Source organism: Sciurus carolinensis, chromosome 11 (assembly GCF_902686445.1).
Source record: "Sciurus carolinensis chromosome 11, mSciCar1.2, whole genome shotgun sequence".
Taxonomy (NCBI): Eukaryota; Metazoa; Chordata; class Mammalia; order Rodentia; family Sciuridae; genus Sciurus; species Sciurus carolinensis.
In genome coordinates this window covers 128982600-129126778 of record NC_062223.1, presented here as the reverse complement: position 1 = coordinate 129126778, position 144179 = coordinate 128982600, and the positions used below count along the sequence as shown (strand labels likewise).

Sequence of the window (144179 nt, the reverse complement as noted above, 5' to 3'; positions counted from 1 at the left end):
TGCTTGATTTGAGAGTGGAAAACATTAATTAGGAGAGAGGGAAAATCAGGTGTGAAGGTTAGATCATTGTGCATTCAGGAAAGTGAAATAAAACCTGTGAAGCTAAAGTGAGGGAGCCACAGGAAGCAAGATAAGATGTGGCATTAGGAGGTAGGTGGAATCATCTAAATAGGAACTTTGGAACATATAACGGATTTGACCTATATCCATAGAAAACAGAACTCCAATGAAGAGTTTCAAGAAAGGGAGCATGATGAGTCAGGGATGGGGACATGTATTGCTATGGAAGCAGTGTGGAGACCAGATCTGAGGGGCAGAAGAGAGGCAGCTGGGAGGCTAGACAGGAGGCTGTCATAACAGTAGCCTAACCAGCGGCTGATGGGACTAAGGACTACAGTGGAAAGAGTGGAGATGGAAAGAAACCAATGGATTCTAGAAAGATTTAACAGATACTTAGTATTTGATGATGAATAGGACATGGAAGTAGGTGGGAGAAAGATGTTTAGGATGACTTCTGGGTTTCTGTTTTGTGCAAGTGAATAAGGAAAGGTGATCCTCATTGAGGTAGGGAGCATTAGGAAAGAACAGGCATGGACTAGTATGGAATGTTCCAGAAGTTAGAAAGAGTTGCTTCCTGCATGTAGACTAAGAAAAGACCACAGATTCCAGAGGGAGATTCAGTATTTTCCTGCCTCCCTCCCTATTATTGATTGCAAACCTGTATCTCTCCATATTCACACACAAATCTTTGCTTTTGAGATTTGTGCTCCCATGTAAGCTCACGACTACCCATCTTACACTGACAGGTACTGCCATTTGTACTGACTCATCTCCTGGTCCCTCCCCACATTTGTTGAGAATTTTGACTTGTGTCTTTCTGTTTTATGTCATGCTTTCATCCTGGGTGACCTGAATCTCCCTAATTTCGCCTTAGGTACTCAACCCCATGGAAATACCTTGTCCTCCGAACTATACCATATCCAATCTTTTTTTTTTTATTGTAAACAAATGGGATACATGTTTTTTCTCTGGCTGTGCATGAAGTAAAGGCGTACCATTTGTGTAATCATACATTTACATAGGGTAATGGTGTTTGATTCATTCTGTTATTTTTTCCTTCCCCTCTCTCCAAATACAATCTTCTATCCTATTTGCTCTTAATATTACTCCATAACTCTGGTTCTTGACCTCTTTGTTTTCTGCTAATCAGCTCACTCCTGACCTCACTTTCTTTCCAGCTTACATACAGTATACATCTCTGCATCACACCACCTTGTCTGAACATGAGCTTGTATTTTGCTTTAGTCTCCACATAGACCAACGCTCTGAATTCCCCTCTAGTTTTGTTCTTCCCATGGCAGACAAGGCTCAAGACAGGATTAATCCTAGCCATACCTTTTCCTTCACACTGCAAGAGGAAGTCATTGGGTTCCATAAACTGGTGTCCTCACAAATTCATGATCCCCAAGCCTCATATCCCCAGATGATTCTTTAATCTGGGGTATGGGTAACCAGCAAAGATAGTAGTTGTAATATGCACATGGTTGAGGTTGCCCAAGGAGAGTGGATGAAAGAATGGAAGAAAATATATAGAAGCAGATTAAGGTCTGAATGAGAAGGGAAAAAGTAGAGACCCTCAGCAGACACTTATTCAGAAAACTTGATCAAAACGGGAAGAGAGTGAAGGTAGTAGGTAGTGTGGAGGAAGCGTTTGAGTATTTTAATTGTAGTAAGGGAGAGATGATGGTGTTTTTTATGCGCTAAGGAGAAAAGGCACAGAAAGAGGGAGAGGTTGAAATTCTAGAAAATGGGATGATTGCAACTAAATGTCCAATACAGTAAATGATATACTTCAACACTGTGGAATATTTTGTATACATGGAAAGTAGAACACAGAATTGTTGTACTATATAGTTCTAACTATGTAAACAATGTGTTAACTATGTAAATAATGTATTAATGTACATAAAGTTTAGAAATGAGCAAGGAAAAATAAAAGTCCTCATGTCTACTCAGTAGGATTAAGGCTGAATGTTGTCTTCTTAAATTCATATGATTACTATTATAAAAATACTTAATAATAAGTACAACATCCCGTTGATATAAGGCATATGTGTATATACATATGTGTGTATGTATGTGTGTATATACACATTTACCAATTTCTCTGCTCAACATTTAGTTTCTTCTTTTTCACTTGCAAATTTAATAGTTCTTTCTATTTATGATAACTTCTTAGTTTTCATTTATCTGGAAATGTCTTAATTTTCCCTCATTACTACATGATAGTTCAACTGGGAACAACATTCCATTTATGGTCATTTTCCCTTTTTCCTTTGAAGATAATATTCCATTGCCAGTGGTAATGTTGTTAGTCACTCTATATCCCATTCCATTGAAGGTGTCCTATATCTTCCTCTCTGTCTTAATTTTCTTTTTTGGTCTTTGTGTTCAATAGTTTTACTATACTGAATTTGGGAGTGAATTTTATTTCTTTATCAGACTACGTGTTCAATGTGCTCCTTGTGAGAATTCATATCTTTATCCATTCTTGGAAATTCCTTTTGAACATTACCACTCCCCCATTTTCTCCATTCTCTCATTCTTAAAACCAGTAAGAGGTGTAACTTGGCATTCTTAGTTTATTCTGCTTGTCTGTTAGCTTCACTTTTATGTTTTTTATTTCTTTATCTTTCTGAACTTCATTCTCTCTAATTTACTTGTTTCTCTCTTTTGTACCCTCTAACCTACTTAAATCATTTTAATCTCTATATTTCTTACTTCAAAAGATTATATTAACCTCTTTGTGAAAAAGCATCTTTTTAAAATCTCCTGTTTTTCAGTTTTCATTTTGTTACCTATAATCTTGTAAAATATGACTGATAGGATTTTTCAGCCTGTAAAATTCCTGAAGTTATTAAGTGCACAACTTTTGTTGTTAGGTATGATTTTTTTCTCTTGACTTGTTTTTTTGTTGATATTGTCATTTTGGATTATAACTTCATCTTTAATAGTGATTTATTTGTGGAAGTCTGGATTACATCTTTCTGTAACTATGTAAGTGTGAAAAGGAAGAGCCTGTGTCCTTCCAGGAAATTTACACTTGCTTTTTCCAAAGGCATCAGCCTAGGAGTACATGTCTAGTTAATTGTCCCCAAGGTCATGTATATTTAAGCCCCAGACCTTCGTAAAGTCTGTAGTTATGAATTTTCAGGAGGACTTACTCCCCTTCACCAGAACCCTAAGAAAAAATAAGTGTTCTCATCATTTCCCTTTACCTTCCAACAGTTTTTTTTGTTTTAAGTTTACCCTTTCACTGATAGGGTAACCCTATGAATAGGCTGAATTAAATCAGGGTCTCAGTTCTAACTCCTCACCTCTGTAGAAGTGTCCAAATTCCTGTTTCCTGAACCAGTATGAACTCTGCAATCTACATTATGGCTGCTAAGATGGAAACCTGGGTTCTTTCTACCCCATTCCTACCATATACCCCAGGAAGTGGCATTTTTTATTTTCTAATCTTGTTCTTACTTTCTTCTTTGCTTTGAGGACCTGGAGATTTCTCTATTCCTTCTAGGCAAACTCAGATGTGCTTTTAAAAAGATGTTGTATTTTGAGGCATATTTCTCCTCAATACCCTCAATACTATTATGATTAAATAATTGATTAATTACAAAATTTTTGTTTAATATTCATGTTACCCACTGATCCAGAAGCTCCATAAGGAAGCTCCAAAGATCATGTCTATTTTACTTAATTGCAAACCTCCATGTCTCAACATAGTGCCTGACACATAGTAGGTCACAAGTAAATGTTTGTGGAATGGATGGAGTTACAAGATTTAGAGGAGAAATTATGAGAAATTAACACATAATAGATGCACAACTACTAGAAGGTACTTACTAATAGGATCTTTTGCTTTCTTCTTCATTTATATGGGTTCCCCCTTCTGGAAAAATAAGACTCCAATGTTAATACCTCATTATCTTATAGTGAGCCAATATAATGTACACTATAACCTCTCTGCCACTCTCACAGGCACTGCTTTGGAATAGTTCCAGACATAAAGATTAAGAGGCTATTCCTTACAATTGTGTCCTCATATATTTTTGCAGTATGTGGGGGTGAGATTGATGGAAAGCAGAGATGTTCACTTGATCCTGCTGACTGGCTCCTTTGACTATATTCCAACACCTCTTCCTTTGCTCTTTCTATCCTCTCCCCATCTGCTGCTTTCTCCAGTACCCATGTGGGTTGTTACTTGACCAGAATACAAGTAAGTATAAAAAGATCCAAGTTCTAGTTCAAGTTCTGCCTCTGATAAACTGTATGATATGAGGCAGTTCACTTAACATATCCTGTCTTTAATTCCTAGAAGGAAAGTAGGAAATGTGGGCCCTGTTGTGTCTAAAATTTTTATTAATACAAACAGTATATGATTTAATGTAAAATGTTTGCTTGTCAGACCATCGTCAACCTTCTACCACTAGCAAGACTGCACGCATTTTCTCTAGCTTAGTTTTCTATCTTTTCTCCCTCACTGTGCCAGTTACCTCTTTTCTTTCCATCCCCACCTTTGGCACTGACTTATTCCCTATTATAACAGGTAAGCTACTTGAGGGTGGAGTAATGTCTGTATAGAATCTACAGATTAATAAATGATCATCATTATTATAATAATAATTACACCTTTATTTTTGTCCTGATTCCTTGAGCTCTAACTAATCCTGCCCTACCCTCCTATGTTGGCAAGGAAATAATTGCTCCGACTCTCCTAATAGATGGATTTGTAATTTCTAATTGTCTCATACTCCCTGTGATGCTTGGTCAGTATCCTTCTTAGATTACTACAGAGTTGACAGGGACACGAATGAGGGAGGAGACTTTTTCAGAGCCTTGTAGGCACTCAGTGACTTCCCCGCTTCCTCTTCTGATTGTTGTAGGAAGCCATGAATGACCTGAAAGAAACATTTGGCTGAGTTTGGATGATTGTAGGATTGATTTTAATGAAAATGTCTTGGTGTCTTTTGCTCTTTCTACCCTCTTCATCTCTCAAAGCCTTGTTGTCTTTATCTATTATAAGAAGGAACTTTACCAGATGATGGTTAAGAATGGACCTCAGAGTCACATAGATCACAATTCATATCCAGGCTCTACTTCTTTAGCAGTTGCTAAACTGTGAGGTAATTAACCTCTATGGGGCTTCAGTTTCCTCATTTTCCTAACTTTCTAGCTGAGGTTAGCTCTTAGGCTATAGACATCCATCTTAACTCATTGTTCCTCTCTTGTACCAACTCAGTTCTCTCCCATCCTTATCACGGTTCTTCCTTTCCACCATCATTTCCCTCACAGGGCAGCTGTTATTATTCAAATTAATCTATACCTACCTCCCCTTACACTTCTCTGAATTATACAGTCCCAGGTTTGGACTGGCTTAGAGCTCACTGGGGCAGCCTATCTATTTATATATCTAAAGTCAGCTCCTCGAGAGGCTATACTTGGTGCTCTCAACACCACCTTTACCTGGTCCTTACTTTTGATCTCCCAATGAAAAGAAGTATATACCTGCTGACCAGCCTTTGGCATTTCAGATTCCTTTTTCTCTCCATCTTGTCTATTCTTCGTAGTAGATTGACTTTTGTCATTTGTTGGAAAATATGGTTCTTTTGTATATTATAGCTTCGCCCATAAGGGAGAAAATGGTCTCAATTATTTGGGTCTCAAACTCAGTAACCTTGGAGAGTAAGGTTTGCACATCTTGGTTCAGATAAGAACATGACAACTCTTATAATAGCCATGTAAATAGAGTGAGATTACAGTTGCCAAGAGAAAGGAGCAAGATGATGGAGACCAAAATAACAACGACTTCCCTACCTCCATTTTATAGGAGAAGGGACAGCAAGACATCAAAAATTGTCAGGTCTGTGATTTCTCAATCCCTAAAATGGTAACTGGATTGAGGCAGAGAGAAGGGTGAAGGATGATGGGATATAAAGATACATTGATTGGTAGCGTAAGGAGCTATTTGGATGCAGGTGAGAAACAACTGCAGCCTTCTCTTTCCCTTGGCAACTCGCCCTGACATGTCAACGCCTCTTCAGTTTCTAATCATTTCATGTCAAAATTCTCAGGGATGGATAACCTTGGCCATAGTTGCCTCAGCTTGGTCACAAAGTGTATTTCTCTGGGAGATTGTCATACAAAGAGCCATTGAGAAAAGGCAATCTAATAGGTCAGATTTTGAACATGATGGATTCCTCCTGACCCTACCCTTTTTGGTTGTAGACCAAAGGGTGCACTTGAATCCCAGTTCTTAGGATTAAGAGATTACCTTCAGAAAAAGAAAGAAAAATAGATAGTGTTAATTAATTTTTATTTGAGGCCTCTACCCTTTTCCTGCTTTCTATTCTTCTTTTGTCTAGTCTTAAGGAAAACCAGAGGGAGAGGCTGGCCTGTCAGCAGAGTTGGCTCATCTGCAGCCAACGACTGACTGTGGCCACTGTGAGCTACCCTGCCCTGGCCACTCCTCTTCCCCTGAAGCTCTTACACAACAGTCAAGCAGGCAGATCAAGAGTCTAACCTGTGCTTTTCTTTCTAGGCTCCTGAGCTTTTCAAAGGATCCTTTTGTTAGTTAATATCAAACTCTCCCCAAAGGCCTGTAGTGGGAGCCAAGGAGGCTGAGTCCAGATAGAGCGGTGGCTTCTGTGAAGGGTATTGTATGGATGGGGATAGACTAGTGGCCTCTGGCATAACCTTGGAATCTTGGTTTTCTGGGATGAAAGTGGTCTAAGACGCACCTCCTAAAAGAAGCCTTCCTGATTATTCCCAATTCTGTTCTGATTGGTCTTCATTGGTCATTCTTTCAGACTGGAATGTATGGAATACCTCCCTTCCTGAGGCATTTCATAGACCCTTGAATGAACAAAAAAAAAAAAAAAAAGAGAAAAAAATGTCACATCTTGGGTCAGAGACAAATCTAAAAGCAGAATTCATTTAAAATCCTGTGCTCTTTATAATACCCCAATTGGTTCAGGTGTCCAGAGGAGAGGTCATATCCACTTATAAGACTTGTCCTACTCATATGCAATGCTCAGTGCTCATTAATGTCCTGGGTGCCCATGCTCTAACAATGTGGACTCTGTCTTTCTGGAAGCCTGGGTATTTTAGGAGCATTCAAAGTGAGGTCCTCACTTCATAGGCCACAGCACTCCAGTTTTCCAAGAAGGGACTGTCAAAGACTTCTGACCTGATGGTATTTATGGGGTACAAGACAATTAGCCCCAAGAAAGGAACTTGGACAGACTTGTACTGTGTTCTTCATCATGTGGGTGTAAAAGAAAGAGCCAGCTATATAGGAGAGGAAGCATTGAGGAGCATGCTCAAAATAACTGAGTCTGGTTTTTTTGTTCCCTAGACTGAGTGTCACCATGTTCTTAATAGTACCTGCTTGGAAAAATGGGGTGCAGTGGCCTGAGAAATAAGAGTTTCCTTTGAATGCTCCTAAAATAACCACAGACTTCCAGAAAAACAGAATCTACCATCCATGTTTGAGCACAGGTACAGAGGCCATGGGTGAGCACTGAACATTCCAGGTGAGCAGGACCAACATTTATTTCTCATAGTGATGGTGGCTGGAAAGTTGGAGATCAAGATGGCAGAAGGTTTGGCATCTGGTGAGGGACCACTTCTTGGTTCATAGATGGCAAATTCTTGCTGTGTCCTCACATGATAGAAGAAGTGAAGAGACACTCTTGGGTCTCTTTTACGAAGGCATAGATATTTTTTTTTGTCAGCCACCTATATATGTATTTTGTTATAGAAGCCCAGTCAGACTAATAGGTAGAATAAGTTTACTTGCCTTCTCCAACTCTTTTTATTCAGCTATAAAATGGAATTCATAATAGCTACCTAAAGGAGTTGTCATGATGACTAAATGAAATATGGAGTTGGCCCTCAATATCCATGAGTTCCTTCTTTATATATTCAATCAACTATAGATTTAAAATATTCAGAAAAGAACAACTATATCTTTGCTGATCATGTACAGAATGTTTCCTGGTCATTATTTTCTAAACAATACAGCATAACAATTATTTACATACATTTACATTGTATTAGGTATAAGAAATCTAGAGATGATGTTTATGGGAGGATGTGTGTAGGTTACTTGCAAATACTATACCATTTTCTATAGGGGACTTGAGCATCTTGGATTTTGGTGTCTGAGGACTTGATGGTGGCGGTTCTGGAACAAATACTCTACAGATATCGAGGGGCAAGTGTACTCATAAATTACTTAGAAATTCAAGATGTTAGATTAGAGGAAGTTTGCATTTACTGTTGCTCTGTGGCTCAAGATTCAAGCAACAGGAATACATTTTCTTAGCAAGGTGGATTAAAGAGGGAATTTTACTAAAATTCAGTATTGAACAGAGTCTCTTAGAGACTCAGAAATTTGGGTGCATTGAACAAAGAACATGATAGAGTATATTGTAGCCAAGCAAGTTGCAGCAGTAATGCTGGTTCACCATAGAGGGGAGGGATGAACACAGCAGAGAGATTCGGCATGGAAAAAATTATAGACCAGAAGAGCAATCTAAGCTTAATGAATTCAAAGGCTGTACATAAAACTGGTGTTTGAAAAGGGTTGTGTATTTCTCAACCAGCAAATGAAGAGCTGAGGTGGGAGCTATCTTGAGGTGGCTCCTAGGCAGCTTGCTGCTGTGGTAACCCAGGAGATCACAGAAAACATTGCCATACGGTCCTGTCAAGTGCCTAGGGTGTGCCCAGCATAACATGAGTGAAACCAGCACAAAGAGGATTGTACCCAGGGGAATTCAAGTCAGAAGAATGAAGGGGTGACCAATTGGCTTTCCCTTGGAGTCTGGCAGCTCATGTGACAAATGAAGAGGACCAGAAAACCGAACAGGCAGGGATGAATACACTCAGAGAATAAGCCTGGGAAGACTGTGTTCCTGGGCAGTAGAGTGTGTGGAGAATTGGTTCCCCTGTCTAATGAAGAGAACTCTTGGGAGACTCCTGAGATCCAGACTCCCAGCACAAAATATGCATCTTCTTGGCCCTAGAGGTGTATTGACCTAATCTCTCCAAAGCAGATACCACCCAACAAAGCCCCTAAGGTCTGATTAGACCTAAGCCCCAGTCAGGGAACTCCCCTCATGGAAATCTGCAACAGCCACACCCTGGGAATGAATTGATCTGGTTTGTGCAGACAGAACACCAACCCACAGTATTTCCATTCCCACCCTATCTTATACTGGCAAAAAGGGAAGCGGAGAGCTATGTCACCTGGCTTTAGTTTTAGGCCACTCCACTGCAGATCAGTGAGCAAGGCAAAAAGAGGAAGATGTTAACAACACCCATCCCTGCGGCTTGCATGTACTCTCTCTCTCTCCTCTCTCTCTCTCTCTCTCTCTCTCTCTCTCTCTCTCTCTCTCTCTCTCTCTCTCAATACACAGCTAAAAAAAAAAAAAAAAAAAAAAAAAAAAAAACAGAAAGAAGGATAACTGAGTGTAGGCAGTGACCATCCATTCTAATCAACTACCTTGACCATCGCAGATGAGACTATTCGTACATTTTTCCTTAAGAACCTTTTTTCATTATTTTTCTCTTTTGGTATTCTTGCTGTGCTGGTGGTTGGAGGACATATTTACATATTTGTTACTTTTGATCCTCATTTTTAGCATTATTTTGTGAGAGTTATTTTTCCTTTGCTTATCTTTCAAGGGTTAGGGCTTGGAGTTTATTTTTGTTTTGTTTTGTTTTTTTATTTGTTTGTTTCTCTTTCTGTCCTTTCTTCTCCCACTAACAGCCAAATTCTCTTGTTCTTCCTTTCTCTCTTTACTTTGCTTTTTCTATTTTCCCCCTTTCTTTATAACCACCACTTGCTACATCTCTTCTGCATTCTCTTTGTTAACATTTTGAACAGTCTAAACTCTTTTCTGCCTTCCTGTCAAATTTTCTTTTCTCTCCACGAACTGTGTTTTTACCACTCCTGACCCCTATTCATGTTGTTACAATTATTAGTGCTGTGGATGACATAGCTGAACCCTGCTGTTTACTTTAATGCCAGATCTAGTTCACAGCTATTGCTTTTTCTGTTGGCAATTTCTGTTTTTGTGGCAATTAGTGTTATGGATATCATAGTAGGCACTGGGTATTTATTTTAATGCAGTATGTTGTTTGCATCAGTTGCTGCTATTGTTTCCCCCTTTTCTGTGAGGTGTGGGAATCTACAGAGACACTAAAAATTTACAGGGTAGACTCTACTCTGAACTAAACTCAGTCAAAATATGGTATACTTTACTGCACACACAAATTAACAACACTTAAGCTTCACTATGTTTTAATACAAAGAATAGTAGAGACAAAGACAAACAAGAGGCCCCAAGTAGGAATGGCTAGGGGTAACCCTCAGGTCCCACTCATGGACATCCACTGCTATAACAAAAACAGAGAAAGGTGTGGATACCACACCTATGAGGGGGTGTCAATCTAGATCACTCTAGGACATTTTGGCAAGAGGAGGCTGTGCCCTAAAAAGACACATAGAGTGGAAAAGAAATTCATCCCAACAGATGCATAAAATCCAACACAGGAATACTATATCTATGTGTGTGTGTACACACACACACACACACATACACACACACACATGGTAACATAATGCCTCCTAAAGTTCATAATTCACCAGCAACTGACTCACAAGTGATTGAAGTGGGTGAATATCAGATAAAAAATTCAAAAATATTTCTAAAAATTCATCAATAAATTCTAAGAGAACACAGAAAAACAACTGAATGAATTAAAGAAGTACAGGATATAGTAAGGAGATAGAGTTAAAAAGAACTAAACAAAAATCTTGGAAATGAAAGACACAATAAATCGAATGAAATATATATTTGAAAGTCACTCTAATATAGTAGACCATGCGGAAGACACCATGCAATAAATTAATACAATTATAGAAGAAATCACCACAAACATCAAAACAATCCAGAGAATCATTAGGGACTATGTTGAAAATGTATAGTTCAATAAATTGGAAAACCTAAAAGAAAGGGATATATTTATAAACACATAAAACCTGCCCAAATTGAATCGGGAGGACATAGAAAACCTAAACAGATCAATATCTCGCAATAAGAAAGAAGTAATACTAAAATGTCTTAAAAAAAAAAAGCCTAGAACCAGATGAATTTTCAGCTGAATTCTACCAGGCTTTTAAAGAAGAACTAATATCAATGCTCCTCAAATTATTCCATGAATTAGAAAGGGATGGAACATTTCCAAGTTCATTCTGTGAAGCCAGTATTATACTCATACCAAAATCAGATAAGGATACATCAAAGAAAGAACATTGTAGGCCAATGTCCATAATGAAGTTAGGTGCAAAAATCCTTAATAAAATATTAGCAAGTTGTATTCGACAACACATTAAGAAGATTGTATGTCATGACCACGTTGATTTTATACCAAGGATGCAAGAATGATTTAACATATGCTAATCAATAAATGTAATTCATCACATAAATAGAATTAAGTACAAAAAATCATTTAGTCATCTCAAAAGATGCAGAGAAAACCTTCAATAAAAGCCAGTACCCATTCATGACAAAAATGATGAAGAAATTAGGGATAGAAAAAATCTACCTAAATGTCATAAAGGCTATATATGAAAAACCCAAAGCTAACATCATAGCGAATGGGTAAAATGTGAAAGCATTTCTTTTAAAATCTGAAACAAAATAAGGAGGTCATTCTTACCACTCCTATATAATATAGTGCTAGAAATTCTAGCCAGAACAATTAGGTAAGAGAAGGAAATAAAATCAATAAAAATAGTAAAGGAAAACAGTCTAATTATCAGTTTGCAGATGATATGATCCTATACTTAGAAGATCCCAAAATTTCCACCAAAAAACTGCTAGAGCTAATAAACAAATTCAGCAAAGTATCAGGTTAGAAAATCAACAAACAAAAATCAATAGCTTTCCTACATACCAATAATGAATTTGCTGAGAACTATATCAGGAAAATAATTCCATTCACAGTAGCCTCAACGAACAAACAAATATGAATAAATCTAATGAAGGAGGTGAAAAACATCTACAATGAAAAATATAGGACATTGAAGAAAGAAATTGAAGACACAAAAAGTGGAAAGACTTCTTATGCTCTTGGATAGGAAGAATTAATATTGTTAAAATGGCCATACTACCAAAGCAATATGCTTATGCAATGCAATATTTATCAAAATACCAATGACGATCTTCACAGGACTAGAAAAAAATAGTCCTAAAATTCATTTGGAAGAATAAAAGACTCAGAACACCCAAAACAATTCTAAATTAAAGGAAACAATGCTGGAGTCATCACAATTCCTGACTTCAAGTCAGGCTACAGAATTACAGTAACAAAAACTGTATGGAACTGGCATAAAAACACACTCATGGACCAATGGTAGAAACTAGATAACATAGAGACAAACCCACATATCTTCAGTCATCTGATGTTTGACAAAGGTGCCAAAAAACATACACTGGAGAAATGATAGCCTTTTAAAGAAATGGTGCTGGGAAAACTGGTTATCCATATATAGAAGGATGACAAGACCCTTATCTCTCTCCCAGCACAAAATTCAACTTAAAGTTGGATCAAAGACCTAGGAATTAGATCATAAACTGTATAACTCCTAGAAAAACACATAGGATCAACACTCTAACATATAAGGACAGGGAATGACTTTCTCAATAGACTGCCAAATCTCAAGAAATAATACCAAGAGTTAATAAATGGAATGATATCAAATGAAAAAGCTTCTGCACAGCAAAGGAAACAATTAAGAATGTGAAGAAAGAACCTACAGAATGGGAGAAAATCTTATCTAGCGACTCTTCTGACAGAGGAGTAATATCCTGAATACATAAAGAACTCAAAAAACTTTACACTAAAAAAACACCAAATAATCCAATTAGTAAATGGGAAAATGAAGTAGACAGCCACTTCTCCAAAGAAGAAATAAAAGTGCCCAGCAATTAGGGAAATGCAAATCAAAACCATATTGAGATTTCATCTCACTCCAATCATAAAGATAGTCATCAAGAATACAAACAATAATAAATACTGGAAAAGTTGTGGAGAGAAAGGAACATTTTACCCTGTTGGTGGGACTGTAAATTAATACAACCCCATTATCAGTATGGATATTCCTCAAAAGACAAGGCATGGAAGCACCACATGACCCAGCTATCCCACTCCTCAGTATTTATCCTAAAGAATTTAAGTCATACTACTATATACATATTCATATTCACAATAGCAAAAGTCACAACAGTGAAACTATGGAGTCAGCCTAAGAGTGCATCAATGGATGAATGAACCAAAAAAAAAAATGGGGTATATATACATAATGGAGTTTTATTAAGCCATAAACAAAAGTGAAATTATTATCATTTTCAGGAAAATGGATGGAACTTGAGAACATTATGTTAAGTCAAACAGAAGCTCACAGGTTGTATATTTTCTCTTGTATGTGGAAGTTAGAGAGAAAAGTGGAAGAGAAAGGAGGGTATCTCATGAAAATCAAAAGGAGATCAGTAGAGGAAAGGGACAAAGGGGTGGGAAACGGGGAGGAAGGGGGTAAGTGCTGGGGAATGATATTAGCCAAAATTATATTGATATATTGTGTACCTGTACAAATATGTAACAAATCCTACCATTATGTACAATATAATGCACCAATAAACATAAAAAATTAAAGTGCTTAGCACATAGTACTTCTTCAGTAAGTAGTGATCAGTACAATTAAGTTCTACACTGATTAGCACAGTGTCAAGTTTAAACTCAGCCTCTTTGACTGGATGACCTTTGGAAAGTTGCTTAACCTCTTTGGAACTTAAATTTCTTGTCTTTGGCAAGGGTGAGATGGAGTGGGGGTTCAACCGCTAACCTCCAAGTTCCCTTCCAACTCAAATCTAATTTAAGTCTGTGTCTACCTGTCTTATCTCCTTAACTCACTCCCAACCCACTGGTCAGCTTCTCAAGGGCAGTGACCATTGCTTTTATTATTCTATGACCAAGAACAAAATTAAGGCTTTGTGGATACCTGTTTTTTCTAGTAGGAAAAGCACTAGCGTTGGGTGCTGGGCAGGGCTTATCTTTTTTGTGCACTGGGAACCCACAGGGTAAGTTTGGGTCCGATTCACCAGCTGACCTGACTTTAGATAACACAGACATCCAGGCAAAGTCAAATCATAACATGTGCTAGAAAAGGCTGGTGAACAGTGATGACTTGTTGCCTGGTAAAACCCAATCTCATCTTATGGGGCTTAAATCCAACCTGACCAAAAGGACACCAACTCATTTTATGTCAGAGAACATGAAGTTCTGGTTCCTCTTTCCCTCATTTTTCAGCTAGAGCTAAGGATAACAGTGGTAGAAACAAGTTACTTTATCCTCTGGGGGGCATGAAATAGTTAAATGATTATCCCATGACCTCTCTTCATCCCTTTTCAAGACAATTAAAAAGCAAAAGCTCCCATTGATTTTCAAATTTCCCTGCTCTTATCAAGGACTGCAAGCAAGGAGCTGCTAATTAATGTCACCTGGGCCCTTGCCTGGCTGAATCACTTTGGCCCTCCCCCTGTCCCATCCACTTCTCACTTTTTACATCTCACCTGCAAAACCAGGCCTAGTCACGTAGGCAGGAAGGAGAGATAAGGGGGGAGAGAACTGGAGAACAAAAGATCTTACAAAAACAAAAAAAAAAAGGGGGGAATAAAATATAAAGCTGCTCCCCTGCCCTTTTGCTGCAGTTGTTTCTGACTCCCAACTTATAACCTAGCTTGTCAGTCTGTGAACATCCTAGCTAGCTATTGGTTCATCAGTCAGCTTGCAAGTATCCTTCTCTGTTACTGGTCCCCTGTTAGCCTGCGAATTCAACTGCTTAAGAATGCCCCGCCTGCCATTTTTCTCTCTCTCCTCCTTGCTTTCATGCTCTCTCCTCCTGGCTTTTCACTCTCTCTCTTGCGCTTGCTCTCTCTCTCTTCTCTCTCTTCCTCTCATTTTCTCTGCAGGGAGACACTCTGCCTGTTTGCTTAATAAACCCTCTTATGTGAAAAAAAAAAAAAAAAGACTGTTGCAAATTTATGTCTGTTAGACTTATAATTCCTCCTACTTCCTAACTTTCCTAGAATGTGGTGTTTTAGTTAGACTATTTCTATTGGCTTGAGCAGACAAGATCCATCTTCAGTTTGATTGCTGAGTATTTGTCCTTCCGGAAGATGGGTCTTGAAGGTATGGGATCCCGTGGATTATAGCAGGAGCCATCAGGGAACTTGAATCTGGAAATGAAGCCAAGTCAAGACTTAAAAGAGATAACAGGTAACAACACATAGTCTACAAGACTAAAGCCTGGACATCTAATCATGGAACATACTTCATGTGTGTGTGCTATGTGGAAAGCTTTGAGATCTTCAGCTATATCTGCATGATTGGAGCATCCAGTTGGTCACTTAAACTTGTGGATTCCATGTTTAAAATACTTCATGATTCCATTTCCCACCTTCATTTCTTTCTGCCACCACTTTAGTGAACTGTCTCAAGGTTTTGCAAGTCTTTGGATACAGGTGAGATCTAATCACAGGACACAGTTCTTGTACATGCACTATGGGGATAGCTTTGAGATCTGCCATCATCTCACAACACATTGACATTAAGCACTCTACTCTCTGGATCTGCATGCTCAGCCTGCCACAAGGCAATCCAGCCCTTCCTAAAGTTTTGCCAGGTACTTATCTGGGACTCTTCAGGTTTGTCAAGTTATGTACATAACAAGTATAGTTGTCTCATGGAGACCCCCCCACCCCCGCTTCCCCACCAACTCTGTTCCTAATGCTTTCCACAAGGATACCCATACTTTCCCAAAGGTGCCAAGACCAGTGCAGAGTTGGGGAGAGTGCCCCTCTGCCTGATGTACTGTGTTTGGTCACAGGTTATGCCTCTTTGCCTTTAACTCTGTAATCCCAGTTACTCAGGAGGCTAAGGCAGAAGGACCAAAAGTTTGAGGCCAGCCTGAGCAATTTAGCAAAATCTCATCTCAAAATAAAAAGGGGTGGGGATGTTGCTCAGTGGTGGAGCACCCCTGGGTTCTATCCTCCATACCAAAGGGCAGGGTAGGGAGGTCCCTATGTTGATCACCTTGGATCATGATTGGCCAAAATTTAAAACCCAAGAGCCCTGATTCCACATTAAATTTCTTTAAAGTTAAAAATATTATTTTTAAGAAATACTTTGTCAGAGACATCTGCTATTACCCGTATATTATCTTTTGGCATTATACCTAGTACTTTTATCATCATTATGAAGGTGACTTGGTTTCCTGTAAATATCAGCATTTTATATGGTAAAAAGCAGTTAATACAAATCTGGTCATTTACTATAAGTCAAATATGTCATCCTTTTCCAAAATTTTTTTTAACACTTTGATGTGTTGATTTTGATCTGTGCTTAATTTAAAATGTGTCTACAGATACTTTTGCAGAGTTAACACAAACTACAAATAGATGACACTTTCAAGGCAAAGAAATTAAACAATTTCTTTATTATTCCCATCACTAAATTCTGACTTCCACTACTCCATCATACCATCTGGCTGACCACTGGCATTTCATAGTTGTAAATGTAAAGATACCTACCTACATTGAGTTTAAAAACTGAGCTGCACAAAAGAAAACTTTTAAAAATCTTTATTTACAGCAAGTTAGTTTTTAAAAATACAAAAATAACATCTGTCATTTCTGTCATGCTGACAATTTGACATATATACACATGCAGCAGAAAAGTTCCAATTTAGTTACCTGGCCAGCTGTAGCTTGTTAATATGATGAGCACACTGCCACAGAGTTTTCATGCTGACAGAAGACGTGTATTCAAAATAGCTCATATAGTAAACACTGCAAGTCTCTGCAGGTATAAATGCTGGCTACAATAGTTTTGTTCTACTTGATTAAAAATATGTTCTAAGCAGCCTAATATTAAGTGCACTAAAACCCATGACAGTTCAGGAATCGACGACCTTATGTAGAGAAATCCTAAATGTACAAAATACAACTATACTGCCATTCAAGACTTTAAACTAAAAACTGCATAGAAATGCAATTTAAATTGGCAAACTCAAATTTATGTAACACTAGAGATAAAAATGTCAGAAGTAAGGCCTACCAACACAAAGCTTAACAAGGATTCAGAAAAGGAAATACATTCCCTTTTACTGCTATGAATCAGATCTTGAAATCTATGGGAATAAGTTACTTATCTCTGTCCTCTATATCAAGAAATTAGCTCTTTTACAGTTGTTTTTGTATGAAGTCTCTCAGTTAAATCATAAGCAGGATAATTTTACAGACCTCTGTGAAAATGTGCTTTGTTGTGATTTACCAATAATTTCTTTTTTTATATATATATTATGTTTTCTTTTTAATATTTTTTTTAGATGTTGATGGACCTTTATTTTATTCATTATTTATATGCGGTGCTGAGAATCAAACCCAGTGCCTCACATATGCTAGACGAGTGCTCTAACACTGGAGCCACAACCCCAGCCCCTACCAATAATTTCTTTACTGTTTCTTTTAACTCTTCATCTGAGGTGGTTTCTTCCATTTTTAAATTAAAGGTTCATGTTCTGAACTATCCTCAGATTCACTTTCTTTTCTGAAGCTCTTGATTCTTGTTGGTAGTGCCACTATCTGCTTTTTTAAGGTGCACTTTTTTTTTTTTTTTTTTTTTTTGGATGATGCTGGGGATTGAACCCAGGGCCTTATGCATGCAAGGTAAGCACTCTACCAACTGAGCCATATCCCCAGTCCCAACATGTGTACTTTTTACATACTTTTAGAAGTAGCTTTCTGTTTTGTTTTTTCCTCTTTTAGACATCTTTTTTCTGGTGCCTCCTCTTCACTTTCTTTATCTTCATTGCCTGAGGACTCCTCCTACTTTTTTTTTTTGTCTTCCTCCCTACTAGATTCATCTGACAAAATTTCCAGGCATTTTGGTTTCCTTCATCTTCCTTGCCATTCCAGAACTGTTAACTGTTCCATTCCTTTTTACTGCCTTTGCTAGTTTTTTGTTTTTTGTTTGGTTTTGTTTTTTTATTTTAGATCTTGGCAATGGTTCCCTGGAAGGTTTTGGACGCATTAAGAAATTCAAGATCTTCTTCACTAGTTCACTATTTACACCTGATCGTTCTGAGTCAAGAACCTTGCAGATGCTCTTTAACAAGGCATTTCTAAATTTTTTTCAACATTTCTTCCTTCTTTTTTTTTAATACTGTATACTCCCTTTTTCAAATGGAAAGCCACTGAACTGACCCACATTCTTCTTTAATGAGGGCACGGTGCCTGGTCTGTTGCAAAGCAGTTTTGTAGATTTCTAAGTTCATCTGTTTTTTTGTTTGTTCGTTTATTTTGGGGTTTTTTTTAGTGCAATTGTAAATGGCTCCCTTTTTAAGGAAGACACTTGCATTGTCAACCTCTCTACTTTTCTTTTTTTTTCCCTTTTGCCTTCCACAATGAGACTCCTCTTTCTTATCCTCCTTGCACTCCTCCTCCGTCCTCCTCATTGCTCCCCTCTCTGCCGCCGGGTATTTTGGTCTCCTTAGACGTGGGTTGGGGTGGAGGTTCCCTCTCCCTCTGCAGCAGAGGTCAAGGACAACGAACCGGACCATGGGTGGCAGCCACAGAGGAACTAGCACCAGGAGGATGATGAGGTTGCAGGTGGGGCCCGGCCGGTGTATGGTGTGACACTCACACTGTGGGCTCTGCTGCACCTGAAATTATTTTCTTTTATCTAAGTCTGCTTTTTCAGATTCATTTCATAATCTCCTTTTCTCCAATCACTACATTTCTTACTTTTCCTAATTAGATTTAAATTTTCATTTTGTAGATTTTATCATTTTCAAATATTGATTAAAATTTTTATCTGTCCAATGGGCATATCCTTATGCAGTTCTTTCATTGACTGCAGGGATGTCTCTCAACCCCTTATTCTCTTGTTTCTTACAGTAATTCAATGTGGCATTTATCTGTTGCTGTAATTTGAATCTGGAAATGTCCCCCAAAAGCCCATGTGTAAAAGACTTGGTTCCCTGCCCATGGTGCTATTGAGAAGTTGTAGAACTTTAAGAGGTAGAGTCTAGTGAGAGGTGTTTGGGCCATTGGGGTCATGCTATTGAAGAGGAATAGGAAGGACCCCAGTCCTCCCTATGTTTCACTCCCTGGCCATAAAGTGAGCAGTTTTGCCATGTGTTGCCATGATGTGTTGACTGTGATAGGTCCAATAGCAATGATGCCAAAATTGATCATGGACTGGAAACTTAGACACTATGCCAAATAAACCTTTACTCTTTATAAGTTAATTTTCTCAAGTATTTGTTACAGCAACAGAGAGCTCATACCTCTACGTTTCTAGTCTCTTGCTTATTTATAAGTGGAAGAATTTTTATCCAGTTTTGGGATGGAGAGACAGACCAGAATAGTGACCCTCACAATCTTCATCAAGTTCTTCTTTTTACTTTACTTCTATTATCTTTGCTTGATTTGGATTCTTCTCCTACTATTTTCTCTTACCATTTTCACAGGACTGAAGTTACTCCAAAATCTTCAGATCTTGAGGTCTTATTTTATTGCTGTTTGTAACAAATCATCACAAACTTAGTGGCTCACATAACATCAACTTATGAATTTACATTGAGTAAGCTAGAAATCTGACATTGTTCTCACTAGACTAAAACCAAGTACAGTTGGTAGGGCTGTATTAACTTTGGAAGTTCTAGGGCAGAATTCATTTCCTTGTCTTTTCCATTTTCTGTAGGCTGTCTGCATCCCTACGGTCATAGTCCCCTTCCTCCTTCCTCACTAGCAGCAACCATGGATCAAGTTTTTCTTGTGTCTTATCTCTCAGACCCATCTTTTGCATCCCTTTCTAACCCAGCCAGGAAAGTTTCAGTACTTTTAAGAACTTGCATGTCTAGATTGGACCCACATCTATGGGCTCCTCAAAGCCCATACCCTTAATCTGCAAAATCCCTTTTGCAATATAATGTTACATATTCACAAGTTTTGAGGATTAGGACATGGGTATCTTTGGGGCCATTATTCTGCCCACATGTAAGTCCCTTGAATTTACTCATGAATTAGAGTCTTCACAAACCTCTCTTATCCTGGGCTGCTGTCTCAGATAAATATGCTAAAATTTTCAACATGTTCCTGTTGGTGATGTGAGGTTCTACTCTTCTCTAGCTTATCAGATGTCCCTATGTTGATTATCTGCTTCCACATAGATGATAATGCCACCTGGGTCTTTAGCTATAAAGGTAAGTTTTATCCTCACCTGCTTGTATTTTGGTGGCTTGTTAGATTATGTATAATTAAATAGATGTTGCCCATGATTTTAAATTTTCTATTCTATAGGGTTTTGTCTCATTTTAGGGTGAGGAGAGATTTGGAGATATTTAAATGATGATGTCACCACTGCCACCTTCCCCCAATACTTCACATCTCTTGAATTCATGAGCTTTCAATTGTGTTTTTACTACCTGGCACATAATGGTTGCTCAATAGATGCTTGTTAAATCATATTCATCACAACTGGTATAATTATCAATGATAGGCAAAGTGATCTTTGTTTACCAAATGATTTTTTTTTATTTAGTTACTAAGGGATTAAACAAAAAGTATAGTAATAAAATTACTGAAATGCATCAATAAATTTGCAACCAATTGCATATATTATTATTATATATATTATTATATATGTAATTGTATACATATATTATGATTATATATTATTATATATGCAATTGGTTGCAAATTTATTGATGCATTTCAGTAATCATATAATATTATATAATTGGTTGCAAATTTATACATATATCTGCTAAAACTAAAGCAAAGTGAATGTTTTAAGTTATTGGTTGACATTGTTTTTGAAATATGTGGAATTAACTTGCTCAAGAATAAGATGCAGCTTAAAATAAGAATAAGATGCATCCCCACATAATTAAGAAAAGTTCATGTTCTAGACAAATTAAATACTTATCTGGTTATCCTGGGAGAGGGGAAGAATGAAACTTAAGGGAAGAAAACAATAAAGGACAAATATCTTAATATTGAAAGTTCTATGTTAAAGTTTTTGCCTTTTTCATCTACAGTCATGTGCCAAATAATGACATTTTGGTTAATATCAGATATGTGACAGTGGAACCATAAGATTATAAGGGAGCTGGAAAATTCCTGTCACCCAGTGACGTTGAAGCCAGCCATCATTATGTAGTAGAGCAACACATTGCTCATGAGTTTGTGGTGAGGCTGGTATAAATAAGCCTATTGTACTGCGAGTCATTTAAAAGGACAGCATATACAATTATGTAAGGTACATCATACTTGATCATGATAATGAACCCCTGTGTTACTGGATTATGACTGCATTCAGATCCACATTGAGTAATTGGCCTAAATCATCTAGTTTTGTGTGAATACGCTCTATCATGTCCATATGACAATTAAATCAACTAAAGGCACATTTCTCAGGACACATTCCTGTCATTAAGCTGCTCACGACTGTGTAATACTTACCTGTGTGCATCTGGCTTTTCCTTAAACCATGGGCAAAAACAAAGTCTGAGAAAAAGTCCAGAGACACTGCTTAGCCTTTAAAAGAGAAGGGAATTCTATTATTTGTGGCAACACAGATGAACCTGGAAGAAATTATGCTAAGTGAAATTAAGGTGCAGAAAGACAAATACTATATAATTTCACTTACTTGTATCATCTTAAAAAGTCAAACTTGTAGAGAGTAGAATGGTGGTTATCAGAAACTGGAATGTGGTAGAGAATGGGGAGAAGTCCAACAAAGGGTTCAAAATTCCAGTTAGGAGGAAAAAGTTTCCAAAATTTATTGAACAGTAAGATGACCATAAGTTAATGCTAATGTACATTTCAAAATTACTAAAAGAATAGATTTTAAATGCTCTGACCACAAAAAATGAGAAGTACATAGAATGATAGATATAATAATTAGCTTGACTAAATGCAAATAAAACCCCTGGACAACATATATAAAGTGATCACAAGAAGACTCTAAATGGTGGAAAGAAGATGATGAATCAGCAGGGACCTTGGAATCAGAGGAATGAGTTCCCATTGTTTTGTTTTGCCCTTTCTATTCCAGACCTGGAGCTAAAGAAGTCAGAAACCAGGAAATGTCAACAGGTGCAGACCAAAAATAGCCCCAACAAAAGGGGCTCCCTCTGACCAAAGGACCAGGAAAGGGGCAGCCCAAAAGGGTAGAACACATTTACTACCTCCAGCCAAAACCCACCACCCACACAAAACACTGGTGTCATTCCACACCTCCAGCAGCACAGGAGTTAGAAACTTAGACATCCACTCTTGCAACTATAATGAGGTGCCTCAAAACCTCTGCCATGATATCATTGAAAGCCAAGTAGAGAGATGAGACTTTCAAGAAAGAGGAGACTTTCATCTCCAGCAGCTGGAACTAGCCCTGACCCTCACTACTGTCATTGAGATCATGTGAGAATGTGAACTTCCACTGCCACCTGGCAGTATCGAAGCCTTTCTGACTCTTCTCCATTAGGAGACTGTCAGGGAAGACCTAGAGGAGAGTTAAAACTTTCACTGTCACTGGTGGTCATGAGGCAACCCCACTACAGTGTCAGCAAAGTTTGCATCAGAAACTGGAACTTCCTGTGCAGAGGTCATGAGAGGTACCCTCTCCTTGGGTGTCAATGGAGACTGAGCAGGGAACCTGGACTTCTGTCTCATCCTGGTAGTAATAAGGCAGTGTTCTCTCCCACTGATGGAGTGGTGTCAGAAAAAGCCAGCAAAAATAGAAGATTTAAACAACAGCCAGACTATAACACAGAAACATCCAGATTCTGATTGAAATGACTGGTCATACTCAAAACCAAGATTTTAAAGTCAGTGGGAAAAAAGCAAAAACAATAGATGCCAAGATCAAAATAACAGAGATATTAGAATTACCTGACAAAGGTTAAAAAGCCACCATGATAAAAATGTTTCATCTATTAGTCATACACCAGGAATAATGAATCATTGTTAATTAACTTTTAGAAGTAATGATCTTACCTGAAAGTGCTTCAAATGTACAACTGATATACAATTATCATTTAAAACAAACGGACTTCATTTTTAAATTGATTTGGTGTATTTATTAGCTAAGAAACTAAATTCTGCAAGTTATATGAGGCACACTAGCTTTATTCTCTAAAAAATTTTTAGATATATTCAAAATCTATGTCATTCATGTAACTAATGTTTTCAGAATGGAAGTCTGTCAGCAAATTTGCTCTATCAACATTAAAAGACAGTGCCCCAAAGTGCCAGGTATCATGAAAGTTTGTGAAAGAAGCAAAAATACTTTTTAATTGTGTCAACAAGAAATTACAAATATGCTTGAGATGAATTTAAAAATGTAAAGCCTCTACAAATAAATGCGAAGTTTCAGGAAAGAAGCAGAAGATGTATAAAAACCAAATGCAAATTTTAGAACTGAAAAAATATAGTAACTCAAGTAAAAAAAAAAAAAACTTGGTGGATGAATTCAACAGCAAGATGGGGAGGGAGGTGGACAGAGAAGACAATTAGTGAACTAGAAGATACATGAACAGAAATAACCCAGTCAGAACAACAGAGAGAAAATAGGCTGGAGAATTAAAAAGAACAGGGATGTGTGAGATAAGCAAAGAGCTAACATTCATGTCATCCAAGTCTTGGGGGCAGGAGAAAGAGAGTGGTACTGGAAAAGTACTTGAGAAAATCTGATTAAAAATTTCCCAATTTTGAAGAAACGTAAATCTGCAGATTTAAGAAGCAGAGAAGACCCCAAACAGGATCAACAAAAAGAAATCCATTCCAAGTCAAATCATGATTGTTTTTGAAAACTAAAGAAAAAGAAAAAAAGTATTGAATGTGGTGAAAAGTGAAAGAATACATTGCCTCTTGTGATGAAATAATTCAACTTATGGAACATTTCTTACCAGAAACCATGGAGTGCATTAAAGAAGTAGCACAATATTTTTCAAAATCTGGAGGAAAAGAACCATCAACCCACAACCTTTTCCTCAGTGAAAATACATTTTAACTCAGGACATTTTTAGATGATGGAAAATTAAGATAATTTGCTGCTAGTGGACATACCTGAACATATGACTAAATGAAGTTTCTAGAAAGAAAGGAAACAATAAAAGAAGGAAACTTGAAATTTAAGTAAAGAAGAAAGAAAATGGTAACCAAAAATATTAGTAAATATAATAGTTCTTTTCCTCTTGACTTTTGCAAATTGTTTGACACTTAATGTAAAAAGTGTCATGCTGCCTGATGTAGTTCTAAGTACATGTAGAGAAAGTATTTAAATATCTATATTAGAAGTGGGAGAGACTAAAATTATATAAAGGGAAACAAAATTTATATGCTTCACTCACAATGATGAAATGAAAATACTAAGAGACTGTGATAAGTAATGAATGTACAATGTAATACCTAAAGTAATTGCTAAAAAACCTATACAAGGTAAAACTTAAAATAACATACCCAAATCAAAATGGAATTATAAAAATGAAGTAAACTATAAGGCATGAAAAAGAAAATAGAGAAATTAAAAAGAGAACAAACAATTCAAAAATAAAATGCAAACAAACTCCAACATAACAGAACATGTATTAAATATAATAGTCTAAATACACCAATTTAAAGACAGAGACTGAGTGGATTATATAAACATGATCTAATTATATGCTGTCTATAAGAAGTTCACTTCAAATATAATGATATATATGAGTTGAGAGTAAAAGGCTGGAAGATATGCAATGCAAACATTAGTCAGAGGAAGGCAGGAGTGACTGTATTAATATCAGAAAAAGTAAATTTCAGGGCAAATAAAATTGCCAGAGACAGGGAGGGAAATGATGAAAAAAAAAAAAAAAAGTCAATTCACTAAGAAGACAGCAATTCCAGCACCAAATCACAAAGCTGAGAATAAGAGAAGGAAAAATGGATAGAACTGAAAAGAAAAATGGACAAGTACACAATTTTAGTTGGAGCTCTCTCTCAACAATGAGGCAGAAGACCAGCAAGGCTTAGAGGAGCTCAACAGTTATACAATACTCCACCCAATTGCAGAAGAATGTACATTTTTTTTCAACTTCTCAAAAAATATATGCCAAGACAGGTCACATCCTGAGCCATAAGACAAACCTAAAATATAAAAGAATAGAAACCACACAGAGCATATTCTCTGACGACGGGAATCAAAGAAGAAGTGAATAATAGAAGAAAAAAAGGAAATTTTTCAAACACTAGGAAAATAAACAACTCCTTTCTAAGTAATCTATAAGTCAAAAAGAAAGTTTCAAGGGAAATTTTAAAATAAACTGCATGAAATTGAGAATACAACATATCAAAACATATGGGACATCCCTAAAGAAGTACTGAGAAGAAACCTGATGACAATGAACGCTTAAAAAGAGGAAAAGCCTCTAATATTCTAAACTCTCACCTTGAGAACCTAGAAAAAGAAGTATAAAATAAATTGAAAGCAAAAAAGAAAATAATAAAGATAAGAGCAAGCATCAATGAAATTGAGAACAGAAGAACAGCAGAGAATATCAATAAGATGGAGTCAGTTCTTTTAAAAGATTGATAAAGATCAATAAAATTGACAAACCTCCAGTAAGACTAACAAAGAAAAACAAGAGAAGACACAAACTACCAATTTCAGGAATGCTATCAAATCATGTCGACATCAAAAGGTTAATAAAAGAAAAGTACTAATTGCTCTACACATATACATTTGACAATTTAGACCAAACAGACCAATTCCATAAAAAAAATGAGCTACCCAAACTCACCCCATATAGAAAAGAGCATTTGAAATCCCTATGCCTATTACAGAAATTGAACTTGTAATTAAAACACCACCCAAAAAAAGAAGTTTTCAGCCCAAATTGTTTCACTGGAGAAATTTATCAACTGTTAAAATAATTCACATGAATTCTACTCAATCTTTTTCATAAAATGGAAGAAAAGTAACAATTCCAAAATCAGTTTATGATGCTGGTATTCTGACATCACTAAAGACAGTACCAAAAAAGAAAAAGAAAAAAGAAGGAAAACTAAAGACTAATATTCCTCATGAACATAGACCCAAAAATTCTTCACAGTATATTAGCAAGTGGAAATCAGCAATATACTAAAAAATAATTAAATACCATGACCAAGTGGAGCTTATCCCTGGATCCACCATATTAACAGGCTAAAGAAGAAAAACCACATGATCTTATGCAGGAAAGTTATTTGATCATTCATAATAAAACATCTTAGAAAAATAGAAATAGGAAATTCCTCAACCTGATGAAGAGCATCTACAACAACCCTACAACCAACATTTTACTTAGTGGTAAAATACCAAATGCATTCCAAGATGGAAAATAAGGCAAGGATATCTGCTCTTATCACTATTATTCAACAGAGTGCTGAACATTCTAGTCAGGAAATAAGGAAATAATAATAATAATAATTAATAAAAGAAAAAATATCAATAAGAAATCCAATAGTTCCTATTTTCAGATTATATAATGATCTACGCAGACAAAAGAAATCTACAAAAAGTTTTAACAGTATTCAGCAAGGTTGCAGAACATAAGATAAACATAAAATTCAGTTCTCTTTTCTTCTTCTCCTCCTTCTCCTTCTTCTTTCTTTCTAGTGCTGGGAATTGATCCCAGGGGTGCTGTGCTAGATTCCCTGTACTTTTTATTTTTTTATTTTGAAAGGGGGTCTTGTTAAGCTGAGGCTGGCCTTAAAGTGAGATCCTTCTGTCTCAGCCTCCCAAGTAACTGGGATTACAGCCATGTGCCACTGCTCCTGGCCCAAACTGCGATGTGTTTCTATAACGTAACAATGACACAAAAGTGGACACCAAAATTAAAACCACAATAACACTTCAATTGCTCAAGGAAATAAAATATTGAGGTACAAATCTAATAAAACACATGCTGGATTTATATGCTGAAAAGTACAGAACACTGATGAGAGGAATCAAAGAAAGTCTAAAGAAATGGACAGACATAGCATGCTCATGGATTGGAAGATTTAACAGCATAAAGGTGTAAATTCTTCCCAAATTGATGTACAGTTTAGCACAATTCCTATCAAAATCTCAGCAAGATTTTTTAATAGCTAAAAACAATTTTGAAAAAAAAGAACAAAATGGTAGAAATTGGTCTATTTAATTTCAAGACTAAAAGTTACATTACTCAAGACTTTGTAGTTCTGGTAATGGGAAAGAAACATATGTCAACAGAAAGATAGGCAACTCAGAAATTAACCCCCACAAATATGTTCAACCATTCTTTTCAAAGATGAAAAGCAATTCATAACAAGTAATAAGTGGTGCTATAGTGATTGAAAATCTACTGGCAAAAACATGAACCTTGACTTAAGTCTCTTCCCATATCAAGACAATTCAAAATGGATTACAGATTTAAATATAAAACATGAAGCATAAAACTTTTAGAAAAATAAATAGGAATAATTTTATGGACCAAGAACTAAGCAAAGATACTTGATACCAATAGTATGATGTGTAAAAGGAAAAACAGATTCTGCTTCAACAAATTTTAAAACTTTTGCTCTACTAAAGATCATATTAAAAGTCGGAAAGACAAATTACACAGTGCAAAAAGATATTTCAACTATATATCCAACAAAAGACCAGTATTTAAACACTTGTTAGCAAAAACTCAAACAATACAATTGGAACACATATTTCACTGAAGAAGATATATAGATGGCAAATAAACACATGAAACGATGTTCAACATAACTAGCCACTCGGGAAATGGAAATCAATCATCACAATGAGATACCACAATATACCTATCAGAATGGCTATAATAAAAAAATGACAACACAAAACAGTGGTGAGTATGCTGACAAATGATCATTTATACATTGCTGGTGAGAATGCGAAATAGTACTATAACTCTGCAAGAAAATATTGCCAGTTTCTTTTTAAAACTGCAACTGTCATTTGACCCAGTAATTGCACTCCTGAAAACTTATCCCAAAGAAATAAAGACTATGTTCACAAAAAGCCTGTAAATGAATGCTAATAGCAGCTTTTAAAAAAAATATTTTTGGTTGTAGATGGACTCGATACCTTTATTTTGTATTTAGTGTTGTTTTATGAGGTGCTGAAAATCAAACTCAGTGCCTCATGAGTGATAGGCAAGCGCTCAACTACTGAGTCTAGTCTAACAACCCCAGTCTAGCTGCTATTGCAGTTTTATGTGTAATATCTCCAGACTGAAAAATCTTGATGTCCTTCAACATATGAATGGATAAGCAAACTACAGTATATTCATATCATGTAATATTCATACAATAAAAAGGAAAAGGTATTAATACACACAATAGCCTGAATGAATCTCCAGAGAAATATGCTGAATGAAAACATGAATCCCAAACTTTGCATGCTGTATTATTCTATTTATGCCCCATTCTTAAAATGACAAAGTCATGGAAATGTAGAGAACAAATGAGTGAGTGCCAGGGGTTCTGGATGGGGATAGAAACTGGAGGGAAGTGGATGTGAATATAAAAGCATAATATGAAGGATCCTTGTGGTGGAATGTTCTGTATTTTGATTATAACCATGTCAATAACTTGGCTGTGATATTGTGATTTTGCAAAACATTTCCACTGAGGAAAACTGGGCAAAGGGCACACAGTATTTCTCTGTATTCCTTCTTAAAATTGAACATAAATCTACAACTCTCTCAAAATAAAAAAATATATATATTAAAACTATTTCTCAGGAGTTGATGTGGTGGTATGCACCTGTAGTCCCAGCTACTTAGAAAATGGAGGGAGTATTGACTGAGCCCAGGAGTTCATGATCAATCTTGGCAAAATAATGAGACCCCATCTCAAAAAAAAAAAAGATTAAAAAATATTAAGTGCCTGATAAACATTAAGAGGAAGGCAAAAGGGACTTAACCTATGCTTAGGCAAGAAGTAATTATAGAATAGCTTCTGTAATAATAGCATCTCTTTATTGAACACTTACAATGTGCCTGGCATTGTTCAAGCTCTTTTTATGCATTCTGTAATTTAATCCTTTTAATAACCCTGAGAGATTTGGAGAGCTTAAGTAACCTTGTGCAATTCATTCAGTAAGTGGTAGAATCAGGACTGTAAACTTGAATCGGTTTTACTCGGAAGATTGTGCTCCTTGCCACTGTCTTGTAGATGGCAAAGAAATTGTGATACAATGGAAACACCATGAGCTTTTAAACTAGCCATGCCTGAGTCCAGAATGGCTGTGATCCTAATGAGTTATTTAACTTGACTGGGCCTAGCTTCCTGATCTGTCAAATGGGAACAGTGATGTTGCTCATAGGATTATTATAACCATTCAGTGTAATGATATAAATAAAACACCTGGCACAGGGTAGGTGCTCATTAAATGGTATCTATTATTATTTTCTTGCAACACGAAATTTCTTTAACAGGAAATAAGGAGAATATTTTTGTGACCAAAGGTAGGTATAGATTTGCTCCACAAGACTCAGAAAGCAATAGCCATATAAGAAATATTTGATATACTAGACTTCATCAAAATTAACTTCTACTCAGCCAGGACACAATCTGAAAAATGAGTAAGCAAGCACCTGTCTGGTTCTTTATAGCCTAAGATGCTGTGCATCTGTTTTCTGAAGATTTTTTTCCTTTTCCTTTTGCATTTTCTCTTCAGTATGAAAGCCTTAAAACTCTAGTTCCACTAGATCTTAGAAATGCATACCTGAGGGTCTGTTGTTGTATTAGTCAAAGGCTGTGTTTTCAAACAATAAGATCCATCCTGGCTAGTTTACACACATTTAAAAAAAAAAAAAAAGAATGTGTGGAGTTTGTTAAACATATTTAACATATTTGGCAACTGAGGGAATTTCTAGGACAGCCAGAGAGGCAGCTTCTGAAGCTGGGCAGCAAACCTGCTCAAGGGCTTCTCTAGAGAAGACATCCCTATAGATATTGCTTGGCACTGGTAATGCTGGAACCAGCTGCCAGAAATTCTACCAGTGCCCCAGTAAAAGAATCAGCTACCTTCACCAAGCAAGTCTGACAGATAATCATTTCCTCACATGGCTCACTTGTGAATTCAAATCTCAGTTGGGGAGATCTGCTTTTTAGAACCTAGATCACATGCCCACAAATATCTTGGCTTCCACCTTGGAATAATGTCGTTAAAATATAGAAAACTGAACAATATTGAAGAATGTTCAAAATGCTGACTGCTGAGATGAGAAGCAGTCAGCCATTTCACTCTCCTTGTAAAACAAAATCCAGAAAACTAAAACCAACATTTCCCAGACACCTTTGCAATTATGACTCAGAATGTAATTCAGGATTCAACAGTATGATCCTCTGGCCTAAGATTTGGGAGGTGAAATTGAGGTGGAAGTCATGCTCTTAGTACGTCTGCTGATTTGTCTATCAAGCATAGTCCTGGTGCTGTTAAGAGGCTTTTTGGTTTTGGAGGGGTATTTCAATTTATTTTATTTCATTTTGGGTTTGGTTTTGGTTTTGGTTAGAGTTGTCAGAATTCCTGTTATCTACTCTTTAACTTCTTAGATGTTAAGAGACTGGATTAGAAGTTGGGTATGGAGACACATGCCTGTAGTCACAGCTATGTTAGTCAGCTTTTCATTACTGAGACAAAATACTTGAGAGAAACAACTTAAAGGAGGGAAAGATTTACTTTGGCTCAAAGTTTCCAAGATTTTAGTCCATGGTCACTTGGCTTCATTGATCTTGAACCTGTGGTGAAGCAGAACATCATGGCAGAAGGTTGTGGTGAAGAAAAGCTGCTTACCTCCTGGCAGCCAGGAGAGGGGTGGGGGGAGAGGGGAACAGGTGCTGGGGACAAGATGTACCCTTCCAAGGCATGTCCCCAGGGACCTACTCCCTCCAGCTATGCCCCATCTTCCATAGTTTCCACTGTCAGGTGGGAATTTTTTTTTTTTTTTTTTTTTTTTTTTTTTTTTTTTTTTTTGCGGTGCTGGGGATTGAACCCAGGGCCTTGTGCATGCAAGGCAAGCACTCTACCAACTGGGCTTTCCCCAGTCCTCAGGTGAGGATTTAAGCAGCTGCATGGGAGGGAGCAGAACAACTAGCAACCCACTGCAAGAGCCGACAGCCGGGCATCAGGCAGCTCCCTTGTGCCAAAGAACAACCAATCAGACCCCGGCAGATAAACCTTAGTGGCGTCTTGCAACTGCCCGCCAATCAAGAGTCCCCAGCCAACCTCAGTGGGATAATCAAGCCTTCCCCTATAAAGACCCTGGGCAGCTGAGGCCACAAGCGATTTTCTTCAGCTCTCTACCCTGACCTGTACCCCAGAGGGCTGGGAATTTCGCCCGAGAGCCAAATTGCAATAAAGCTTGCTTCCTCCGCTTTTATCTGACTCCTGTTTGGCCACCTGTCCCCGCCCCCGCCCTGGAGTTTACATCCACCACCTCCCAATTCAATTATGAACCATCAATGGGTTAATTCATTGATGAAATTGAAATCTTCATGATCCAATCACTTCCCCAAAACCCCACTTCTGAACATTGCTGCATTGGGGACCAAGCCTTCAACACATGAGTTTTTCAGTGACATGCCACATTGAAATTATATTTTCAGCTATTCAGTTTGTAAGGAATCCCATGGAAACCACGCAGGACACAGGAAATCACATAAGGGAGTTTATTAAGCAAACAGAGTGTCTCCCTGCAGGGTAAGAGAGAAAATGAGAGGAAAAGAAAGGGAAAGAGAAAGGGCCCGTGCTAGAGAGTGTGAAAAGTTAGGAGGAGAAAGAAAGAAAGTCAGGGGGAGAGAAAAGCAAGAGAAAAGATGGCGGGGTAGCTACCCCAAAGCAGTTGAATTCTGCTGGGCTAACAGGGAACCAATAACGGAGAAGGATACTTGCAAGCTGACTGATGAACCAATAGCTAGCTAGGATGTTCACAGACTGACAGTAGTCAGGAGGCAGGGAAATGGCTGCAACGGAAAGGGCAGGGAGAGCAGCTTTGTACATTACACAGTAGGCTGAAGCAGGAAGACCACAAGTTAAAAACTAGCCTGGGAAACTTAGTGAGACCCTGCCTCAAACAAAACAAAACAAAACAAAACAAACAAACAAAAAACCACCAAAAACTGGGGATATAGTTCTGTGGTGGAGCACTTGCAAAAAAGAAAGAAAGGAAGGGTTGGGGGCATGTATGTTTTGCTAGTGTGGGTCTAGAGATCATTATTTTATTATGGAGCTACCAGTTGCATAGTGGTGGCTTATTGTTCTGTTTCTCCTTCTTAAAAAGATAACTTACCTGACTAACAAGCTTGTAGCATTATTGTAAAAGTCATTTCTTTAGTCCTCCCAAGGATTTTCAAAAGCATTCAATGCTATATTTAATCTCTTTCTGCATAAGATAACTAGGGTGATTTTTATTATTTGTCACTAAACCTTTCCTAATATAGGTATGTTAGTACTATACATTTCCTTTTAGTTACTGCTTTTGCTGCTTCCTTCATATTTTATATGTTATATTTTCATTTAGTTCATTTAAAATATTAGAAATATTTTAGACCCATTAATATTAGTTTAAAATAAAACTTAGAAATACTTTCTAATTTCTTTTTAGTGTGTTTTTGTTACTGATTTCTCATTTAATTCCATTGTGGAAAGAGACTATACTTTGATTTGAAATCTTTTAAATTAATTGAGACTTGTTTATTGCCTAGAATATGCCTTATCTTGATAAATGTTCTGTACACTCTTGAAAATAATGCATAATCCCCTGTTGTTGGGTAAAAAGTTCTATAAATGCTAACTTGACAGAATATTAGTGTTGTTCAAGTGATCTACATCTTTACTAATTTTCTATTTGCTCCACCAGTTATTGAAATAGCATGTTAAACTCTCCAATTATAATTGTGATTTGAAATATTTTTCCTTGCAGTTCTATCAGTTTTTGCTTCACATACTTTAAAACAGTTATATGAGATGCATGAACCTGGAGGATTGTGATGTCCTATGATGAATAACCCATTTATTATGAATAAGTTCTCTTTATCCCTGATAATACTCTTTGCCCTAAAATCTGCTTTGCTTGATATTAATATAGTCACTTCAATTTTAACTAGCATTAGCATGATATAACTTTTCCATCCTTTTACTTTGAATCTAGTTTTCTTTTTTAATTTTTTACAGACTACATTTTGATTCATTGTACACAAATAGTGTACATCATTTCGTTTCCATGGTTGAACACGATGTAGATGTTTGTAACTGGATTTTGTTTCTCTGATCCAATCTTAACAATCTCTGTCTTTTAATTGAAGTGCTAGAACTATTTACACTTAATTGGTGCTTATGCTTGACTATGTCATCTTGCTGTTGTTATTCTCTTTGTTCCACTTTCTTTTTCTTCTTCTTCTTCTTCTTTTTTGGTATTGATGATTGAAGCCAGGGGTGCTTAACCACTGTGCTTAACCACATCCTTAGCCTTGTTGCATTTTATTTACAGACAGAATCTTGCCCAGTTGCTTAGGGCCTTGATAAGTTGCTGAGGCTGACTTTGAATTCACGATCCTCCTGCCTCAGCCTCCTGGGCTTATAGCCTCCTGGGATTACACCCAACTTTTCCACTTTCTTTTGTTTCATTTTTTCTCTTTTGATGCCTCATTTACTTTTATGATTCTATAGGAGGGGCATCTCACATAATAAAAGGGTCAATTCAGTAAAGGACATTACAGTCCTATGTATTTGTGAAACTGATATATGTTAATATATATATGCTATATAATGTTTGATATGCTATATGTAGAATGTTAAAATGTGTACAGTATACATGTGTACGTGTACAACGGTTTATTGACTTTTTAGGTTTCTTTAAGGCTTGTAGTACACCTCTTTAACTTACCAGTCTATCTTCAAATAACATTTTACTACTTCATATAAATTATAAGAACCGTGTTTCCTTTTCTCTCTTCTTGGCCTTATAAACTATTGTCACACATTTCCCCCTACACATTCCACAGCACATTGTTATTATTTTTGCTTAGTCCATTACCTTTTTTAAGGGTTTTAAAAATAAGGAAAAAATGCCTTTTATATTTGTCCGCACAGTTACCATTTCCAGTGCTCTTTAGTCATTTGTATAGACCAAATTTTCATCTGGCATCCATGCTTTTTTAATAGCTATGTTGCAAACTCCAAAACACAGTTTTTTGTTTTGCATCTTTTTTTTTTTTTTGGTGTTGGGAAAGGAACCCACGTGCCTTGCACATACTAAGGTAAGTATACATTTACCACTGAGCAACATTCTCAGCTCCACATTGTGAATCATCTTCTTTTTTCCACTTTTTATAGTTGTACATATTGATGGAATTTGTTGTTACACATTCATACATGCACACAATATAACAGCATAATTTGACTTGTTACTACCAGCATTTTCCCTTCCCTCTCTGCCTCCCACCCTTTGGTCATCTTCCTCTATTGATCTTTTAAAGACACTTAAAACAAAAAGAAAAAATATTTTTATTGATCTGCGTAGTTGCCATTTCCACTGTGCTTCATTCCTTCATGTAGATCCTGGTGTTCATCGGGTCTCATTTTTCTTTCTGCCTTGCTCATCAGCTTTTGAAGGTCTTAAAAATGTCATTTTTGAAAGAGAGTTTATTTGCTGAGAGTAGAACTGAAAGGTTACTTTGTTTTCCTGTCAATATTTCAAAGACACTGCTCCACTCTCATTTCTGACAAAAATCTGCCATTGTTATCTTTGTTCATCTGGATATAATGATGCATTTTTTTTCTGGTTGCTTTTAAAATTTTCTTTTTATCAAATGTTTTGATTGACTTAAACATAATGTGCCTTGTGCTTTGGTTTAGTTTCCTTCATGTTTCTTGTGTTTGGATCTGTGGACTTAAAGTTTTTATCGAATTTAGAAAATTTCTAGCCATTATCTTCTGCTGCACACCCACTCCTTCTTTCCTTCAGGGGCTCTAGTAACACATATATCATGCTGCTTGAAGTTTTCCCATGACTCACTGATGTTCTGTTTCTGTTTTCCAGTCTTATTTTAATGTTTCATCTTGGATAGTTTGTATTTCCATGTCTAAAAGTTTGCCAACCTCTTCTGCAATGTCTAATTGGCTATTAATCTGATTCAGTGAATTTCTCATCTCAGATATTATGACTATAATAATGACTACAACTTTGTCTGCTAATTCCACTTTCTGTGTTATTTCTGAGGACATTTTGTTTAATTGGAGTTTTTTTTTTCTTCTTCTCTTCTCATTACAGGTCATGGCTTGCTGCCCACCCCACCCCACCCCATATATTTCTCATAAGTTTTGATTGAATGCCATATATTTGTGTTTTATTTGGTGCTGTATACTTTTATATTTCTATAAATATTCTATAGTTTTTTTCTGAAATTAAGCTGAAGTACTTGTAATTAGTCTGATCTCAAGTTTTACTTTCATCTTAATTTGGTGGTATCAGAGTAGCATTTAATCTAAGAATAGATTTTCCCCATTACTAAAGAAAAACCCTTCTAAATACCTGACAACACCTGAATTATGAAGTTTTCCACTCTGGCAGATAGGAATAGAATCTACGGTCACCCCTGTGTTAGCTCCGAAGATTGACCTCTCTCATCCTTTTGAATGAATTCTCCTGCTGTTCTTCTGTAGTTTCCTCACATGCATTCACTAGTCTTTAATCTGGTGAAGACTCAGAGGGATTCTTTGTGGATCTGCAAAGGTGTTTCTCTCCATGCAGCTCTTTTCTCTTGGTACTTTGCTCTACAAACTCAAATCATCTTCTCCCTACACTCCCAGCTTTGTCTGGGATTTTCAACTTTTAAACCCATCGTTTCTTCATTTTGTTTCATCTTTAAGATATTTCAGGTGGGATGGCAAACTAGTCCTTGATGTTCCATCTTGGCCAGAAATCAAAGTCCTCATTATTTGCTATTGAACCTTGACTGATCTACATGCCAACTTTATCTCCATTGGTTAAGTTCTGCTACTTGATCTCAGTCACCATAGTATCCCTATCATCCCCATTCAATGAGATGCTTTCAGTAGTTATATCTTCCATATACATCCTCAGTCTACAGAAAATAGCTGCTAAAATACACCAATACATTGGTGCTTCCTTCTCTGATTTAGGAAATAGAGTACATTTAGCTCAAGGACATATTAATGATTGTGTAAATGGGTCACACATTAAATCAACTACAACATTCTTTTTCTTGCTGAATTCATAGGATTTCTTCCTCTCCACATTTTCCCTCATGCTATTTAACATCTCATTTTCAATTTGCCATAGATCCTACTATACTAAGTTTTAGCAAACCAAACAAAAAATCATTAGAATTACTACCATCTATTTCAACCAGCACAATGAATTCAAAATCTCTATGAAGTGAGTTCATATTAATGAACTAAATCAAATCTAAAATTTGATTCTCCCCTCCATCCTCATCCAGGCCTTTATCATTCATTCTACTGCTTATTTCCTGGGATTTGACCACATAAATTAGCAAAATCCCCATATTGACTTTATAATATCCTCCACATATCACAATATCTGATTCTAGATATAGGTCAGAAGACAATGAAAAGTGATTGATACAATGCATGGGGAACAAAATTGGTTTCCACCACTAAGTTAACATCCTTTAACAAGGGTAATTACAGATATTTCATCAAGGAACAAATGGCTTTGATGAAGAAGGAAGGAAGGGTTCCTCCTGCTGAGACTTGGGAATTTATGTGCTCTCAAATGTCCCCATACTAATTCTTTGTGTCTCACTCTCAGTCAGTGCCCATCCATGTAACAACCCTCATAAAACTATGAATTCAACCTATCTTATAATTCAGGATTCCACTCTGAGTTGGATTTTTCGATATTCCAGCCCTGTGGCTACAAGAGGGATAATAGAAGCTATCTGGTTGTAGGATAGACTCAGGAGCTAGAAGTTTTAGCTTTTGGTTTATCATTTTCTGTCCTTAAAACTTCTAGCAGAAGGGCTGGGGTGTAGCTCTATGGTAGAGGCCTTGCCTGGCATGCATGAAAGTCTGGGTTTGAACCTCAGCACCAAAAACCAAACAAACAAGAACAAAACTCCCAACAGGGTTAAAAGCAGCAAGTTCAGTTGGTAGTACTTGCATTCCTCAGACCCTCCCTTGGGGAGGCCACCAAAGCCTTGAGCAGGTCACTCAGGTAATAATTTAGGTAATATTTTGTTGCTGTCTGTCATAGGCTATCAGAATCCCATCCCTTAATGCTAATTAAAAATCATTGCTTTGCCTTTAAACCCAGGCACTTCAGATTACCAACCAGCAAGTCTCCACTTCCTTGAGGAGCTGTTGCTGGTAACCATTCCAAGTATCAATAGTGCATCTGTCAGGGTCTTTAGATGCAAATAGCAGGATCTATTCTAGCAATTTAAGAAGAAAAGAATGTCTTAAGAGTATTAGGTAACTCATAGACTCTCCCATAGGCCAAGAGAGCCAGACTCTGTAAATAGGCAGCCAGAAAAAAGGTGCAAACACTTGATCTTGTAACAGTTTACTGAACATCTGAAATTCCACCTCTGCCACTCCCAAAGATCTGGGACCTCTCCATCCACACCGTTTGAAGACTGGTCACTCCTGCATGGCTGTCTCCTCACAATGCTTACTTCCAATCCAGGTTTCACGAAGGGGTGTCTGATTGTCAGAATCTGACTGTCTGATTGTACTCTACCTACATGAGCTCTGCAATTGTCAAATTTCTGGCTTCTACCTTGGGAAGAGAGTATTCATAATATGGGAAGTTATCAAGAAGGAAGAGTTCGAAGTTATGAGATTTGTAGCCACTATTACCCACAGTGCACACTTAGGAGTTAAGGCACTTGTGTGTATACACACAGACACACAATTTCAGTTACCCAAGATCTCTCAACTTTGGGGATTAGTAAAACTTCGATTTAGATTTTTGACCCATATGCTACTTTCCTTCACTAAGTAAAAGTGTAAATGACATAGAAAGAAGCCAAATTAGCCTACAATACAGTCTTGCCTGAGACAGGAAGCCTGCATCTGGTGCCAAAAATTCCCCTCCCCCTTGGAAATTCCATCACTTTGTCACCATGCAATATGCCTCAGTGACCCTTGCTACAATCTTGCGTACTAGGTCCTCTATTTATAAAGCAGAATTTCTGGGTAGGAGAGCCCTGGCAAATATCAAGCGCTCTCTGTGCCAAGATAGGATTAGGGTTTTCTGCCTATTGGTCATACCACTTGCTCTTAGAAGAGACAGAGGCAGGCGGTGGCTAAAATTACAGTGTCCAGCCCCACCTGACCCCCAGCAACCAGCCCATTATGCCCCCTTTTAGAAGAGCTAATGTTCCCTGCCCCTTATGGGGGTCAGGTGGCTAAGGACTGAAGCCAGGGTTCTTCTGATGGTGATGTGGACTCCAGGGTTTGCAGCGGAAGCAATATCACCTGGGATTAAAGGATTGCCGCCTCTTTAAATCTGATCTCTCTGAGTTATTAGTAGGCTGTTCTTTGGCCCATTCTTTTACCATCATTCATTCAGGACTATCATTTGATCCAGAGAAATAGATCTCTGGGTTCTGGAGAATATTTCCTAGCCCATAGGCCTATGTGAAAAGATCATCATTAGCAAGACATAGTTATCAAATACCTTATTATCATCTCCTCCACCAGGACTCTATAAAGAGAAGTAGAAGGTACAGTTCTTGCCTTGGGGGCACACAACTCAACACAGACACGGGGGCTTGGACAGTTCTGTAAAGGACAGACATGTGGCAAAAAAGAACAGGAAGCAGCTGACACATAGAAGGAGCACAAACTATGGTGCTGACATCAAACCCTCTGTGTCTCCCTTCATCCAGGTCCTCTTTAGCTCATCTGGCAGCTATTTGAACAGCCTCCTCACGTGTCTCCACCTTCAGCAGCTCCCTTCCTGGGTCCACCCTGAGCACACATTGTCTCTTACTCAGAAAGCACAGGGACACCCTCTGCTTCCAGGAGACTTTTTCTACCTTTTGGTTAAAATTTTTAAAGTCTCCCACATTATACCATGTAAATTATAATCTTGTGATTTACTAAAAATAATGAAAGGTCATTCATAATTCAGTAAATCTTACAGTTACCGTTTAAGGATTTAAGTAGTACCTAGATCTATTCAAAATTATACACATTCAAGTAGAACTTTATTGGTTCTGCCCAAAGACAATAGATGGTGGCCTATTAGGATTTCAGGAATCTCCTTTTCTTGCTCCATTCTCCCTTGGAGTTTCTACTATTCTCAGTATAAAGTTGAAATCTGTCACAATTTAGCCACTACTTGACTTTCCAATTCGACTCTGTAATACAAAACTGATACTCCCGCCCTTCCAGGTGCAGCCATTTCTCCCCGCCTCCCAACCACTTGTCAATCTGTGCTCCCCGGGCCTCTTACGTTACAGGAATTTCCGGCCTACGCTACAGCCATTTCCTGCTTCCCATGTTATGTCCTAACATGCTAGCTAGCTATTGGTTCATCAGCCAGCTTGCAAGTATTCTCCTCTGCTATTGGTTCCTTCCAACCCGGGAGATACCAATATCTGGGAGAAGTATCCACGCCATCTTTCTCTTTTCCTTTCTTTTCATCCTGGAGCGGAGGCGCTAGTCCGCATAATAAAGTCTCTTGCACGAGGCCCTGTGTCCGTTGTGGATTTTTCTGGGAGCTATTGTCGAGCTGCAACTGAGACCAGGCATACGGAGCACCAGTTTCGTGGAGGGGCTGGAACTGCCGCGGGTCCCGAGTTGAGCTGCATTTTTCCTTACAGACTCCTCTAGTTTCTTTCACAGCCATTTATCCCATTTGGTTCACTAGTCATTCCGAAAGTTTGTGTCTCCACATCTACAGCTTGATTCATACTGCTGGTGTTCTGAGAACCTCTTCCTGCCACTCTCTCCCTCCCATCACTAGTTGCCCAAACCTGCCCAGTAGTTTGGAACCATAATTTAAATGCCACCCACCATCCCAATAATCTGTAGAGCTTGTTATGAAAACATGGGTTCCCTGAGCTCTCATTTCCCAGTTCCTTAGATCTGAGATAAAGCCCAGGAATCTGTATTTTCAATCTCCCCTAATGATCCTTGTGAACCACAGATTTAGGAAACACCTTCTAGAGCTATGAATTCTAGAGGGCTGGATTTCATTATTCGTATGATTTGCACATGTAAGCATATACATCAGGATAAGGAACTCATTGTAGCTGCCATCTTCATATTTTGCTCAGTGAAGATATTATAAAACATCAGAAGAAAAGGACATTGCCCTTCATGTCTCCAGGATATAAGGAAAAGCAACATAACTCCATAAGCATTATTTTGTGGAACCCAGTGCATAGACATAACCCTAACCCAATTACTGGGAAGTGGGAGACTGTAAGGCAGCCCCTTCCCAAAGGACTCAGAGATGCCCGGGTAAAATTCACCAACAAGGGGACAACTGAAGTCCATTTCAGGCAGTGCTAAGGTCAGAGCCAGGAGCTGGCTCTCAAGACCCAGGTGTGCCTGGACCTTGTGGGAAGAACATCAGGGAGCAGGTGGAATCCTAGCTGAGTCTGCTAATGGGAACCCCAGGAGGGGAGGAGAGGAGGACAAAGTGATGGTGAACTCACATTACAAACCAGAAGAGCCTATCCCCTTAAAAGAGAGCTTCATTAGCCTTGTCCTGAGAAGGAACTGAACTAACCAGGTAAAGAGGTAACCAGAGGCAGATTTCAGCCTTATCAATGGAACTCTCAAGTCGAGCTCTGTAACTCTGCTGTGGACCTTAAATTCAGCCACCTGCATAAACTGTGTGGAAGTGTAGAAGGGCAGAAAGAACAGGGGCCAGGGTCCACAGCTGACTTTGCATAGATGAGTGACATGGTTTCACTGAACTCCTGTTCTTTGAATGATGGGAATAACATCTACCTCCCAGAGATGTCAGAATTAAAGATTTGTGACCTGGCTCAACCATGACCCCTTCTGTGAACCTGTTCAGATCGCAGCCTCCTAATCCTCTGGTTGGAAGCCATCACTTGGCTCTTTGTGTCTTAGCATACTACATACCAATTTCTAATCCATCGTTTTTTACATGCTTCTACCCTTGTTCTAGACTAAGAGTTCCTCGGGAAAAGAACTGTCTTACACAAGTCAAGTTCTAGTACTTAATGTTCTGTCTGGCTGGCACAGCTAAAAGGTAAATAAACATCCACTGGATGACTGAAGGAATTAATGCATTTTATAACAGGTAATATATAATAATTAATTTAAATAATATGATATAATTAATTATATATTATATTATACCATTAATTATAATTGTTATAATTAATAATCAATGTTAATATAACATGTATTTGATGATATATTATATATCATTAATATATTATGATTAATATGTCAATTATATTTTTTTAACAGAGATTTGACATTTATTGTACAATTTTATCCCCAACAGAACATGTGGCATTCTAGAGGTATATGAGGTAATAAAATCAATACTCCAATTAGAGCACCTGAAATAATTGACTCTAGTAACAAATGTCTCTTACAATTAAAAATATTGAATGTTTTAAAAAACTCTTATAATATTTTAAGTTCCTAAAAGAAATATGCCTAACACTTAAAAAACAACTTACTCTTCTATATAAATTGCTCACAAAAATTTTTTTCTATTCTATAGTACACTCTACTTTGTAGTTTTACTGTGTAGAATTAATACCCCCTAGGGAAACGTTAATAATACTACAAAGCATAGTGTAATATAGAATTATATTTATTATAACTAATATATCCAGTATAATGTATATATGTCAACATAGTATATAATATACAATAGATTATAGTAAATTATGATATATAAACATATATAAATTATACAATAATTTGTATAACATATATAAATATCTGGTATAGACCACTATTAAAATGGTAGTAACCATTTCCACTCCTTCTATGAACTTCCACCTTTTGTGGTATTTTCTTACGCTCTTAATGGCTGACTGAGTCTTTAACAACCAACTTTTCCTATGATAAAGAAAGTTCACTAGAGAGAATTAAGGGTGAGAACTGTGACAATAAAACTTCCTCTTAAAGAGGCGCTCCTTGAATTTCTGGGATGATGAAAGATAATCTTCTATTGTGAGACCCTGATGTTTTGTAAAATCATTTGCAGGAGAAATGCAGTAGCTGCCTAGCTCTTTAGACATTGGAAGACAATTACCAGGCCTCAACCCACTGTTTTTCCTTTTTCAAACTAAATATCCACAATTTCTTTATCATATTTTCCATCCCTTGTGTTCAAAATCTGCTTTTTCTCTATAAATATGAAGGAAGCTAGGAACCAATTCTTTCAGATTGACTAGAATTTTTCAAAATGTCTTCATGGAAATGTTGGTTAAAATCCCTTGTTAAAAAAGGCGACTTTCTGATTTTTATCCCCTCCATTTCCACCTGAAGAAAGACCCCTGAGTTGATTGACACTCTCACAACAAAATCAAACCAAAAAAGGATTCATTGCCTGGGCAAAACAACATACAAGTTTTGCACAAACAGAATCATATTAAGCTCTGGGACGCCCTGCAGAAACTTGAAGTGATTCGTTTGCAACTATGTCAGATCCACCAACCAGTGCACACAGTTCTAAGGTTATTTTGTGAGCAAAGCCTTTGGTGTCAGGAAGATCAGAGTGGTAATCCTCTTTATAATCTCTTCTCCATGTCTTCCATATTAATAAAATTTTAGTTGGGTGTGTAGCCTCTCAAACAGTACCTGGTATAGTTTGGATTTGGAGTGTCCACTAAAGGGCCATGTGTTAAAATCTTGGTACTAAGCCCATGGTGCTACTGGAAGGTGGCAGAACCTTTAGGAGGTGGAGCCTAGCAGAAGTAAGTTAGGTCAATGAGTGTGCTCTTGAAGGGGATTTGAGGACCCAACTCCTCTTCCTTCCCTCTTTTTGGTTTCCTCCTTGCCACAAGGTGATCATCTTCCTTCATCCTATGCTCCCACCATAATATGCTGCCTTGCCACAGACCCAAAAGAACAGGGTCAATGAACTATGGACTGAAACTTCCAAAACTGTGAGCCAAAATAAACCTTTTCACTTTTTAAGTTGATTGTCTTAGGTATTTTATTACAGTAAGCCGACTAACATAGTGAGTAGATCAGAACATGAGGACACAGAAACTTTGAAATTTACAGTTGGTTGGAAAATATATATGTATATTAGATAAGTAGTAAAATGACAAGTTTGTATAAGTATATTGCTATAAAAATGGATTTTAAGAAAAAATAATAATTAGGTATAAAAAAGTAAAGATCTTAATAATAGAGAAGTCCACTGGCTACCTAGGCCGAGTCATTCTTGCTTTCCGTTTAGTCTTCTGTCGTTGTCACCGCCACTGCACCATGGCTTTTATAACCAGGCAGTTTGGATGCTTAGTGTCTTCTTCGTCCACCACTTCCGCCTTGGCTAAGAAAATTATCGTAAAGCACGTGACCATCATCGGAAGCGGGCTGAGCAACTGGTCACACAGTAGTGTTGATGGACCAGAGAACATCCTGGCAAAATCCAAAAATGCATTGAAGAAAGCCTTAGGAGAATGTCAAAGAAGAAGTTTGCAGAAAACCCTAAGGCTGGTGACGAGTTTGTGGAGAAGACCCTGAACAGCATATTGACCAGCACAGATGCAGGTCTGTACAGACCTGGTGGTGGAGGCCATTGTGGAGAATCTGAAGGTGAAAAATGAGCTCTTACAAAGGCTGGACAAGTTTGCTGCTGAACATACAATTTTTACCAGCAACACTTCTTTGCAGATCACAAGCATAGCCAATGCCACCACCAGACAAGACTGATTTGCTGGTCTCCATTTCTTCAACCCAGTGCCCCTGATGAAACGTGTAGAGGTCATTAAAACACCAATGACAAGCCAGAGGACATTTGAATCTCTGGTAGACTTTAGCAAAACCTTGGGAAAACATCCTGTTTCTTGCAAGGATACCCTGGGGTTTTTTGTGAACTGTCTCCTGGTGCCATACCTCTTAGAAGCGATCAGGCTGCATGAAGAGGAGATGCATCCAAGGGATACGTTGACACTCTAATGAAGTTGGGAGTTGGATACCCTATGGGTTCATTCGAGCTTGTTGATTGTGTTGGGTTGGATACTACAAAGGTCATTCTGGATGGGTGGTATGGAATGGATGCGAAGAACCCACTGTTTCAGCCCAGAGCATCCCTAAATAAGCTGGTAGCAGAGAAGAAGCTGGGCAAGAAGACTGGGGAAGGATATTACAAATAAAAATGATGCACAGCTTCTCTGGCTTTGGAAAGAAGCTTCATGAGTGTGCTCTAGCCAGCCCCGAGGGTTGTGGGGATGTGCTTTGGTCAGGCAGTCTCTCGTTCTGCACAGTCTGTTTAGTGTGCATTTCGATTGTAATCTATCTGAAGTAATTATTTCACGAATTGCAGTAATAATAGATTCTTTCATTGAGAACTAATTTCCTTTTTTAGTCTGTTCATTTCTAAAAAACTTTACACCCTCAGCGCCTGGGAGCAAATGTTTCTTTTGAACTTTGTTTTTTTTTTTTTTTTTTTTTTTTTAATGCATTGCCCGAATCACTCAGAAAGGGAAGGTCCTTCCTCTGAGAGTGAACTGCTGGCTTCATGTTGCTGTGCCTGCCTGTGGCCCGAGGCAGTAGGGCACACTGTGCATCTATGAGGGGCAGCGGTCAGTGGCCTTTCTGAGAACATTTTGCTGCCTGCAGCTTGAAGCCTTAATCTACATCTGGGTGCACCCTAAAATGTTATGTCTTTATTCAGCCCATCATCAAGACACTGCTGCTGGAGTAGTGGAAATATCTCTGTACTTTTGGTTTCCAGGAAGAAGTCAGTTTTCATGGTCATTCATATCTGCAAATCCTAATAATTACTGTTCTTTTTTCTTTTCATAAGAAATCAGTGCTGCAAACTCCTATAAATTGACTTCTAATAAAATGCAATCTGTTCGTCTGAGAAAAAGATCTTAATAATAAAAAGGGATTATTCATAAGTAAAATAATTCTAAATTTCTATGAGTCTAATAACGTAAGTGTATTGGTTTTCTAGGGTTTCCATAATAAAATACCATAAACTAGGTAGCTTAAACAACAGAAACTTACTTTTTCACAGTTCTTGGAGTTCTAGTCTGAGCTAAAGGTGTCAGCAGGTTTGGCCTTGTCTGAGGCTCCCTCCTCTGCTCACTGTGTCTTCACATGATCTTCTGTTTGTGTGTACTTGTGTCCTAATTTTCTCTTGTAATAAACATTATTTTTCCTTGGTAGGAGAATGCTATGAAAATTTTAAACATTTAAAAAATCTTAGCCAAAATGAACAATTTTTAGGAAAATATAATTTTTTAAAAACCAATTCAGGAAAAAGCAAAGAATATGAATCAACTTGTAATTCTTAAAATTGATTCAGTAATTAGATTTTTACACATACAAAACTCACCATGTTCAGAAAATTTTACAATTGACTTCTTCCAAATATTCTCTAAACAATCTTGCATGAAAATTTCTGGAGAGGAGGAAAAGTAGGAAAGAGATATAACCTTTTTTAAGGTAATATAACCTTTGATTCAAAAAATAATAATTTAAAGAGACATATAGACCAATATCTTTCATAAAAATAAGTTCAAAATCCCAAATAAAATGTTATCAACCCTAATCCAATCATTGTATAAAAATATATTATGTCCAAGTAGGTTAATCTTCGGAATGCAAGGATGGTTTAATATTAGAAAAATCTATTAATTTGATTCATCACATTAATAGATAAAAGAGGGGAAATTATATGATCACCCCCATAATAGAACATTTGGTAAAATACATCAACCCTTCTTATAAAAAATAAATAAATTCACAACAAATAGAAATAGAATAGAACCTTTCAATTTGCTAAAAAAGTATATATGCCAAAAACCTACAAATGCCAGCATAAAAAGTTAGCCATATTCCCCTTAAAGTAAGAAAAAAAGCAAAATTTTCTGCTACTATCATTATTTTAACTTAATTACCACATCACACTGAGATGCTATCCTGTTTAGTAATATAGAAGGAAGCAGGAAGGAGGGAAGGAAGGAGGGAGGAGACCCAAAGGATAAAACAAAGCTGTCATTATTTACAGAGGATTTCATTGTCTGCCTAGGATATCTGAGAGTATCTACAATTCCAGTATTAGTACTAATGAGGAATCTAACAAAGTTGTACATGAAACTAACATACAAAAATCATGAATGTTCTTATGGGTCAATAATGTAAAAATGAAAAATATCATTTGAAAAAGTGATACTACTAAAAAACAGAGATACTACTTAAGACATCAGCAAAAACTATAAAATATCAAGGAATAATTATAATATTGATGCAGTAGATGTTATGGAGAAAATATTTTTAAATTATTAAAAGGAACTTTGAAAAGAACTTTAAAAGAAACTATATTCTCCAAATTAATGTACAGATCCAATACAATTTCAATTTGACAAGCACTATTTTCAGGTAACTAGATCAGCTAACTTTAAATTTCAAATTTTAAAAAATCCAAAACAATTGCATAAATGAAGAGACTGTAGAGAAGAATTAATCTTACCAATTAAATGTATTGTCACAAAAATAGATGAAAAACAATTGAAGTGAAGTGAAATGAAGCTCACCACAGACCTAAAAATATATAGAAGCTTGATACAAAACAGAGGTGTCATTACAAACCAATGAAAAAATAAATTTGCTATTTAATGAATGTGTATCCATATGGGAAAGAAACTGTTTGCCCAACTCAAGTGATACACCAAAAAGTATAATGCAGAGGTAGCAATTCTTTCAAAAGAAACAAAACTTACAAAAGAAAATAAAGAGTTCATAAAACACTAAGTGCAAAGAAAAACCACAAACTGAAAAAAATTGGCAACATAATTATGACTCAAGAAACAAGGATTAGTAATTGTAATATGTAAGAACTACTCAAATCAGAAAAGTGGAGAAGGGATGTATATAGACAATTCTCAGAGCAATAAGTATGTGAAAATATGCCCTACCTCTCTAATAAACAGAGAAATACAAATTAAAATGACAACTAAATACCATTTCACGCCAATTAGATTGCAAAACATTAAGCCTGATAACAGTCTCATTCACTACCTTAAATAGGTACACTTTCCAGATTGATTTGGCAATAACTTCTAAGCTGAAGATGTGAATACCAGCAGACAACAGGCAGTTCTTCTAGGTTTCTGCTCTAGAGAAACCTGCAAACATGCTCAAGAGGACACATACAAGTGTCTTGTGTGGATTCTCATGATCTAAATGTCTATGGCAATTGCCTTGATGGACGTGGGTCTTTTATTATTCATGAGCTGGGTAAATTTCTCTTAACTGAGAAATTTAAGTCCTTAAATTCTTGGCAATGCCTTACATTATTTCTTTGAAAAATTCCTTCACTTCCGTGTCTGTCTATGTCATCTTCCCCACTCCCCTTCTTGGCTGCCCTGAGCTGACAGCTTTCCTTCACCATACCCTTCCACCATGATGCTCTGCCTCACCTTGGGCTCAAAGCAATGGAGACAGCCAACTGTAAACCCAAAATAAACTTTTTCTTCTCCATTTAAAAAAAAAAAATCATTCACTTCAAACAACTTACAAATACAGTTTTTCCAATAAATAAAAGGTCAGGTCTACACCTGAAAACCTTAAAGTCTAGCAGTTGGTAATCCTATCTATAATTTTTAATTAATTACTAGGTGCATCATTTACATAGATAGTCCAACATTATCCTCACTTGAAGACAGTCTCCAAAAAGAATGATAGAGAGAAAGGAAACAAAAAGAATAGAAGGCAGAAAAAAACAAATTGTTCCCTCTTTTATAAGCCTGTCTGTATTAGTCTGACTGTCCAGAGAAATGGAATCAAGAGGATATTTTACATATATATGTAAATATTTTACATAGTCATATGGTATATATGCATCTATATATCTATCTCTATACATATATCTACCTATATATCTATATATAGATGGGAGAAAGGAGAAAAAATATATATATATGATCTCCCCTTTGGATCTGTACCTCTGGAAAATGCGCTCTCTCTCTCTCTCTCTCTCTCTCTCTCTCTCTCTCTCTCTCTCTCTGTGTGTGTGTGTGTGTGTGTGTGTGTGTAGAGAGAGAGAGAGAGAGATTTTAAGGAATTGGGTTATGCAATAGCAAGGACCGGCAACTCCTAAATCTGCAGTACAGGCTGGCAGACTGGAAATTCAAGTAGGAGTTGATGTTGCAGTCTTGAATTTGAAGGCAGACTGAAGGAAGAATTTTTTTTCCCTTTCAGGAATGACCTCAGTGTTTTTTCTTAAGTCCTTCAACCGATTGAATGAGGCCCACCCACATTATAAGGATAAACTGCTTCACTCAAAGTCTACTAATTTAAATGTTAACCACACCTAAATAATATCTTCATAGCAATATCTAGTCTGGTATTTGATCAAACAACTGGGCACCATGGCCTAGCCAAGTGGATACACAAAATCCATCATTATGGAGCCTAACCATTATTAACATCTGAAGGGGAGAAAATATTATTTTTGTTTAACTCTAAGTTTGCTGTTGAACTGGATTCTTGATACAAAAGACAGATTAACAAGAGAAAAACAAGCAAGTTTATTAACATGTGCCATGCTCATCATGGTGGAGAAAAGTAACTCAGGGCAGTAGCTTAGGAGTCTGCCTCAAATAGTACTTCAACAAAGAACAATAAATCTCAGAGAAGTAGCAAGACAAAGGAAAGCAGTCCTAGGCCTCAGAGGCAGGAAAACTGTGGGAAGGTAAATTTATGGGACGAAAGTCTGCTGGCAGATTCCTCTGGCGCCACATCCCTGAGCTGAGCAAGCATTGTAAAAAGAATGTGCATTTAGTCTTCTGTGAGAAACAGGGGAGGGAGGCAGAAAGACCTTTTGTCTTTGTGAATCTCTGTCCTGCTTTTACACAAACACAGAGAAGGGTGAAAATTCTCCTGCATCTTGAATTGCCTTGCATTCAACAATTTGGGGAGGAAATATTTTCTATTTATGTTACATACCTTATACTCGGGGAAGAGAGATTTTGATTTCTTTTGGGACCCACTGAGCAAATACACAGCATTTACTCAGCATTAGGCACTTTTCCTAAACACTTTACAAATTATAAGAATTTGTTAACAAATTCCTGGGATAGAGGTTGAGCATCCCTAATCTGAAAATCTGAACTCCAAAATGCTCCAAAATCTGAAACTTTTAATTGACAGCCTGAGTGGAAAACTCCACGCCATAAAACTTTGTCTCACACACAAAAATATTTAAAATATTGTATAAATTGTTTTAAATGTTGTATAAAATTATTGATAGGCTTTATGTGTAATGTGTGTATGAAATATAACTGAATTTCATGTTTAGACTTGGGTTCATCCCTAAGATATGTCATTATGTATATGCAAATATTTCAAAATCAAAACATTTGAAATCTGAAACATTTTTGGCCCAAGGGAGATCCACCTGTATTTACTATTGTTATGCCACTTTTCAGATGAAGAAACTGAGGCAGGTAAATTTAAAGTTATATATCTAGGTATGTATAGATATCTAGGTATATATCTAGGTATGTCCATGGTGTGAGTGCATATTCTTCGCCTCCAGCCCATGCTTTTTCTAACAGGATCAGCAAATTTTTCTATAAAGGGTAGACGATATTTTTTTTAGACTTTGTAGTCCACATGTAGTCCCTGTTGTAAATTTTTCTTCTCCTCCTCTTCTTTGCTTTTCTTTCTTTTCTCTTTACAGCCCCTTCAATATATAAAACAATTCTTAGTATGTGATGTATACCAAAAAACAGAAGTCCAGGACTAGGGACTATAGCTCGGTGGTAGTGTGCTTGCCTAGCATGTGCAAGGCCCTGGGTTTAATAACCAGAACCACAAAACAAAAACCAGGAAACTAAAAACAAGCCCACGGGCTGGGCAGACAGCTCAGTGGTAAAGTACTTGCCTGGTATGCATGATACCCTGGGTTTAATCCCCAGCGCCACATAAAAAATTTTTTTTAATTAAAAAAAAAAAAAAAAAAAAAACAGGCCCAGATTTCATCCACCAAAGATTTTAATCCAGACAGTCTGGCTGTTACTTGTGGCTTTAATGTGCTCGTGAGTGATTTTCTGGTGTTTTGTTTGTTTTTGAGATGAATTTCCCTGTGTTGCCCCGACTGGCCTCAAACTCATGATCCTCCTGCCTCAGCCTCTGAGTTGCTGGGATTACAAGTATACACCACTAATCCTGGCTTCAACCTGTCTCATTGAGCTTCTGTTTGGGGCTGACAAAAGTGAGGAAGGCAGACATCATCCTTACCCTGCAGTTTACCACCTAGTCAGAGACCAGGGTTCTCAGGTCACAGACAGCGTGAGGGCCTCTTGGACCTGGAGCTTCAGACCATTCAAGAAATTTTTTTTAACTATTTTTATTTTTTTTAATTAAGTAATTATTTATTTATTTTTTACAGACTGCATTTTGATTCACTGTACACAAATGGGGTACATCTTTTCGTTTCTATGGTTGTGCACGATGTAGATTCATACCATTCGTTAATCATACATGTACGTAGGGTAATGATGTCTGTCTCATTTCACCATTTTTCAAACCCCCATCCCTCTTGAGGTGTTGGGAGTTCTTCAGGCCAGCAGGATTCACATTCAGGGCCTGCTAGCTTTCTGCTGCTTCCTCATATGGTGATTTGCATCTATTATTTTAATGCATAGGGTTCTCGGATCTTCCATTCCGCTATGCTGTTCAACTCCATCTCCATTTCAAATCTACCATAAGACTGGAAGTGGTCTCATGGTATGATCTGAAAAGAATTCTATTGAGTGTATATGTGGAAATGGCCTTCAGTAAATTCATATGAGATGTTAGAATTTAAAACCAAAAATATCTCATTTCTCTTCTGTAACTGTGGTCACTTTTATACATCTTTGGTAGGAAAAGGGATTTTCATTCCTTTTCTTTCAGTTCTGAATAAATTAGGCAAAAAGACACCACATAGCTTTCTGTGGGTCTCGTGAAGGTGGCTTCTAAGCAGAGTAAAGTGATTCTGCTTCCCAAGTACCTGGTTATAACTTTCAAAGCCCTTGCTTTACCCAGTCTGCCCTAAGACTTGCTTTGAAAATCACCAACTGCCCCTTTAAAATGTGTACATTAATTGTAACACATATATGGTATATACTCTCACCGAAGTCAGGAACAGAAAGGAAGATCATTTCCTTTGACTTCATTTGAACAGACATGGAAAGCGAGGTCAAAGAGACAGAGGGACCTCATTCTGCTGGAGATGTTTCCAGAAGAGTCGTGTTCTGGTCCATTTCTTCTGGGTCCAGTGTTCTTTTTCCCTTACTTTAGAGTGTTAGGGTTATCTCATTCCTTTATCTTCATATGAAATCGGTAAGTGGCAAGGACACAATGGCCCACAGTGGGGTCATGACAACTTGGCTCTGTCTGGTTGATTTTGTAACCTGACCTTTTGTCCTTTATCTGCAGTATTCACCTGGTTATTAGTCAGAAGGTACAGTCCAGGAAGGTAGCCAGTGGCCAATGCCTGATACGCTACATTAACTGCTTGTTGATCACTGAAGGTACATGCGCAGGCTGCCTGGGGGTGAATGGGGGAGCCTGCTTTTAGTTCCCCTCTTTAAGTTTTGCTGTTTTCACCACAAACAACATCAGCACCAAAACAAAACAGAAACCAACATCAGAACATTCTGTTTCTGTGCTGCTACTTCACCATCTCTCTCACCAATTAAACTTTTAAGAACTTCTTTCTTTCCTTCCACCCAATCTCATTTTAACCTTTTCTCCATCTTTTTTTCTGAACTACTGTAACTGCCTTTTCTGAAAGTCTCAAATTCTGGACTGGAGATATAGCTCAGTGATAGTGTGCTTGCCTGGCATCGCTAAAGCCTTAGATTCCAAACCCATTACCTCAAAAAGCAAAACAAATTCCTTTACAGGTCTACTCTTTTTCTTTTCCTTCTTTTTATTGAAGCATCATAGGTATACATCGTAGTTCGGTTCATCCCAACAAAATCATACATGCATGGAATCTGGCCCACTCTTTTAGTCCCCTGCCCCACTGCTAATCCTCTCATTTTCATTCATCCTTAATTGGTGCTTTCCACATACATACAGATCTGCTCTTAAACCTTTTTTGAATTCAAACCATGTCTTTCTCTTGCCTCTACACTCACTTGCCTTCTGCAGAACAACAACAACAAATACCAAACCTTTATTACTACGTGTATGCCTCCTTTCTTTCCTCTCCCTTCTGATTCCTTCACCCATCTGTATGGTTCACATCTGAGCCACATTTATTTCTTCTATATCAGTCTGTTCCCTGTTACAGAAAAATACAGACGCACTCTTAGGGCAGAAATGGAGCTAAGAGATTAACTGGCCCAATCTCCCTCGTTTGATCTCCTTAGTTTACAAATGAGGACGCTCGGGCCCCGTGACAGCCTCCACTTTCAGGCAGGTAATTGGTGGAAGCAGGATCAGCTTTCCTGGGTGCGTCTGAACTGCCTCTCTGCCCCAGGCTTCCCTCTGCACCATCAAGGACTGGATTTAGAAGGATGGGATATGCCAGGAAAGTGTGGGAGACTCTTCCCAGTGCTCTTCCCACACCCCTGCCCAAAATAATTCACCCGCTCTCATCTTCCATCAATACCACGTTTGTCTTCAGTAAAAGGGTGTCACTGTCACCTTGTCCCATTCACTTATTCATTATTCATTCCGCAAACATTTCCAGGCATCGGGATTGGCTCTTGGGAAACAGAAGATGAATGTCAAATATGTTCTTGCTCTCAAAGAGTTTACAGTCCTGCGGGGTGAGCACATAGACATGTAAATAAGTAATGGAGACACAGGAGTCCAGGAGGTATTTGAGGCAAGTCATGTAACATAAGAAAAAACAATTGAGAAGCAACTTAGGCCTGAAACTATATGGATATTCAGGGAATTCCAAATAGTTTAGTGTGGTTGGATCATGGTGTAGGTTCTTGAGGAGTGGGGATGCGATAGGCAAAGACTATAAATCCAGGAACAGGAAGCAGGAAGAAGGCCTTGTGGGTTTTGCATAGAAATCTAGACATGACCTTGCAGTGTATCAGGAGCCTTAAATGTTTTTGAGCTTTAGAGTTAGGTATCCAGATGTGTATATTAAAAAGATTACTTTGGGGGCAGTGTAAAGAATGAATGGAAAGGAAGTGAGATCAAAGACCAGGAGACAAATTGGCAAGTTATTGTAACATTGAAAGGTAATGAAGGTCCAGATGGATGTGACAGCCAGCGATTGAAGGTATATTTAAGAATAACTGACAGCATTTAGTAGCAATTTGGACATAGAAACATAATGAAGAGAGAGGATTTGAGAATAGCATCCAGGAGGGGAAGAAAAAAAATTTCATCTCAAACTTTAGGTACCTGTGGGACCTTCAGATGAAGATATCTAACTGAAAGTCTCTTAAGAGAGTGATCTAGACTTTTTTTTTTATTGTAAACAAATGGGATACATGTTGTTTCTCTGTTTGTACATGGCATAAAGGCATACCATTTGTGTAATCATAAATTTACATAGGGTAATGTTGCTGAAGATGCTGATTTCAGAGTCATTGTAAGATGGATCATAACTGTAGCCTTAGAAAAGAATGGAATTATCCCATAGACAGAGGATTGTGACTGAGAGGGCCAATATTTAATGTGCAAATAAAAGAAGAAGATTTAGAGAGTGCAGAGGAGAACTAGGAGAGTGTGGGCACAGAAGAGTTTCAGGAAAGAGATTGTTACCATGACATGCAATGAACAAGAAGAATAGATTTGAGCATTAGAAAGACACTCATAACCTCAGTAAGAACTCTGACCACTGGGGACAAAAGACCAAATGTAGTGGATTTTACAATGGAAGGGATATGGAGACAGGGAGTATAGGCAACTCAAGAAATTCAGCCTTTAAGGGGAGAAATAAGAACCATAGCAGGAATATAGAGGTGAGATCAACAAGTTCTTCTTAAAGCCAGCCCACACTCAGCACCCTGGAACAATTCCCTAAGGTCTACATTCCCTCCCCCAAATCAGAGACATTTAACTAATAATAAAGATAACTGTGGCCTCCATCATCAAATTTAGAGAAGTTTAAAAACTTCTCAGCAGATCAATCGTTAACATTCCTCTTCATATTTAATCTTTGGCATTTACAAAAGGAAGAACCACAAGTTTGTCCATAGGTTCAATGCAATCCCAACCAAAATCCCAGCAAGTAATTTTGAGGATGTTACCAAATTGATTCTAAAGTTTACATGGAGAGGCAGAAGACCCAGAATAGCCAACATAATATTGAACAAGAACAAAATTGGAGGACACTCCTTGATTTCAAGACTTACTGTGAAGCTACAGTAATCAAGACAATGTGATACTGATGAAGGAATAGACAGATAAATGGAACAGAAATGGACCAACACACATGCAATCAACCAATCTTTGGCAAAGGAGCAAAGGCAACACAATGGAGAAAAGATAGTGTTTTCAAGAAATGGTGCTGCAACACCTGGACATCCATATGAAAAAAAAAAAGAAAGAAAGAAAAGGAAAATGAATCTAGATATAGATGTTATAACATTCACAAAAATTAACTCAAAATGAATCATAAACCTAATATAAAATGTTAAACATAAAACTCCTCAAAGGTAACACCTGGTTACCTGGACAACCTGGTGTTTGGCAATAACTTTTATATGACACCAAAGGCATGAGTCATGAATCAAAAAATTGAGAAGCTGGATTTCATTTATTAAAATTAAAACTTCTGTTCTGGGAAATACTGTCAAGAGAATGAGAAGATAAGCCACAATCTAGAGGAAAATGTTTGCAAAAGATGTAATTGATAAAAGATTACTATCAAAATATGCAATGAATTCTTAAAACTCAGCAATAAGAAAACAAAACAAAAAAAAATAATTAAACATGGGCAAAATACCTGAATAGACATCTCACCTAAGAAAATTAATATGGTTTACATTTAGTCATATGAAATATCCAACACCACATAAATTAAAACAATGACAGTCTAATACACACCTATTAGGATGACAAAAATTCAAACACTGACAATCCCAAGTACTGACAAAGATGTGGAGTAACAGGAACTCTCATTCATTGCTGGTTGGAAAGCAAAATGGTACATTCACTTTGGAAGACAGTTTAACAGTTTCTTACAAAGCTAAAAATACTCATACTATATGCTCCAAAAACCATACCCTTAGATATTTATCCAAAGAAACTGAAAATTTAGGTCCACATAAAAACATACACATGAATGTTTATAGCAACCTTATTCTTAATTGCCCAAACTTGGAAGCAACCAGAATGACCAGTAGCTGAATAGATGAACTATGGTATATCCAGACAATGGAATATTATTCAGTACTAAGAAGAAATGAACTATCAATCCATACAAAGACATAGAGGGAACTTAAATGCATATTTCCAAATGAAAGAAGCCAATCTGAAAAAGACAGAGTGTATGATTCTAACTACCTAACACGTTGGAAAAGGCAAAACTATGGAGACAGCAAGAAGGTCAGTGGTTGCCAGGGATTATGGGAAGGGACAAATTGAATAGGTGCAGCACAGGAATTTTAGTGCAGTAAAACTACTCTGTATCCACATTAGGATAAAATTTCTCCAAACCCATAGAACACAGAACACCAAGAGTGAACCCTAATATAAACTATGGATTTGGGCAACAACTATGTGTCGGTATAGGTTCATCAGTTGTAATAAATGTTCTGTCCTGATGTGAGTTGTTGATAGTGGGGAAGACTGGTGGGCAAAGGGACAGACGGTGTTTGAGCACTCTCGTAATTGCCATTCAATTTTGCCACGAACCTAAAACTGTTCCAAAAAATTTAGTCTATTTTTTCAAAGTAAAAAAAAAAAAATTTAAACAAACAAATAAATAAAGTAGAAAAGTAGAAAAATGGTAGTGGCATTTGTCCTAAGTAGTCAATATTGATTCTAACTTGTGTACTTTCCTAGGTATTATAATTTTAAACCATATGAAATTATATTGTTTTATTATGTGCATATCCAAATGTGTAACAACAAATTCCATCAGTATGTACAATTATTTTGCACCAATTTAAAAAATGAGGGGGGAAAAAGCAACTATACTATCCCTCTATGGGAGACAGCAAAACAGCCCTCTTCAGTTAGTAAACCTCTGTGCAAGATAGCAACTTGACCATTCTTGGGGAATCAGATTTGGTAGGAGATAGAAGCGCTGTTAGTGTGATCTGCCAGAAATTAATCTTCTCATTTATTTCCACTTTTTGTAGAAAAGTTCACATAAACTACCTTGGACCCACTAATGTTAGCTTTTATTGGAGAGGGGTGGAGCACTTGAAACAATGAATATTCACCACACGGAGAAAGTTGGATTTACAGTGAGTGGTCCCTTTTTCCTGGAGAAAGGTGTGGCAGCATCTCTCTGCTTCCTTTAAAAAGGCAAAAGCACCCCAGAGACGCTAAAGGGAGTTCAGATAGTTGGGTGGGTAAAGGAAGACTGGTCTTACTATCTGAGAAAAGGAGACTGTTTCGATGGCTTACAGAAAATAGATGTCTTTGCTCAAAGGGAGGTCTGAAGTGGAGGACATAGATTGAGTCCTTGAAGTAAATGAACTGAACTTGGTTGATGCTCTAGGACAGCATTTGAGAACCCAAAGCAAACACTGGAAGAGGATCCTCAGAATCATCACCTGATTCTGGGACTGACTCCTGCATGTCAATACGTGGCCACTAGTGTACTCCCTACTATGCTGCTCTAGGGACAAAATCCCTAATACCTCTCATCTCCATACAGGTCTGATGCATGACCCACCTTGATACAATGAACACGACTAGTCCTGGTTGACTTCTGCTTACAGGAAACAACCTGCTCTAAATAACCAAGAACACTGGTAAGCCCTGTGGCAGAGTCTCGCAGCCATATTTTCTGGAGAAACTGACCCTCTAAAATTATTTTTAAATCAAGTATATTGAGAGACACTTTAGATACCTTTTTAAACCATCCATATAAGATATAATTTATATGTAACTATAATAATACATGCTTAATATTGTATTTTCATTTGATGATTCTGGATATAACTTGCCATGGGTACTGATATGTGATTTCAATAGTCATGTTTTTTTTTGTGGGTGTTTACTTTTTGGAAAGTTCCATGGTACTTATTAATTGCCTTTCATTCCCCTATCAGTTATAACCAATTTTGAAAAGTAGTCACAGGGATTAGTCTTGATTAAAATAGTATCAGCTTTAAACAGAATGAATAGAAGAGCAGAAGTCTCAAAAGCCTTGCTGTGGTACCCATAAGTTGGAAGTGGGTGGTTTTTTACTTCCTGGAATTAATGATATTTGGGTGGGAGGGGGGCCTTAGCATTCACACCCTGGGAACAGATGGGAGCATTTGGTTTCATTCTGAACAGTGGTTACATATGAGGAGATTGTTATAATCTGGGAAATTTTGTGTAATTCTGAATGCATTACAGTCATAGTAAAATCAATTTCTAGATTGAAAGCAAGACTCTAATTACCATTTGGCTCTCATTATCAAAGATCGATCCTAAATTCTTATTCATTCATTCACTAATTCAACAGAACATTAAGATCCTACTATGTGTCAGTGACTATTCTAGCAATGGAGACTACAATGATAAGCAAAAGCTGGCAGTTGTCTGCCATCAAGTCAATTCCAGCTGATGGGAGGCAGAGATTTAAGCACATACACATACATATATAATTGCAAACCATGTTAAGTAGTTCAAAGGTGAGATAAACAGTAGATGACCTGGTTTGTGAAGTCTGTGCTGGTTTCCCTGAACTAGTAAAGTCTGAGTTGAGGGCTGAAGCATGAGTAGGGATTAGCAGGAAAGGAAAGATGGAAAGAGAATTCCAGCAGGAGGCAACAGCATGCACAAGGAAGAAAAAGAGCATGGCACTTCCAAAGAAGTGGTCAGAGTGCACAAGAAAGGGGGAGAGTAGTAAAAGTAGGAGGTGGAAGGGTGGGCCAAGCCAGGTAATGCCAGGCTTCGCAGGCTGTTTTAAGGATTTTAGGCTTCTAAGAACAACTGGAAGCCACTGAAGTGTTTAAAGGGAGAGTGAAGTAATATAGAAAGAGTTGAACAGACAACTCTTCATGGGTTACAGTTTGGAGAATATATTGCAAAAGGAAAAGAAAAAGTAGATGTAGAGAGACCAGTTATGCAGCTACACAGAAATGCAGATGAGAGAAAATGAGGGCTTGAAATACAGTGGAGGCACAGAGTAGGTACATTGGATAAAGAACATGATGCCGGAGAAAGGATCAAGAATGCTTCCTGGGTTTCTGACCTGTGTAACTGGAGAGATAATAATGCCATTCACAGAGACACGGCATAATTTACCTTTGTTATCTTTCTTTCTTTCTTTTCAAGAATGAAGGCAGTAAGGCCAGTTTTGGGAAATTATTGTGAGTTTAATTTTGGATGTGGCATTTTTGATGTGCTTTTCAACAACAAAGTATACATGTTGGATAGACAGCTGGATTATTTTTGAACATGTGGGTGTGACTCAGGAAGGGAAGTAGATACACATTACAGAGAAAACAGAGGACCTAGAGAAATGCAAGAATTTAATGAACTTGGTAGATACGCATGAGCCTTCAAAAGAACCCCCCCCCAAAAAAAAAAGATGCCAAACTGGGGGGAAAAGAATCAAGGTCATCAGATCCAATCAGAGGACTCAAGAATGAGGGGGCAATCAGACATGCAGAAGGTCACTTAAGTTGAGAACTGGGGATTGTCCCTGGCTTTAAAGACATTGCTGTCCTTCACAAACTACTTCAGTGAAGTGGTAGAGTACAGCCAGATTGGAGTCAACTAAGCAATGAGTGGAAAGGAAAGAAATGGAAACAATTTAAAGTACTGACAACTCTTCAAGGGAAGTGTGGCTGAGAAAGAAAAATCCACGAGATAATGGTGTTTTTAAGATGGTTATTCCTTAAAATGGGATAATTTATATTTAAGTACTTATGAAATAGAATTCTACTTCAACCCAAAATAGAGTAATAGGGACCAGATTTACCCTCCTGCCGGAAATGACAAAAACAACAATCAGACAAAATATAGGCAGAGGGTGCCTTATCTGAAATTCTTGGGATCAAAAAATATTTCACACTTTGGAGTTTTTGGGTTTTGGAATATTTGCATATACACAATGAGATAGTGGGGATGGCACCCAAAGTCATTAGGACAAAAGCCATTTATGTTCACATAACGTATACATACACCTTCAAGTTAATTTTATATAATATTTTAGTATGCCTGCATTTTGACTATGATCTATCTGTCACATGAAGCCAGGTGTGGAACTTTCTACTTGCAGTGTCATGTTGGTGCACAAAATGTTTTGGATCTTGGAACATTTCAGAATTTGAATTTTCAGATTTGGAACACTAAACCTGTATAGGAAACAAAGGTTTTCCAGATATTGGATATTGGAGAACAAAGGACAGAAGGTTCTGAAAGATGAGAAATAAACATGCTGAGTTATGGATTGCCTTAGTTTTTACTACGTTGAGAGAGTTTCCGGACTGTGGTAGAGAGAGGGAAACTCCAGGTGAGTTTCATAAGTCAATGAAACAAAGCCAAGAGTCCAGGGTCACCAACGTAGCTAGAATTTTCAGGACAGAGTAGCAATAAAGGCAAAGTTGCCCAGAGGGTTGGCCCTAGAAAGTTGCAGAACATCTCCATGAACATTCAGCAGAATACTGATAGTATCAGGAGTGTGAAATACTTAAAGATCAACCTAAGAAAAGATATGAAAGAACTGCACACTAAAACTAGAAAACATTGCTGAAAACCTAAGTGAATGGAAATATATAGTTTATCCATGGATGGGATACAATAATAAAACCTCAATCCTACCCAAATTGATCTATAGATTAAATGCAATTCTAGTCAAAATCTTATCAGACTTTTCTGTAGACATTAACAAGGTGATTCTAAAAATTCATATAGAAATTCAAAGAGCCTGAAATAGCCAAAAAAATTTTTGCAAAAGGTGAATGCTATTTCTACACTTGCTATAAAACTACAACAATTAAAACAGTGTGGCATTGGCATAGCAATGGAAAATAGATTGTGCAAGAGAACAGTGAGTTCAGAATTAGAAAGTCTAAACATATATAGACAACTGACTTTTGACAAAAATCTAAAGGCACTTAGTGGAATAAGGATAACATTTTTCACCAAATGGTTATGGAACAATTTGCTCTCAACATACAAAAAGAGAGAGATTAAAAATAAACAACTTTGGGCTGGGGATATAGCTCAGTTGGTAGAGTGCTTGCCTTGCAAGCACAAGGCCCTGGGTTCAATCCCCAGCACCGCAAAAAATAAAATAAGATAAAATAAAAATAAACAACTTTGATCCATTCCTTGCACCTTATACAAAAATAATTTAAAATAGATAAGAAACCAAATTAAAGTATAACACTATAAAACTTCTAGAAGGACATAGGTGTCACAATCAGCACAGCCAAACGCAGATTCTGGCGAGGGGTGATGGAGGATTAGAAAAATAAAGATTCACAAACACAGATTTTGAAGATAAACAGCTGGGATCAGGTCGAGTGCTGCTTTCTGATGGAGATGCAGATCTAAAGAGTTATGCCAGCAATCTTTATTTATTTATGTCTCATTATGAGGTTAGACTATGCAAGCATTATTCTTTGTATTCAGGAAAGTTACAGAAACTAGGATATCTATATAGCTTTTCCACAGTTGCGATCCACAGTTACAAAGTGCAATGTTAGGAGCTTTATGTAGCTCTCAAGAAAGTCTATTGTTAAAAGTTACTGTAAAGCAGGCAGGCTCAGGAGAAGTGGAACTGGTGAAACATTGTGGTAGTCTAGCATAAGAATTCCTCTCTTCCCAGGAGCTATGTACCTGAGATTGAGGTCCGAACTGATAGGGCTCTTGCACAGAGCCTCCTCATGCAGGGCATTACCACAGCAGCTAAGCATCCTGTGCCCTTGAACAGGAACATTCCCAGACACCAGACATGCCACAGTCACAAGGTCGTCAGAAACCCCCAATCTCAAGTCACTGCTCTCCCATCCTTTGTCACCACTCTCCACACATAGGACAAAATTTTGGGGACCTTGAGTGAGACAAAAATTTCTTAGATATGATACCAAAAAATCACAAATAATAATAAAACTTCTGCTTATCAAAACACAGTTAAGAGAATGAAAGTGCAAGGCACAGAATGAGAAAAAGTATTTGCAAAGCACATGTTTGATAATGGACTTGTACATATAACGTGAGAAGAACAAGAAACCTCAATGCTAAGAAAGCAAGTAATCTGATTAAACATGGACCAAAAGTTTGAACAGACTTTTCACAAAATATGATACACAGAAAGCAAGTGACCACATGAAAAGATGCTCAACATAATTAGTCATTAGGGAAAGGCATATTAAAACCACAGTGAGAAATCACTACAAAACTAAAATAATCACAAGTAAAAAAGAGTGACCATCCAAAGCACTGGTAGAATATGGAGGAACTAGAACTCTTGCTCATTGCTGGTTGGAGTGACAAATGGTACAAACACTTGGGAAAACAGTTTGGCAGTTCTTTAAAAAGTTAAACGTAAGTTTACCTTTCAGCCAGCTAATCCTAGGTATTTACCCACGAGAAAAGAAGCAGACATATTCATTAATATTCTAATCAACTTCATTTGTAATAGCATAAAACTGGAAACAACCCCAATGTCCATCAGTGGGTAAATGTATAAATAAATTTTGTTTTTTACACACAATTAGAATACTACTTAGCAATTTTTAAATGAATTATTTGTGTACACAACATAATTATACTGACTGAAAGAAGCCAGAAAAAAAAAAACAGAATACATAGTATATAATTCATTTATGCAAATCTTTAGAAAACATACCTAATCTATAATGACAGAAGGCAGATCAGTGGTTGCTTGGGAATGAGGGGCAGGAACAGGGAAAGATTAGAAAGGGGCATGAAGGGACCTTTCGGGGCGATAGATATGCTCACTATTCAGAATGTGATGTTTTTTACATGTATATACTTATGTCAAAGCTTATCAACTTATACACCTTAAATATTTCAAATCTGTTGTAAGTCAGTTATATATCAGTAAAGCTATTTAAAATAATACTTAGGAGATATACACAGAGATTAAAGAGGAGGGAATGAGAAAGTATATTCTATAAGGTAAGCTTCCAAAAGTTAGGGAAGGAGTGTCTAAAACACACTTTGAAGAAGTAGTTTTGCTCAGGGGTATGGACACATCTTCAGTAACAGTGGGGAAAAAAAGAGGATGGGGCAGATGTATGGGCTTGTAGGTTTAGTAGCAGGGAGTTGACCATTGAATGAACTCCCAGCTTCCAAAACTGTGAACAAGATAACAAAATAAACCTCTTTATAAATATTCTACCTCATGTCTTTTGTTGGTAGTAATGAAAAATGTACTGAACAGACATCAAGGGTGACTTGCCCTATGAAAATGAAGCTAAGAAAGTCAATATAGATGTGTTATTTGAAATAGTGTTTGGATATTATTAATTGTGTTCCTGTCCTTTGTCTTGTTATATTCCATAAACTGATATTTGATGGAGAAGTGTGATCAGGGCTTGGCTTGTTTTTTTTTTTCCCCTTTGGCAAGACTCCTTCATATGTAGCGCTGTGTTCTTTTATTGAGACTTACATAACATTTGGTTGTTTCCCTGTGATGGTAAGATACATTGGTGATCATCATGCAGACTCATTAATTCAATGAGGTTTTGAACTTCTATGATAAATCAATCATTTCTCATTCACTTATTATCATCTTTAAAGAGAAATGTTCATCAACTATTTAGTTACTTGAAGGCACAGTTCATGTAGGATAAATGCCTGATGCTTTGCCTTTATTTATTGGTTTTCAAAATCATGAGTTGGTTTCCTAGCATCCTTCATAAAGGGGTGAATGACTTTTATTTTTAAAGTTCTGAACACATGGATTTATACATATTTGATGTGCTTCAACCCATTGCACTTCTCTTTCTTACTGACACTTACATTGTTTACTTTGGGTTCATGAAAGCCTCTTTGAGTCAGCTTCTGTGTCCCTGGGTACCCTTTCAACATAACCTAAAAGTGTTCAATGGCTTCACTACTCTCTGCCCTGACAGGACTTTCCAAGCACACTTATACAGCTTTTGCCCCAGACCTAGGAAACAATTATTTAAGATAAAATATATCATAAGTTCATATTGATGTCAGTGACTTTAATGTTCATGGAAACAATATATCCTGTTTACAAATAAATTATAAAGGGGAAAATTAAGGAAAAGAAAGCTGTAGATAAGAAAAGAGTCAAGGGCATAGCAGTTCTTAGCCTCAGACCTAGCCCTTGGTCCAGCCAAAAATAGCTCTATTTCCCTACCTACCTTCTAAAATTGATGTGGCTGCTTCTGAAAGTCCAGAAGACTATAAAATAAATCAAGAATCAAAATGTCTTTACCAAACCTATGAAATTTCACCCCTTAATTTTAATCACAAGTATGATTCAGAAATTTTTGAGAATTCCAAATGTGACTGGTTTAAAGAACATCCGAATGATTTAACAGAATGGTGGAGGCCATTACTATGTTTGCCAGGTCGAATTTTTTGCAGAAGACTGAAAACAGATGTGAACCTCTCAAATATGGCCTAGGAAATAGGGACACCAGAAAACTCTCCTTGGGAATAAAAAAAGATTTCACCTTGATTGAGAATTTAAAAAAAGAAAGATATAGAATGGAGACTCAGTTTTCACTTTGCCTCATGAAATCTACAAGGCTATAAAATTATTAGATAATATGAAAAGTTTCCATATTTCTATGTACATGTATAGTGAAAGGAACCTCTAGGTTCTACTGGAAATTCTCTGTGTATTATTTCAGCAACTCTGATTTAATACTGACGGACTCTTAAGTTTTCCATGGCTAAGTCCTCACTATTCTCTTGGGAACTAAATTGCCTGCTCTTGAACTTGACTTGGTCTTTGCACTTGACTTGCTATAAGTAATTGAGATATGCCAAGGGAATATCTCAATAATCATTATTGATCAATTGATCCATTATTTGGAATATGACTCCAACTAACTTTAAATTTGTGCTTTTTGTTTTAGCATGTGTAAAATTATAAGCACATATTTGCAAATCTTAAATAAGTAGAAACTAAGGTATATTGAACATTGCAAACTCACCTGAATTAAGCTCACAAAAATTCTGCTGTTTCTGAAAATACATTTTATTCACCATTATGAATGGAGCCAGCTGCCTTTGGAGCATTCTATAAGGTGTGTTTTAAATAGAATCTGATACTAAGTCTAAAACTTACTTGGTTCTGGAAAGTAAGTTTTCCCAGCTGCCTCGGTGTAAAAGCTTTTTTTTTTAGAAATATGCATTCATTGAAATCTCTGATTCCTGTGACCACACACTATGTGCCAGGGTCCAGACAAGTACAGGAGCCTTCCTAACAAAAGCTGATGTTTGTCATCCTTAGAAAGCAATACAGAACAACCAGTTCCAACATATCTCAACTTTCATATGTACGTGAATGAACACCCCTTCTTGCTTCATATTTGCGTGCAAACACATCTGTTTTGATTGGACATTGTTCGTGTATAATTGTGCTTTATTCATAGTAACGTTTTCATTTTTATGGACTTTATTTGCATTGAACCCAAACTGAAAACAAAGTGCAAATAAAAAGAAACAGTTGAAAGAGAAACCAAGGGAGAGAGATAGAGAGAGAGAGAGAAGATTGAGGAGGAATAGGAACAGTAAGATTAACTCTGGGACTACTGAGGAATAGAAGCAAAGTAATCCTGGGGTCAGAGCCAGGAGTAGAGCACTAAGGCTCGTTGGACCTTACAAGTCACTCCAAGAATGGCCAAGAAACAGCATCATCCACTTCTGTAGCTGGGAGAGGGGACTCAGCATTTCAGCTGTACTCAGGACAGTGTCTACCAAGTTTCTACAGCTTCTATTCCTATTCCCCCAACCCTGATGTGTTCCACCATGTTCCTTAAGGCAGGGAGGATACAATCCTGCTATTCTGCTTCAGACATGACCCTTCTCTCCAATTCCTCCAAGTGCTAGCACCCATTTCCAAGATCACTACGAATGACAACATACTCCATCATCCCTGAATATTCTGAAGCGTCTTGGGTATAAAACAGAAGAGGTGGGAGGGGACCTGGACTCCATGCTAGTACTGGTAGGTAGATGGAGACCTTGGGTCATTTGCATTTGAGGAGCAGAGTACACCCCAAACTGCAATGGCACGCCAGTTTCAGTGGTGTGGGAGCAGAGGCAAGGGGCACCTGCTGGGAGGCAGAGGGTAAGGGGCTGGCCTGCCTTGATGCTTTGCCCTAGATCAGGCTTGGTCACTGTATAAGTAAGTGTAGGCCCATTTGGGGGATAAAAGAGACCTCCAGTTATGATAATAACTGTGAAAGCTACCTAACAACATTGGGTTTCAGTTTCCCTACCTCCAAAATGGAGACCTACTTCATTGGTCTGCTAAGTGAGCTAAGTGGAAAGTCCTTATTGCACTGCTTGGCATATAGGTGGAAAGAAATTCCTTTAAGATTGCCTGACTTGGGGCTGGAGATATAGCTCAGTTGGTAGAGTGCTTGCTTACTTTGCATGCACAAGGCCCTGGGTTCAATCCCCAGCACCACAAAAAAAAAAAAAAACAAAAAAACAAAAAAAACAACAACAACAACAAGAGTGCCTGGCTTATGCCTCATCAGGATGCATTTAAAAGGACCTGGAAATTGCTACTTTCGGCTGAGCAATTTATATGTGTAAGGAACCAGGTGCTTGGGAAAAAAGGCCACCTGAAGGAGAGAAGCCCTGGCAGAACCAGGAGGGTTTGGCTCAAGGAAGTTGATTTCGGATCCTGAAGGGGCAAGGACTCGGCCTGACATGCCTTGAGGTTCTTGGCAATGATTCTGAGCAGGTGCATGGTCGCTACTCGGCCTGCCCCAAACTGTGTTCTTTCTGGCAGCCAAGACAAAGGAATGAACTCTAGACCTCAGCGTCCCACAGGAGACATGACACATGTCTTGATGAACAGGGTACATTCAAGGCAACTCTTAGAGCCCTTGTTACATTCTTGAGCTGCAGGAGAAGCCGACACTGGGTTTCGGTTGTTCTTGGCCTCCTCACTGACCTGGGGCACTATTTCCTCCTCCGCACCTCTCCTCTCCCCCCGTGCCTCCCCCACCTTCTTTTTACAAAAATGTTTAAAGGGTTTTGTCAGTGAATGATCTTATTCATGAAGCAGGCATGATGACAGTTCACAGAGCTAAATGGGCACTTAACTGTGTGTCTAATAAATCCGCAACGAAAATAAACAGAAGGATAGAGGGTTTGGGAAAGAAAGGAGGCAGGTTGGCAGGCATAAAAGGAGCCTGTCATGGTGATTTACACAGACCCCCTCAGCAGACAGTGTCCGTCCGAGCCCCTCCTGGCCACGGCTGACCTGCAGCCCCAAGAGACTGACTTGACAGCTCAGAGCAGCCATGTAGAGGCCAACTCCAGAGCACACCTGGATGGGGCACAAATGGGTGTGAAAGGCAACAGGAAGGCCACTCCATCCACTGTCATCCACTGCCATCCACTGCCCATTGGCGAGGCAAGGTCAAAATGCAAGGAGGCAAAACGTTTCAAGACTGGTACTGAGCCATACCTTCCCTTCAGTATCCACACCCAGATTATAAATGGCATTACTAGGATCTTTCTACTCACCCCAAACCACCCTCCACCCAGGATTTGGGAGACAATCTGGGATTAGAGGCATATTCAGGTGAATTTAACAAACACCTGTTGTTCCAGTGTTAATCACCCTTCCAGGTGCACAAGGGGCCTACTTAAGTCATTAACTGTCTCTTAGCTGGTCCAACCTGGTGAGGACATGCTTAGGGATGTATCCCTCATGAATCACCCTCGTTGGCCAGAAAGAATGCCATCTCACAGGGTAACTGGAATCCCCGGCCCACCCCAAACTCACTGGATTATAAATTTCTCCAATAAGAATTTAGCTTGAGAGCAGAGACACATTACTTTGCCCTCTCTTTTCCCTCTCTGTCCCCCACAACATCTCCCACAGTGCTAACATAAGACCAGGCACAAAATAGATGCTGAAGAAATGCTTGGTGACTTAAATTGTGGCTAACACTGCCCAAGGCTGTGTAGGAAGCCCCAAGCATTCTGCTTTCTAAGAGCATGACCACTGGTTTCTGACCCTGGAAGGCCTTGGGGATCTCTCTCAGGACACTACCATCTCTCCCAGTTTCCCCTTTTAAAAAATTGAAAGGATATCTCTGGTTACTGTCCATCCTGAGTTTTTAGATCTGACTCCAATCCTCACAGCTGAGCCCCCAGGTACAGAATGGAACTTCTTGTACTTGCCCTCTCAGCCACCCCATGACACTTACACTGAATTCATCTCCCCACAGCCACCTCCTAACATCACAGGTCACACGACCCACCACTTGCTGCCCTGTATCATTTTAGCCTACACAGGATTTTAATTTTAATTTTAGACAGATGGCTCTGTAGGCATTGCTTCCCCCCAGGCTGCCCACTGCAACAATGTATAGGGTCCCCTTGAGGGACAATCCTGCAAGGGCATCTTCAGAACCCTTTCAGTACCTTTTCTAAAACTAGCACAGTCACATGTATGAATTGAATCCCACTGTTATGTATAATTATAATGCATAAAAGTTTTAAAAAATACCAAAATCTTAAGAAGTGGAAACTCAAACAAAATGAGGACAATAGGTGACAAATTGCCCCTTGCCCACAAGGGCCTGAAGCATGGACTCCCTAATCACCCTTGGTTCTCTTTGTGGCTTCCTTTGGGAAAACTGGCCCAGCCTTATTTCCCTTGGGTGCCATTTTGCTCTGCCATCCTTCTTGTCTCTGGAAAGTTCTGATAATGACCAAGGCTCAAGAGAGGCATTTTACTATTGGAGGCCTCAAGGCTTTGTGACAGCTGGACCCACTATTCCACTGAGAATGCAAACCGGGACTGCCAAGAAAGAAGTGGGCAGGAAACCAGGAGAATCCAGACCTTCTAATTGCTTATCTATAGGCCTTCGGAGATCTCAGCAGCAAAAAAAGGAACTGGGAACACACAAACTGAAAAATAACCTCAAGAAATTTATATTCTAATAGGGAAACAAAAGGAATCCAACTCCTCTTTGGAAAGATGGCAGGACCATAAGGGCAGTTACAAAAGGTGCATTAAAAGGGAGAAATGAGCGAGGAACTAACAGGATGGACTGGAGAAGAGGTTAGTTGAGGACCACATGCAGGAAGAGATGTCTTCGGAGTATTATGCTGAGAGGCATGAGGAAGAAAAGAGGTGAGTCGAGCAGGAAAAAGGACACTATTTCTTGGACATGGAGCATGTGGGGGCACAACCGCTCAGAACTGGATTCAAAGGGTCTACAGAAGAGGAGCAATCACGGCAAGGGCAATGGAGAAGGAGCAATAAGGGGCTCGGAAGGGAATATTAACACCAAGAGCACCAAGCACTCTGGGCTCCAGGCAACACAGACAGTTAAGTGCACAGAAATAGTGAGAAATGAGTTTCTGTGCAAAGCACGTTTCAGTTAACCCCAGCGTTTCTTAACCCTCTACAGTTCCTTTTAAGTAGAATGGAGTTAAGATTGAAGTAACACCCACAGAAAATATCTAGAGGATCTGGCAATTAAACAAGTCATTGACTTGGGCAGGAGAGTAAGGAGAACCCTGGGGACTGTCTATAGTGCAGACCAGGTGGAACTGAGTGATTGCTACGTCATTGTCCATTCAGCAGAATTGGGCTGACAGAGCACTATTTTTGTTGAGTACAGACCTCCAGACACTCCAGTCTGGCTCCAATCCAGACCCAGCCCATGGGTGTGGGGCATGGCCACGGTGAAAAGTTGAAAGGTTGTAAGAAGGGCAGTCAACTCTATACGGTGTAGAGGGAAAGAGACTCACCGTGGCCTCAAACCTCATCTTCAAGACAGTTTTAGAAAAACTCAAAACCGACCTGTTCAAGACCCTTAAAATTTTTTATCAGTACATTATAATTATACAAAATTGTGTGACTCGTTCGTACATGTGCATATATGTCTGTGGTCAGGCACACGTTTGTGCACTTTTAGGAGGATTGCAAGTTTGAAGCTAGTCTGGGCAACTTAGTGAGACCCTATCTCAAAATAAAAAATTGGGACTGGGTGTATCGCTCAGTGGTAGAGCACTTGCCAAGCATGCACAAGGCCCTGGGTTTAATCCCCAGTAATGGAGAAAAAAAAAATCTGCCTCCAAGGTTGACTTCTGATAGATGTGTTTAAACTAGTTTGAGGATTCGTGGTTCATACTGTGAGACCTATTTGGGTTACTGTCGGGTCAAGCAAAAGCCCAGTGTTGTTTTTAACAAACCTTTGTAGTTGACATGAAGCTATCTGGGGTGCACAGTACTCCAGAACACAAACTCTACGTCAAACTTGGATGCTTACAATGGTTAGGAACCTACACCAGAATCCTTTGCTCTCTGACAGAGAAGATGCATGGAGTCAGGGAACCCCCTTCCCTCTGAACCCTGCACTAGGACTGACAGCCTGCCCGCCACAGGTTCATGTGCAGGAGAAAAGGCATGCCAACAATGAAGGCTCAGTAGGGAATCTGGCACCAGACTTGGTCCTCAGCACAGCTCCTCAGTGACGGTGGGACCCAGGGAAAGACATTCACTTCTTTCTGATTACTGGACTTGTAGAAAATTGGAAGAAATGACCCATTTCACAGTCCAAGAGAGCAGAAGCAGACCAAAGTGTGTGCTAAAGTGCTCACTTGCCAAGGCTCTCAGAGCAGACATTCCTAGAAAGAAGACCAAAGTCTCTACAGGATTAGCTTCTCAAAGCAGAGATTCTTAAGAACTTGCCTCAGCTCTCTCTCCTGCTCTGGAAAACTTCAAAAATTAGCCAATGATAGAACCCTCAAATGAAACCCTGAACCCTCAAGGGTCACCATTCTGGGTGCCACGGAAGGGAGAGAATGCTTTTATTTAGCAAGGGCTATCAAGAGAGGTGATCACAGGAGAATGAAAGTCAAAGACCCCCAGGAAATATGCTGAGAGACAGAGGAGGTCACTGAATACCCAGTTACAGACCCACATGGAACAAACTCCAATTCATAACTCAAAGGAAACTTGTGAAGCTGGTTCTAGATGTCAGTCATAAGCCTTAGGAAGTAGGGACAAAATGGAAAGATGTGGTTGGAGAAGGAGCATGGCTTGGCTTTCAAGCAAGGCACAGGCAGAAGGGAACCAATTACAGAAGGCCCAGCCCTTTCCTCAAAAAAATTAAAAGTAGGACTATCATATGATCCAGGAATCTACTACTGGTATATCTCCCAGAGAGATGAAATTGATGTGTCAAAGAGATATCAGCACTTCGTGTTCATTGCAGCATTATTCACAATAGCCAAGATATAGACTGAACCTAAGTGTCCATCAACCAATGAATGGATAAAGAAAATGTACTACATATACACAATGGAACACTATTCCAGCTATAAAAAAAGAAGGAAATCCTGTCATTTGTGACAACATGGATGAGCTTGGAGAACATTAATGTTAAGTGAAATGAGCTTCATTCACACAGTGAATCTAAATTAAGGTTGGGGAGTAGAACTGTGGTTAACAGAGGCTAGGGATGAGGACTGACGTGTCATTTCTGACAAGGAATGAAATGGGGGTTGGCTGAAGGATACGAACTTTCACTTAGGAGAAATAATTTCAAGAAATCTGTTGTATAACATGGTGCCTAAAGTTAATAATTTATTATATACTTGAAAATTGCCCTGAGATGTTAAGTGTTCTCACCAAAAATAGATGGTTAAAGGGGCAGGGGTTGTGGTTCAGTGGTAGAGTATTTGCCTAGCATTTGTGAAGCACTGGGTTCAATTCTCAGCACTGCATATAAATAAATGAATGAAATAAAGGTCCAAATGACAGGCAAGGAGGGGGCGGGTGGGGGAAAGAATGATAATGGAATGAGACAAACATCATTACCCTATGTACATGTATGACTACACAAATGGTGTGACCCTACATCGTGTGCAACCAGAGAAAAGCTGTACCCCATTTAAGTACAATGAATCAAAAATTAAAATAAAATTTTAAAAAGTTCCCTCAACAACTAAAATTTTTTTAATTTAAAAAATTTAAAATTAAAAAAAAATGGTTAAGTATGTGAAGTTATGCAGATGTTAATTTGCTTGATGCAACCATTCCACAATATATACACATTTCAAAATGTTCTACACTACACATAGATACAATTTTCTTTTGTCAATTAAAAAATGGGGCGGGGGCATAGGATATAGCTCAGTGGTAGAGCCCTTGTCTAGCATGTGCAACGCCCTTGGGTTCAATCCCCAGCACTGCCGTGTGTGTGTGTGTGTGTGTGTGTGTGTGTGTGTGTGTGATCCATCCTGGCCCCTTTTTTGAGTCACAGGGCAAAGTCATGCAAAACTGAGGCTGGAGGATAAGCTGAGAACTTCTAAATTGAAATAACCTTGGGCTGGGCCTTACAAAACACAAGGAAAGATAATCCGAGGTCTTAAATTCACCAGTCAACCCCTAGGGGCAAGAAACAAACTAAAGAGGAGGAGCCAGCGAGTATGAGCTGGAAGTCAGAAACACCTGGAACCCAGCACTCAGGAATACCAGCAGGGGCGTATATACACAGAGATCCATGCAGTGACAGTCACAGCCAAGACAATGCAGAAAAGGACACGATGAGAGCCCAAAACAAGAGACCAAAAGTCAGCATAGGAAACCTGCATCCAAATAAAAGAGCTCTCGGGGGTGGGACTAGCAGGACAGGACAGTTCCTAAGGAGTGAGACTAACCTGGCACAGATGCACCTTCTTACTTTGGCCATTATGCACCCTCTGGCTCCTTGTCACACCACCTGTAGGCAGATCATAAAACTGTACTGTAGGGTGGGCTGCAGGTGAAGCAGACAGCATTGTGCTGGCTTGGGACAAGCAACCTCGCACAGGCACCTAGGTGTGGTCTGTGTGAACTGGTTCTCAGAGGCCAAGTCCTTTGTCTATTCACAAGAGTTAAAAGAAAGACTGCTTTCTCTTTGTTGATTTCTACAGCAAAGAGGGCGAAGGCACTGCCTTGGCAATGTCAAGACTGCAGTCACTTTCTGATTTGCTTGTATGAACGGCGAGAAGCAGGCAGTCAGATGATTGAAAACACGCAGATCTTTCCTGTTTAACTTTGTAATGAATTATTTGATTGTTTTGCAGGACTAGCAACAGGTTCTGCTTCCCAGTTGAAGCCCATGTTAAAGCTGGCCAGTATTCTCTAAACCTGCAGCTTGGCAGACTGTTAATAAGTGGCTGACCATCTACTAACTGCATCACATCCTGCAGGGTACCACAGAGAAAGAACTTTAAAGGTGACCCCCAGGGGATCGGAGCAAGAAAGCAGGAGAATCAGACAAAAGGGAAGGCAAAGTCCTCCTTTTAGGTCATTTGGTACCTACCTCTTTCCTGCATATATTAAAATTAGGACATCACTTTTATTATTATTATTATTATTTTGATGTTAGGGATGGAAACCAGGGCTTTGCACATGCTAAGCACACACTTCCACTGAGCTGCACCCCAGTCCATCCAGGACATCACTTTTAAATTTAAAATCACACAATACATCTAGCCAAATTGTTCTCAAGTCTCTTTTGTCCAAAGTTACAGAGTAAATTATCCAAATGGACACTTAATAAAGAAAAAATGTAAGGACAAATAAGAAGCAAATCAAAATGATTACCCATAAAGGATAGGGCAAAGGCATGACATCTTTTTATGCCATTTTGATTTCTGAAGCATGTAAATTTATTACTTCTTCAGAAAAGTGAAAACTTTTAGAGTTGGAAACCGAAAATGTAAAGCTGCTGGCAGCGGAGATGCTCTGGCGGGGAGAGCACAGCACTCTGCTCCTTCCTCACTCCAGGGTCTTGGCACTGTTTCCATGGCTCCTGCACCTGGACCAGTAGCCTGGGCCAGTCTCATTTTGTAGATGGGGAAAGAAAGACCCTGAAAGTCGGCTCTCTGTCTGGTCTCTCCTTCCATAGGACACATTCAGGTATAGTTACATACGTTCCCCAGAAGAAATGTACCACTGGATCCTTTTGAAAGATTTATTTTTAGTTAAAAAATAAAAGTCATCTTAACATATCTGCATTTGCAGGTTCAGGGATGGCAACTTAAGGAAGCAAGAAAAACAAGGTTTATCAGTTCTTGGGTCACCTGTCCATTTTATAATGGGTACAAAGGCACACGTGTCTCCAAATAAACAAACCGGATTCAGAACATTTCTAATAACTCACAACTCTTTTCTCCGAGTTCTTTTTTTGTTGTTCTTGTTGCCTGCCCTCAACACCCCGCCCCCCCACCCCACCCCCAGCAAAAACAAAACAAAACATTACATTCTCTTTTAAAACTACAGAAATAAGTGCTGAGTCAGCAAGGAGCCTGGGCAGGCTGCCCAAGTGCCTCCATCTCTCTTGGCTTTGATGACTGGCTGCCCAGGGGTGGCAGGGAGGGAGCAGGGGCAACCTTCCTCTGCACATTGGCATGGCGCTTGCAACACAGGCAGGCTTCTGGTACCCAGCCCCACTGCTGTCACCCTGGCTGGGACAGGCAGCTCCAAAGCACTATGTCCCTTAATCAAGGGCATCTGTGGCTGCACAGCCTTCCACGAAGAGAAAAGACTAAGACAAGCAAGTCTTCATCAAATGCTTGTGATGGAAACACCACTGAGAACTGTGGGAGAGAGGGAGACAGGGGGTCTCTTCTCCCCCAGTTTGTTAGAAGTTTTTCTTCCCCTAGTCTCCCTGCCTTCTCTCTTTTCCCTTCTTCCCAGTCTCCCACTTCCCCAAAAAGAGTTTTATTTTAGCTTAATGGTGGGGGTTCAGAAGAGGCTACTGGTGACTCCTGGGGCTGGCCTGGTGGCTCTGCCACCTCCAAGGGGACATCCTGTGCTTTTGGTTCCTGTGCTTCATGGGGCTCCTCCTGTCCCTGAGAGGGCTCCAGGCGCTCCTGACTCTGGGCCTGGCTGTTCAGTTTCTCTTCAGCTTCAATCTCTTCTGATGTAGGGATAGAGTTCTTCTTGGGACGACCTTTGGGCTTTGTGGGAGCTTCCTGTCCACCTTTTAGAACCTAAGTGAGAGAAAAAGAGTTACTGAGTCTAAGAAATGACTGTTTCCCTCCACTTTTCTGCTCTCTAGTATAACTTTACACAGCATCTAAACCCTCTCTTAGGGCTGGCAATGTGGCTCAACAGTAAAGCACTTGCCTACCACCTGTGAGACCCTGGGTTCAATCCACCAGCACTGCAAAAACAAACAAACGAACAACAACAACAACAACAACAAAAAAACGAAACTCTAAACTCTCCCTTCCCAGCAGCAATGTTACAAGGTTTGGCAAAATGTATTCTAAACTTATCTCTTCTGGTCTACAGAGATGTTTCATTCATGCTTGATGCATTTTTTTAGTCAATATCTTATATTTTGGCATTTATAACATGATTATAAACTCATTAAAATCAACCTCAGTAAGGGAAAATATGAGAACTTAAATGTTAATATGGTAATTATCACACTGACAAATTAGAAGGATAATAATATTTGTGGCAAGCAGGAAAATAAACATAGTCTAGTGTTAAAGTATAATCAGTGCAGACTTTTTTTTTTTTTTGGATTTTTTTTATTGTAAACAAATGGGATACATGTTGTTTCTCTGTTTGTACATGGAGTAAAAGCATACCATTTGTGTAATCATAAATTTACATAGGGTAATGTTGTTTAATTCATTCTGTTACTGTTTCCCTTCCCCCCCACCCCTCCCACCCCTCTCAGTGCAGACTTTTCAAGATAATCTAAGAATTCAAATCAAAAGCCTTAAAATATGCATCCCTTTTTTGATCCCAGAATTCCTTAGGATAAATTCTAAAAAGTCATCTAAGACTAAGACAAAGGTTGATCCACACAAATATTCATCATAACAGCACTTATAACAGCAGAAGTTGGGATGGGTACTCTAAAGGTTCAGCCACATAATTGAGTAGATAATGTAATAATTCCCAAAGACAGAATACTTGATAACCATTACAATTATAGAATAGAGTGCTTAACGACATGGGAAATACTAAGAATATGTTTTTGTGAACAATGGGTCATTAGATAAGCCTAGTTCAATTTGGAGACTAGACAACCATATGCCACCTAGTTTGCAGTACTGAGGTCAATGCATAATTTTCATCTATTTTCTTTGTGTTCTTTCTGTGTCTTCTAAAGTTTCAACAAGAATCATGTATGAGTATTTCTGTTATCACGAAAACAGATGTTATAAAACAGAGTCTTGTATTGTTCAAAGAAGTAGTAGGACATAGAAAGCTTCAAAGTTTTTCCAGCTTTGAAGGTGGGAAAACTAGGTTAAATTCTAACTCTGCCAATTTTTGGCTATGCCTTTGGTAAAGCCCTTTATAAGTCTCTGAGCCTCAGTTTTCCAAATTCGTAAAATGGGACCAATAATGCCGTATCTCACAGGGTGAAGATAATAGTGACCAAAATATACTGTATATGAGAGAGCCAGAACTGTTCTTGGATATGGTAGATTGCCTCTGATCAGAGCATGCCTCTTCCTTGCTGACCTCTCCTGGAATCCTGCCCAGCTGCCCTAAGTCAGTCAAATTCTCTCCACCATGTACACTAGGAGAGTTTTTCATGAGATGCTGTCACCGTGTGTTTACTTGTCTGCCCCTCCCACTAAGTCCCTGCACGTAACAGGCATTCAAAGACTGTTATGGAATGAAATAACTTTTCTCAATAAATATTTCCACCGAGTTGAAAATAAGATATAAAGTATGCAAAAGAATCACACCCTAAATGGGCTTTGATGCCATGAAAGGACTTTTAGACTTATTATCCCAATTGTGATCTACCCAGGAATCCTATGAGGTAGGCAGGGATGATTTTTAAAATATTTAGATCTTACTTTAGAATGTAACAGTCCTCCCTCCACTGGCTCCAAACCTCAGCTTAGTGTAGCTCTGGACAGCAACAAAAAAGGGCTTTGGGAGAACTTGGATTCAAGAGAAAATTAGGAATGAAAGATTTTTTTTTTTTTTTTTTACTACTTACGTATAGTGCTAGTCATAACACTGTGACAAAATACCTGAGATAAATCATCTTATAAAGAGAAAGTTATTTTGGCTCATAGTTTTGGAGGTTTCAGTGCATGGTCATTTTTCCCATTGCTTTTGGGACTGTGGTAGCATAGTACATCATGGCAGGAATGTGTGGTGGAGGAAGCCATTCACCTTGTAGTAGTTGGAAGAAACGAGGGAGAAACAGAAAGGGTCTGGGGACCCAATGTTCCCTTCAAGGGCATGCCCCTGATGATCTGACTTCCTTCCATTAGGCCCCACCTCCTAAAAGTTTCACCACTTCCCAACAGAACCAAGCTGAGCAGCAAGCCTTTCAGGGACATTCCAGATTCAAACTGTGGCACATACCCGACTAAATGTCATCTTCTCCACTTGCATAGAAGCTCCTTGAGGGCAAATCCTGCATCTCTCTTATAAACCTCTAACTTTTAGGCAGTCACTAAATATTTATTGACTGTGTCTCTTCCTTTCAAGAAAAGCAGAAGACCTTCAGGTGCTAAACTTTAAGGATGATGTAATAATTCATCAAGTCATACATTCTTTTTCAAAAGAACTTTGTGATATAATTCACATGGCATATATTTAATTTATTTAGAGTGCACAATTCAATAATTTTTAGTATAGTCAGAATTAGGCAACAATCACTACATGCAATTTCAGAATATTTTTACCACCTTAATGTCTCCCAACCTCCTTGCCCTCTGCCCTAGGCAATCACCAATCTGCCTTTTCTCCTTATTGATATGCCTGTTCTGAACATTTCATACAAATGGAATCATTGTACTATGTGGACTTCTGTGATAGACTTTCTTCACTCGGCATCATGTTCTCAAGGTTGATCCATGTTGCAGCATATATGGGAAAATAATATTCCGTTTTATGCATATATTACATTTTGTTTACTCATTCATCAGTTGATGGAAATTTGGCTATTGTAAACAATGCTGCCATAAACATGGGTGTGCAAATATCTATTCAGGTCCGTGCTTTCACTTCTATTGGGTATATTCCCAGAAATGGAATTGCTGAATCACATGGCAAATCTATGATTAACATTTTTAGGACAGTTTTTCCAAAGCAGCTGCACCATTTTACATTCCAACTAACAATGTGTAACAATTCGAATCTTCCACATCCTCACCAACACTTGCTCTTATGCCTTCTTCATTATAGCCATCCTAGTGGGTACAAAGTGGTATCTTGTTGTGGTTTTGATCTGCGTTTCCCTGATAACTAATGAAGTGTAGCATCTTTTCATGCATTTACCTGCAGGTTGTATATCTTCTTTCGAGAAAGGTCTATTCAAATCCTTTACTATCCTTTCTAAATTTGGATGTCATTTTATTATTTTGTTGCAAGTGTTCTTTAAATATTCTGGACCCATGTCTTTTATCAGATATAAGATGTGCAAATATTTGCTCCCATTCAGTGGGGTGTCTTTTCACTTTTTTGATAATATCCTTCACAGTTTTTAATTTTGATGAAATCCATTTTAATATTTCTTTTGTTTCTTGTGCTTTTGGTGTCATAGCTAAGAAGGTCTTGTCTAATCCCAGGTCACAAATATTTACTCTTATGTTTTCTTCTGATATTTTTATGGTCTTAGTTCTTAAACATTTAGATCTCTGAGTCAAATTTTGTGTGTGGCTGTGAGGACAGCCAAAGGTTCTCAATAAACATCTCCTTTTAGCTGTGAATCTGCTCCATCTATTTGAATCCACCCCAAAAGCTAACACAGAGATGTGAAGGGACCTTTAACAAGGCATAGATGCTGACAGAAACCACCTCTAGGTAGAAGAGGTCCCTGTACTCCTTTTCAGGTAAGTCAGTATCTGATTTTGATTTCAGTATGAGCCCAGGCTTTTGAAAGCACCTAAATGTGCCAAGATGGAATTTACATGTTGAAAACAGCTCCACTCCGTATGAAAGAGGTTATACAAAAGTAAGTTGCCCCATGGAGTAATCAAGTTAGAAAAGGGCAAGTCTAAGGAAGCCACCTAATTGGCAAAAGAAAGTCCAGCCCAGCAATTAGAGAACACCACCCACACAGCTTGGATTGACCCCACCTGGCTATTTTCCTACAGCATTAAAAAAAAAAAAAAAAATCAAAACAATCAGACCATTTTCTAAATGGAATAAAACATTCCAGTGCAAGCAATAATTAGGAGATAACTACCCTCTTGGCTGCTTTCCCCATCGACCTCTGGCCCCCTGCCTCCCAGCACACCTGAGACATGCAATTATCTCAAAACCGCCCTGCACCAGGAGCTGCACACCGAGTGCACCCTGTGGCCCTCCTCCCCAGTCATTCCTCCAGTGGATTTGTCCTCTTCTCCCAGACAAACCAGACAACTCATTACATGAGAGACCACATGCTTCCCTCTGCTTCTGGGAGGAACACCAAGCACACCACCTACTTCTATTAACGATGCCTGCTGACAACCCTCCTTCAAACTCTAAAACTAGGCATTCACATGTTCTGTTGCTGAGCAGGTCAAGGTGGGATCTACTGCTTCCTTCTGGAGGTGCTTAGGTCTGGGACAGGTAGTTTGGCTACATAGCACTGAATGTCAGTGCTGGGAGGAACCTTCTTCCTCCCTCCCTTTTCAGACAGGAAACAGCTGACAGAAAGGGGTTGTCAGGGTCAAAGAGGGAGCTAAGGGCAGAGCTGGGATTTGAACGTAAAATCCCTGACCGTTTGACTCCAATACCCTTACCAGTACTTCATTCTGTGTAATGTGCAAAAGACATGCAGAAGGCTCACTGTTTAGTCTGTGTCTAATGTTTATCTGCAAAAACCCAATCTCCCCTCCGACTCCAGGCAAGTAGACTCATGAACTGGAGCACTTTTTGCTTCTTTCTCTCCCTTTCTTTCTGTAGTTTTAGAAGAAAGTGACAGTTGTATAACTGATGACAATTTCCATAAAGCTGAGAAACAAGTTTGGATTCTCCAGCATGAATCTACTCCCAGACCATTATTGCTCACATTACCTGACTGTTCCAGTCTGAAGCTGGGATGTTCCATTACACCACAAACAGGGTCCCAAATACCAAAGCTCTGAATCTACTTTCAGTTTATCTATGTTGGCCTTCAAAAATCTGGATTCTCAACCAGGCACAGTGGCACATGCCTATAATCCCAGGGGCTCAGGAGGCTGAGGCAGGAGGATAACAAGTTCAAAGCCAGTCTCAGTAAAAGTGAGGTGCTAAGCAACTCAGTAAGACTGTCTCTAAATAAAATATAAAATAGGGATGGGGATGTGACTCAATGGTCAAGTGTTCCTGAGTTCAGTCCCTGGTACCCCCCGACAAAAAGTCTGGATTCTCTGGAGATATGCAATTTGTGAACAGATAAATAACAATAATAATGGTAGCTAACATTCATCGGCTGCATCCTGTGTTGCAAGTACTGTTCTAAATGTTTTAGAGAAATTAGTTCAGTTAATGCTACAACTCTAAGGTACATGTGAGGCATTTTACTGATGAGGCACTCTGAGATTAAGTAGCCTATTCAAGATTATATAGATAGAAACCAGTAACAATGCCATGGAATTATTTGCTATCTGGAGACTTTTAATGCAAAAGATAACGATGCTGCTAGGTGTGTGGCCTACCCAAATTCTGTGAGTGGAAGAGAGAGATGCTATCCATTTGGATCTTCTCGCAGAAGAAAATTGTATTTTAAAGCTGAAAAAAGACCACTGAATAATGAGAGACTTTCAGCCTATTGCAAAACACTGTGGATCCTAATGGAACGAACGCCAACAGAAATGGAATAGAGGGTGAGTGTCCCATCTAATGTGCAAGATTAAATTTACCCAACCCGCTATAGGTTACAAATGCTGACCAGTCAAAACTAGTCAGAGATGCTATCTTGGTTTTGGCAGCGTTGTCCTTGGCAGCAGTGTGAATAAGTCTGAGAATCAAGTGCTAATCTTTTTCCAGTTCCAATTAGGTTACTAGCCTTGAGACATCTTTATTACCCAATTATCTTTCTCTTTTCCTCTCAGTACCTGAAGAGATAGCCCTGAAAGAGGTTTACCCGCAAAATATATGAAGCAATCGGAGCTCAACAATGCCATGCTGTTCTGAGGGAGCAAGGATTTAGACTCCCGACTGAACACAATCCCTCACATACGCAGACCACATTTTGAAGTTCTTAAGTGCCCCCAAGGACTTCTGCCCCTTTTATCTGCCTGTGATTCCCTTTCCTACCTTCATTGGGTCTCAGTTTAAATGCTGCCTCTTCTGTGAAGCTCTCCCTTCTCTGTTCTGACTTTGAACCCTCTCTTACGTCTTCTTGCTTTTGCCCTGATCAGTCTGGACAATTTAAATTTCAGGTCTGTCTCCCCCACTTGACTTTAATTTTAATGAACAGATTCATAGTTTGTCTTTGCTTCCCCACTTCCTGATGAAGTGAGGTGTTCCATAAATTATCACCAATGTGAACTAAAAGCTCGTTTCCTAAAGGAACCTGAAATTGTTTGTTCCTAATTTTAACATTCTGAGTTTAAATCCGCTGAGCTCCCTCCATCTTGACGTATATAAGGCAGAGATAACCATCAACAACCAGCCCACAACTGTACCCCAGCAGAGGCTGGTGAAAAACAAGTGACGTCAGAGACCCAGGCGCACGCACCCTCTCCTGCGCGTATTGGGCGGTACTGGCAGAGCGGGCTGGCTGTCAATTCGTTAAGCATCTGACTCATGAAAAGATTGCTGATAACCAATTTGAACAATGCCTCTGCTACTCAGGAGACATCGATTTCAATGACGATGATGATGATTGACGAGGAAGGAGGTGGGTGGTGGAACTCGCAGGGAAAACACTGAAAGGACTTGCCCGAAATCAGTCAGGGAGGGGTAAGCATGGGAACACAGTTGGCCTTTCTCACTTCCAAGCGTGGTTCTTCCAGAGAACAATCCCCCGAATGGTTTCCACCATAAGTTATTTGTGTGTAGCATTGTACAGTTTTTGGAATGGCGCTTCTAACTGAATCTCACTTGTCCTTGAATTTCAGCTTCTCTGAAATTCACTACCTCTCCTCTGAACTCATGAGCTTATCAATGTATAACAACCAGCACTTATTCAAAATGTCCACCATTGCTGCTTCCCAGGCCTTCTTTCTCCAACTAGATCATAAATTCTAAGACAGATGGGGTTATATTTTATTTTCATTACCTCCTATAGTGCTCAGGACAAAACTTGATTCATAAGAGATTTCAAATATATATTTGTTGTTTCATAAGGTATATTATGGTTTACACATGCAACTGGCTCCTGCCTTACTTCCTGCATACTTCATGAGCCAAGTCACCTCCATGAAAACCCCTTCCATCTCAAGGTCAGTTTCCCCCAGAAAGAATTATGCGATCTGCTCACAAATTCCTCTCTCGGAATATAATAGTTGCTGCTTATTGGCTTTTCCCCTAATTTTCCCCGTTCATATTTAATTTGCATTTTATTTATTTTAGTATTTTCCCCTTCACTGCTAGCAGACAAAAGCAAAAAATAGCAGAACTAAAGGTTTAAGAAAAATATTAATAGACAAAACCATGAATTTGAGAAAAACAACTTCCACTGATTTTTTTTTTTTCCTGAAAACTGAGGAAGGGGACATCTCAGTTAATTGATTATTGTGAAAAACATCATGTTGAAACACCAGGAAATGTGGCTTCTGACTAGACGAATTAGCAAATTAGAATTTCATAAGAAAGGCATGGTTATGCCTGGTCAATACAGGAAGAAAAAGAGCCAGTAAGATTCAGCGAGGTTGTGAGGGAGGCCCTTGTCAGATGACATGGGTACCCAGGGTCTAAAGGATAGGACAGGGCTTCTTCATTTATCCCCACCCCTCTTTTCTTCTGTGGGCCTTGACCTTGTCCCTTGTGGTTTACAGAAGTGGGAAAGGAAATATCCAACTACTTTTAAAATTTTGGATTTAACAGGGCTTTTCAAAAAAGACAGGAGAGGTGGGCAGGAGGATAAATAATAATGAAAACAAGTTCCTCAAAATGTAGTCGTTTAGTCTTGGTACATTTAAAAACCAAAGATGAAAATACTCATTTGCAAGGCACTACAGTCGTATCATGTAAGCTGTGGTCATTAGACCATGTGCTTCCTAATAACCTGGGTGTCTATTAACAGCCTTGTCACAGGCCTCTGGAATCAAAATCCTGGGGGAGGGCCTAGAGCCCTGCATTTTCACCTGCTATGCAGTGACTCTGACACCTACAAAGTTTGAGGATCCCTGCTTTGGAGGGTGACAGTAGCAGAACAGATGTGCTTTCTCTGTCACTATAACCAGAGGGTACTACTTCTATTCTTAGCTTTTGGTGGGAAAGGAAGGAAGTTGTTTGAAGAGGCTAACAGGTGGGGTTCAAACTCACAGCTGAGAAGCTTGTGGCCTTCTTTGATTTCTAAGGAAACTGTGAAAAGAATATCCCTCTAGTTAAGCAATCCAAGTCAAGTTCAAGCAGCCTCCCTCCCAGCCAGCATCTTAGAGGAGGCCTTCCCATCTTGCAGCCCAAACCTTCCCGTCTCCCAGCAGCCCCATGTTAAGAATTAATCCCATCAGGATGGGCACACGGTTAGACCCACTTTCTCCTCTCTTACCATTTTCTTCCATTTCATCCTGCGATTCTGATACCAAGTCTTCACCTGCAGCTGAGTAAGTCCCAGAGACTGGGCCAAGTCCAATCTAGAAAACACAAGATATGAAGGATGAGGAAGATGGGAGAGAGCAAGACAGACAGACAGGGGTCCTGCTGACTAGCTCCAGGAACTTGCTACCAAAGCTCAAACCTCCCCCATTAAACCCATCTTCCCCAAAGGATTTTCTTTTCCTTCTAAGAATCCTATGGAGGAAACTCTGGGAAACTAAGAAACAGGTGGCCACACCCAAGGACACCTGGGGCAGTCCCCATGCCAGAAACATTCTCTGTCTGCAGTGGACTTGAAAATATTGTCTTAGCCTTCGTTTACAAAGACCTTTTCCTAATCCAACAGTCTTTACCCTGATCCTCTACAAAATGTGAACTCTAACGCAAAGTTCAACCCTGAAATGAAAGGTAAGGCGTAGGTCTATGGTAATGCCATTCTCGATCCAGTTCAAGTTCTAGCTCCCCTGACCTGTGTCCTCTGCCCCCCTCCCACAGACCAACAGTCACCATAGTGGCCCCATATTCTCAACTGTCCTCTAATCACTTCACATGTGTTATTTCTCTAACTCAACAGCAACTCCTCCACTTCGTTTTTATTCACAAGAGTGCATCTCACATTGCTAAATCCAGAACCGGTGCTCAAAAGTACAGTGGCAGTCATAAACTGTTATAGTGATTAAAATGTCAAAAACAATTAATGTTATGAAATTCCGAATGAAATGTTAATTCCTTAGCTCCTTCTGCTTTCCATGCTACTGCTCATCATGATCCTACATTTCTCTGTGCCCTTCTGAAAAGCCCTAAAAATCAAATCTGTTCCCAGGGGGTGTGTATTTGGGGTTAATTACAACAACACAGTGACCTCAGCACACACTAAGTCCCTGCTGTGTGCTCTCTTATGCTTTTCTTTCACCACCCTGTGCAGTTGGTATAATTATTCCCATTTTATAGATGAGAGACTTGAGGCCTGGAGAGATTAAAATCTCTCAGCAACTATGACTAAAACCTGCATGCCACCTGACTTTTGTAAAGCCTTATTGGAACAGTCATGCTCATTTGTGCCCGTACTGTCCGTGACTACCTCTGTGCTACAGCATCAGAGTTGAGTAGTAGTGACAGACCCACAAAGCCTGAATATTTACTACCTTGCCCTATACCAAAAAACTTTTCTGACTCCGGAAGATGATCCTGGAGTAATAGGTAGAGACAGGAATTCAAATTCACTTCTGTCTGACTTATGCTACCTCTTATACAAGGGCTCAGTCCCACTCATAATTTTGTACGAGTTGGATCTGTCAAAGGGAAGTGCAGGGAGCAAACAACCCAAGTGGAGAAAATGGACTGAGAAGGGGAAGTTTGTAGCTAGGCTCCAGCCTCAGTCCTGCTACTGACCTATGTGGATAAGCACCGCCAGGAAGGACCACCCCCTTGAGTCAACATCAGCCACCGTCCTGCAGCTCCAAGCCTGCTCTCTGTGTAAAGCAGCTCAGGCAGTGACCATTATTATTATTATTATTATTTTACCACTACTTTTTGAAGATCCCCAAGTTTCTAAGAATCCACTTGTGGATTTAAGACCCACCGTCTCCCACAAGCCTGAGCCATGGAAAGCCTCGGATGCAAGTTCTCAGTTGCAACCTTCTCTACCTGATCATATCTAACCATCAGCAGCACCCATGGGTACTGGCCATCAAAGTTCAGGATGCTAACTCAGGTATTCTCAGGTGCTAGCTGCCCAGCCCCCTTGTTCTGCCCAGAGTGCACAAATTAAGTCTTTTATAATAAAAATGGAGCCTGCCTTCAAGGGACTTCAGAACTTGTCTTAAATCTTCATTCACATGCAGCCAGTCATCCCTGTTGAAGGACTACCAGCAGCCAATAGTTTTATTGGAAGTAATTAACAAACTGAAGCCAATAAATTCCCAGTGTCAACAAAACTTAGTTCTTCCAATTAAGAAGCACCGTGTCCCCAGCAGTCATTCATTAAGAACCAAGAACCCAGGGGGCCATCCCACAGACTTCTGGTCTCCAGGGCCTTCCCCGGGCTCTGTGGTGCCTTTCCCAATGTGGGTCACCTGAGGCCATCAGGTGCATTAGTCAGTGGAAGGTTCGCAGCACTGCCACTGCATTAGCAAATGGTGTTAGCTCACTTGGGAAAAATGCATCCTTGACTCACTCCTGGCTACAGAAACACACTTCACTGTCATCAGCTTTCTCTCATTACCTGCCACCGTTACAAATTCTCACTTCCCTGCATATTCGCTTAAATGGAATCACCTAGGAAACCAGAGAAACAAACACACAGGAGGAGGGCAGGAGCTGTGGGAGGAGGGAGCGCTCATGGCCCTGGTCACGTAGGGAGGCAAGGAACATCTGAGAGGGCGGGTTCAGGCCAGCCAGATGGGAGTCCTCCTCCCCAGGCAAGTGAATCAATCCTGTGTAGGTCACCTGAGAGATGCCTGGGCAGGTATCAGAAAGTCCCAAGAGGTTTGTTAAAACTAACATTTCTGTAAAAAAAAAAAAAAAAAAAATTATCCGGCTTCTGAAAAATAAGCCTAAAATTTGACGCATGTGTGCTGAATCTCCTAATGATGCCCACATCATCTGGCTGCCCAAGTCCATGAGGCTCCCTGTTATCTGCTGAAAGGATCAAAACAATCACTTTATATCAGGGAACTGCAGTTATTAATCCAGAATTCACAGACCTGTTTCCACTGTCCACCCCAAGCATGCACATCCCAAACAGAGATCCCTGTTTTCCCACCAAACCCAACCTGTCCACAGCCTTCCCACTTCAGTGAACAGCATCCCTATTTACTGATGATACCCGCAGAGTCCCCTCCCTGGATCCTCACCTGTCTGGGGTGGACAAGTACTTCTGTTTCTGGAATTTCTTCTCCAGGCCCATGAGCTGCAGCTCAGTGAAGATGGTGCGACTGCGGCGGGGCTTCTTCTGCCGGGGTGTGGGCTGCTCTGTCTCTGACTCACTGCTGGCGAGAACCTCGACACCAGGAGCCTCAGCAGAGGCAGCCTTGGTGGCCGGATGGTGGGATAACACTGGGGTGATTCCGGGGGTGGTGGGGACCAGGTGTGAGATGACCGTGGGCTGTCGGGTGATCACGGAGAGGAGAGGATATGCCCGAAGGGAAGAGGAGCCTGCAAGACAAACAGGGAGGAAGGTTACTGTCAGGAGCAGGGAGCAGAAGGAGGCTGGGAGCCCAAAGAGGACTGCTTGCTGAGACCTGTCTGATGGCAGGGTCTCCTGCTCATGCGTAGATGTAATGGAGGAAGTGGTGCAGAGAAAGCAACTCGAGACCTACAGCTGCAGGGTGGGCAGGGAGATGTGCTCGGCTTGGTGTATGACAACATTCATTCCCCCCTCAGTCAAGAAGGGGTTTCTGCAAGTGCTCGGGTTTAAAGTGAATGCATTCCCTCTATCCCCGTTGGGATCTCCTAAATTCTGCTTTCATGGATACAGGTCAATGGCAACAAGCAGATGAGAAGAAGTATTCAGAAAAAGCTAGAAATGCAGACTTCGGAATTCCAAAGTAGATTTAGTCCTAGAAAGGTTAAGTGACTTGCTGAAAATAACACAAGTAGGAAAAATTCAGATTGAAGGAGCCAGACCAAGTTCTGGGTTTTGGTCCTGTCCTGCGAGCACCACATCATAAATCACTTGGATACAACCTTTAGAGGAAGGGAACAAAGAGATTTTAATTCATATGAAAACTCAGCTTAACTCTGACTGGCTGCCTACAGCACTGTGTTTAGGAGGGTCCCCAGGCTGGGTCAGAGCTGGGCTGAGGAAAGAGTGGAGAGGTTGATTAACAATGTCTGCCACAGGCATGCAAGGGGACAACGGTATGGTGGTACCTGTGCTAGTTATATGCCATTCCTGCTTAAGGAATTTCAAAGCAAGAGTATTTTTCCTTCCAACACCTATCTTTAAAATTCAAATAGAAGACCTCTTTCTTTTCATTTTTAGCAGCGTCAGGTTTGAAATGTCTAGATCATGACTTATGTACACCATTTTGTCTCTCTGAGCCTCAGTTTTGTCATATGGATAGTGAGTAAGAGAAGCTAATTTCAAGGAACCCTTCAAACCCTAAAATACTGATGCCAAAAAGTACCTATCATCCCATTGTTTGAGAGTTAATGAAAATAGAAAAGACACTGCCCTTCAGGTCTCAGGGCAGTCCTGGCAATGGACTTCAAGGACAAGACAACAAGAGCCAACCAACATCCATACTGGTTTGGGCTGAAACTGACTAACGTCATAGAAGCCTCCGGGAGCTACTCGTGAACCAGAGCTTCTGTCTGGCTTGGCGTTGCTCTTCTAATTCATTCCCATGCCTCTGTTCTGGATGCCAGTCCTAGTTATTAAAACAGATAAGCTTTTCTTGTTCTTTGAGTATCCTTCTAGCAGGCCCAGGAGAAACCACAAAGTTGTTAAAAAACGATAAATCACCAAATGCTACAACTTCCATTAGCTCCCCAGCCAACTCTGACACTTGAGGTTTTGTGTTGTGGATTCTTTTTTTAAAAAAACATCATCTGAGGAACAACATTTTATAGCAAGAAAATTAGGATACTGGGCTTGTGGTTTTAGATCTCTCGGCACACAACATGAGTTGACATTAAGTGAAAAAAAATCTCTGAAAGCTTCTTACCCAGGCAGAAGGTATTTCTCATCTCAAATCATGTTACTTCTTTAAGTCTTCCATTTCTTTCAGAATGGACTTTATCAGGTCAATTTATAATCTAGACACTCAGGAGTTCATCAGGCTAGAAAGTGGCTAACTGCTTACCTATAAGAGAGGGTTTTTATCACCTTTCTCTTTTATAAACTTTTTTTTGCCTAACATGGAATACTATTTTGAAAATGTGGTAATATCTAGTGTTAGCAAGGATGTAGGGAAATAGGCACTCGTATATTGTTGGTGAGAGTGTAAAACAGTATAATTTTTTTTAAATTTTTTTTTAAATTTTTTTTAACAGTATAATTTTTTAAGAGGAGAAGCTAAGCAACATCCCATCCACACACCCATCTGCCCACCCATCCATCCACCTCTCCATCATCCATCCATCCACCCATGCAACTAGCCTGCCAACCATCCACCTACCACCTACCCATCCATCCATCTATCCATTCATCCACCTATCTGTCCATCCATCCATCCATCCACCTGCCCATTCATCCATCCACCCAGCCAACTAGCCAACCTTCCAGTCATCTACGAATCTAGCCAGAAATTAACAGGCAATTCCATAGCTTGAGTTCTACTTGCCCATGTGTATAAAGCTTTATGGACAAGCATATTCACTGCATTCTTGTTTATAACAGTGAAAAGAATGACATAACTCACATATCTAGCAAAGGGAAAATGACTAAAAAATGTAGTACATTTACAGTATAGATTAAAATGTAGCCATTAAAAAGAAGTATCTATATAAAGTGATATGAATAGATGAATACATAAGTAAACCAATATAAGAACCTATTTAAATATATTAAGATAGAAAAAAGTATGACATAAGACAATTTGCATTATCATAAAAAGAATGCATGTGTCTGCATTTATAAACACATTTTTTAAAGCTCAGAAAACGAGTTACCAGTCTATTAACAGTGATAACCTCCGGGAAAGTGGTGGAAGTAAAATAGATGAGAAGGTAGTCTACATGCATTGATATCATCCTGTGTTCAATCTGCCAGAAATATTTATTGAGCATCTACTATGGGCTGAACTTTCCTCTTGAAGCTGGGGATACAACAATGAATAGGGTAAAATGCCACCTATAGGGAGTTTACAGTTAAGTAGAGGTGACAGGCAACAAACAAACAAACAAAAAATAATATAATGCCAGATAGTGATAAATTCTAAGAAGAAAAGTAAAGTGAAATGTGAAAATGAGCAGAGAGAGGTGAAGGAAGACCTCTGTGGAATGGTGATCTTTTGGCAGGTATGCGCCTCTCTGCACAATAGAGCTTGAGAAGACACAGGAATGAGTCCCCCAGGAGAGGACCACCACACACACAGCCCTCCAGGGGGAACAAGCTTGGCTTCAAAAAATAGCGAAAAATCAGAAGTAAGAAAGGGCAGAAGTTATAGTCTAGAAAATTCTGGAGTGATCTGTTATAGTCAGCTCATGTCAGGTCTTGAGGGTCAGGGTGAACAACTGATTTGATTTTTTTAAAAAAGTCACTGCTGAGTTGAGCCGGGGAAGGACGTGATCTGATTTATGTCTGAAACAATCCTTACAGCTACTGTGTGGCAGGGTCTGCAGAAGAGAAGTGAGGAGCAAGAAAGCAGAGAGGAGGCCAGACCATACTCCAGGCTAGAGAGGCAGCAACCCTGGCAGGAAGAGGCCGTCAGATTCAGTGTATATTTTACAGTTTGGGTGAGGAGAACTTGTTGAAGCACTGAATGTCGGGTCAGAGAGAGAGAGAGGGAGAGAAGGAGGGAGTTACTGGGCAATGGCTGGGATTTGGGCCTTATCACTGGAGGAATGGAAGCATACCTTACGAAGATGGGAAAGGTTAGACAAAAAGCAAGATTAGGTGAGAAAACCAAGATTTTTGTATTAGACAACTTGTTATTAGACATCCTGGATGTGTGGAGGAGGCAGCTGGACAAACCAGTCTGGAATTTGGGGACAGAGAGCTTTGACTCACGGAGTATATGTGGCACTTTAAGCCGTGGGATTGCGTGAGATCACCGAGGGAGTGAGTGGAAGTAAGAATAAGTGATCCAAGGATGAAGGCCTGGGGCACGCCCACATCTGAGGTCATAAAGAGGAAGAGGAGCCAGCCTTCCTGACTGAGAAGGAGAGAATAGAGAAGCAGGAGGAAAGCCAGTGTGCCCCTGTGTCCCAATACCCAATGATACTTGGATATTACTTATATTTTGTAACATCAATGTGTTATTTTTGTAATTTAAAAAAGGAAAAGGACTGGGGTATAGTTCAGTGGTAGAGTACTTGGCTAGCATGCACAAAGCCCTGGGTTCAATCCCCAGCACCAAAAAAAAAAAGAAAAAAATTAGATTAAATGAACCTTAAAGTTTTGAGTTTCATTGTCTTTCTAAAGCTCTAGTAGAAGTTCAATTCGTCAAAAAATAATTATTATTCACTGACCCTTGGACCTACACATACTTAAAACTTCTAAAAATCTGGGCAAAGAAAACCAATCTAGAAATCCTTGAAGTGGAATATAAAGTATGTTTCATTTTGTGACACCATGAGTAAGACAAATATTGTGTGTTTTCTGGGGTGAAAGGGACTCTTTTAGTCACTTCTGAATCAAAGGATCTAAAGAATTTCTTCATGTTGAAAGACGTTTGGGTTCTCATGCTAAGTAGAATCACACTCTTTCTTTTCAAATACACATGGTTCAATGTGGAAAAATGATAGTCTTTTCTACAAGTGGTGCTAGAAAAACTGTACATCCATATGCAAAAAATAGGCCTACATCTCACAAATTGTTTTTTAAAAAAATCAAACAAAATGGGTCACTGATCCCAAGGTAAACTCAAGCCTGTAAAACCTTTAGAAGGAAATAGAAGGAAATCTCATGACTTTGAGTCAGGCAGAGAATTTTAACTACAATACTAAAAACACAAAGCATAAAAGAAAAAAGGCAAACTGATCTTTACCAAAATTAACAACCTGCAGCAGCTCAGGAGGCTGAGGCAAGAGGATCAAAAGTTCAAAGCCAGAGACCCTGTCTCTAAACAAAAAATAAAAAGGGCTGGGGATGTGGCCCAGTGATTGAGCACCTGTGGGTTCAATCCCTGATAGAACAACAACAACAAAAATTAACAATATTTTCCCTGAAAAAGATACAATTAAGAAAATGAAAAAAGCAGCTACAGACTGGAAAAAAAATTTTTGCAAGTCCCACAACTGACAAATGATTCGTATCCAGAATATATATATTTTAAAAAATTCTCAACACTTGACAATTAAAAATAATCCCATAAAAAATGTGCAAAAGTTTTCACCCCTTCACCAAAGAGGATATAGAGATGGCAAATAAGCACCGTGAAAGATGCTTAAGATGATTAGTCAGTAGGAAAATGCAAAATAACACCACAATGAGCTCCACTGCACATCTACTAGCATGGTCTAAAATGATTTATAAACTGACATTATCAAGCACTGGCAAGATGAAGAGTAACTGGAACTCTCATTCATTGCTGGTGGAAATGCTTTTAAAATGGTACAGCCTTTTTGGAAAGAGAGTTGGCAGTTTCATATGAAGTTAAACATGCAGACACCATATGAATCAGCAAAATCCACCAGTAGGTATTTACCCAAGTGAAAACAGAAAAAACTATATGCAAATGTGTATAGCAACATTAACAGTAATTATCCCAAACTGGAAATAATCCAATATTTCTCCACTGGGGGTGGATAAACAAAATGCAGTGTATGCATATGATGAAATACTACTCAGAAACAAAAGGGATAAAACTGTCAATAAACACAACATCATGGATAAATCTCAAATGTTAATGCAAAGAAGCTGGACTCAACAGTCAGTTGGCTATAAGATTTCATTTACCTGACATTCCAGAAAAGGTATAACTAAAGATAGAGAACAGACTGCCAACGGCTAAGGGTGAGGTAGCATAAAGGAATTGGTGGGGTACGGTACTGAAACTGTTTTGGATCTTGATTGAGGTAGTGATTAGGCAGCATCTTGCATCCATCAAAACATATCTGTACATTAAAATGATGAATTTTTACTGAATCAAAGGAAATAAAAAACTGTTAATAATGTTTTTAGGCAAATTTTATTTCTAAATATTCAGATTTTATAGAGAGAGGTATTCCTTTTTTTGTTTGTATCTGTGTTGGGGATCAAACTCAGGACTTCACACATGCCAGGCAAGTACTCTACCACTGAGGCACACCCCCACCCCTTATTAAGTATTTTAGCTATTTTGTTTTTATTACCAAAATAACACAAATTTGTTATAAAAGAAATTCAAAACAATTTAGGACTATACAAAGAAGAAAACTCTCTTCACTGCTTCCAACCCCAAATCTTAAGAGATAAACTTACAGAATTGCTCCTGTGTTCATACAAACATAAATATGTTTTAAATCTAGTAATACATATGTTAATCTATTAAAATAGTTACAAAATGTTTATTCCGTAAAATGCGTCACTTCATTTTTTTCTAAGTGAATAGACAATGATTCTAACACCTCATATTGACTAGTCCCATGACTTAAAATGCCAAGTTTAAAGTACAGTAAATCCCCAAAGAAATTAAGTTGGAAGTTTTCATTTATCAGCATTCAAGAGTCTGCTAGGGAATCTTCATTGCCAGAATCGTGAGAATCTCTTGCTCTCTAGAAAAGCAGTCTAACTGGGGAGACTGCCCTCTGTGGGGGTGGGGTGCAAAAAGGGGCACAATGTGGAAGGGGAGGAAGGATGACAGAGAGTCAGGAAGTCACATGAACCAAGAAGGGGGCATCCATCAGAGGCTGTTATGAGTCTGCAACTTTGGAGAAAGTTAAGGCTCTTTAGAGAGAATTTCTGGCAACATTTTAGGAGTATACTGTGCAAAATCCATGAAAATATAGGATAAAGATCATATACAAGGCTTCTATAAACAGATTTCCATTATCTTTGAATGAAATTTGATACATACACTGAGCCACATGGGACCCTAGAGATAGTTGGGTTACACTGTGTATATACATGGGTCCTTCTGGACTCTGTTCTGTTCTACTGAACCAACATATAATCCTATTATAAGACCACTCTAATCACTGTGGGTTCTTCAGGGAGTTCTATTATCTCAGATAACAGAATAAGTCCCCCCCTCTTTATTCTTTTTGCAACATTTTCTTGGTTATAGTTACTTATTTTTCTGGTTGAACTTTAGAATCCATGTGTTAGACTCTTTATAAAAGCAAACAAACCCCAACCATAAAAAAATTAAAATTAAAATTAAAAAAGCAAACCCCACTAAAAATATAAGAATTACACTAGCCATATTGATTTTTTTTTTTTTTTTTTTTTTTTTTTTTTTTTTTTTGCAGTGCTGGGGATTGAACCCAGGGTCTTGTGCTTGTGAGGCAAGTACTCTACCAACTGAGCTATATCCCCAGCCCGCCATATTGATTAATTTAGGAAAAGATAATTCTTTTAATGATCCTGTCCTCTGGTAGTTTGAAAACCAATGGTGGTTATTTAAAAATGGTTTTGGAGATTTATGCAATTTGGTTCCATAAAGATAAACCTAATGAAAACTTTGTTTAAACACACACACAACTTCTGATCAACTATAGTGATTTAAGGTAACATCAGAATCACCAGTCTATAGTTCCAAGAGTCTTAACCCAATGTTCTGGTGCAAATTCAGTGACAAAATCACACTCTTCCCCAACCATCTGAGTTGGGGACACACACACAAAGCCTCTATGATGCCAAGAAACATTTTGGAGTTTCAGAAGGGCCACCATTACAAATTAATATTATGGTAGTATTTATAATTTATAAATACAACATAATATAAAGTATAATTTCACTGTCTTAGGTCCTGGACATTTGACATGTGCCTCTAAGATTCATAAGAAACAAGCATGGCTGGAATAAGAGTCAGTGGGTCACAATCCTGTGACAAAGCACTGAATCTCCTGGAAGGCAAACACACAGGGTGCAGAAAAATGAGACAAAATATACTTTAGCCAGCTGTTCTCTGTCTTTCCACGTTTTAATATGTGATCAGGTTTTCCACAAAATAGCATTAGTCCAGAGCTTTAATTTCACAAAGCACTGCACATCACCCCTTCCCATATTCCCACCAAAATACTGAGCTGTCCATATATCTTTGTTGTGCCTGAAAAAAAAAATCAAACTTCAGCTTTTAAAAGTAGAGAAAAAATGACAAATTAATGCATAATTCCTGGGAATTATCACTATGTGAAAATGTTGACTGAAGACAGCTGCCCCTCTACTCTGGATCATTTACATACACTTGTGAAACTCAAGCACATTATCAGCTACTGAGAGGGAGTGATAATGATAATAAACCAGAGAACTGTTTAAACAAACACATTTTCAGTTGACAAAAGGAGTGTAAACATGACCGCACTGAATTAATTTTCTAAGAGTTGCTTTTCTGTAGCCAATCCCCTTAACCAATGTTTTGCTATAGGATAAATATCACATGACTGTGTGTATCATGTACCTAGAAATACTTTCCTGCCAAATGTTTGGACTTTTTGAAAACCCGTTTTTAGATCTTAAAACCTGAGTACATTAGTGGATGACTGATGTCAAGAAACATCCAGGGAGTTTGGGGAGATGTGGAACATTTGGTAGACTAAATGCAACACGGTCATCCTTCTTAGTTCATAGGTTTCACATCTGAGAATATAACCAACCTCAGAATTAAAATATTTTTTAAAAATTGCATCTGTACTGAATGCAGACAGATTTTTTCCCCTCACCATTCCCTAAATGATAAAGTATAACAACTATTTAGATAGCTTCTTCATTGTGTTATACATAAGTAATCTAGGATTGATTTGAAGTTTCTGGGAGGATGTGTGTAGGTTCTATGCAAATATTATGTCAAGTTACATAAGAGACTTAAGCACCCATGAGTTTTTGTTATTTGCAAAGAGCGAATGTCCTAAAATCAGTCCCCGCATGGATACCAAAGGATGACTGTATTTTCTGATTCTGCAAACTATACGTAAGCTCTAGTATGTGATGTGCTTGGGCCAGGCATACGCATCATATTCAGGATTGCTGATTCCTGGCACATCTTCTCAATTTAAGTCCTCCTTCATGGCAGAAGTCAGTTCCCTTTAGTTACATCTGTACTTGAACTTCAGAACTATTTGTGTCACTGTAACCAAAACACCTGACAAGAACAACTTAGAGGAGGAAAAGTTTATTTAAGGTTCATATTTTCAGAGGTCTCAGTTGATAGATGGCCAACTCCATTACTCTGAGTCCAAGGTGAGGCAGCACATCATGAGGAAAGGGCCAAGTTGAGGAAAGGAAAACTGTTCAATTCATGGTGAAGTCAGGAAGTGGTGAGAGAGGGAGAGAAGAAGGGGCCACAGGAAGAACAACCCTTCCAGGACACACCCCCAGGTAACCCACTTCCTCCAGTCATATCCCACCTGCCTACAGTGACCACTCAATTCACTCAAACTAAGATGGACTGATTAAGTTACAGGTCTCATGATCTAAACATTTTACCTCTAAATATTCCTGGATCAACAGGGGATTTGGGGGAGCATCTCACATCCAAACCATAACAAGAGCAGAATTCCCAGACAACCATGTCTGCCTCTATACATCTTCTGTGGGCTTCTGTTCCATTTGTCCAAAATACCCATCCCCTAAATGACTCTCCACACCTATATTTCTGGTTAACATAAGCAAAGGCCAAAGGCCTGAGTAGATGAGGATCTCTAAAGTGTCATCTTGAATGATTTATATTCCAGGAACATGTGACCTCTACATGTGCAGAAAGCTTGAGAGGGATACAAGTAACACAGAAAGATAGAGATATACAGAAGTATGCAGACAGCCTGAAAGAGACTCAGGGGAACAACTAGGTAGTGACAAACTGATTTTCTTAGCAAAAAAAATTATAAAACACCCACACCAAATTATTCCCATGAAATTCCATTCCTACCAATTGACTGGTAGTTTTGGGTACAGAAAAGAATAAGACCTCTACCACTGACTCTCGAGTAACTTTGCATAGGTTACCAAAACTTTCTTAGTTTCAATGTCCCCATCCATAGAGTCAACCAGTAACAGTTCTCCCTCTTAGATTATTGTGCATTAAAACATGTCAAGTGCCCAGTCGGCACTTGATGGTTTTCAGTTCCTTTTCTTTTCCTTGCTTGGTGCCCTGTGACTGAATCATATTAAAGGGGACCTGTTTTCTTATCAAGAAAACAGACCTACCTATGAACCACACATGTATTTCCTTAACCTCTGTATTCATATGAAAAGCGAGAATCGCCAACAGCAGAATTTGCCAGTTTCTCCTTGCCCAATGGAAGTCTTCAAATGTACTAGCGGCTATGTACTGACATTGACAGCAGTCAGAGAGTTGAGAGAAATAAGTGCAAAGGCTAACCTGTCCAGGCATCCTTCTAAAACTCCAGAAATAGTTTGGTTTTGCAGACTTGCATAAAAAAGCAGTGCTAGGAGTATAGCTCAGCAGTAGAGAGCCTTCTTAAAAAGACAGAACATCTTGAAAGACCTTCAGCATATCCTTTTTTATTTTTTTTGCGGTGCTGGGAATTGAACCCAGGGCCTTAGTGCATATCCCTTCTCAAGGTCAATAATAGGCAAGAAGAATGGATTTGGGGAGACACCAGATAAAACTAGTTAATTTCTAAAAACTGCAGGGAAGACAGTTACAGGGAAGTTAAACTTACTTTGCCCTGCCTTATGCTGAGAGTGAGCTGAAGAAAGCATGCACTGAGGGTAAGCAGGAACTGGTCATGAAAGGTCAGTGACCATAGGATGGGAAAGTGGGGGATAAGAGAACAGGAATACAAAGAGGCTTCTTTTAACTTTATGACACACTAAGTTTCCAGTGCAGTAGAGTGAATGAAATGGATGAACCATGTACAGGTGATAGAGGGGTGTGACTGAAGAAAACAGAAAACTTATCAATTCAAAGGCTGCAAAATGTCTTAACTATTAATGACCTTATCAAAAGGTAGGGAAACACGTTGATGAATTAAGTGTAAGTGAATCAGAAACAGAATAAATTTATTCCAAAATCTGCATGGGATTGCTATGATGCAGACGTCAGAATAACCAGCTACTTAAGAAAAAAAAAAACTTAAAAAGGTTCCCAAACCTTAAAAAGGTTTAAAAATAAAGGGCAAAGAGATGGGATAGAAAAGAAATACTGGGGAGATTTGGAAAAACGAACAAGTTTGGAAAATAAGCAGAGTCCGTCAGAGCAACCCTGGCAGGCTGATTGCGTAGACTTCTCAGATTTTTTACTTTGTAGAGACAAGCTCAGTCTTATCACGTTCATCCTGCAATCTACTATAGTCATCAGAACGATGTATACTCTCAAAAACACTGGGCTTTGTTGAGAGCCGAGATCAATTAAGTTGGCTCAGCAGAATGATTTCTGGACCTTCCCCAGCCTGCCTAAAATGTCATACCACCCCTTGTCATCATCCACCCTGAGCCTCCACCATCCCTCAGTTCCCTCAGCCAAGGAACACACTGGAAATGGCATGATCTTTCTCCTCCTAAACATTCTGATGTCTATATACTCCCACACCCACTTTTATCCGCACCTCTCACGCACTCACGGATGGAAAGCTGCATAGAGCAGCTGTTGTTTATTACAAAGACAGAATTAATCACTCCTACCTCTGTGTACCCACACCTTTTGTTTGTGTCCTTATTCACCCTTACTTAATTCAAAACTTGAATTACAAGTTAATTTCTCTACCCATCTGTTTCTCACCAAATTTCAAACTTCTTTAGAACAAGACAAAATCAAAAAGTGCATCTTCCCAGCACATACCATGTGCCTTCATTGAACTGATTTTAATAGGAATCCTGAAAACTTGGTTCTGCCATTGGGTTCTGGCCCTGGTCCGGTCATACTTCAAAATATCTGTTTTCTCATCTATAAGATGGTAATAATAATACTTCTCTGCAAGCTTGTTGGAAGATAACATTGGAAAACAAGCATGAAATTCAATGAAGAACTAATCCAAAAGTGGCACTCATTTTTTCAAACATGCACTTAGCAAACCCAACAGAAGTTCCATATTTTACAAATGCCTCTCTTCACTGAGAAGTCACAGCCCTGCTTTCTTGTGCTAACCCAACCCTGCTTGCTGCCTCATGCCTGTGCTCAGTGATTTCTAGTTAAGGTTCTGGTGTTCATGGGACCTGGGTTTGCACAGCATTTACTAGCAGGAATACCTGGTTCACTGTCCCCATCATCAAAGAACTTAACTAAACAGCCACTTAGTTTTGCTAAACTGGTAGGGAGAGAAGTAATTCCTGGTCTCTGCACTCAAGAAGCTATTATCTAACAGGGGAAATGAGAAATTAAACTAAAAGGTAAATAGGAAAACAATGATGTATGAGGCAAATGCTGAGCCTCATGGGAACCATATGAATTCAGGCCAGACTGTGGTTTCTTGAGAGCATGCTGCCTAGCAATGGAGTATTTGAGGAGAGGAGGAGATGGGTTGTAGGCAGGAAAGAAAGCATGAACTCCAGAGGTATTATCAAGAAAATTCCAATAGGATCCAAGAACCTACCTGACTGGGATGGGAAGAAGGGCAGGAGCATATAGGGAGCTGGAAGACCCAGCAACCTGGGGGTGACTGTTGGACTTGGACAACCATTGACAAATCTGAAGTCTGCCATGTGGGAATGTCTGGGAGAAAAGATGAGGCTTGCAAGTTTGAGGTGACAATCAGATATCTAAATTGCAGGGAAAATCACAACCAGTTCTCCCCAGAAAGGCTCTGAGATGCCATTGCAGGTTTTACACAGAACTGGAGTTGAAGGGTTGAAAATAGAATTCACCTTCTAAACACAAAGCCTTAAGAACTCCAGAGGACAAAGAACTGGGCCTTGGGGTACAACTTCATCAACAGGACTGAAAAAGTAAACAGAATCAATAAAAGAGACAAATGTTATCACCTCTGAAGCAGGAACACAAACAAAAGGTACAGGCCAATAACCATGGCCAAAGAGAACTTCAAGAATAATAAACGTTCAGTGAGGTTGCTCACTAATGAACCCTTTTGACATAAGTTTTAAAACCAACATTTGCAGACCTATATTCACAGATGAGGAATCTCCACCCGGCAGGCTGGGAAGGTGTGCATAATGCCATGGCACAGGGCAAGGTTTCCAGAAAAAGCTCCAGGAGAGTACCTTTCTGCAAGTGGCCCCATGAACACACAGGCTAACTCCCAACTACCCAGAAGAAGACTCTGGTAGGTTAAATCTCAGAATAGCTTATGCCAAAATGTCATTTTAAAAATCCAAGCTGACTTCTTCATTCTTTTCCTCTACTCATTCTTATCCTGGTTAGATAGCTCTGTAGCTTACCTTAGCTGTGAAGAATTAGAAACAAATTACATAAAGGAGAATAAAATTCCATTAATTTCAACAAATTATAGAACAGCTAATGTAGATAAAACGCCAAGAAATGGGGATAAAACAATACACAAGACAGGCTGGGTCTTTGCCAAGCTTATGGTCTGGTCAGGAAGGCAGATTATTAAGAGTAGCTCAGGGTTTTCTAAAGAATATTCACCAATAGGATCCAGTCAAACACCAGCAGTCAGGCTTCCTCTGGAAGAGCAATATTTAACTGAGTTCTGAAGAACAAGTTTGGCTTACATGCCAATCCAAGATGAACAGTAAAAAGGAACCAGTTAAAAGTTTAAGATAGAGGGAAAGGGGAAATACTTGGAAATGATGTTGGCTAAATTATATTGTTATATTGTATGTACATACAAATATACAATGAATCCCACCATTATGTACAATTATAATGCACCAAAAGCCATTTGTGTCTTACTGAAGAATATATAGAGAACTTCTGATGTTGAAATTGGTTTCCCTGAGCAAGAAGAAGTAGAAACTCTAGAACCTGAAGGCACTAAGTCAATAAAATGAGCAAACCACTCAAGCAAACCACTGTCTGGTAAAGTTCCGAAAAGACAGCCAAGGGTCACAATTTTTCCCACTACTGCCATGATTGGCACTACGCAACATTTCCATCAAGATATTTTGAGGTCATACATCCAGTCAGATGATTCCTATGGTTAAATCTTCTCTTCCTGGTGTCCATCATCCCCTGATAAAAGTGTACCCTTAAGGCAATGCAGCTAATGTGGTCAGGGAACACAGAATTATGTTGCAAAAAGGTCCAAACTTTGGAGGAATTTGACCTGTTGAAGTGAGGAGGAAAGACATCTCTGTCTTTGATGGAAGGATCTTGTTGGACAGAATTAGAGTTCCTCTTTCTTTCTCTCTTACTCAAGCTATCAACATCAAGTGGCAACCTGTGTATTCCCAGTCATGAAAAACTGGACATCAAATATGAATGTTTTTCTCGTGTTTGAGTCTTATCTTGGAAGGCACTTACTATAATAAGAGATAACAGCAATAAGATTTTGCAACACAATGAACATCAATTTTGCAGTTTATGGTCCCCAAGTGGCCAACCTGGACCAAAGACCATTGTTCCCTACAGCAAAAAGGCCCTGAGCTAACCCTACCCTCAGCCAATTCCACCTACAACTCCATTAAGCTTGATCAGCCTCTGAAACACAATGAGTTCTCTCTTTCTCTGCATTTCCTCATCTATAAATGGCAAAGTCAATGATTTTTAAGGTCCTTTTTGGTACCCCAATGCAACACTATTATGAGTAAAATCCCACTGAGAGACAATGTATCTCTCTTTTATTTCTCAACTCAGTTCAAGGTCCTTCCTTTGTCTTTCTATCCATCTGTTCTCATTACACTTTACATAGGACATCAACTGAACAAATATTAGCTAAAATAACTGTGCAAAGAATAAGAATATTAATACATGTATATAAACTACTCCAGCTCTACTAGCTCTTCTCATTCACAGGAAGTGGGGTGATAAACTATTTACTTATCTGATATCCCCACAGGTGATCCAGATTAACTACTGAAGGCAAATGACTCTATTTGCATAATCCTCACCTTACACAATTAACACTTTGGAGGCTGTGATTTATAGCTAATGACATGCTGAAAACAGAACATAGAGATTTTTTTCTAATCCTGTCTTTGATGGATGAAGCAGAAGGTATTAAACAAAATCACAAAGAAAGTCACTGTTTGATCTAGGACCAGGGCTCAAACTTCCAGAGAGGACAAATGTTCTGTTCATGTACTGCCTTTCTAGGCCAAGACCACCAAATGCTGAGTACTGTTTGGTCACAGGCACTTATTTTTCTCCTTCATGTGCTCTATTTTAGGGGGAGCTTGGGTGTGTCAGAGATTCACAGCTAATAATCTGATACATTACCAAGCAATCCAAATTTGGAAATTTCTCCTAACAGGGTTAATACAAGCTTTGGAAGAATGGAAGGAAGAAAAGGTAGATCTGTGAACTGCATAACTCAGTGGCCCATAAGATTGGAAATGATTTGTTCACTAAAAACGAATAATGATGATAGCAGCAAACAACTCCTGTGGTAATGGTCTCAGGAAGGGTCAATCTCTCCAAAAGAAGAGAGTTTCAACAAGCTGCTCAATCAAACCATGAGACTCTTAAACACCATCCCTAATCTCAAGGAAATGGACAGAGGGAGGAGGTAAAAGAAAGACATTTATTGAGTACTATCATACATATCTCCTATCCTAACAAACACTATTCAATGACTAGGGCATGTATCTGGGATTTGACTCATGGCCATTCTCCTTAGAAAATTATAAAGCACAACTTACCAGGGATTTTCTTTTCTAATACTTCAGTATTCCAGGCAACTGAAATGCATTCAGACATTGTTAAAACATTCTGCTTCTTCCAGGATGTACTATGAGTCTCTGCCAAGCACACACTGGCTTATGCTGCTTAAAAACAATTCATGCTTATCCCAGGGGTGCCATAATTTGTGCTACATGGTGCCCAACTTCCCAAAGAAAGAGACAATCAAATAACATTGTCATTTCTACTTAGTTCACAATTTTTTCATAATAGGAAGCATAATGTTTCAATGCTGAAAAACTACAGAAATATGTACAACCAAAAATAGTTATGTACATTCCCACATATAGAAAAACCAGTGAAGTCTACAGGTTTCTAAAAGATAAAGGTGGCCCTATTTGGAAAAGCTCTATCCTGCCTGGGAGAAAGATGGCACTTGGGTTTCAGTCCAGGTAAAAAAGAAGGCAAGTAGCTGTTTCCTGGGGAACGACTTGGGGTGAAAAACATGACATTCTGAAATCCCTCTAATACAGATATAATGACCCCATTACCAAGTCCAAAGGGCAAAGCCAAGACACACACATGGGCAATGAACTCAGATTTGCAGCCAAATGCTCAGGTCTTTTCTCATTTTCCATGAACCATTTCCCCACTGACCATGTGAGAAGCACAAAGGCATTTTTATAGAACGTGCAACCATTATTCTTGGAGATACACATCAATATTGCTTTGGTTTCCATTAATTAGTCAAGTTTACTTCCCTAGATGGTAATTAGCTACCAAACATGCTCTCCTCACTGGAACTGAACTCAGGATTATAGGCTCAAAAACTGTCATGCTCCCAATAGAAAAAAAGACAGTTGATGAACTGCAGTATCAAATTTTACCAAGATTATTTCAAAGCATATATTTTCAAAATTTAGGTTATCTTCTACTTTTTAAAATGGCTAATAGAAGGTTTTGAAATTCTACCAAAAATGAAAAATTACAAAAATGTCAACATAATATTTGAAATATTTTACTTCATAGATACTATTATAAACTGAAAATGGCATCACAAATGTAGGCTGTTACTACTATCTGACATAATACAGGGGACCTATAGGTGAGCATAAGCCTTCCCAGAATATCTTCTTGTCATCAACATTAGAGAACCCAATTCCCACACCAAAAATAACTATGGCATAGACCAAGTCTGATTTTGCAGAAGACCCACATCCCTTCAACTGCTAGGTGTGTTCATTTCAGCTTAGAAAAGAGAGTTTTTGACAAAACAACTCATAGGTACCAAAGAGAAGCATTTAAATATGCAATTGGCCCTGTGTTGCTTGAACTAAGCTATGGCTCCCTTCTGAAGGACCAAGCCCACCATCTCTCCATCCAGCTATCCCCTGGTCCTTTCCTAACAGATCCTGCCTTCCCTCTCTCACCACATACCTGAGAGCAGATGAGAGTGTCGCCAGGGACGTGTCCTCCCTGTCCTAGAGAATGGAGTGAGAGAGAGGCAGGCAGAGCTTTTGACCCCCCACCATAGGGTTTCATCCATGTTATTACCCCACAACTCAGCAAAGGACTGGCAGAAGTCAGGAGCACTGAAATACTTAAAGTAAAAATAAAGATATTGGCTAGATACACTCCTAGGCTACTACAAAAATCTCCAAAATTAGCCTCAAGTAGCAATGGAATTATAGCATGCCAAAATCTCAGTAGAAAACATCCATTCCAGAGAAGAAAAACCAGTCAATCTTTTACATGTTTAGGTCAACACTGAAGTTATTAGAGTCAGGTTCAAGTTGTCACTTTCCTAAGGTAATAATTAAGTACCAATTAATGTTTTTAACTTGTCAACCCACCCACTTACTGGTTAGGGTTTCTGGCTGGTCAGAGTTCAAGGGGGAAATGATCAGCCCCCACATACTAACTCCAAGGGTTTTGTTGTTGTTGTGGTGGTGGTGGTGCTGGGGATTGAACCCAGGACCTAGTGCTTGCAAGGCAGGCACCCTACCAACTGAGCTATATCCCCAGCCCAACTCCAAGTATTTTTGAGAGACTCCACAATTTCTTAATATTTTGAACTAGTGAGGAGCTATGTAAGCCTTAAGTTTCAAAATTCCTCAGGCACCACAGCCAAAGATAATCATTCGGAAACACTGAGTCAAGACATTTCTCCTGAGAAACTTCTGAGAAAGTTTCTGTAGGAAGAGGCTGCCTTGCCAAACTCCTCCATACCCAAGCACTGTCCCTCCTACTTCTCAACACGTGAATATCTGCTAGTCTTTCCTAACCAATGTTCTGGCCTCCACCCCTAACCACACCCTACTCTCTCCACAACAACCAGAGTGTCACCCACGAGTAAACAATCTAGGGCCCAGATACCAGCACAATTCCCAAAACCTGCAAGTTAAAATGGCAGCTTTCAGTAGTTAAGAGTGTGAACACTGAAAAAATACATTTAGACTTATTCTACATACCAGGCCCTGGCCATGAACCCATCTGCAGACCAGATGTAAAAGCCTTTCATTTCCAGGGCCCATATGGAAAATAGCCAGCCCATCAAATCAAATCTTTCCTATAAAAGACAAAAATGAAACATGGGACAGAAGATTTCTAATGAAATCTCCATCTCTAAGGTTGGATGAGTCTTTCTGGGCATGGACTTTGAAGAACCTGAGAAGGGAGACAGTACCATTTGAAAGACATCAGTACATTAATGGGACCTATTTACTTCAAAATCATAGAGAGTCATCTATGGCTTCAGATAATACAAACATGGCATGTTGGCACATTTTCTTCAGGAGGAGGCCACAAAGCTAAGGTGGGAGAGGTATCTATTAAACCAATTATTGTTCAAAAATTAATTTTTAAATTGATACATTAAAAACACAAAAATTATATATATTTATGGAATACTATGTGATGTTTCCATACATGTACACATTGTGCAATGCTCAAATCCAAGTAAACATATCTTTTCAAACACTGATCATTTCTTTACAGTGAAAATAATCAAAATTTATTTATAGTTTTTTGAAATCTACAGTACACTATCATTACCTATAGTCCCCCTTCCATGCAACTGCACACCAAACTTCTTCCTCCTATCTTAACTTAGTACCCATTGATCATTCCCTCCCACTTCACTATCTCTCCAGTCTCTGGTAACCACCATTCTATTCTCTATTCTCAACTTTTATCAGATCAACTTTTTTATATTCCACATATACCCCAAAGAAATTAAATCAACATGTTAAAGAGAATCTGCACTCCCATGTTTACTGCAGCCCAATTCACAATAATTAAGAAATGGAAACAACCTAAGTATCCATCAATTGATGGGTAAATGGATAAAGAAAATCTGGTATATATACACAATGGAATGAGGGGCTAGAGTACAGTTCAGTGGTAGAGCACTTGCCTAGGTTGCATGAGGTGCTGGGTTCCATTCCAGTATACTTCACAAGAAAAAAAAAAAATGAATGAAATCCTGCTATCTGCAATTACATGGATGTAAACCAATTCTTGATAAATCTCTTGTCTAAACATCATATGCATGGAAGGATAGATTCATTCCTCAGCTTACAAATCCTTGAAGAATTTGGGCCTAAGAAGAATCTAGGTTCCAGAACCAAATGCTCTGTGATCTGGAAAACTGTTTGCGAGTAGCTGATTTTTCCTAGGAAGAAGGAAAGATGCTGAAGGTGATGGGAAATGCACTTAATTGACTTGCCACAAGCCATTATTACTCATTTGAAATCTCTGGACAGTTACAGGAAAGAAAGCTTGCTACCTAGGATAGTTCATGACATCCTGTAGGCTTTGCTGAAAAAATAAAATGGAAAGCTTTCCTGATGCTTCTGGGCTAAGAATGACTGACCAGGCTGACCTCATACAACAAAGTCATGGAACAGATCGAAGAGTCTGTCTTATTAGGCAATATAAGCACACTTAAAACTCTACTCTTATCAATAACATCATCAAACCTTTTCTTCCCCCATAGTGGCACTGGGGATTGAACCTAGGGGCACTCTTCCACTGAGCTACATTCCCAGTCTGTTTTTTTGAGACAGGTTCTTGCTGAGTTATCCAAGTCAACTTTGAATTGTGATCCTCCTGCCTCAGCCTCCCCTGTATCTAGGACTAGAGGCATGCACCTCCATGCCTGGCTCATCAAAGCATTTATTAAAAGCCTAATTAGGGGGCCTATCATAGGGAGTGAACTGAGGAAGTTCCAAAGCACCTAAATCACTCTTGCTCATAAAGTTTATAATTGGGGCAAGGAGCAGCTGGGCAATCATCTAATTGTAAAATTAAAAGATTTGATTAAATAAAAAATTGAAAGCTAAATAAATTAATTAAAATAACAGTATTAAATGAAGGTATAAATAAGCAATATTGCACTATTTATGACGAGAAGCTGACAGCCTAGAGCCAAAGAGAACAATGAGCCCATTCATTCGTTAATTGCTATCTCATTATTCGGGAGTGTTGTTGACAGTGCTATTGTTCACTTTAATTATTTTTGGCCTAAACTCTTTAGCCCTTGTGAAAATCATTAGTAAGAATGTGTTTGAATTTCTCACACCTAGCTCAGGTAGTATCTCCACATACCTTTGATACTACTAATGAAGGCCCAGGGTCTTTCTTAAGCGAACACGTGACTACAGTCATAACAGAGCTATAAACAGACTCTGATTCATGCCCGGTTTCTCCCCACTGCTGTCCTTGGCATGCTGTGCTAACATTTGATTTAAAGTCATAGGTCAGGTATACAAATACAGCATTGCGGAAGCCTGGGGAGAGGATGTGTGGAAGTTTCTCATCCAAGACTTGGAGAAGATCTCTTTGATCAGAGAAGGGCCTCCAGAAAGATCTGTACCCAACCAGTAGTTGGCTAAAGAAAGATCTGTACCCAACTAGTAGTTGTAATAACATGAAAGAAAAGAAAGCAGGGACAGGAGAAAATGGTTTATTGGCATGCTAAGAAATATTGCCAGAGTCGGATGTTCAAATCAAAGATTGTGTTAACTGAATTCCTTTATCTCAGAAGTTATTAGAAAAATCATATAAAATATCTTAGTCTCAGACCTAAATTAAGTCATATCTAGAAATGAGCTAAATCAAACGTAATTCAATTCTCATAAGCCTGTAACTAATCTATACAGAACTTAATTTCAGAAAAATAATCATTTGACTTTTCCTTAATTTAAGTCTCTGAAAAATACACATTCTCAACTCTAAACCATCCCCCCTTCCTTGCTGTAATGTAAAGTTCAATCTAATACCAAACCTAAATAACTCATGAGTTACTGTCCATTCCACATGCCTTATAGCTGGTGGTGACAAGTTTGGCTCAAGAGTCAGGCAGCCCTGCTTTTGAGTTTAGCTCCACCACTAAATAACTTGTGTGACCTTTGACAAATTTCTTTAACCTTGATAAGCCTTGGTTTTTCCACCTGCAAACCTGAGATAATAATAACACATATCTCATAAGGATACCATGAGACTTAAATGAGATAATCCATGTAAATGCTTAGCATAATGCCTAGAAAGTAACACATACTCTTCGCTCACTTTTAAAATTATTAAATTACTTTAATTCTTTGCAGTTCTTTAAGGCAAAACTCAAAACCGTAACTGTAACTAGAAACTTTTTCCAAATATTCTTAAGAATACCTCTTCAAACAAGTACTGTACTTAAATTTCCAAAGATAATTTAGCAGTAAATAGCTCTGTTTTTTCAAGCTCATTATTCTTGTTTTCTTCTACCTAAAATAGAAGTTTCTTGAGAACATGAACTATGTGTTATTCTCTGTATTGCCTTTAGAACTTATTTCAGGGCCAAGCACATAACTGGCACTCAATTAATAGTCTCTAACTATCCCAAGTACAAAAATATCTCCCTATTATAAGCTCCTCTACATTAGATTCTATAAACTACTTATTTGGCATTTGTAAATGCCTTATATCATCACTTAAACTTTGAGTGTTAAAATTTAAACACCAATTGAGTACCTTAAAAGGACAGGAATCCTATTTTATATCTGATTTCCTTCCATGGAGACTTCAATCAAAAGGTCCTTGAGAGCTTTTAACAAAATAATTCCCAGGCCCCACACCTGGGGGTTCTGATTGCATTGGGCTTTTATGGGGCCTGGTGAATTGATTGTGTAACCAGTATTGAGAAGTATCTCATCACCAAGCACAAACTGTGATTCACCAAGCCCCAGCTGATTCCTGGCTGGTATGCCTGTGAACTAGAACAAACCTATCTCTAGGTTAATAAACTTATTTTCTCTAAACTTTCCTTTCCATGGGTTTCATCCCATTTCTTACTGTCCTCTTTTTGAATCCACCCACCATATCAGCCCGCCACTCGGTTACAGAGTTGCCACTGAAGCTCAGACCCCCAAAGATGTAAGTGCTATTTGCTGACTGTAACTTCACCATGTCCATGTTATCCTCAATCATATCCACTCTCTGCCATATGGCATGTCACCAGAGCACTGAGAGACTGTGGAATCCAGAATCAGTTCATGTCAGTCCAAGAAAGTACTTGGAAATAATCTCGTTATAATTCAGGCTCCTCTATAACGTAGCCACACAGCTTATACTGTGATGAGAACATATTTTTTTTAATTTATTTGTATTGTAAACAAATGGGATACATGTTGTTTCTCTGTTTGTACATTATGTAGAGGCATACCTTTTGTGTAATCATACATTTACATAGGGTAATAGTTTTTGATTCATTCTGTTATTTTTCCTTCCCCCCACCCCTCCCACCCCTCTTTTCCCTCTATACAGTCCCTCCTTCCTCCAGTCCTGCCCTCGTCCCACCCCCCATTATGTGTCATCATCCGCTTATCAGCAAGATCATTCGTCCTTTGGTTTTTTGAGATTGGCTTAATGAGAACATATTTCAACATCCACAGGAGTTCTGGTTTGGGCAGAGCGAGGGGAGTAGAGGGCACTGAAGTCAACTCCACTGCAGCACAGCTCTCCCAGGCCCACCTGCCAGCAGAAACATGGGGGATTCTTCTCCAGAGAAACCAAACTGTCACTGCAAAAGATCTACTGGCATTGATACTTGTGGGTCCCCCAGTAAGAGCCTGCTCTCTGCCTAGACACCCTATGGTGAAGTCTACCTGTTGAGGGGGTGAGGGTGCATACTTTCAGTCAGGCATATGGACCTTCCCACCCAGTGCCTTAGAGTTTTATTCTTGACTATGAAAAGACAGTCCACGTTGCTCTTTGAGGAAAGCCTCAAACATGAAAGACAGTAATCAAAAGGGCGGGTGGGGTGGGGGGAGATGGGTGTAATTGAGGACAATTCAGGGAGTATAAGAAAAACTTAAAGCTATCAATAACCAAGCACAGTGAAGCACATCTATTATCCCAGCTACTTGGGAGGCTAAGGTAGAAAGATCACAAAATCAAGGATAGTCTCAGCAACTTAATGAAACTGACCCCATTCCAAAATTAAAAATAAAAAGGGCTGAGGATGTAACTCAGTGCTAAAGCACTCCTGTGTTCAATCCCTACTATCCTCAGAGATGAGAAAAAAAATACTGTATTCGTGTAATAGGATGATATTTTACAAAAGGAACAATTAAAAAACAAAAATGAACTTTTGGAAAATAAAAAATATGACAACTGAAGTTTTCAAGACAGAAAACAAGAGTTAGAAGATAGGGTTGATGAAAAACATAAAAAGTGACTAAAAGTACAAAGAATAGAATATAGTATTAATAACAGTATAGCAAAAAAATCAAATATGTAGAAAATAACATTAACAGTGTCAAGTACCATATAAATATTTTACATTTACTTGTAAATGTACATGCTGTCGTTTGGATCTGGAATGTCCTCCTTGTATTGAAGGCTTGGTTGGTCCCTAGCCTGTGGTATTACTAGGAGGGGGTGGAACCCTTAGGAGGTGGGGCTTAGTGGAAGGAAGTTAGTCTCTTGGGGGGCATGCCCTTGAAGGGGATGTTGGACCCCGGGCACCTATTCTTTCCCTCTTATCATCCTGGTGCCATGAGATGAGGGTCTCATCATATGCTCCCACTGTGATGTACTGAGCCACCACATGCCTCAAAGCAACAGGCCAACCAATCATGGATTGAGACCTCTAAAACCATGAGCCAAAACAAACCTTTTCTCCTATCTCAATTATTTTGTCACAGTGATAGAAAACTAACACAGTATATTTCATTTTCATTTGATTCTTGTAACAAGGTAACATCAATACCTCCATTTTATAGATGAGGTTATGAAGTCCCAGGTAAGTTAAATAACTTGTCTAAGGTTCTAAGATAGCACATAGTAGAGTTAGGATTCAATGTAATGGTGAAGAGAAAGGCAAGAAAAATAGTCGATCAACCCAGGACGTGAAATATCCAACTAATAGAAGTTACAAAAAGAAGAAAGGAAAAAGGAATGGAGTAAATTACAAAAGAAAGAGTGTAAAAAAATGTTTCAAAATTAAAGATGATTTAGAACTATAGCAGATGCCCTTCGCAATGAATGAAAATAGTCACCGAAAATACACAATTATTCTAAAATTTCAGCAAACTGAGAATATAAATAAAATCCTAAAAGTTTCCAAGGAGATGGGGACAAACCAGGCCACATGCACTTTTGATATAATAATAATAGCATCATTAAAGAAAACATTTACTGGTAAAAGTTTCCTGAAGCCAGAACTTAATTTTTATCAGCTCTCCCAAAGTTATCACTTCCAAAAATGGTGAATGGTGAGCAATTAGCCCATCAAACATAATCTCTTGTTACTGAAGCAACTAAAAATGTTCTGGTTTTCAAAAGAGACAAGTCTACGATTTAGTCAGTTTGACTACCAAGACCTTGGAGTGTGATGTGGCAAGGGACAGGGGGTTGTTCTGAAACAAACTATCCAAAAATTGTACTTGAGAGTGAGAGAGCAAGAGTGAGAGAGAGCAGAGGACAGAGAAGATCATTAGTAAATTGAAGAATTCACTAAAGTGCTCAGTTCCCATACATTTCGGTAGCATGCCTAGACTCACTGATAAAATATGCAGACTTTCTCAAGACAGGGAAAGGCAAGCAGGATGGAAAACATGAATCCTGACCCCAAGAAAAGCACTGAATTCCAGAGTATGCTGTCTTTCAGAGGCAGGGAAGTTTTCCCACTCTAGTTTAATTTGTAAAAAGTAAATTATTAAAGGGAGAAAGGTTGCTCAAAACTTACTTGACTCCTCTAAGAACTCTTACAACATCACCTTCTGGCCCCGCTAAGTCACTCCAGGTTCTAGATGGTGAATCCAATTCCCCTTGGATTAGGCTGAAGGTAACAATTGTAAAGCCAAAGGTCACTGCCTATCTCTCAGGGGACATGTTCAAACCTATCAGTGGGTGTTCATGTGGAAGGAAATCTTCTCGTGTAACAAATAGTTAGAAACACTCACTGAGCACCTCTGGTAGGCAGAATAGATATGGCCTCTCTTCTCAGGGAGCTAACTCTAGAAAGAGAGAGAATTAAAAAAAAAAAAAATCCAAGAAATAAGTATGTAGATAAAGGTAGATTTACAAGTACCATGAAAGAGATTTCTATGGTTTGGATAAGTGACTCACAAAGATTCATGTGTTAAAGGACTGAACCCTACAGTGGTGCTACTGCGAGCTTTTAGGAGGTGGGCCTTGTGGGAGATGCTTAGGTTTAATTGGGGTATACCCTGGAAAAGGAGAGTAGGAACTCTTCATCTTCCTCTTCCTCTCTTGTGCATCTTGGCCAAGGTTTTGCTTTGCCACATGCTCTGTCATGATGCTCCCACCTGTCTCACCACAGGCTCAAAGCAACAGGACCCACCAGTCATGAACTGAAACCTCCAAAACTGTGAGCTAAAATAAACCTTTTCTATTTAAAAGTTGATTATTTCAGGTGTTTTGTTATAATAACAGAAAGCTGACTAAGGGCTGGGGTTGTGGCTCCAGGGTAGAGAGCTTGCCTAGCACGTGTGAGGCACTAGGTTTGATTCTCAGCACTACATAAAACTAAATAAAATAAAGGCATTGTGTCCATCTACAACAAAAAAAATTTTTTTAAACTGAACAAATAAGATAAGGTTATTGTGAGCATCTACAACTAAAAATATTTTTAAAAAGAAAAAACAGCTGACTAATACAGAGATAGACAGAGTTGAGTGATAGAGAGTATCTGGTGAGGTTAAGGAAGTGGGAAGGCCAAGATAGATAAGTCTCTACCTTGAGAAGACATTATAGAAGAAATTTGATGGTTGAGAAGACCTTGCTAGAGAAAGACTGTTCCAGACAGTGGAACGGCATGCCTAAAGGAGGAGAAACAGAGAAAACAGCAAAGTGGATGTGAATGGACAAAACAGGAGTCTGGAGAGAGAGGCAGGGGTCAGACAGGTACTGCGAGACTTACACATTGCTCACTGACCTCCATACTAGGCTGATTGATAGCTATTTATCAGGGCACATCAGGGGCCTTGGTCCTTGTTTTATTATTCCTTTTTAAATATTTTTAACTTAAATTTGTCTAGAAACAAAAATGGTGTTCTTAATCAACTCTCCCATGCTACAAACAAAAGTAGACACATTGGGATTTTGACACCTGGAATGGGCTAAATCAACAGATCTAAACACCTCCTCCAATGACTTTGGGGACAGAACGCACTCTCCTGAGAATAGCCTGCAAAGTTCTGCCTGCTCTCTGGTTTCTTCACTTGCCATTGAACCTACTGTTCTAGTCATACTTTCAGTTCCCCAAGTACCCCAGGCCTTTTCATGTCCTGTGCTCCTGCAAATGTTCTGTTTGCCTAGTTCTCGTTCTTTGCCAGGTTAGCTTTTCTTTGTGCTGCAAGTTTTAACTGGGGTACCAAATCCAGGAATGCTTCCTTGACACCTCTCCATCCTCTTCCATTGCAACTGGGATAAGTGGCCTCCTTTGTGGTCACAAGTACCTTGCATACATTTCCTTCACAGCACTTAGCACAATCTGTTGGTTATTTCTATTTTTGTATCCAAATTGAGCTTGAATCCAGAAACTGTATCTTAATCCAGAACTCTACTCAAGGTTTACTGAATGAGTAAGTCTATTAAATAAATATAAAATGGAAAGCAACTGATTAAACAGCTGTTTGTGAAATTAGGATGGGTGAAGGCAGGAAGAGATAGAAAAAAGAGAAAAGCTACATGGTTTATGGAAACTGATCAGAGTGAGGAGTGAAGAAGACAAATAAAAGACACTCTGAAGTTCCGTGAGTGTGTGAGGAGGCAAATGGTGGTCTCATTAAATAAACGCTGAAAATCAAAAGAAAGAGGTCCTTGGGAGGGAGTGGAGAGGAGAGAAGATGAGTTTGGTTTCAGATTTGCAAACTTGATTACTCAAGTGTAAACTCCTCACTTCTGTCAGAAAGTCAATTCCTGCTGCCCTCCCTGCTGAGTATGGGCAGCCTACTCTTGGCATATTAGGAGGCTATTTTATTATATTATGTAGATGATCCTCAACTTACAGTGCAGTTATGTCCCAATAAAACCATCATAAGTTGAAAATATTATGGCAGAAATGCACTTAATACACATAACCTACCTGCTTTAAATGTGCTCAGAACACTTATGTTAGCCTACAGTTGGACAAAATCATCTAATACAAAGCCTTTTAATTATTTATTTATTTAAAATAAAGTGTTCAATATCTCCTGATACTTACTGAGTAGTGTATTGAAAAGTGAAAAACACAATGGTTGCATGAGTACACTTTTGCACCACTGTCAAGTCAAAAAAGTCTTAAGTCTGACCATATAAGTTGAGGGCTTTCTGTAACTGTAACGTCTCCCAAATTATCCATATCCATGGGAAAGAAATGCTTCTGCCCAAATACTCTGAGGTCTTAAACCTCTTGGATCATTAAGAGAGACTGGATTTCACTGCATTAGATGGAAATCTCTCTTGGATGAACTGATGATCATAAGGATACAAAAGTCAGATCAAGAGGGTCCGTGTATGAATGTATATATAACCCACATATTTTTTGCATACTTCCAAATTGCATTGTTTATGCAGCTGTTCACAAACTCAGCTTCTGTTTATTTTTGTCCTTAAAAGAAACAGAGACGCTAGTTCTGCCTATTAGGCACAAAGAGATCAAAGGGTCCCCTAACCAGCCTGAGAGAATGCCCCACTCAAGCCTTCCATCTGAGCAAAGATCAAAACGAGACTGCTGCCCTCTGAATGGCTCCCCCACCAGAAAGCCTGTGATGGCACCTGTTGGGATCTTCCTTTCACTGCTCACACCAAATGGAAGGCTTTGTGCTTTCCCAGGAGTGAAACATGAAATAACATTGAAGCTCTCCTAAGAGAAAAAGTCATTCCCACCAAGTTTCTTAAGACAACATTACTATCACAAAGCAGGTAGCATCACTGTTGCTTTATGAGCAAAGGGAAGTGAGGTTAAAAAAAGGGAGAAGAAAGAAACAAAGAAACCAAAAAGGTCAACTGACAAAGTAAAGGTTACACAGCAATTTGTAAGTGGACCTGGGAAGTAAGCAGATGGCAAACACTTGCTTTCTCTCTTGGGCCAAGAGGAAAAAGTTGACACCCTCTGTGTTTTCTTTCTCCATCCCTAGTATGTCACCCTTTTAATTGGCTCTAATCACCTGAAGCATGACTCTAGAGTGACATTTATTCCCAGCACCATTTTGGTTGGCGCAGGAGACAGGCGTGCCCTTGTAAGTTGTGAATGGCACATTGTTCATCCCATCAGCCTGTGGCCTCCCTCGCTGCCCTCTCCAACTGATTGGGGTTTGCTTCAGGATGTGGCAATGGCGATCAGTACTGTAACAAAAACATCTGTGCAGCAGCATGTGTGGTTTGGGGTCTTGATATCTCCCTTTTGGAAATTTGGGGGTGAAATGCATACTGGATTCTCTCTCACGGAATGCGTGATAGAGTTGTTATATAGAGTGGGTTTACAGTTCAGAGTCCTTACCCTTGTGCGAGTGCTGTCCTTAAACCCACTGACCTTTCTGTGCCTGCGGAAAACAAATTGTCATGTGATCCAAAGTCCATTTCCAGTGGAAGCAACCAATACGATGTCAGTAAGAAACAGAGTAAGGGCTAAGTTGCTGCTTTCTCATTCAAGTACTGGCAATCCCACCTGCAATCTACAGCAGGAAATGAGAGTCCATTAAATGATAACCCTAAAATGGACAGTGAGGTAGGAAAACACTCCCAGAATGCAGAGGGAAGTGACACGTAGCCAAACACAGTAAGACATGTTGAGAAATGAATGTCCAAGAGGGAAGGCTGGGGAAACCAGGAGCAGCCTCGCAGATTAACTGTAAATACCATCCAGGGACAGACATGGATTTCACACCATCCTTTACATATGAGCCAATACAAGGGATCACCCAATTTCCACGATAAAAATTAAATATGCAACACTGCCCTCTTACATTCACTTCTGTCCTATAGGCAAGAAGTAGTGGAAAGGAAGAAACAATTTCAAAGTAAATGACAAACAGTTACTAACATTCCAAAAAGCCAACACTTTTTTTTTTAATTTTTTTTTTTTAATTGTAAACAAATGGAATACAAAACCAACTCTTGAACAAGAAACCTAAAGAGGCTGAAAAACAACCCATCCAGCTGGGAACTGTGTAAAGCAATAGATCTGCAGGCCAGGTCTTCTCAAGACAGGTATTGCTGCCCATTATTCCAAGGGCACCATTAGTATTCCACCACAATTTTATTATATACTTATTTCTCCAAACGTGCATTTGCACATAGAAATTATTTGCAAGTTCCCTCCTGCTCTGAGCAACTTATTTACTGCTACTATTTGGTCCTTATTTGGCCTAGTCAGTTCCTTCCTGGAATGTCTTAGTTTTTGATAGACTTTAAGCTCCTCAAGGACAAGGATTTGACTTGTGGAGCTTTTATGGTGTCTGTGTGCTTGTTTTGGATCTATCTACAATGGTGTCTTACATCCTTCAGACATTCGGTTAGCAGCTGTTTAAGTGACTGATTTCTCACTGGGAACCTGAGACAAAAGGAGTTGGTCAATTAACCTTATGACCACTGACGTTTCTCCTCAGTATTTACAAACATAGTAGAGTGATCCCTTTAACTTCTGAAACATTAAATTTCATAAAAGTGCTTTTTCATGTATAGCCCACTTTTCTCTTTATTAAAGCCTATAAACGAAAGGGTACTATTATTGATCCTTTTGCAGAGACGGGGAAATTGTGGCATTCAAATATTAAATGGCCTTCCTTGTCATGCACTGATTTTTGCGTTCACTTTTCCATTCATTCAAACAGCTGCTGGCTACTTGCCAGGTCTATATGTACCGGTACAGTACAGCAGATAGCTTACTACACACTTTCTCATTTAATCACCCTAACAATCCTGTGTGTAGTGGGTATTAGCATGCCTTTTTTAGAGGTGAGCAAACAAACACTTCAGAGTGTCAAAGTAATTTGCACAAGTTAACACACTGAGGGACTGGGAATTCAGACCCAGTCTGTGCCTCTAAAGCTGTAGCTATTATTAACATACAATGATGCCTCTCAAAAAAACCTCAAGACAGAGTCAGGCCTGAAAGTCAAGCTTCGTGACTCCAGAGCAATAGTCATTTCACAACATCTAACACTGAAATAATTTATATTTGTTCAGACACTCCTATGTAAATAGATTTGTCTCTTGTATGTGTGTTTCTTCTTTGTAAAAAAATGTCAACCACATGTGGTAGAAATTAGCCTTTATTTCTTTAAATGCTCATTTAAACCTTTACCTACAAGATGCCCCAGCTAATTTTATTCAAATGAACCGAACTTGCATTAACCACTATGTATAAAATGCAGGCTAGAGTTAGTTGCTCTTTTGTATCTTCTTTCTAATTGTTTTATATCACTCTGTAATCAATATGAACTTTTTCTAACAACAAACTGCATAATCAAATTATTGAAGTCTGAAATATTTATTTAACCATTTAAAGAAATAAAGCCACTTTATTGTAATCTTGATTTCAATCCCTCTGGTTTCCCTCTAGGACCCACTATTATCTATTATCCAACTTCCTCATAAACCTCAATCTCTCTACATTTCTTTAAGTCAAAAGACAGGTACTTAACTTTCTGCCATACTAAATATGTGTTTTCTTCACTTAGATCCATCTAAACAAATTCTCTTTTTCCTACCTTAGCCAAGTTTCTTGCAAGTCTTTATTATCTCTGCTTACTCAATTCCCATTAACTCCTAAATTTACTACAATTTACTGTTAAGTCTGTCCCAATCATTCCAATGAAAATATGTCAACAAATTATATTGTTATATTTTGTGTATTTATGAATATGTAACAATGAATTCCATTATTATGTACAATTATAATGCACCAATAAAAAATACACAAAAAAAATGATATGTGAAGATCATCAACGACCTTTTCTAGATTCAGGAGGTATCTCCAAGTGTGGAGCATGGGTGTGTATTTCTCACAAGCTCCCAGATGTTGCCGGTCCTGCTCTGGCCCATAGACCACACTTTGAGCAGTGCCACTCTAAACACTTTCAGTTTTTATTCAATTGGATCTCTCTGTTGCATTTAATCTATTGGTCTTTTATTCCTTTTGAAATTCTCTTCTTGACACTCGTCTGGTTTTCCTTATCTCTCTGGCTGGGGGTCTCACTTAGACTCATAATGCTTTCCTACCTGTTAAGTGCTGGGATTCCCCAAGGCTCCATCCTTGACCCACACCTCAGCCCTAGTTCATTATCTCTGGCCTAGATGACAGCTAAAGCCTCCTAACAGGTTTGCCTGCTATCAGTCTTGCCCTCCCCAAAGTCATCCTCCCCAATGATTCTTCACAAACCGAAATCCAATTATATTATTCCTTTGCTTAAAGTCATCTGGTGATTCTCCAGAGCCTGTAGAACAAAACCTCCATTGAACAGCCCCTCCTTTCCAATTTCACATCTCGACACTTTCTCTTTTTGCATTCTAGGTTCTAAGTATTGACCTGCCACTAGTTCTCCAAAACACTCTGCTGTTTCAAGTCCCTTCATCTTTGGTCACATTTTTTCCACTTCTCAGGATGTCCCCAGATTCACACCAGGAATCTCATTCCCCTGGCTAATTCTTATTCATCCTGTAAGATTCAGCTCAGATTTCCTCATCCAGAAGGCATTCTGTAGCATCTTCCTGCTCCTTCTTGCAGACTGGACTAAATCCCTTCCTTTGTACTCCCACGGGACCTCTGTTCTCATTGCTTCTTTGACAGCACTCTGCACAGTATTTACACTGACTTCTACTATGTTGTATCCCTTCACAACTCAGCAAATTCTATGAAGGAATAATTCATCTTTATAGCTGCTCCCTCAACCTGGCAAACAGTAGGTGCTCACTGCATGTTTTCAGAGCTGACCTAAGCCTCCATTTCTCCTCTACTAAATGAAGGTGCTCATGAGTCATAAGGATTCTTCAGTTATCAAGGTCTGTGGGTTTAATCAAATAGCCATCTCTACATTTGAAAGGAGAAGTAACTGGTTTAAAGTCACACTTGCTGTGTGGGCTCTCCAGACCACCTGCCATTCCACTTTGCCTCTCTGGTCAATTTGAAAGTCTACCCATGAAGCCAACAATGCAATAATAAGCTACATAATTAACACACTCCTGGAGAGCCTACAGAGCTGAGGCACTATGTTACAAATGCAATACTGATAGGCTACTCTTGGCAGATGTGATTCATCATTGCCAGTCTGCCATGATGTTCCTTGAAGCCATTGAGAAAAATGATGGTTTTTCCTCTTTCTGAAAATATCACTAGAGTTGAACTGCAATCCCATAATGAATGGTAGTTTAAGGAGGCAAAGTAGTCCTGCATGAGTTTCTCTGAACCACTGCATTACAGAGGAACAAGTAATGCCCAGTCTTTTGGGAACAAGCAAATTCATAGGTAAAGAGGCTCCTTCTCTCACTAACTGGTCACAGTCATTTGGTTCACTGTTGTGCAAATATCACAGAAGGCACTTAACACAAACTAAGATGGCTACAATGTCACTAGGAAATATAATCTTAAGGGACCACCACTGAACATATAGTCCATCACTGACAGGAACATCTTTCTGCAGTCCATGACTGTATGGAAACTGCTCTTGAACTCAGCTTTTACCAGTGGTGTTGAACCGCATTCTCTACATAGTGATCTAACACATTACCTCACGTACTATCCAGAATTTTGATGAACTTAGCTCATCAAATGATGTATGAACCAGAACTGCAAATACTTAAGCAGGACACTCTACAATTCTCTAAATGAGTTTTTAAATTCTTCTGCTACAACTAGGATTCTAATGTTTTGCTATGAACTATGAATGTTTAAACTCTCAGTTAAATTCACTTCAGCAAATATTTATTGGGCATCTGCTAAAAACAGGCAAATATTTGTCCAGAATCATATTTTGCATTTCCCCAAGTTTCCTATTTGAAATAAGAATCTCCAAGTGCTTCACCAATGAAGTTGATAAATCTGTTCAAAAAGAGAAAGGGCTGGACTCGGGCTGTGGTTCAGTCATAGAGTACCGCCTGGCAGTTCTATTTCCAGTAGTGAGAGAGAGAAAGAGATTGACTGAAAAAGAGACAGAGAGAGTTATTTGCTGTTTGGGGTTTTTTTTTCCCAAAAGAAGGGAAACCTATGTAATTCTAAGGTTTATTACACCAGTAAGACCCTGACCTTCCAAGGGAGCAAAAATGAGAAGAAAAAAATATGATTTTATGAAGCAGCAGTAAGTCAAGACTCAAAAACTACAAATACATCTGGGCATGGTGGTGCGCACCTGTAATACCAGCAGCTCAGGAGGCTGAGACAGCAAGATGGCAAGTTCAAAGCCAGCCTCAGCAAAAGGGAGGCACTGTCTCTAAAATAAAATACAAAATAGGGCTGGGGATGTGGCTCAGAGGTCAAGCTATCTCCCCAGCCCTGCTTTTTTTGTTTTAATCATAAAGTTCAATGTGGATCACTCTATCATTCAAGGGTTAAATTTAATTCACTAAGGTTTTTAATGCAGATACAGGTTAAGAATCCCTTAACTGAAAATGCTTAGGACCACAACTGTTTCAGATTTCGGTGTCTTTCAGATCTTGGATCATTTGCATAGGCATTCCTAATCCCTAAATCCCAAATCCAAAATACTCCAAAATCTTTAAAAAAAATTTTGTGGGGGTGGTACTGGGAATCGAATTCAGGGGTGCTCTATCACTGAGCTACATCGTCAGCCCTTTATATTCTTTGTTTTGAGATAGGGTCTCTCTAGTTGCCCAGGCTGGTCTCATACTTGCAATCCTCCTGCCTCAGCTTCCCAAAGTAGCTGGATTACAAGTATGCACTACTAAGCCCAGCTCAAAACCTGAAACTTTTTGAGTGAATGTTTCAGATTTGGAGAATTTCAAATTTCAGATTTTCAGATGGTCAACATACGGTCAATACATTTCAGATTAGGGATGGTATACATTTTTGAAAAAGGTTTAAAATTTTGATTTTGTATAAAGTCCAAAAAAAATCACAGTCATCTATACAATTTCCTATGCATAAAAAGAGGCAAGTTAACTCACTAATAATTTTATTTCCAAATGGTTCAACACTCTTAAATAATACTATAAACATTTTTAGGACATTTTACAATATCTGCAAGCTTAGGTCAGATTTTTAAAAAAAAAGTTTCATATCAGTTATACATATTTGGTATCTAATTCTTTCAGTTTCTTATCATTTCCAACTCTAAAAGTTTTAAGATTTATAATTCTTTTTATCATTAATCTTTTGGGACACCAAGTGGCAAGAACTACTCTGTCTCTGAGAAAGTTTAACTTGAGAAGAAAGAATTGGCTGATGTGCCACAACAGGGTGTAAAGCTCTATGACCTGGAAGGACTCTTGCTGGTAATTCCGCCAGTCTTCCTTCAGGGGCATCGTGGGGCAAGGTTCAAGGGTTCCAGTCTTAGAAGACATAGTCATTGTCTACAACTGCAAGTTCAAATCCCATGTCCCATAGCTCTTAGTGTCCTCATCAAATTCCAGCATATTCTATTACTCCAGTTCCTTTTTCATGTTCAAGCTGTTGTGAAGAGTTGCTATGCACTGTTTAACAGCTGCTTTTAACCCCTCTCCCCTCGTAGGTTATACTTCAGTCTTGCAGATTAACTTGAAATGAACCATTATCCCTCATGATGAAGCACAATCAAAAGGAACGTAGAGTTTTTTTTTTAAACACCACCAGCAAACATTTTATGATCTATAAATAAGGCCCTAAATTTTAAGAATTCTCAAGCTGGAGCAGATTATTCCAGATAATTCAGTCTATTAGCTAAGTGTGACCAGTTGCATATTAGGAAGTCCTTAGATTAAAAAAAAAAAAAAAAAGTTGGGGGTCTTGGGTGGAGGAGCAGCATCTAAAAACTGCAGGCCAGGGGAGATCCCTAGTCAGGAGAAAAAGTTCAACTGTACCCAGGAAGCAGGGGGATGTTGACTAACAGCAAAACAAAGTGCTTATAGTAAGAAAAGTATTATAAAGGAACGCTAGGCAAAGACAATTCTCAACAATTTAGTAAGGTTCAAAGCCACATTGTTTTTAGCACCTACTAAGTGCCAAGATACATGCTAGATACCAGGGATATGGATTAAGGAAGGCATAATCCCTGCCTGAAGGAAACTCAGAGCCCCATAGAAGAGAATCAAATTTAAAAAAAAAATGTCAATATAGTGTGTAAAATAAGCTGGTGATGAGAAGCATGGAGAAAGAGGATGCTGGTGTATGATTCTGGCAATCATTATTACTTCCAGATTCTTGCACATTGTATTCTCTGGCTTTCTGATGCAGAAACATAAAGAAATATGATTTTTTTTAAAAAATGTATTTCATGGGCAAAATCTTTTATCCATAAAAGATTCAAGAGATTTGGTTTATTCAATGCCTATAGCAAACCCAGAAGCATAGGTGACTTTACACCTATTTCTAGTCGAGACAGAAAAAGCAGTTTGTCAAGGTTTTTGAGCTGCTTCCCCAGCTCACCAAGTGGGTGGCAGGCTGGAAGTTGAACACTCGTCATCTGACTCCAAGTTGGGTTATGTTCCTATTAAGTTCTTAAAACACATTTTAAGCATTCAAAGATTTTTCCTTAAGGAGAGGAGAAAGTCAAAACCGACCCCCTGGCAAATGCAGAGCTCACCAGCTCCCGAGGGATTAGAGGAGTGAATTTCTTCCATGCTGAACCATAGCTATTTCAGGATGGGGGCACAGGAGAGAGCTGGATGTGGCCCTAGAGGGGTGTGACAGGGAGGGTCAGGGGAGATTCCAAGAACATGAAAAGCCTCACACCCAGCCCCAAACGCTTGGACCTCTTTGCCCACTAACCCACTCTAATCCAAATGACCTCATTAAGGTCTTTCTTTCAAATTGCCATTTCCTCAAGAAGGAAAGTCCCAGAACAGTGTGTGGACAAGCTGTTGAGATGCCTGTGCCATTATTTGTTATTACAACAGCAGAAACTTCAAGCATGGTACTGTCTTGAACACCCCTGGCGGTAGACAAGTATTAAGACCATGGAAATACTGTCAATGCCAGAAACCAGGCTACCCAGATCTAGCAAGATCTCTCTAGGCTCAGCACAGTCAACTTAGTGGAGAAGAGCTATTTTTCTAAAAATCAGACCTCAAATTGTCATTATAGATTGTATTAGTGATTTTATTTTTCAAATGACAAATAATTTAAATTATGATGCATTGAAGCAAAAAATATAATGAAAAGTTTTGGCTTTCTAATTTAAAAATGAAATGAAATATTCATATAACTATTTTAAAGAAGTTATATTTAAAGGGCATAACTGGACTTCATGTGATCTTTGTTAAGTGATTTCATTACTCTGGGCTTTGGTTTTCTTTTCCATTAAAAAAAAAAAGTTTGAAAGAACAATAAATTCTTGCACACCCTAAACCTCTATGCCTTTGCATAAATCCATAGATTATTTCAGAATTGAAAAGGTTTATATTTTTAAACAGAAAATAAAATTTAAAATAAGATTTTGTTCTCCAGTCTACAAATAAACATGAGTGGAGCAGAGATCATCTACACAATGCAATATTCTTTGTTGCTCACATGAGAAAGCTAATTTAGTTTAAAGAAGAAAGTACTTTGCATTCTAACTAAAATTATTTAATATATTAAATGCATATATTTTGCTAGAATATTTTTAACCTTCACTGTTACATTGAAAAGACTTATTTTCCAATGCCTTTGACCATAAATGTCTAGAATGACTTTCAAAAATAAAATAAATCACTGGTCAATTTTGTAAAAAAAAAAAAAAAAAAAAATCAACCAAAAAAAAGCAATTAAAACTAAACCTATGTCCCAAAATAAAAACTACATCTATTTGTTCAAAGAATATTGTAATTTTGATTGATTTGTAGGGAAAACTATGTCATTCAAATGAGTCTTTCAAATCGTTGATTGAAAAAAAATTAGCAAGAATGTTCAAAGCAGCAATATCTGTAATAGGAAAAACTGAACAATTCCAAAGTCCACCCAGAATGAGTTAATAGAGTGGGGTGTATTTATACACTGTACTCTGTGCAGCAATGAAAATGACTGAGCTGCAGTCACTCATGAACAAACAGGAATCTTGGAAATGCAATGCTGTGTGACAAAGAAAGTCACACAGAACACACACAGTATGATTACACTGACAAATTCAAAACCAAGCAACATGGACTTAGGGATACAAACATGACAAAACTATAGTCAAAAGCAGTCTGAACACAGAACTGAGACACTGTGACCTCTAACTGGGACAGCAACAGGCAGGGGCACTTGAGCAACCTCAGAAGGAATGTTCTCTCTTCTAAACTAAACAGTGGATGCCTAAGTGTTCATTGTATTGTTGCTCTTTATAGATTACTTGTATTTTGCTAATACTTTTACCTACTCAATATTTTTTTTTAAAAATTATTTTTGGTGCCGTAGGTTGAATCCAAAGGCATGGTACATGCTAAGTGTTTTCTCTACCATTGAGCCACACCTTCAGTCTCAATGTTTAATTTTAAAACATATTAAAACAACAGGATAGAATTTATCTAATCATATCCATCCTGGAACAGTGCCGAAGGCAGTGAAGTATAATGGGTAAGAACTTGAACTGTGGCCCTGTCATGAACTCATTGTACAAATCTGGACATCAATAAATTCCCTCAGACTTCAGCTATGATAATTTCACAGTTCCAGAAAAAATAAAGGTGTCCTAATCATTCTAGGGATAGTTTGAGATAGCCTAGAAATAAAAAACTAGGTAAGAAAAAATCAAATCAGTAAAAATTAAAGAAAATCAGAATCATTTTTTAAAAATATTGCTGGGGATCTACTCTTTACCCAGCACATTCTTTTTTTAAAATAAATTATTCAGGAGACGGAGATCCAAATTAGACAACGAGTTCCCTATGTGTAACAAGGTTTACTTCTGCCATCCACCCATATATTTTAGTAGGTTTTTTTCTATATTAGCACTGCAGAAATTGGAAATTAACCTCCATGTAGTTATCTGTATACAACTGAGAAAGTTAGCTCCATCTCCTCTCCCATACTATCCCTCCCAAGGAGATGTCCACCACTACCCTCTGCATCTGTTTCCTTCTTTATTATATCTCCCTATTATTGTCATAGAAATTAAATAAGCTAAGTCACATATGTCATGTGGAATAAGGCCTGATGCCGAGTATTATATAAGCGTTTGCTGTGATATGTGCTGGTTATTGTTAATGATAATTGTTTTGCAAACTTCACCTTAAAGTAAGAAAATCTGTAGTATCATGTACCCCTTATACTTCTCTTTGAAGTAGAATTTTACCGACCAACATCGATGCTTTCTTCCTCTGAGAATGATTGAGTTTCCACTTGTGCACACCCCTCTCCAACTCCATTCTAGTGGTGAGGGCAAAAATCTTAAGATTCTCTGCCTATTGGCTGGGTAAACCCAATAATGCATAGGAAGTTGGAGACAAATCAGATTAACCTTGCATCCCCTGTGAGCTTCACTAGCTCAAAGGCTTCACCCTGACCCGAGTGCCTGAATGTAAACAAGAAGGCAACTAGAGAATCATGCTTCCTTCCTCCTCAAATCTGGTAGCTTCTGAGCCTGGGTAAGTTGAAAATCTGTGGGCACAGAAAGATGGCATTTCCACAGTAGAATGGATGATCTCAATGAAGTCCTTTATCCAGCTATGCAAACTCTTTCCGAGCAGAGCTGTGGTAGTGTGATTGTGTAACTTTTATTTGTAGTACTATTATTTCTTGGGATGGGTGACAAGTTAAGGTCAATTAAAAAGCATATTAACTGCCACCCAAACCTCAAACTGAAAAAAAAAAAAAAAAAAAAAATGTTAGTAATGTTAATACTCCCAACCTCTTCAACTGTTATCCTCAGATTCCCTCTTCGAAAACCAGTGTGGGTTGCAACAGCAAAGAGAAAGTCCCCAAACCACTTCATTGCATTCTAACTGCTTTATTGTGGCTGAATCACAACCACCATATTGTAAATATTTTTGACACCCCCCCGACCGCCCCCGGGTGCAAAAAGAATTTAAAGTTATTTCTAGAAAGGCTTGGAAATTTTTCTTTAGAGCCAAAAGCCTGATCTCAATTTAAGAGAGTTCTTGCAAAATTCCCCACTAGACTCCCACTTTTGGGCCTTTCACACATCACAGGATGACAGCAGAACCCTGGTCTGTGATGGATCAAAGGAGGTATTTTTGTGGCCTGGAATGACATCATATGTTGTGTTATTTCACAACTGAGGAGCCTTGCTTCCAATAGTCTAGTTCAAGGGTTGGCAAATTTTTCCTGCTAAGGCCAGAGAGTAAATATTTTAGCCTTTACAGGCCATACTGTCACTGTCATAACCAGTAACCTTTGCCATTATAGCAAGAATGCCATATTATAATGCCATTATGGCAACACATAAACCAGTACACACGGCTGCGTTTCAATAAAATTTTATGTATGAACACCAGGGAATTTAAATTTCGTATAATTTTCACAGGTCACAAAGCATTCTTTGGATCTCTTTGTAACTATTTTAAAATACAGAACCGATGCTTAACTTGCAGCAGTAGAAAAATAGCAGGCCAGATTTAGCTAGCCTCTGTTCAGTTGTGTACAAAACACAGTAATAAACACAATTCCCAAAGACCACTCAGCGGCCCTCCCACTAAGTCCCTGCATGTTCAGAATATTTTTATCTTTTTAAAGCAATAAATTTATACTCCTTAATCATCCGTTCCTCCCCAACAACTGGAAAAGTGGACCTTGTTTTATCAATAGCAGATACTGAGACATTGAAACATCCCAGAACGAGTCAAAGAAAGGACCCAGGAAGAGAAGGTTTCTGTTTGGTTTGGTTTTAGTTTTGTTACTTCGTTTTGTTCAAGGTGCTGGGGATCAAACTCAGGACCTCATGGATGCTAGGGCAAGCGCTCTACCATCAAGCTGTACTCCCAACCCAGGAAGAGAGGATTTTTGACGGGATTTCCTCTCCAAAATCTGCTTGTACACTACCTCTCCACATTAAGTACACACAATTTCCTGTGTGGACTGTATGAATACCATGATTGTATTATAACACAATCATAATGATCTTTTGTGACCCAGGATGATTACACTCTTTAATACATCATTAATATATATGATTATGAGGCTACGTGTGTGGATCGGCAGGCTGTTGCCTAATCAGAAGTCATTGACCACTGTTGGTTATAAGGAACGCCTCTGAAAAGCAGCACGTACTCCTGGGACCATTTCCAAATGCAATATTCCTTTTTCTTTTCTTTTTTTTTCTTTTCTACAGTACTGGGAGTTGAACTCAAGGGTGTTCTACCATTGAGCTATATCCCAAGCCCTTTTTATTTTCCTTTTGAGACAAGGTCTTGCTGAATTGTCCTGGCTTGCCAGCTTGCGATCATCTTGTCTCAGTCTCCCAAGTCACTGGGATCACATACATATGTCACCACACCCAGCCATTCTCATTTTTCAATTTGTTTTTCTCCTGGGGAAAACAAATGCTGAGCAAGCATCTAAGGATCCACACTTCTGTAGACTAACTTGTTTCTTTATTCCTGACTCTTCATTCCCCATTGGTCAACATTCCTTCTCCACCCCACCACCACCCATTCCTGCCTACCCTCCTCCTAGGGGAATTCAAACCCATGCACTTTGTTTTTCTGAGTCAATAGGTTTAACAGGACACTCTCAAAAAAAAAAAAAAAAAAAGCAACCAAAGATCTGCATTTTCAGCTGAGTACAATTTCATCAAGTCAAAAAATTATGACTTATGGGTCTGAGGACCTTAACTGAGTCAGTCAGTTTTACTCTTCACAGATGAATGCCATGACATACCCATGTGTCTTATCCCACCTGCTTCCTTCCACCTGCCCCCACCCAACCCTGAACCTCGATGAGGTCACTGCAGATGGCTGTAGGAATCACTATGATAAACAGTTGGACCATTTATAATAGTACCACCCTGTTCATCTGGACTCCCTTTACACCACAAAAGGTAAGAACTATGCAAGAGAATTTTTCTCACCCAGTGAAGAGGATTCACCAATTCAAGTTTTTCATCAGCAGACACCGGACTTCATAAAATACCAGTGATCAATTCAGACACACAATTCCAGAAGTATCCATGCAGAACCCCTATTCAGGCAGCCCTTCCACATAACAGTCACTCATCATTACCACTTAGCACCACACACTAGCCCCAAGAGCAGTTCAAAAACTGTAAAATAGGGCTGGGGATATAGCTCAGTTGGTAGAGTGCTTGCCTCGCAAGCAAGCACAAGGCCCTGGGTTCAACCCCTAGCACACAAAAAAAGAAAAACTGTAAAATAGGGACTTCATTTGGAACACACTCTGATCACAGACCCAACAACATACCAGGAAAGCAATTAATCCTTAAACGTCTACTTTTTTCCATCTAATTAGAAAAGGAAGTCTCAATAGAGTTATTTCTCTCTCTCTCTCTCTCTCTCTCTCTCTCTCTCTCTGCTCTGAATATGAGAATATGAATAGTCTTATTCTTTAACTCTACTCTTCAAATTGGAAATCAGACTTCTTGTTGAGAAGTTCGACCACTTTTCAAAGACAGCTCATGAGATCATTACAGTCTCATGATGCAACATTTCCCAAGGGCAATTAATCCTGAGCAACTCTTATAAAAAAATAATAAATAAATAAAGCAACAAAGCACGTTTTGTGATGCCATAACATTGACCTGTTTGTGCCACTCGATTATGAATTTACAATATTGCGAATTCACACTGTAAAACAGAAAGGTGGGAGGAGAGAAGCATGGCTCTTCGGGAAGACTTGAACTCAAACACATCACAGACCACCCAGGCTGCTTTAAAGACAGCTAGTTCAAAGACAAAGCCCAGAAGAATGCCCTAGAATAAGGTGTTTTGTTTTTTTTTAAGATTTTTAATTTTGCTTGAGTTTAATTCACCAATAGTAGTAATCTTTCCCTAAAGGGCTGTGCTTCAGTCAACCAAGATGATGTTATTATTGTAATTATTTTTAATAGAAGCTATCAATTACTGAGCATTTTGTTGCCAGGAACTCTGCTAAGAGCTTGTATACATTATCTCCTTTAACTTACACAACTAGCCCTATTATTAGTTATTATTATCTTCATTTTACAGATGAGGAAATTGAGTGTCAGAGAGGTTAAGTGACTTACCTAAGGTCACAAAGACAATTAAAAACAGACAAATCCAGAATCAGCTGATGCAAAACTTGTATACCAGGATCCTTCCACTAACTTGTTCCATGTATTTGAGTCAAGGGGATGCAAATTACATTAGTCTCATCATTAAGCTATTATCTCCTCTATAGTGGTTCCCAAACTTGACTTTTCATTGTAATCACAGAGGAAGTCTTTGAAAAATAGAGATTCCCAGTATTAAAAAAAGAAAGAAATCCTGTCATTTGCAATAAAATATAAAGAATTGGAGGAAATCATGCTAAGTGAAATAAGCCAAATGTGAAAAGACAAACACTACATGTCCTCACTTCCATGTGGCAACTAAAAAAGTTGATTTCTAAGATGTTAAGAAGAGGAAGGGGGAAATAGGGAAGTTGGATAATAGGTATCAAAATATGGTTAGATAGAAGAAGTTAGTTCCAGTGTTCTACAGCACAGTGGACAGCTACAGTTTACAACAACCTATTATATATTTTATAAATAACTGGAAGAGGGGAGTTCAAAGGCTCAAAATAGAAAGGATATTGCATACAAAGAAGTGCTACTTATATGATCTGATCATTAGACACTGTGTAATGTACTGAATTACCACACTCTACCTCATAAATTCATACAAATGTGTCAATCGAAAATGAAAAAAAATAGATTCCCAGAACTCAACCCAGAATGACCATATGTAATGTAAAAAAACAAATTAGTCTTATATTTAAGTGATAGCAAACAAATGGCCAGACCTTTTTTTTTCACTAAACTTATTGAGTATCCATGACAAATATTCCAAGTCTTTAACTCCCAAGGCATTTGGTTGGTTTTTAGTTGTTAAGCATTTTCTCTCCTGTTCATAATAACAGAGGAATGAGAATTCCACCCTTGACTCCCTTAAAAAACCAAAGCTTTATTCAATGACTCACAGCTCACAAAGGCACAGGGACCAAAAGAGCCTTAGCAAATGTCACACAGAAGAGGACACCAGCATCCAAAGGGAATGAGATGGGAGTCACACAACCAGATGGCAACAGGTCTACTATCTCCAAATACCAGCTATCTCATTTTCTCCAAAAACCCTGCTGCTCTTCAAAATTTTCTGGAATCTTTCAGAAACCCAGATCATCACAAGAAATGAAAGATGACTGGCACACATCAAACAACTATAAATATGGCATATTAGTTGGAACGTGCTATTGATACATACACACATATTTTACACACACATACATATATCAATATAAAGGGACAGATTTAAGTTCCAATTTATATCCTTTTGTATAATCACAGATAGTATGGAACTTTATACTGAAAGATATATGAGTTCTAATCTCAACTCTGCCACTTACTCAGGTGACCTTGTTGCCATTTTTTTATTTCCCTGAGTTTCACTTCTCTCACCTAAAAGGCAGTGGTAATAATAACTATTTTGTATAGGATCTCCATTTAATTCAAATGCACTTATGCATACAAGTACTTACCGTAGTGTCTGGCATTTGGTTATCATTTATAAGTATTATTATTATTTCTATTTTGCAGGCTCCTAAACAGTGAAGCCATGTTCTGTTTAGGCAGCTAATTGATCTAAACACCAAAGGCCTAACCTTCCAGTGAATAAATAAAGAGCTAGCACCCTGATAGGATGTTCCTTTATGCTGTGCTCCAAAAACTATTAAAAACATGCTTCTAATATACACAGCTGTCTAATGTGCTAAGAGCATTAATGAGTTACCATGATATCCAGGGATAACAAAATTAACAACACACTCCTAAAATCTGCTCTGGGATAACAGGTCAAATATTTCAGCAAAAATTTTTTTAGCCATTCAAAAGAAGGGACTTAGATTGGAACCGTACTAAAATGCTTTCCTCTTTCTCCCTTAGTGCAACTTGCTTAAAATCTACCCTAAATATCCTAAATCTCCACTGGTCTTTCCCCAAATAGTTCGAAAGAAAAGATTCAAAAATTAATCAATCAGATGCATTGCCAGTGAGCAAACTTTCATACTCTTATAGTTTGCAGGAGAAAGTTTTTTCTTACCTATATAAAGTTGTACTGCAGTTCTCTGCAATACAGTAGTCCCTCTCATGCAAGGGGAATGTGTTCCAAGACTCACAATGGATGCCTAAAACTGCACATAATACCAAACCCTATAGATAACTCTTTTCCCCCAAACATACATATCAACCAAAAAGTTTAATTTATGGGTTTGGAATGCAGCTCAATGATAGAACAATTGCCTAGCATGTGTGAGGTCTTGGGTTCAATCCCTAGTGCTGCAAGTAAATAAATGAATACAACTTTGTAAATTAGGCAGAGCAAGTGATTAACAATAATAACTGATGATAAAATAAAACCAATTATAACAACACACTATAATAAAAGTTATGTGCATGTGGTTTCTCTCTTACATTCAAAATATCTTATTGTACTGAATTCACCTTTCTTTTCCTTGGGATGATATGATATGGTACCTAAATAATGAGGTGAAATAAGGCAATAAAGGTATTGTGATGTAGCACTAGGCCAACTATTGTCTACCATCTGCTTTGGGTGATCCTGGATTGCCAAGACCTGACAATGTCAGATAAGTAGTACATACATGCAAATATGCTGCACAAAAGAATGATTTATGTCCTGAGCTAAATGGAGCAGGACACAATGAGATTTTATTACCCAGAATGGTGTGCAATTTAAAACTTATGAATTGCTTATTTCTGGAATCTTCCATTTAATATTTTCAAATCTTGGTTGACCTTAGGTAACTGAAACCACAGAAAGTACAACTGTGGATAACGGGGAACTATGGTATTTCTTTATAATGTTTCTTCCATTCAAGCACCTAGCCTGGTTAGTCCATTTTATAAGAAATAAAGTTTCACAGGAGAAATTCAGGAATTTGATAGAGCAAGCCATAAGTGACTGACCCCAGCCATCTTGGACAACTATATGACAAAGCAGAATGCAGAAGGACCTTCTCCCACAACCAACAGTCTATACACTGGCAACAAGGCTGGTGGATACATCATCTTTTCAGATGGCCACATCTTTTAGATGTGGTCATTCATTCCTGATGACCATGATTGCCCAGTCAAGCACCAAAGAAAGTACAGAGACCCAGGCTACAGGTCTGGGTAAAATGAGGGTACTGGAGTGCTTTTATTTATTTATTTATTTACTTACTTACTTACTTATATATTTTGGGGGCAGACAGGAGTAGTCTAGGGCAGAGAAATGCTTTAGCAAACTCAGTTGTAACAACTACTTCCTCCACAATGAAAAGGACTTTGCCTCTGGGAAGACACAGAAGGACAAGTTCCCCAAAGGACAAAGTCTCTAAAAGCAACATTTCTAAATTGGGACTATTTTGCAGAGAAAAAAAAAAAAATGTCTAGGCTGTTAAGATAGGCTGAATAAAGCATCTGCCACTACAGTTGTCATTATGGAATAATGTGGTCTAGATTAGCTCTCCAAACAACAAGATGACCATTTATTACTGGTAACAGACATCTCTTTGTGGATTACCATGGTAACAACTCATCCCTTCCAACCATCCCTGACACCACACATCGAACAAAGTTTTTAAATCAAATCATGGTTACAGAATATAAAGAGAACTTGGACAGATTACATATCAAGGTTAACATTCTTCTCCCCTATGAAGAAGCTATATTTTGATATTAGATTATTTGGTATTTAATCACAACCATCCTAAAACAGTTTTTGAAAATTAAATTGTCAGTACCAATGGACCACTGGCCTAACAACAAGGGTAAAATAGGTAAAATATCACCATTATGACTTTAAAAATTAAAAGAGAAACATTCTAACAATTCTCTCTTGCATGATTATTGACATATATGGTTGCAGCACTTCACCAATTCTTCCTTCCAGGGCCAGTGCCCTACTCAGAGACCAGCATTATGTGGGGAACGGCAGTTATCTTAGTGATAAAGAATATCCAAAACCAGTCAGAGAAGGTCAGTTAAGATCTAAAAGCCAATCACAGAAGCCACAAAGGTTGTTCTAATGTAAACTGTACATGTGTTTAATTAAAAAGCATTCATAGAGGGGTCTGGGAATCTATGTACAATAAGCTTTATATTTAAAAACTTCTGTTTCAGGACAAAAAGGTTATTTAAGAAAGTCATTAAAAATTCTGCAAGATTAAGAGTGTCATGGCTCTGTGTGATGTCTCAGCCTATCATTTTTCAATGTTTATGTCATGAAAAGTTTTGAATAGACAGAAAAGCACAAAGAATAATATCATGAACATCTGTGTATCCATGATCAAGTTTTATCATATCATAATGCTTAGCCATACTTGCATTAGGTATTTTTATTTCTTATCAACTAATTATAGGAAAATAAAAACCTCCAGAATCCTATGCCCCTGCCTCCCTAACCAATATGCAATGTCAGTTTGCATATTTTCAACTATTACATAAATGGTATTAGACTATATGTATCAATTTACAACTTATTTTTCCCAGCATTTGCATCCCTAAAATTTATAGACATTAACACAAGTAGATCTGGTTTGCCTCTTTGAATCACTGCATAGAGACTTAATGCATATATATATATAGCATAAGTTATTTTATCCCCTGAAACAGCAGCTACCTTGTTTTAACCTAAACAACACAGAAATTAACATTCTATGCATGTATCCTTTTGCACACCTACAATAGCACAGTCACAAAAGTGGAAGTGCAGGGCTGTAAGATATGTGCTTCTGCAATTTTATTCAACTTTATTCAATGTTGCCAACCTTCTCTTCAAAGAAATTATACCAAATAATATTCCTACCACAAGCATGAATGTCTGTTATTCCACATCCTTTTCATAACTGAGAATACTGAATTCTTTAATTTTTGCCTGATGAGTGTGAAATGATTTCGCATTTTAATTTAGGTTTTCCTGACCTTCATTTTTGTGAACTGCCTGACTGCAACCTTTGCCCATCTTTCTACTTGTCTTCTTGCTTCTTGCTTCTTGCTTTTAGATCCCCTTATAGAGATCTCTATATATTCTGTGCCTTTGGTAAAGTTACTCAACTTCTTAGTTTCCCATCAGTAAGTGAAAATAATATTCATCTCTTAAGGATGTTCTGAAGTTGATCAAAAAACACTTAATCCAGTGCCTATTCATGTTAGACAACCAAAAAAATAGTTTAATGAAATGAAGAGGAAGGAGATCCTGGGGAGTGGAGATGGGAGGGTAAGGGTGAGTAACAAGGAGGTAGAAATGATCAAAATATGGTATATGCATGTATGCCACAATGAAACCCACTATACTGTATAATTAACATGCATTAATAAAAAATAGTATCACTATTATTTTTAAACATATGAAAAAGGAGGTTTGAGATATAAAGTATGTTTGGCATTTCTCCCATGTTTGTGGCTCCCTTTGGATAAATACTGCAGGACTTGCAAAGAGGAATCTCAGAACTCTCCTTGCCCAAGATATTTCCCATAGATAAGAAGACATACAGTATTCTGCTGTTTATAAGTTCCCAGGAGGGAAATGCACAAAGTTGACAACTCGATGTATTGTTTAAGCATCAAAACTATGCTTCTTTCAAATCACATGTGACTGTGACTTTGTTTACAAAATGACCCTTATCCTGAGTCTAGGTAATGGTGAAGTCACAGAGTAAAGGGAACTCCCAAAAAGAGGAAGGTAGCACTGGAGGCTGGTAGGGACCATCCCAGGAAATACAATCAGGTCTTAATAAAATTTGACCAGGTCCCAGACCACTGCATTTACCACATGTCACCAATGATCCCTGAATAAGAAAAGAGGATGATATATTGATTATCAAAGACCTAAGTTGGGGATTTTTAAACTAATGATCAAAACTACAGTGATATCACCAAGGAGGCACACTCTGAAAATACTGATCACTACCCCATATCCAGAAAAACATGTTCAAATGAACACGTTGATAGGCTGGAGAGATGAGATAAAAAAGAATCCTATTCGCATCTGCTTGGACTCACAACCTATTTAGTTTGCTGTGGAGAGTCTTCTAGACTGGCCTCTTTCGGCCGCATCCTGACCTTTCTTTGGAGCAAGGCTGTGCTCTTCTTGGCGACAGAGGCCAGTGCAGTCAGGAAGCACACGTAGTTGTGCTCCAGGCTGATCGAGCAGTCCTGACGTCAGATTCCACTGGCGACTGGCAGAGGCCCCTTTCAGATGTACTTGTACATCATCTAAAGTTCAGAATTATCTTGCTCCGTGTTCAATTTCAACTGACACTACAGAAACCAGAGACTTTCCTTAGTCACTATGGATAGAGACTCTCTCCTCCTCTCTTCTTCAGAGCAGTCATATGCAAGACTCGACTCTAGCCCAAATATAATTAGACCATCTTGTGAATCTATCTAGGTGCACAGCTTTCTTCCTTACATGCATGCCAAGTTTCCACTTTCAAGAAGCTAAATTGCCACATAAAAATGCTCTGACGATGGTGAGTAATTAGACACTGTAATGGAAAATTAACTGTGTTTTTATTTACAGCATTTTATTTTAACAAGACTTTTTTTCGGTTATTAAACTACAATAAAAATAAATTAAATCCTGACAGTTTACAAAGGTTTTCTGTTTAAAAAAAAAAAAATCAAACACTGCCTCTCTTCCTGGAGAGTATTTTATTAATGCCACCATGTTTGCACAAGGTCCTGATCTGAACCTCATTATTAATAAATCCAAATGCTGATCCTAATTCTGCTCTGTATTGTAGAGGGGGAAACCACCATTACAAGTTCTCAGGCAGCTAAAACAGTCAGACACTGACAAAGCAGCCCTATGGACTTCACATGTGAAATCTTCACGCAGATTTCCTCAATCCATCTTTTTCTCTTTCTGAGTGCTGCTTCCAGGAGAAGCATGCCCTGGCATCCGAGTGGTTCATGACCATTCTGTGAGTACCTTCGAGCTTTAGCAAGTTCATATGAGAAAGTGGCTGGCTAATCCAGTTGTGAGTTCACCTATAGAATCACACTAGCAACACCAACTCAACAAGAGTGGAGTGTCAAAATGTATCCTCCAAAGACAAGGCTTAAATCTATGCACCTCATCCTAATTCTTGCAGTCCTCTACCTATTTTCCAGCTAAGAGCTGGTCACTGGGCTTAGCCCTGGGAACCACAAATTTTACTTTGTGGCAGAACAAATGGCAAGTTTGGTAAGGCAAGCTCAGCAACACCCATAAAAAGTCACAAGCCTAATACACAAAAGGGAGCCTGCGACCATTTGACCTACATTGCTTTTCATCTCTGTTCCTCCTCCAGCCTGGACTCCAAACAAAATGCAAATAACACCTCAAAATGCTTTTTTGGTTTAACATTTATTTAGTCCTTCACAGTGAATGCTAAATGCTGGGCGGTGCTCAAGCTTCAGAAATCTCCCTTAAGGGGCCTCAGTATGTGTCTACAAAGAATTCACATTAGTCATTTATTATCTGTGGCTAGACAGAAGAATTTCAGAAGCCACCTTTATTTTGGCTGCACAGCCACTCTGGGGGACAATGTGCAACAGGGCTGAATCTGAGGGGCATCAAGAATTTCAAAGAAACCCTCTCTCTTTTTCCCTGTTTCTTTTTTCCTCCTTTGAATCTCTCCTTACAGTTTAAACAACCCTATGCAGTCCTTACTGCTTCTCATATAGATGTCTGGAATATGTTAATTTTGAAAATCTTTTCACTTTGATTTCGGGTGTAAGCTAAAACTAGTATCTTGATACTGTCCACACTTGTGTCACAAACTCAGTCTTCCATCCAGATATACAACTGGCATATTCGTAAGAAATAAGTCTCATAAAATAGTTTATATATACACAGTTTCATCTGAGTTGTTATTTAATGAGGCTAATTTGTCAACTTTGCTACTGATAACACTCTGTTAAGTAGAGTTCAAAGAGAAACTTCACACAGAAAGCAAAAGTGTTAGATTGCTATAATGTTCCCCTATTCCAATTTCAAACTGCCCATCATACTCTAGAGAAAAACAAAGGAGGGCTTGCAGTGGCCTACCAAGTAGTTCAGTGGAGTTTGAAGAACACTCCAACTGCTAGATTTAAAAGACCTAGAAAAAGCTGAAAAATAATGGACTCAATGACAATGCAAATATAATGCCCCAAGCAAATATACTTGTTAATTAAATTATTGAATTAAATGATATTGAAGATGGTAGACATTTGGAAAGGCATTTCAACCTGCAAACAAAATTTCTGATCATTGTTCCATTTGCTATGAGAAAAATAAGAGCCACTGCTGATGAACTGTTTATGAGTTAAAACTGACTCCCAAGAGTTCCTCGGCATCTCAATTTAACAGAGGAGTTACAAAACTTAACAGGTAATGAGATAACTGCTCAGCTCCAAATATATTCTGACCCCTGTGGGTCCCTCGATTTATTTACCCTTAGAATGGGAAATGGAGAGGCAGTTCTGAGTAATTGCTAATAAAAGCCTATTTGCCTCTGGCAGAAATACAAATGTGTGTTGATAATGATCATTTTCCCAGACCCCGTTTACATGTCTCCATTAACATTCCAGTGCCCAACTCTCAAGTTCCCAAGATCCTACCGGTTTTGGTCCTCAACTAAAAGACCAAAAACTGAGCTGAGATTCGGAGAAATCACTGGAACTGACTTCATGAAACAGTAGCTGGTTCATTAACTCCCAACGAAGTCAATTTTGCATGTCCGCACCTCATTTAATTTTTCACTGGGATGACACACAATCTTTGTGATAAAAATGCACTCAAGGACAACACCCTAAAGAACTTGTTTCTCGTGGACCCACCAAAGGATAAAATGTTCTCAACACCACCTCCTAAGATAATCACCCTTCCCCAAATGCCCCTTTTAATTGGCCGGTTGACCGTCCCCCTGGGTGTGACTCAAGAGTTTATCCCGGGTGTGTAACCAAGATGGAAAAGTCTTACTGATTTCTGAGAATGCTGACAAGGACAATGGTGTAAAAAAGTGGACTAAGACTATGTTGAAGCACTGATGTGACCCTGGTACTTTGCAAAAAAACAATCTTCTACTTGAGGAGATTGGCCTCTATGACCTCTTCGAGCTCTAAAGTTCCCAATCAGCCCAGAGGACAGACTGCTGGAATGTTGCAGAGAGATTCAACAGAACCTTTCTGCCAGAGAAGGGGAAAGAAATTAGACTACAAATTTTCATGAAATTAAAAGTCACAGGTTGTAAAAAGTCCAAATATTTACACTCACCTACACCTAAACATGCTTGCGCAAATGTAGGTTCTAAGTATAAATAACTACAATAAATTATAAGTTAATTAGCATCATAGTTCTGTTTATCATATCTTCATTTGAAAACCCTTAGGGTAAACTGTTACATCCTTATTTTTGTGAAGCAAGTGTACCCATTTCCCCAAAACGTTGCTCAAATGCCAAAACTCTGCCTATTTCTAAAGAGTAAACTTCAAGGCAGACTCTTCAGAAATGACCGTGCCAATACCTGCAGACTCCTCCATCCTGGGAAGGCAGCTTCACTCAACCGAAGTTTCTACCAAGAAACATTAATCACAACCAGAAAAAGGCAACAGTGCACCCTAAAGTTAAATAGCACTGATGTTATCATAGACTGCACCTCATTTGAGAGCCCTTTCAATCACTGTCACTGTTCTAATGTTCGTGAGAGATGATTACTGATTTTTAAATGGCAATATATTTCCATTCCAACCGGGGATTACTGTCATCAGATTTAAAAATAAGACCATCATGTCATACGCTAAATTAATTCTAAACATATTCCACCCCTCACCAGTGGTCTCAATAACAAATGCTTTTTTAAAATGGAGGCTTTCTTTTAGGCTTAGTTATTTAAATTTTATTTTAAATTTAATGATAAACTTCCCTTTAGTTTGTCTAAAAAGGAAAGAATTCCCTTTCTCAACCCCTATTAAAGTAATTTAGGAGGTATATCAGAAAACTTAAAAGAATTTCAGAGATAGCTTTCTAGGACTAACATTACCGCATTTATAACAAGGGCCTTTAAACAATGGGTTTTTATGAAGATGCCATCAAAGTTAGAGTGTTCAATAATAAATTGCTGTCAGGTGATTATCTGCCTAATGAAAAATATTTCCATTTACCTGTTTACTTGAATGCATGCTCTTCCGCCTGAGGAAATTCAGTATCATAAATTGACATTTGGGTTACTAAATCTAAACAATAAGAACTGCTTAATTATGTGGAGGTTTTCTAAGTGTATTAACTTTCTTTCCATCCCAACCATGTGTTCTTATTATACATAATGGTAACTTTTTTGAGTTTGATGACATTTTAAATCTTAGGTCAAAATTCTCTTATGTTGCAGTTACTTAAACTTGAAGTCAGCCAATAAAAAAGTTCAGTAACTTTAATTCCAATTTAGGCCTTTGATTTGAACTTTCTGTGCATCAGTTCTACCAAAAGTGCTGAACATTATCTCTACCCCACAAAAAAAAAAAAAATAGTATGATTAAGGATGTCGGCAACTTATTGTCATTATTTGTAGTTTATTACAAGAGATTACATTCATTCAACCTAATATTTTTGATCCAGAATTTAACTGTTAAAAACAACAAAAATGCTTTGAAAGTATGGAATTTGCAAAACCTCTGAGAAGTCACTAATGGGATTCCCATGATCTAATACATGTAAGGCTTTAACTGTAATTGTAAACCCACTGAAAGCTTATGATCTGAAAGCATGGACTATTGTAGCCAGTTTTTATGAGTTTAATTCCACCAGCAAATCCTAGTTTCTATATTTTAAGTCTCAACTAGAGCAAAATCAAGACATGTTTTGAAAGGATCAGTCTAAAGAAAGCAAGCATTGGAAAAACAGGGCAAGAAAATCATTGCCAACATCCACCTTCTGCCACAAACCATCAATGAACTTTTAGAAGCACAAAACTGAGCGAAAATTTAGCTTGTGGTGTATGTCAATTCACTTTTAACACTCACAGAACTGCCTATGAATCATTATATTTTCTTGTTTTATTTCCCACACAAGCCTCAATAAATCACAAAACTTACTCAGCTTTGATGGGCTGGATGACTATTTTCTGAGTCTATTTATTGCTCTTTTACTGGCAAGTTTTCTTCTATGATTCAATTCTGTGACTCCTATAAGCCAGGAAAAGCTGTCCTCAGATTAATGCAAAGTCACTGAAAATTATGCCAGCACTAGGCAATGCCTTGGTGCTTCGGTAAAGTTATGTTTTGCCCTATGAACATTTCTAATATGTAATGATTGATCTGGTTGCATTGAGATTTGTGATTGAAATGAATCCTCTCCTTTTTCCTCAAAAGGATTTAAGCTAGTGTAGCAAATGGTTGTTCTGAAAACAAGATTTAGCCTACTTCTCTAACTAACATATAGGCAAACTATTCATCAAAGGCTCAACACAGCAGACCCATAAATGTAAAAATACCAACATCAAGGATATCTATCTTGTTCCTAAAATTTCTTATTTGTATCTTGTTTCAAATATTTCTCAGTTTGTAAAATTCCGTATTACAAGGTTCATTGTGGAGTAACAGGCCCATTCTACCTTACAAATTGTACTTTGAGTGTAACTGAATATAGTATTCATTTTATAACCAAATATATGTAGGAAAAACTTGATTTTAATAGAACTTTACTGTATGTATTTATTATAGATTTGCTGATTGTATAGGGATTATCAATAGAACTAAGAGAAAATGTGGGATTCCAAGCGTTGTGTACTAACAGATTTCAGTCTGAATATTCCAAAATATTCTCTCAAAACTGCTGCTAACTCATGACTTCACTTTTCAAATGGAAGTACAATCTAATTAATTTATTTCATGCCAACCATACAACAAACAACCTCAAAAGCTATTTTGTTTAGAAGTACTAAATGTTTGCCTTTAGTGGAAAGCAGAGTCAATAATTTCTTTGATAAAAATCGCTTCAACTTTTTTTCCTAAACCCACATTTCCATAGCCTAAATCCTAATAATGCCAAAGCATTTTAAAATTTGGAACTTCTCGTAAAGTGCTCAAAGATTTTTAAATATCTTTGGATTTATTCTCTATAAAAATCTGTAACTTTTTCAATATATTTATTGTTATTTTTCTCTTTCCTATTCGTCTTATCTCTCGTGGAGAGAGGAAAGCAGATTTGAGGAATGTTTCTATTGTTATTATGATTGGTTTTAGTCACTTGGACAAACAGAGTTGATTCCCTCAGCTTGTGCCACAAATGCAACATGCTCCAAAACCACTTTCCCCAGAGGGCTGTCATTTTAAGTGAAAAGCAGTGAATTCAGGTTTTGTTGTGACCCTCAGGACACGGACTTGCTTCTAATATGTCCAACGAAGACACCAGACAAGCTAACTCAAAGTAAGAAGGCCACCAAACTCAAGCTGAAACCCACAACCCCACTTCCTGAAACAATGATTTCGGCGCTCAATCAGGTCAAGGGCTTGAACTTTCCAACTCGAAACCACAGAGCGACTGGCCGGGAAGGAGGAAGAGTCCTCCGATCAGGAAGACCTGGCTCTGTAGGAGCGTCTCGCACCTTGAGCCGTGCTGCCCTTACTTGATTTTCAATGGTGTGATGAGCACCTTGCCTGGCCCCTCCCGGTCAGGTTGCAAACACCTTTGCAATGCCCACCGCTGAAGAGATGAGTCTCCTTGTAGGGGCGCGGAAAACAAACAAACAAAAATCCCTGAGCCTTTTCCTATCGCCCTCGCGTCGGAAAGCAGAAGCGACCCATACTGGTGCGAAAGCTACCGCGCCCCACTTACCCACCAGAGGGGCGTCTTACCGGTACAGGAATGCAGGGGCTTGGGTCGCACCACCAGCGACGGGCACACGGAGTAGAGGGAAAGTTTCTCAAAGTAGTCGCAGGTCTCCTTGGAGAGGATCTCGTCGATCATAAAAGTCTTGTAGCGCCGCCTGGCTGCTTTGAGCTGGCCGGGCGAGCTCAGCCTCAGTTCGGCGTGGCAGTGCATGGTGAGCCGGGACCAGCGCCCGCCGACTTGAGCACGGTTGCGAGTGCCCGGCCGTCTCGGACCGCGGGGGCTGGCGCGCGGGCGGGGGCCTCAGCCCCGCTCCTCCGCAGCCAGAGAGGCGGCGCGGCTCGGGAGGCGCGCGGAGGGGAGCGGGCACGGGCGCGCCTGCTGCGCGTCTACACCCACCCGCAGATCAGCATCTTTGGCGAGCCTTTTTGGGACAACGCAGCTGTCAATCAGCGCGTACTTCCTGCAGGGCCAGGTGCGGAGTGCGAGTCTAGGGGCGGTGGCCCCCACCCCTGCCCTCCCGTGCCCGCCCGTGCCACCGGGGCGCTGACCTGCGCGCCTGGTGCCCAGCCGCTCTCGTCGCCTCCTCCCGCCTCTAGGTGTCTAGCGCTTCTCTGCCCGGCTCTCTATTTTAAGACACTCGCTTTGACTCTCCTCCCCGCCCCCCACCCCGGGACGAGCTCCAGGTGTGTGTATGGGGGTGCGCGCGCGCGTGTGTGCGCGTTTTGCGGGCAGTGCGCACCACCCCTCCCAAGGCCAAGACCTCGGCCAGTTGCTTTTCCGAAGCTGCGTACACCGAGCGCATCTTAGAGCCAAACCTGCACCCGCAGACCCGGGTCCCAATTCCTGTAATCCGCGGGTGGGTACGTCCAGGTCTCTGGTTAGAGAGTCCTCACTAAGGATACCGAGGCCACCGCGCAGGCTCCCGCCGTGGACCACTGTGCTTTTCTCCTTCCCCGCCTGGACCGTTTCAAGTTCACAGTTTCTCTTCCCTCCTCTGGTAGCCCCGAAGCCCCAACGAGCTCGTGCTCTTGGAGCTCAGGGAGTTTGTGCCATGGTTATGAACTTGACTGCTCCACCACGATCACAAACCATAAATGACCATAGCTCATTCCGTTACTTCATTAATAAGCTGGAAAAAAATAATAAAAGCGCGCATTTCTTTTTTATGTTTAAATTCTGTTTACGAAACGTTTTTCCTTGATGGAAAAGAAGAGCACAGCACAATTTCAGTGTACTGGCGGGCTTTCAAGACATCAGCCCAATGCGGGCTTCTAGCGTCGGAACCTTAAGTCTTCGCAGCTTTCATTCCCGGGTCTCTCGCAACACGATAGGGTTCCAATAGCCTCAAAGACACTTGCTTATTGGGAAGTTTGCTTTCTTCCTTCTGGGCTCCTAATCTCCGAGTCTGTCCCAGTAAATATCTGTACAAACTTTTGTTTTCAATCAAAACCCTTGAGTTAGGGACCGCAGCCGAGCCTCCGCCTGCCGGGACGGCTCCAGCAACTTGCCCCGCGCACCTCTGTTGACAGAACCCCCGGTGCACATTAGTTTCCCCGGTTTTATCTCAGAATTTGGTTTGCGCGTGACTGGGAAGAAAAAGCGCCGTAGGGATACAGAATTATAGCCACGGTCGATCGATGAGATTTCCTCACCGCTAGTAACCTGAAAGTGAGCGCGAGTCTAAGCTGGCTCTTTGCGGAGCTTCTTGCCCAGGAACCCGCGTAGTCGCGGAAGCAGGTGGACGCGCGTATCTGAGAGGGTGGTTAGACTCAAGGAAAGGAACGTGTCTGAAGGACTGATAATTAGGCACTTAGAGAAAACAGATATTAATCAAGTCATACTCTCGCATTAGACATGGCCCGCAATACGTATTTGAGGAACTTCATTCCCTAAGTATTTTTGAGTGCCTCCCCCTTCTATTTAAAATAAAAATATTTGTTTTTATTTATTCTCCTTCTTCAAGCAGGGGCGACTTGAGAGCCCATGAGCACTGCCGCCAGGTGTCACAGCCGCGGCGCGACTCCCAACTCCGGACCTTGGAATCTCCTCATTGGGCCCATGCGCGCCCCCTTCTTTTGCGGCAGGACCCTACGGCCTTCCGGCCCTCAGGACTCAGGACTAAGGACCGCTCCCTGCTCAGCCCCCGCCTGGCAATGCCACACCACCCCCGAAGTGTTGTCCTGGGCACAAATGGAGCTAGAACCCACTGCTCAATGAACCAGGGCCGGATCCTAAGGGCGCAACGTTCTCTCGGAGGGCAATCCTGGACGGTGGACTTGATTTGCCCTAGAAAGGTGTGCAGCTGTAAGCAGCCGGGAATAAACTGAATGTGTGGAGGGGTCTGAGAGCGCGTGGCGTGGGGGCTACCCAACCGCAAACACGGCCGCAAGGCGGGACTTGGAACTCTCCGGGCCCAGCACCTGAGCAAAAGCACTGCGACTTGATGCTTAGCGAGGGGCTGAGCTTTATGCCTTCAGGCTTGACAGGTCCTTGAGTGTGCTCACGGTGCGCTCTCGGTCAGTCTTCCGCGCCCTATATTTGCACTGCCATCCTCTTCCTCAACCTCTTCTCTCCTGTTCTTCCCATTTCTTGCACTGCCACTAACTTCATTTTTCCCCTCCCAGTTCTCCCTTCCCCCAGTTATTTCCCGCACTTTTGGCCTCCTTTCTGTCGAATTTCCCATTTCCTTTTTCTCCTTTCTCTTCTTTCTTCCATAGTCCACTCTTGTTTCATTTTCTCTCTTGCTTTTGTCCCTTCTTCTCTGCCTCTTCCCTTCCCCTCTC

At 39.0% G+C, this 144179-nt stretch overlaps 1 protein-coding gene and 2 pseudogenes across 1 annotated transcript; 1 reads left to right on the top strand and 2 right to left on the bottom strand.

The window, feature by feature from the left end:
* Window positions 1–17352: 17352 nt before the first annotated feature.
* LOC124959707 (protein DEK-like) lies at window positions 17353–22868 on the bottom strand (annotated as a pseudogene).
* Window positions 22869–43623: 20755 nt separating this feature from the next.
* LOC124960657 (hydroxyacyl-coenzyme A dehydrogenase, mitochondrial-like) lies at window positions 43624–44528 on the top strand (annotated as a pseudogene).
* Window positions 44529–73632: 29104 nt separating this feature from the next.
* On the bottom strand, window positions 73633–141981 carry Barx2 (BARX homeobox 2). The gene is made up of 4 exons (XM_047517514.1): window positions 141420–141981; window positions 86197–86497; window positions 83295–83379; window positions 73633–74667 (listed from the first exon to the last, which is right to left on the bottom strand). The coding sequence occupies exons 1-4, from the start codon at window positions 141604–141606 to the stop codon at window positions 74401–74403; spliced, it is 840 nt and encodes a 279-aa protein (XP_047373470.1). The 5' UTR covers window positions 141607–141981; the 3' UTR covers window positions 73633–74400.
* Window positions 141982–144179: the final 2198 nt, after the last annotated feature.

Coding starts and splice junctions, on each gene's coding strand:
- Barx2 (XM_047517514.1), bottom strand. CDS start 141,606: ATGCACTGCCACGCCGAACTGAGGCTGAGCTCGCCCGGCCAGCTCAAA. Junction 83,380..86,196: donor TACTTGTCCACCCCAGACAG/GTGAGGATCCAG, acceptor TGTGTTTTCTAG/ATTGGACTTGGCCCAGTCTC. Junction 74,668..83,294: donor GGATGAAATGGAAGAAAATG/GTAAGAGAGGAG, acceptor TCTCTCACTTAG/GTTCTAAAAGGTGGACAGGA.